Source organism: Pyrus communis, chromosome 7, assembly GCF_041283825.1.
Source record: "Pyrus communis isolate YQ-2024b chromosome 7, ASM4128382v1, whole genome shotgun sequence".
NCBI classification, from domain to species: domain Eukaryota; kingdom Viridiplantae; phylum Streptophyta; class Magnoliopsida; order Rosales; family Rosaceae; genus Pyrus; species Pyrus communis.
The window spans coordinates 26,625,850-26,732,410 of record NC_142571.1 but is presented as its reverse complement, the minus strand read 5'-3'; the positions used below and the strand labels follow the sequence as shown (position 1 = coordinate 26,732,410).

At 37.7% G+C, this 106,561-nt stretch overlaps 17 protein-coding genes, 2 long non-coding RNA genes and 2 pseudogenes across 24 annotated transcripts; 11 read left to right on the top strand and 10 right to left on the bottom strand.

Moving 5' to 3' along the window:
- The first annotated feature begins 5,494 nt into the window (after window positions 1–5,494).
- On the top strand, window positions 5,495–7,915 carry LOC137733632 (GroES-like zinc-binding alcohol dehydrogenase family protein). The gene is made up of 6 exons (XM_068472768.2): window positions 5,495–5,967; window positions 6,047–6,155; window positions 6,245–6,336; window positions 6,435–6,693; window positions 7,082–7,225; window positions 7,520–7,915. The coding sequence occupies exons 1-6, from the start codon at window positions 5,609–5,611 to the stop codon at window positions 7,613–7,615; spliced, it is 1,059 nt and encodes a 352-aa protein (XP_068328869.2). The 5' UTR covers window positions 5,495–5,608; the 3' UTR covers window positions 7,616–7,915.
- Window positions 7,916–8,047: 132 nt separating this feature from the next.
- LOC137733631 (autophagy-related protein 18c-like) lies at window positions 8,048–11,038 on the bottom strand. 2 transcript variants are annotated; one of them, XM_088696754.1, is made up of 6 exons: window positions 10,874–11,038; window positions 10,659–10,721; window positions 9,368–10,223; window positions 8,856–9,111; window positions 8,558–8,681; window positions 8,048–8,286 (listed from the first exon to the last, which is right to left on the bottom strand). In XM_088696754.1, exons 3-6 carry the CDS (start codon window positions 10,121–10,123, stop codon window positions 8,190–8,192), a joined length of 1,233 nt encoding a protein of 410 aa, XP_088552880.1. In that variant the 5' UTR covers window positions 10,124–10,223; window positions 10,659–10,721; window positions 10,874–11,038; the 3' UTR covers window positions 8,048–8,189. The 2 variants fall into 2 exon arrangements, with proteins under 2 accessions (XP_088552880.1, XP_088552881.1); XM_088696755.1 differs by having other exon boundaries at window positions 10,632–10,721; window positions 10,874–11,014.
- A 1,898-nt stretch (window positions 11,039–12,936) lies between these two features.
- Window positions 12,937–13,206, bottom strand: LOC148695976 (uncharacterized). The gene is made up of 2 exons (XR_015964155.1): window positions 13,068–13,206; window positions 12,937–12,973 (listed from the first exon to the last, which is right to left on the bottom strand). It is a non-coding gene; the product is annotated as an uncharacterized LOC148695976 (long non-coding RNA).
- Window positions 13,207–14,901: 1,695 nt separating this feature from the next.
- On the bottom strand, window positions 14,902–16,388 carry LOC148695975 (uncharacterized). Its single transcript, XR_015964154.1, has 2 exons — window positions 15,941–16,388; window positions 14,902–15,058 (listed from the first exon to the last, which is right to left on the bottom strand). It is a non-coding gene; the product is annotated as an uncharacterized LOC148695975 (long non-coding RNA).
- A 5,248-nt stretch (window positions 16,389–21,636) lies between these two features.
- On the bottom strand, window positions 21,637–26,700 carry LOC137733629 (uncharacterized). Its single transcript, XM_068472766.2, has 8 exons — window positions 25,651–26,700; window positions 24,832–24,908; window positions 24,554–24,722; window positions 24,047–24,135; window positions 23,786–23,950; window positions 23,605–23,682; window positions 22,583–22,686; window positions 21,637–22,121 (listed from the first exon to the last, which is right to left on the bottom strand). Exons 1-8 carry the CDS (start codon window positions 26,255–26,257, stop codon window positions 22,016–22,018), a joined length of 1,395 nt encoding a protein of 464 aa, XP_068328867.2. The 5' UTR covers window positions 26,258–26,700; the 3' UTR covers window positions 21,637–22,015.
- A 3,732-nt stretch (window positions 26,701–30,432) lies between these two features.
- Window positions 30,433–33,070, top strand: LOC137735240 (large ribosomal subunit protein uL16). The gene is made up of 5 exons (XM_068474651.2): window positions 30,433–30,603; window positions 31,004–31,193; window positions 31,692–32,193; window positions 32,502–32,583; window positions 32,735–33,070. The coding sequence occupies exons 2-5, from the start codon at window positions 31,184–31,186 to the stop codon at window positions 32,813–32,815; spliced, it is 675 nt and encodes a 224-aa protein (XP_068330752.1). The 5' UTR covers window positions 30,433–30,603; window positions 31,004–31,183; the 3' UTR covers window positions 32,816–33,070.
- A 534-nt stretch (window positions 33,071–33,604) lies between these two features.
- LOC137735006 (uncharacterized) lies at window positions 33,605–35,975 on the top strand. Its single transcript, XM_068474358.2, has 3 exons — window positions 33,605–34,415; window positions 34,748–35,020; window positions 35,431–35,975. The coding sequence occupies exons 1-3, from the start codon at window positions 33,906–33,908 to the stop codon at window positions 35,698–35,700; spliced, it is 1,053 nt and encodes a 350-aa protein (XP_068330459.2). The 5' UTR covers window positions 33,605–33,905; the 3' UTR covers window positions 35,701–35,975.
- Window positions 35,976–39,887: 3,912 nt separating this feature from the next.
- LOC137735010 (putative inactive receptor kinase At5g58300) lies at window positions 39,888–42,528 on the top strand. Its single transcript, XM_068474363.2, has 2 exons — window positions 39,888–41,713; window positions 41,815–42,528. Exons 1-2 carry the CDS (start codon window positions 40,414–40,416, stop codon window positions 42,426–42,428), a joined length of 1,914 nt encoding a protein of 637 aa, XP_068330464.2. The 5' UTR covers window positions 39,888–40,413; the 3' UTR covers window positions 42,429–42,528.
- Window positions 42,529–43,068: 540 nt separating this feature from the next.
- LOC137733324 (thioredoxin H4-1-like) lies at window positions 43,069–44,647 on the top strand. The gene is made up of 5 exons (XM_068472480.2): window positions 43,069–43,280; window positions 43,537–43,600; window positions 43,700–43,828; window positions 44,113–44,235; window positions 44,341–44,647. The coding sequence occupies exons 2-5, from the start codon at window positions 43,580–43,582 to the stop codon at window positions 44,494–44,496; spliced, it is 429 nt and encodes a 142-aa protein (XP_068328581.2). The 5' UTR covers window positions 43,069–43,280; window positions 43,537–43,579; the 3' UTR covers window positions 44,497–44,647.
- A 587-nt stretch (window positions 44,648–45,234) lies between these two features.
- On the top strand, window positions 45,235–46,905 carry LOC137733234 (low affinity inorganic phosphate transporter 8-like). The gene has a single exon (XM_068472384.2). The coding sequence runs from the start codon at window positions 45,235–45,237 to the stop codon at window positions 46,903–46,905; it is 1,671 nt and encodes a 556-aa protein (XP_068328485.1).
- A 1,617-nt stretch (window positions 46,906–48,522) lies between these two features.
- LOC137733799 (methylesterase 17) lies at window positions 48,523–51,605 on the bottom strand. The gene is made up of 4 exons (XM_068472987.2): window positions 51,154–51,605; window positions 50,897–51,037; window positions 50,109–50,243; window positions 48,523–49,167 (listed from the first exon to the last, which is right to left on the bottom strand). The coding sequence occupies exons 1-4, from the start codon at window positions 51,436–51,438 to the stop codon at window positions 48,886–48,888; spliced, it is 843 nt and encodes a 280-aa protein (XP_068329088.1). The 5' UTR covers window positions 51,439–51,605; the 3' UTR covers window positions 48,523–48,885.
- A 5,380-nt stretch (window positions 51,606–56,985) lies between these two features.
- Window positions 56,986–60,159, top strand: LOC137735136 (protein NETWORKED 4A). 2 transcript variants are annotated; one of them, XM_068474522.2, is made up of 3 exons: window positions 56,986–57,289; window positions 58,215–58,317; window positions 58,434–60,159. In XM_068474522.2, exons 2-3 carry the CDS (start codon window positions 58,215–58,217, stop codon window positions 59,930–59,932), a joined length of 1,602 nt encoding a protein of 533 aa, XP_068330623.2. In that variant the 5' UTR covers window positions 56,986–57,289; the 3' UTR covers window positions 59,933–60,159. The 2 variants fall into 2 exon arrangements, with proteins under 2 accessions (XP_068330623.2, XP_088552879.1); XM_088696753.1 differs by having other exon boundaries at window positions 57,108–57,289; window positions 58,212–58,317.
- Window positions 60,160–66,472: 6,313 nt separating this feature from the next.
- LOC137733125 (uncharacterized) lies at window positions 66,473–72,094 on the top strand. The gene is made up of 3 exons (XM_068472285.2): window positions 66,473–67,103; window positions 67,261–67,466; window positions 68,053–72,094. Exons 2-3 carry the CDS (start codon window positions 67,346–67,348, stop codon window positions 71,742–71,744), a joined length of 3,813 nt encoding a protein of 1,270 aa, XP_068328386.2. The 5' UTR covers window positions 66,473–67,103; window positions 67,261–67,345; the 3' UTR covers window positions 71,745–72,094.
- A 657-nt stretch (window positions 72,095–72,751) lies between these two features.
- On the bottom strand, window positions 72,752–76,835 carry LOC137734152 (putative aarF domain-containing protein kinase At5g05200, chloroplastic). The gene is made up of 10 exons (XM_068473448.2): window positions 76,425–76,835; window positions 76,049–76,191; window positions 75,534–75,647; window positions 75,203–75,391; window positions 74,962–75,117; window positions 74,343–74,608; window positions 74,142–74,239; window positions 73,656–73,834; window positions 73,237–73,353; window positions 72,752–73,115 (listed from the first exon to the last, which is right to left on the bottom strand). The coding sequence occupies exons 1-10, from the start codon at window positions 76,645–76,647 to the stop codon at window positions 72,936–72,938; spliced, it is 1,665 nt and encodes a 554-aa protein (XP_068329549.2). The 5' UTR covers window positions 76,648–76,835; the 3' UTR covers window positions 72,752–72,935.
- A 563-nt stretch (window positions 76,836–77,398) lies between these two features.
- LOC137735754 (uncharacterized) lies at window positions 77,399–79,482 on the bottom strand (annotated as a pseudogene). Its single transcript, XR_015964152.1, has 5 exons — window positions 79,260–79,482; window positions 79,031–79,166; window positions 78,700–78,775; window positions 78,480–78,607; window positions 77,399–77,743 (listed from the first exon to the last, which is right to left on the bottom strand). The product of XR_015964152.1 is annotated as an uncharacterized LOC137735754 (transcript).
- Window positions 79,291–85,915, top strand: LOC137734480 (uncharacterized; annotated as a pseudogene). Its single transcript, XR_015964449.1, has 16 exons — window positions 79,291–79,350; window positions 79,743–79,984; window positions 80,481–80,664; window positions 81,063–81,303; window positions 81,398–81,567; window positions 81,640–82,144; window positions 82,404–82,570; window positions 82,760–82,976; window positions 83,049–83,240; window positions 83,385–83,529; window positions 83,666–83,897; window positions 84,068–84,296; window positions 84,639–84,851; window positions 85,006–85,057; window positions 85,152–85,416; window positions 85,566–85,915. The product of XR_015964449.1 is annotated as an uncharacterized LOC137734480 (transcript).
- Window positions 85,916–87,722: 1,807 nt separating this feature from the next.
- LOC148695974 (uncharacterized) lies at window positions 87,723–88,345 on the top strand. Its single transcript, XM_088696751.1, has one exon. The coding sequence runs from the start codon at window positions 87,762–87,764 to the stop codon at window positions 88,209–88,211; it is 450 nt and encodes a 149-aa protein (XP_088552877.1). The 5' UTR covers window positions 87,723–87,761; the 3' UTR covers window positions 88,212–88,345.
- Window positions 88,346–89,184: 839 nt separating this feature from the next.
- LOC137734142 (transcription elongation factor TFIIS) lies at window positions 89,185–92,713 on the bottom strand. The gene is made up of 2 exons (XM_068473435.2): window positions 90,946–92,713; window positions 89,185–90,425 (listed from the first exon to the last, which is right to left on the bottom strand). The coding sequence occupies exons 1-2, from the start codon at window positions 91,099–91,101 to the stop codon at window positions 89,442–89,444; spliced, it is 1,140 nt and encodes a 379-aa protein (XP_068329536.2). The 5' UTR covers window positions 91,102–92,713; the 3' UTR covers window positions 89,185–89,441.
- Window positions 92,714–93,857: 1,144 nt separating this feature from the next.
- Window positions 93,858–97,099, bottom strand: LOC137735264 (rhodanese-like domain-containing protein 7). 2 transcript variants are annotated; one of them, XR_015964151.1, is made up of 6 exons: window positions 96,658–97,099; window positions 95,952–96,203; window positions 95,755–95,853; window positions 95,091–95,384; window positions 94,541–94,976; window positions 93,858–94,053 (listed from the first exon to the last, which is right to left on the bottom strand). XR_015964151.1 is itself a non-coding variant. In XM_068474676.2 (5 exons), exons 1-5 carry the CDS (start codon window positions 97,015–97,017, stop codon window positions 94,611–94,613), a joined length of 1,371 nt encoding a protein of 456 aa, XP_068330777.2. In that variant the 5' UTR covers window positions 97,018–97,099; the 3' UTR covers window positions 94,474–94,610. The 2 variants fall into 2 exon arrangements, 1 of the variants encoding a protein (XP_068330777.2); XM_068474676.2 differs by lacking the exon at window positions 93,858–94,053 and having other exon boundaries at window positions 94,474–94,976.
- A 2,811-nt stretch (window positions 97,100–99,910) lies between these two features.
- LOC137735656 (WRKY DNA-binding transcription factor 70) lies at window positions 99,911–102,934 on the top strand. The gene is made up of 3 exons (XM_068475101.2): window positions 99,911–100,887; window positions 101,301–101,402; window positions 102,338–102,934. The coding sequence occupies exons 1-3, from the start codon at window positions 100,550–100,552 to the stop codon at window positions 102,831–102,833; spliced, it is 936 nt and encodes a 311-aa protein (XP_068331202.2). The 5' UTR covers window positions 99,911–100,549; the 3' UTR covers window positions 102,834–102,934.
- A 609-nt stretch (window positions 102,935–103,543) lies between these two features.
- On the bottom strand, window positions 103,544–105,964 carry WRKY55 (WRKY DNA-binding protein 55). Its single transcript, XM_068475100.2, has 3 exons — window positions 105,501–105,964; window positions 104,868–104,999; window positions 103,544–104,250 (listed from the first exon to the last, which is right to left on the bottom strand). The coding sequence occupies exons 1-3, from the start codon at window positions 105,929–105,931 to the stop codon at window positions 103,785–103,787; spliced, it is 1,029 nt and encodes a 342-aa protein (XP_068331201.2). The 5' UTR covers window positions 105,932–105,964; the 3' UTR covers window positions 103,544–103,784.
- Window positions 105,965–106,561: the final 597 nt, after the last annotated feature.

The following is a 106,561-nucleotide window of genomic DNA, read 5'->3' as shown; positions in this document are numbered from 1 at the left end:
GAGCCTCACTCTACCCCAAGAGTTCTTTCACTAGAGATCTTTCACTCTAGCTCTCTTGATTTCTCTCACCCGTGCCCATGGTAGAGCCAAATGCTCTCACCATCTCTTTGGATGCTTTTTCCTCTTCATCCTTTGCTCTCTTCCACTACACCTCTCTCTCTACAACTCTCCCTATAAACCGAAAAAGAGCTCTCACGGGTGTTGAAAACAAGCAAACTTTTCCCTTTTACTTTTCCCTTTTTTCTTCCCCAAAACAAGGAAATGTGTTCCAACTTTCTTTCTTTAGCCGAAAGTTATTTTGGACATTTGTCCACTTGGCCACAAACTCCAACATTCTCAATAGCCCTTGGGGCCAAAATTGTTGTCAATTACTAACGTATACTAACAACTAAGAACAAACCCAATAATGCATAAAGCAAAACAGGAGCAAATAATTCCTATGATGAAAAGTTATCCCACTTACCAATTCCAACGGCTAATTAACACGATGAGCGGAATAACGAGTATTGATAATAAAACACAGAAAGATAAGGAATTTAGGCTTACCAGAGCCGGAGTATTGGGCGCCGCCGGAGCCACTGACGGAAACAGCAGAAGCGACCGGAAAAGACTTGAGAATTGTGTAGTTTTTGGAATCTGAACCGAATCTTGACGGAAAGCTAAAGCTGATGGTGGTGTTGCTGTTAAGAACACTCAGAACAAATTATACCACACGAGTTTGAATGAAAGTTCTTATTTATTGCAAACAAACTGTAGGCATATATAGCCTTTTACAAAGAGATAAAATCAAAATAACAGCCCACGTTTACAACATCCTAAAATGTGGTAACAGACTAAGAGGGAATCGTCAAAGCACTAACCACTAATCCCTGAAGAATAGGACTTATTAACAAACTGAAATAGCTAAAAGATCGGATCTATCATTCCCTCCCTTAAACTGTATGCAGAATGCATTCAGTTTATATTAGGAACTTCACACACGCCCAGCAAACTACGAAGCTTTAAAAACACCTCCAACCTGAGAAGCTTTGTCATCATGTCAGCTACCTGGTCTTCAGTATTACAATGTCTCAGATCAACCACACCATCTCTTACCAATTCACGAAGAAAATGAAACCTGATGTCAATGTGCTTGCTTCTACCGTGAAGAACAGGATTATTGGAGAGTTTTATAGTTGAACTGTTATCACACAGAATTATAGTGCATTTCTCCTGCTCATGATCAAGCTTAGCTAAAACTCTTCTTAACCAAACACACTGACAAGCACATGAGGCAGCTGCAATGTATTCGGCTTCAGTGGTGGATAGGCTAACCACAGGCTGTTTTTTGGATGACCATGACACCGCTCCAGAACTAAACATGAATACACACCCCGATGTACTCTTACGATCATCTACATCTCCAGCAAAATCACTATCTGAATAGACTGTGAGTTGCTTACAGCCTCCTTTCTTGTAGAAAATCCCCAGATCAGTCATTCCTTTCAGATATCTTAGCAGTCTTTTCGCTGCCAACCAATGTTGCTCTGTAGGACACGACATAAACCTGCTAATAAGACTCACACCATACATCAAATCAGGTCTGGTTGCAGTTAAATACATAAGACTACCAACCACCTGCTTGAACATGCTTGCATCAACCTTAGCTCCTTTTTCGTCCTTTGACAATTTGCTACCTGGAACTATGGGGTTCTTCACCATGTTGCTTCTGTCCATGCCAAATCTTTCTAAAACTTCATGAACATATTTTCTTTGACACACATAAATTCCATCAGAATTTTGTAGTACTTCAATCCCCAGAAAATATCTCATCTTTCCCAAGTCAGACATGTCAAATTCTAACATCATCGACTTCTTAAACTCTTCACACATGCTCTTGTCATTCCCGGTAAAAATTAAATCATCAACATAAAGACTGACAATTAAAAGTTTACCTTCTTCCTTCGACTTTGTGAAAAGGGTGTGTTCATATTGACACTTTTCGAAGCCTTCTTTAGCAAAATAGGCCTCAATCTTGCTGTACCAAGCTCGTGGAGCTTGTTTGAGACCATACAACGCCTTATTCAGCTTATAAACCTTGTGTTCCTCGCCCTTTTTCTCATATCCTTGAGGTTGTTGAACAAACACCTCCTCACTAAGCTCACCATGCAGAAATGCGCTCTTTACATCAAGCTCAAAAATACTCCAACCTTCTTGAGCTGCTAGGGCAATTACCAAACGTATGGTATCTAGTCTTGCAACTGGAGCATAAACCTCTGTGTAATCAATCCCATATTGTTGCGCATATCCTTTTGCCACAAGTCTAGCCTTGCACTTATCTATCTCACCACTTTCATTGAGTTTTGTTTTAAAAACCCATTTAACTTCAATGGTCTTCACTCCTTCAGGTAGAACAGCCAGATCCCATGTTTTATTACGTTCAATGGCCTCAATCTCTGCATTCATGGCATCTCTCCATTTCTTGCTCTTCACAGCTTCCTCGAAAGTAATGGGATCAGCTTGTGTGAGAACCGTCATGGCACTCAAGTCTTCTTCTTCTGACAAACCTTCTCCGGTTTCATAATCTTGCATCCAACGTGGAACTCGTCTTGCCCTCCCTTCAACTGGACCCGAGGAAGGCTCATCATATGACTCACTGGAAGGTGAGCTAGTGCCAGCTCTATCTGTGCCATTTGAACCAGCTTCTTCATTCTCGTTAATTTCTGCTCCAGATTCCACTTCATTCTCGACTTCATCACCTTCTTCTTCACTATCACCCCATTCTAACACATCCGAATTCATTTCTTCCCTGCTCATGTCTCATTTCCAGCCCTCATTCTCCTCAAAAACAACGTCCCTACTTACAATTATCTTCTTAGAGACCGGATCAAACAATCTATAAGCTTTCGACTCATCGCTTACTCCCAATAAAACACATTGAATGCTTTTGTCATCTAACTTGATCCTTTTCTGATCTGGTACGTGCACATGAGCTAGGCACCCAAAGACCCTGAAATACTCGACTGTAGGCTTTATACCACACCATGCTTCCTCTAGAGTTCTATTTTGCACAGCTAAAGTAGGGCACCTGTTGAGAACATGCACACACCACCTCACAGCTTCTGGCCAGAAAACCTTTGGAACCTGCTTCTCAGTGAGCATACAACGTACGAAATTCATCACAGTCCTATTCTTCCTCTCAGCAACTCCATTTTGCTGAGGAGTATAGGCTGTGGTTAATTGCCTGGTTATGCCATTTGCCTTACAAAATTCCCCAAACTCATTTGAGGTGAACTCACCACCTCTGTCAGTTCTCAAACATTTAAGGTAAGCACCTGTTTCCTTTTCAACATAAGCTTTATAACTTCTAAACATGGTAAAAGCCTCTGATTTTTCATGCAAGAAGTAAATCCAAGTTTTACGACTGTAATCATCGATAAAACTCAAGAAGTACCTTTTGTTGCTGTTTGATGCAGGCTTTATAGGACCACATATATCGGCATGCACCAGTTCCAGCTTATGTGACGCCCTCCATAGACTTTTTTTTGGAACGGATTCCCTGTGCTGTTTTCCAACTAAACACGTTGTGCATAACTTTGCAGGAGTTTTAAGAGAAGGCAAGCCACTGACCATCTTTTTGTATTGTAGGGTTCTCAACCCTTTGAAGCTCAAGTGTCCGAATCTGCAGTGCCATAAATAACTCTCATTTTCTGTCACAGCTTGAAAACAAGTAGTAGCTTTAGGCATCATCGCTGCAAGCACAACAAACATCCTGTTCGCGCTCATCTCGGACTGAATAATTAGACCCTTACTAGGATGAAAAACTTTGCACGTGTCATGTTGAATCAGAATTGCCACACCTTTTTCTTGAAGCTGCCCCATACTTAACAGATTATTTTTCAACTTAGGAATGTAATAGACCTCAAAAATTACATGAGTGATGCCATTCACTTGCATTCGAACGTTTCCTTTCCCCACAACTGCCATCCTTGAGTTGTTGCCTAGTTTCACAGTCTGCCTGAATTGACGATCCAAATCTGAGAACCATTCTTTATTCCCACTCATATGATTACTACATCCTGAATCTAGGAACCAGACTTCTTCTCTCTGAGCATGGTTACGCTCTACATAGGACATTAAGAGCAGCTCTTCTCCTTCATCTAGTTGAGCGTAGTTGGCTCCATTCTCCCAATTGGGACACTCATACTGAAAGTATCCTAATTTGTGACACTTAAAGCATTCAATAGTAGCCTTGTTGAGAGGTTGTCTGCCGCGACCTCTTCCTCTTCCTCTGCTAGTGTTGTCTTCATGAGTAACCTTGAGAACCTGCTCCTCTCCACGATGGCCATTCATTCTTTGTTCATGGACTAGCAGACTGCTCTGCAGCTCATCAATAGTCATTGTGTCCAAATCATTTGATTCTTCAATGGAGCAGACCACATAATCAAATTTTGAAGTCATAGACCTCAAGACCTTCTCATTGATAAGAGTTTGGCTCATTGTCTCACCATGAGCCTTCATTTTGTTGGCTATAGTGAGAGTACGAGCAAAGAGATTGTCAACAGTCTCACCCTCCTTCATGTGTAGAGTCTCAAAGTCCCTCCGAAGTGCTTGCAACTGTGCCCTCTTCACCTTGGTAGAGCCTTGATATTTCTGTTTCATAGAGTCCCAAATACCCTTTGATGTGTCTCTGTCGAGTATAGTCTCCAAGATACTCCGGTCTATAGCTTGAAAAAGGTAATTTTTTACCTTTAAGTCCTTCAGCTTCTGCCCCTCAATCAATTTGCTTTGTGCTTCTCCCTGGTTCTCAACCCCTTGTGTCACCACCTGTGAAATCCCATTCTCGATGAGATCCCAATACTCCTTGGAACGGAGAAAGTTCTCCATCAACATTGCCCAATGATCGTAATGTCCGTCAATTTTGGGAATGGCCGGCTGCACAAAACCACTGCTATTGCTCTCTGCCATTCTGCTTGACTCCCTTACTCTGAAAGAAAACTACAGTTTCCTTCCACACACACTCACAATCAGGCCCCTGTGATGGGGATCTGATACCAAATGTTAAGAACACTCAGAACAAATTATACCACACGAGTTTGAATGAAAGTTCTTATTTATTGCAAACAAACTGTAGGCATATATAGCCTTTTACAAAGAGATAAAATCAAAATAACAGCCCACGTTTACAACATCCTAAAACGTGGTAACAGACTAAGAGGGAATCGTCAAAGCACTAACTATTAATCCCTGAAGAATAGGACTTATTAACAAACTGAAATAGCTAAAAGATCGGATCTATCAGTTGCCGCCACGAAAGCTTGAAGCTTTGCTGCAATTCTTGAGCAAGGCAAGGTCCGGAGGAAGCACCCCAACTCCTGCGCTGCTCCCCATTGGGATTTTGGCGCCTTCAATCTCTACCCTCACCTGAACTTTACTTAGTGGCCTTGAATCTGTGAAAAGACTTTTATTTAGGTGTCAAATTGTAATATAACTTGCACTTTGGGTGATTCAATGTAAAATTATTAGTTCGTGAGGCAAATTCACAAAAATATAAAAATTCAGGGGCCATTTCTGCAATTCTTCTTTTTATTAATTGAAGAATTGGACGGTCTGGTTGAAATTCCCGAGAATGACGACGATGGAGGCTCTGGTGTGCCGGAAACTGGGCGACCCGACACAACACATATCAGACGGAGGAGCGGAGAAGGCGATAGTGGTGGAGAAGAACCACCCAATTCCGGAATTGGTTTCTCCGACATCGGTGAGAGTGAGAGTGAAAGCTACGAGCTTGAACTACGCCAATTATCTGCAGATACTGGGCAAGTACCAGGAGAAGCCGCCCCTCCCTTTCATCCCCGGATCCGACTACTCCGGGACCGTCGACGCCGTCGGACCCGCCGTCTCCAAGTTCAAAGTCGGCGACCCTGTTTGCTCTTTTGCCGCCCTCGGCTCTTTCGCCCAGTTCATCGTCGCCGATCAGAAAGAGCTGTGAGTTCGCTTTGCCCCTCTCTCTCCTTTCTCTCTCTCTCTCTATAAATTACTGATGTGGGATTGTTGGGGTTGGAAGGTTTGGAGTGCCGGAGGGGTGTGATCTGGTGGCTGCCGGTGCACTGCCTGTTGCATTTGGGACCTCGCACGTGGCTCTTGTTCATAGGGCCAATTTGTCCTCCGGTCAAGTACTGATCTTTCTGATAATCTTTCTGTGTTTGTTTTTCTATGTGTTTGTTCGTGTTTGATTTATTGTGTTGTGTGTGTGAATTTGTAGGTATTGCTGGTTCTTGGTGCAGCTGGAGGAGTTGGCCTTGCGGCCATACAGATTGGCAAGGTTGTGGGAGCCATTGTTATCGCCGTAGCTAGGTACTTAAACTTGTTTCGATTTGACTGTAATGTTTGTTAGTTTTGCTTTTGAATGGATTTAAGAAATGGGATTTTGTTGTTGGGTGCCAAATTTGCAGGGGAGCTGAGAAGGTGGAGTATTTGAAGCAATTGGGGGTTGATCATGTGGTGGACTCGAGCAGCGAAAATGTTATCCAAAGTGTGAAGGATTTCTTGAAATCCCGAAAGCTTAAAGGGGTTGACGTTTTGTATGATCCGGTTGGAGGCAAGCTTACGAAAGAGGCCATGAAGGTTTTGAGTTGGGGAGCCAACATTTTGGTCATAGGCTTTGCAAGTGGAGAGGTCCCTGTCATTCCTGCAAATATTGCACTCGTTAAGGTACAATTATTGATTGTTTGCAGTCCCAAATATCTCAATTGTTGGCGGAAATGAGTAATGCCGGCTTAAGATTCGATGGTTAGAGAAACATGAGAGTATTTAGGATTGATTAGTGGATAGGAATTGATCACCTGAAACTCTTACTTCCTTTTTCCGAGTATTGATTGCAGAACCAAGTCGATGGTTGAGCAGTAACTACCACTTCAATCATATAGCCTTAAGCATCTGTATGTGAAGCGATCATTGCTTGAAATATATGAGAAGAATGTTGGAGAAGGCTGAATGAAAATATGAGTGTATAAAATTGTGTATCTAACTTACGTGGGTCTTACTTATATTTTATTCCTTCAAGAATAATTCGCTTATGCTTGTTTATTATTTGCACCAGAACTGGACGGTGCATGGACTTTACTGGGGTAGCTACAAAATACATCGACCAGGTGTTCTTGAAGAATCACTCAAGGAGCTACTGTCCTGGGTGGCAAGAGGCTTCATCAGCGTCCACATTTCTCATGCTTATCGCCTGCCCGAGGTTAGGAACTCATACTCTTTTTTAACCTCTTATCACACCTACATGCTCTGGCTTCTGAGTTTTTGGTACTCTGTGTGGAATAACATTATGATTTGGAAGATGGTATGAAGGCACATCCTATAGAACCGATCAGATATAAATGAACGATATTTAGTATAATTCTTCAAGGAATTCCGTGTGGTATTGACCATGTGATTCAAGTTTCATGCTCATTGTGCATGATTTTTTGCTTTGATTTCAGTTTACTGTGGAGATTGCTTCTCTGAGCTGTTTTCAATTTCGTGTAAATGACAGGCTAATCTCGCTTTCTCTGCCATCAAAGATAGGAAAGTCATTGGAAAAGTGATGCTAGTTCTCGATGACGAGAGACGTGCAAGATCAAAGCTTTAACTGGATCAGAATTCATCCGGGATGGCGGAGCCCTGTAATCGTTGGCACTTCAAATCCAGAAACTTTCGTAATGTGTTAAGCGTAGTTTACCATTTGATCCGATGACAGAAAATCAAATAAGTTAAGCGTAGTTTACCATTTGATCCGATGACAGAAAATCAAATAAGATCTGTTTGATAGTACGATGATAGAAAATCAAATAAGATCTGTTTGATAGTACGATGATAGAAAATCAAATAAGATCTGTTTGATCGTACGATGATAGAAAATCAAATAAAGTCTGATGGTTCGGGCTGCCAATTTCTGTTCATTTGTGAATGCGCAATGAAGCCAAGTTTTATGAGCGACCGAGCTCAAGATTGTTCGAGAGTAACCAGATTGTTAGAGATGAGTAGCCAAGCAAGTTATTTGACAGGTTTGCTTCTGGCAATGTAGCTATAAAGATTGCTTTATTTTACGAGATGCGGTAAAAGGGAACACAACACTTCCAAATATTTACATCCAACAGATATTCCGAATCAATATTTACATAGGATGAAAGAATGTATAGCTCCACGACCCATTCGAACAAATTCTAACTTGGCCGCCTGCTTTCGGTTTTCAGAAAGCGTACGTATTCCTGCTGCACCATCTCACCTCCATTCACTGCATCAAAACTGCATTTGTAGAAACTGATAAACCAGAAAAAAGGAACCAGTGAGCAGGGGTGGGAGACAGATGAGTTGGTCCAAAAAAAGGCGAACAACTAAAGGGAGGTCGAACTAAATAATCTTCATTCCGTTTATTTTCTTTGTTCTTCAGAAAGGATTCAAAATCTATGTATATGAATCTCGATGAAACTGTTGAGGAAGAATTACTCGAATATTTCCACAACTTTTAGGCTAGCGGAAAATGCAAGAACAAATAGAAACACACACATGCATACACAAAGAGACAGCATACCTCCCATCCATGCCAACAATGATAACAGTGTTTTGAGAACCAAATGCAGTAATGAATTGAGTGTCTTCTGGCAAGTGGAACCGAGCAAATGACCGTTCTGAGCTAAAATATTTAGGTAAAACCCCTGCAAAATTGTCAGAATGATTATTTTTAGAACACTTACAAAACCATTCAAGGGCAAAAAATTACAGAGAAATCCAAACCAAAGTCCCTCAAACACTTAAAATGGAGAAGCGTAGTATCCAAGCAGATGACTCGTGGTAGTCTTGAAAAAAAGTTATGAGCACAATTTTATTACCTCCCATGAAAGACAATGATGAACTAGAATTGGCACCGGTGCTTGGAGAAATAAGAGGATCCAGGGAATTTGAAGAGTTCTGCTGAAACATTGCTGCCCCTTGAGCAGAATTATGAGCAGAAAGAACCTCCCCGAATACTCTAACTCTGAGGCTGAATATATGCACAGTGCCTTTATCACTCGATGCTGCCAACCACTGAACATTTGGAGAAAGAGCAATACTGTAAATTTCTGCTCTGTCCACTCCTCTGCGTACCTACACAAAGGCAATAGATTAATAAAACCCTCATGAAACACAATTACTAGTGGGCGTCATTCCTCGCATCCACAAAAGAATAACATTATAAAAGAAAATTTATGGCTAAATACGAATGACCTTTGTTCTTCTATTTAGTAACTCACAACATGTTAGTTTAAAAGATTAACTTTCTCATACGGAATCTGAAGCCATTCATCATAAACTTGAGGAACCACCATAATATATTACTAAAAGTTCACATGCAATATGCTACCTCTTGCAAGCGAGTCCCATCCATTGTGTTGAAGATTCTTATCAAAGTACCCTTAATACTAGCAGTTGCAAGAAGCAGCCCGTCCATTGTTAAGGTCAAGCATGCAATATGAGAATCATGAGCATTGATTAACTTCGTCAAGTTCAGCCCAAAATGTTCAATTCGAACTTGTCCTCGTTGAAGGCCTGGGCAAGCCAGCACAGATGTATTTGGATGGTGTGAAAGGCTGCACAATCCCCTAGGATTTGCTACAGTCTCAATCTGATGCAGCAGCTTCAGATCCGTAAAGTTGTAACCATATATTTTGTGCTCAAGAACCACAACCATGCGATCACGCCTTAACTTTACAGCACGAACCTCAGATCTGAATGAAAACTCACCAATACATCGACTCTGATGATCATCCCAAATCATAACCTTGTTAGGCGGATATTGTGAATTGTCCCCGCTACCAACAAGTACAAGAATGTTGCATCGGAATAGCATCTCCACAATTTTGAATCCCCCACTTTTCAAATCACGTCTAAAAGTTTCTTTGAAAGGCTCGCAGTTGTAGATTCGAAAACCATTGCTTGTGCCTGCAGAAAAGCAACCGTAGTCCTGATTCCAAGAAACAGAGAGCAACTCCGTTTCACTGTCATTGACATCTGGTTCGAGCGGGCTGAAAGAACCAGAAGCCCCAGAATCCGGTGATTCATGCATGCCAAGCCTTGCGGGTGAATGCATTCCTCGAGATGTTGACACTGTTGAACTCATGATGGAATCAGGCCCACTTAAAACCAATTTCCACAATCAATAATCGTGCGAAACGAAAGATAACCCGAGCACAAAAAGATGGATAACCCCAAGATTAATTCTGTCATTCCATGAAAAAAAATTAAATCAATGTCAAAAATTTCAAATACAAGAAAAGCAGTTTATATCAGTTACTAAAGCTGGGGGAAGAGTACCAGTTACTTATAGGGAACAACAATTTCAAACAGAAAGTATAAACTTAACAAGAATATCAAATCAACCTAGTGAAGAATGCTAAATCCAACTAATTCGAAACAAAAAGTAACCAGAAAGAGAGAAAACTTATAAAATTCTATACAAATTATCATCCTTTAGAGAAAAATCTCCATTACCCATCACCAAATTTACCTAATTGTACTAAAAACCTAGCACATCTCCATTAAAATAAGCACATTTAGCAGTAAATTATCCATCTTTTCTTTTCACAGTAAAGCAATGAGAAGATCATGAGCAATCAATATTCAATAACCATAATTATAAATTTTGACAAACTCACAGTTGCTACAGCGTTTGACAACGATCAGGCATATACTGAATCTTTCGTGGCGCCGCAGATGCTCTATCAGATAAAGAAAGAAAAAATGAAAAATCAAATTAATTGATTAAATTTATGGAAGAAAGAGAGAAGAGGGGACTGGAGGGGAGCAGCAGGAAGGAGACGAAATCAGATTCAGGGTTTGAGAGTCAATTGCTGAATTTGGATGAACTGACCTTTTCGATCTGAGACAGGCCATCAGCACCAGACGAGACGAGAGGAGACGAAAGCGATACGTCTGTCTTTCCTTTTTTTAATTTTCGAATTCTCTGTTTATTTTCTTTCCTCTCCTTGTTTGGTTTTTATTCTTTTTATTGAAAATAATTGTCGCTCAATTGCTCGTTTATTTTCAAAATGATTAAAAGCGTTTTTATTGAAATATTTTTAAATATTTTTATATAAAATTTTTAATTAAAATGCAAGTAAATTATATAAATGTTTTTTTCTAAAAGATTAAAAGTGCTTATTGCTGTAATTTAGTATTATTCTTTTTCACTTGTAAATTAGAGATTTTATATTCGATTCTTATCAAAGACGGATTTAGACCACATTAGTGCTAGTTCGTTATAAGTTTAAGCTCACCCCCTCTCTCTTAGTGTAAATAATATCATTTGTCCAAGAAAAAATAACGCTTCTAACAGGTCAATAATCTCTCAACTAAGAGCTCATTTGCAAGTGTTTTTTTCTTTTCAAATAACTGAAAACGCTTTAAGAAAAAGTTTGTATAAATAAATAGTTTTAAAAACACTTGCATATTTACAAAGAACTAATTTTAAAAATATTTTCACTAAAAGCGCTTTCAGTTATTTTACAAGCACTTTCAAACAAGATTAGTTGATCAAGTTGATGTTGATCCCACTCAATAATAAAAAGGGTTTACTGCCAAAATTCATTTTTAGGAAGCGTAATTTGTCATTTATTATCCCACTTTGTCTTTTATAGAGATTATCCAAATATCTAAATTTGTTTTAAATTTGATTTTAGAAAAATTTAAAGTTGTTTTTTTTTTTCCTTCACTGAAAAATACCCTTAATGACATGAGCATCCTTAATAAATTCGTTAACGCTCAAAGCTTACAGGTCAAATCCAGATGGGTTTGATGAGTGAACACTCACAAGTTATAAGCTCAACAAACAAAGATCTTGGACCCTTGATAGGTTTGGGATGTAATTGGTAAACCCCTCAAATTGGTCTAGATCCATTGTGTAGCACAAATTCAATTAATTGCAAGATAACGCTTGACTAATACATGTAATTTCCCTTTTTATCCAACCACGATAAGGGGGTCCACACCCATTTGTACAGGCCCTTAGAAAACCATAGTGCTTTGGATCCCTTCCATTGGGCATTGATTGTGTCACCTATGTAGACTAGCCGTGACATATCTTTTCACTTGACAACTGGACATTCGACGATGAAATGATCATGGATGAGATGGAGATTGTTTGCCCTCCACTTATCTTACAATTCTAATCCCTTCTTATTTGAGTGGTCACGATAAAATAACGTCAATATTTTATATTAATTTTTTTTATAAAGATAATAAGACAAAAAATAATATAAATATAAAATGTTGACGTTAATTAACCGTAACTGCTTAAATAGAAAAAAATAGAAAAAAATAGAAAATAGATGGTAAGTGAAAGGCAAACAATCCCCATCCTCGTGGGTGTCCAATTGAGTTTACACACATTCCCAGAGTAAAATGCTCTATTCTTCTCGGTCAGTCTCAATCGTTCAACCCAATATCTCCGAGCGCTTCTCGGCCAGTCTCAATTGTCCCATCCTGGGTCCCTGTAGTTAGTTGGCTTCGAGTCACCAAGCTACGCGATTGACATCTGAGTAGACCTTTCCTTAGAGAATCTCCACATCCTCTTGTTGGTCAGCAGTTAATGCATGACATTGACCAGCGATCGGCCTCTTGTGCTCGGGCGTCCATCCTAGGCTTCTCATACCTTGGGCTTCTTGGTCTATGGGGCCTTCACAGCTTCGCCTTGGACTTTTTCATGACTCCTTTCCATTCTGCCACTTTCAAATGAGCCCAAAAGTCCCATTAACAGAATTTTCTAACCCCCAAACCCTAAAATTTTCATGTTCTTGATAGCTACTGCGGAATACACTTGAAACTAACGTAAAACTTGATACAAGAATGAACGCAGTAACGTATTAAGATTCATAAAGCCGACTCATTTAGTAAGATAAAACTTTATTGTTGTAGACGATAACTACTGCCTTCTAATTGAATTACCACGACCCCTTTGTCATTTATCATGCCCCTAGAAAAACACAAAAAAGATTCGTGAAATGGTGAAAATAATAAAACAAGAAATTAGAACTTGATCCTAACAAAATAAAGTACTCGAGCTGCACCATTGGAACTTGAAACTCCTTAAAAGAAGGAAAAAATTGGAACTTGAAACTCCTGAAAAGAAAGAAAAAAAATTAAAATAAACGGACCACAGTGCATGCTAGTATAGGTCACTCTGCAGCACATTTTACAAATATTAAAACGTCAAGTGAAGGAGCTCCAAGCTTGTCTCTGCGATCTGCATTAAACAAAAGCTGATTTCCAAAAGAGGACTTAAGGCACATCAGCTCCAATCAATTCCAAATATGGAAATATATAAACTCACCACATCGTCAGATAAAGCCATTCACCGTCCAGTTTCAGAAATAACTTAAAAATATAACCCGACTCCAACAAAAGTTTATATAAAATGCTGGCTTTAATTTCCTTTTCTGTTCAACAACTACGACCATTATTTATAAAGTATTTGGTTAAGTACGGATTAAGCATCTGATATTTTACTAGAGAAATTGCTCTAATTAAAAAATAAAATAAATCAACGAATGACAGCATAGAAGACTGGATGACTCAACTCCAGATGAATTGAAAATGTGACTTAGGGTACACCTTTCGATGAACACATGCAATGCAAGAATGAGAACCGAGGCCTTCTGCCTGCATATATATATATATTTATATATATATATATATAATATAATACATATACATATACATATAATCTCACACACACACACAATAAGTACTTGGCCAATATTGCAGAAAACACAGTTTCTTTAGCCTAAGGAAAAGAGCACAGTTTCTTGAAATTTTTTGGTAAAATGTCATGAATGGTGAGTGCATGCATGCTGCATGATGCTGCTGCATGTTACTGGCATGGCCTGCACACGATTTGAATTTTGAAGTACATGAGAAAAACTGCAAACTAAACCGAGAACCTTCAGTGTTCCTTTTTAGCACGCACAATATGGAGAACCTACAGATGACACATGTTTTCCTTGAGTATCACAGGTGAGAGAGTGGGGGAAAAGGGAAAGTTACTGACTGAACATTATTTAAAAAGATGGGAAAGTAAATAGAGATAAAAGCACCTGACCAAGATTACTTGTCGGATGAAAAAAGTAGAGGAAATGAAGTAAAATTATTAGAGGAGGACAATGGAAGAGCTGTGATCAACCCCGTGGACAAGAGAAGGCACTTGACGTAGGCCCCTTCTTCATATGCATGGTCATTGGTACTAGCTGGAGTACACCTACTCGTAACTAGTAACCCATGAAATACAGAAAAGGCTTTTTTGCTATTACAACAAGCAAATTGATTCATCAAATGCTTATGAGGGGTGCATATATGCGATGGCTTATGTTGCTAGATTGTGAATCTAAACATATATTTCTTAACTTATATTACCAGACTATGAATCTAAACATATATACATTCGTAACTTGTGTTGCTAAACTACACATTTCAGTAAGAGAACTACACATTACTTCTTGCGAGAGAAAACCAAATGGTAACCATCAGTCAACAAAAGCATGTAACAGATGGGAAAGAATGATGATGATGATACTATTAACTCTTCTCTAACTGATAAATAAGCATATGAAACTAATTAGTAGTAACTAAGTTTTGGCACCTAACTTAGTTTAGTGCTCCAAAACCTTAACTGAGGGATGGAGAAAAGTGGAGAGAATGGAAAGGAGGAGCTCCCTTCAGTCCAAGCGCAGAGAAAGAGGGATGTAAAATATCTCCCGCTTCATTCACACAATCACAGTAGCAAATTGTCTGATGTTTAAACTCCTTTAATCTCTACTGAGTGCTTGAGTGAATGAGTCGGCAGCTACTTCAACAACCCTTTCAATTTCTATCCATGAGTGGACTGAAGAAAGCTCTCTCTCCCCATTTCTTCAATATTCACCATATAATTTTTATACCTAGCGGATATAGCATTGTAAATTTGTATCCATAAATCAAGTAAACCCAACCATGCAACTGCAGTAGTACTGGTAGTACTGTGCACCACTTTCACACTCCAAATCAATGAAAGCAACTTCAACATCTGCAAATCATAGACAAAGACATATTGAATTCTTAGTCCAGAAAAAAGATTCCGAATTCATTTATTCAATTTTTCAAATACAAGAAAGTGCTTTTTCATTATATTGAGAGCTTTTTCCATTAAGAAAATGCCCAAAAATTAGCTTAATTAAGAGCAGCCCTATTCCTTTCCATGGATTCTTTAAGCAAAAAAGAAAGGAAGATCTAAATAGGTAAACATATATCTATTTACATATTCACTAAATCAATGGCTATATATCACTACCCAAAAGATTTTCAATTCATTGAGTAGCTAGGAATCATCAAACACATACAAGTTGATTAAACTTATGTTTGGTCTCAGATTCTCATAAATCCAAGAAGTCGAAAATAAATTAAAATGTCTATTTCAGAAATCTAGAGCAGTACTGATAAGACCCCAAGTTTCATTATGAACATATAATTTACAGTTGGAAAATCAATTCGTTAAGTTAGTTTAAAAAGGAGCGCATACATATATTACAGTTGAAAAAAAAAACAATAAAATTTGGTTCTTTAAGGAGGCTAAGGTAACAAGTGAATCTTTAGCAAACTGAAAAACAAAGACGCTCTAATATTCATACTATAGCTGAAAACGAAGAGGCTAATAGTCATATAAATTCAGAGACTTAAATCTTACAAATAAAACCCACTTTCTGCTTCAGATTAAATCAATTAAAACAAAAATTAAAGGACCAAATACAATACCAGACCAAAGGACTGCAGCTAGAAGAGGGGGTAAATTAAACCCCCCAAAGGCACACAGTATGAAAAACTAACAATATATATATATATATACACAGAGAGAGAGAGAGAGAGAGAGAGAGAGAAGAAGAAGAAGAAGAAGAAGAAGACATTGACTCACTAGTTATGAACCTTCCAAGCAGTAAGTAGTAGTATCTTCGTCTGCAGAATATAGGATCCACAAATAGTGTACAGAATAATGGAAGAGAACGAAACCCTAAAATCTTAGTAATTAGAGGCGTTCTTCAAAACCCTAATCCATATTTTCCTGGCAGGAGAAGAAGGAAAGGGAGTTGCAGGAGAGAGAGTTTTATATTTGTGATGCAAATAGAAAAGATGGGTCATTGTCCCCATGGCCATATGAAAGTCAGACGCAGGAAAGCGACTCAGGAGCTTAGCAAATCTAAACGCAGGCCAGAGAGAGGGGGGTTTCACTTTTCTGCTTTCAGGAGAATTTTCACTAGAAGATAATTATGAAGATAAACAAGAAAGGGTTTGTGAGAGATAATTAATTCAGGAGTTTCTCTCTCTCTCTCTCACAGACGCACACCCCAACACGCACATGTAAACAACACTTTAGCTGACCCAATGAAAGGAGAAGAATATATAGACATGGTCTTGAATTGGATTTGAGTTTCTACTGTAGCATTCTTGTGTATGGAAGATTAAAATTTTAAATTATATTTACAAATTAAATAATGTATTACTAATAAAGAATACTTAAGTAATAATTTAATATTAATATTAACATCATTTTATTTACAAAATTTAGTTTAAAAAATTTAATCTCTAGCATTACCCATACTAATTTTACAAACAAAAAACATCAACACTAAATGATTTCCATAAATAAATTTTTCTTGTTGATTTAATTTTAACATACTATTTTCGGTTATCTTGAAGGGGATTGAACAATGAGTCTATCCTGATTCAAATTCAAGATACTATTTCTTTTATTATATTTATTAAAAGGAATCCAACTACGAACCAACGTATGATGATTCTAATTTAATAGATTGTAAGAACGTTTCTCTCAGTCCCACTGCAACTAACACTTAGATATTTTGATACACTTAATTACCATGATTAGTCGAGAAAAACAATAGCATGCACTTGTATTTTACGTGACGACTGTCAACTTAAAGTTCCGTTTTATGGGATGACTTTTACCTTAAATTTAACTGTGTATGATAATAACGGATGCAGAGCAATTTGTTTGTCCACAGCGGTAGTTAGTATGTTATATAATTAGTTGTTAGGAGCAGTGTTTAAAATATTAGTATCGGTGAAAATATTGATAGGTAAATTTGTAGAAATATCAATTGATATGTCAAATATCATCGATTGTCTTCGATAGAAATGATGGAAATTTGTTTAAAAATATGGAAATTTAAAATTATTTTTTAAGGAATGTCATATGAAGCCACAATACACGTGTGAATCAATAATTAATAATTAGATATTGTGTAAATAATAAGTATGTGACATGTAAGAAGAAAATCTTCCTTTTAATAACAAGTAATAAAATAAAGCATTTCACTAGAAAGAATAAATTATACATAACTTAATTGAAATTTTCGTCACAAAAGCAGCACAAGTTTTATTGAAGTAAACTAATTCCACAAAGAAAGAAATTTTAAAAAATAAATAATGCATAGGCTCATGGATATTTCCTGCAAACTTTTTGTAAATTGTCTACAAACCCTGGATATTTCCTTAAAATATAAAAAATATTGAGGAAATTGACTGATTTCCGAAAATATCGCGGATATGGGCCCTCTTTCCATATCGTTCCCTGAATTTTTGAACATTTCCGTGGAAATATCGAGCATATCCAGGATATTTCAAACACTAGTTAGGAGAGAGAAGAATAAATGAAGATTGAACCCTCATTAGAATGTATAGATAATTAATTTTTGTCACTGTGATTGTTATGTAGTGTAAAGCAATTTATTTGAGGAAAGATAATGAAATGCAGTGAAAAAAATGATAATACTAAAGAGACCAAGTTTTAAATCAAATTTACAAATTAAAAAATATGTTACGATTAAAAAATAAACACGTTAATCAAAATTTTCAATTAGTTCACATCATCTAAATTATAAAATCTAATTTAAAATTTTGATAGGAAAAAAAAATATTATTGAACGGGGACAACCGACAGCCCACGTTTATCTCTGAGAGTATACTGTGTGCACTCTCATCACAGTCCCACTCCCACTGCAGCTGCCACTTTGGGATTTCTTTTATAATTCTCTGCGATCAATCAATGTATGGCTCAGTTTCTAAACAAGTAGACACCACAATGGCACTAGTAGTGGTAGTGGTATCCTTTCAGTCTTGGGGTTGGGGTTAGGGAAGGATCCTTTTGGGGGGTTAGGGTTGGTATGTACGCACAAGACACAACCAAAGTCATGCGTCATGTCCATGATGTCCTTTATATCATTTTTCAGTGAGACAGATTTTACTATCATCCTGTTTCGCATTATGTAATTCTATTCTGCGACATGCTTAAACAATTTTCACCCCAGGCACTGTTCCTTTGGGAGGAAAGTTTTGGATAAAATGACAAATTTACGTGACAGTTGTAGCCGCCCTCGCCGAGTGCATTCCATCATCGAGTTCGGACCTAGCTTTAGCTCTAGATTCTGACTGTGTTGGGTGTTAACGAGGGAATGCACGCATTCACGTGGTTCTCTACTGTTACCCGTTAAAATCTTAAAAATAAAATTTTTACACAATAATATAAGAAAAATAGATAAATAATTGTATACAATCAGACACTACAAGGCCTCGTTTGGTAGCTCGGACTATACTGACTATTTCTGTCGGATAGGATAAATAGCCACCGGATAGTACTGACTAAATTAGTCAGGTGTTTGGTGCAGTATCAGACTAGTGACCATATTATTTATACTGTGTTTGGTATTATACTAGATAGGAGGAATCAAACTTAGAAAAAAAAAATTTTTAAAAGTGAAATCATTTTTTTGTTCCCAGATCTCTCCACACCCCCCAAACACCCTCCCTCTCTCTCCTTTCTTCTTCCCCGACTGAAGAAGAATCCCAAATAATTGTTCCCCAGCTCTCTCCGCCACACCCCCCAAACTCCCTCCATTTCTCTCCCATATTCTTCTTCCCCGACTAAATAATCTGGGCGTTTTGGTTGGTTTTATTAAGTGGGTGTATACCGTGTTATCATATCCGACCGGTTAAATTAATCCGGCGCTTATTTAGTAAGAGTGAACGCCAAACACCCGAGTCCGTATAACTAATCATATCCGATCCTTTATCCGATCTGTCAAACAGGGCCCAAAAGTATTCATTTCGATCTGGGGAATAGCTTGCATGGCTTAAAAAACAAGGGATGCACCCAAAACAATTTAGAAATAGTACATGAACAATCGGCCATGAAAGGTAACATAACTTTCATTCAAGTGTTCCTAATTTGATGTGCTAATTTAGGGTCATGAGTGGCATAGAGTGCTTATGGAAACCAGACGGGCATCTGTGCATTTTTTTAGCTAGTCCTGTTTGCCATCATCATACTGTATACATATCTAAGCCTTTGAGAGACTGGATATTGCGATCTTTTACCACTACATACACTCATTGATCAATGGGAAAGTGCGCAAGAATCAAATCAAATGCTAAGGGACAGGACCAGTCCTGCATTATCATAGCCACCACCAAAGACCAGATGGTCTCAATTTTCAATCTGGTTTTAGTGTCATGGCCAACTAGCAATCAAACCATAACGGGACTGTTAGAATCGCTACCATTAGATACACGTTGAAAATTTTGTAAGAAATACTGTGTTTCACATAAACGCACTTCTACGTTTTTTATGTCAAATGGTGTTATATATGAAAGTGTTTTTGGTTTCCTAATAACACTTTCAATCCTTTCAAAATTGTTTTTGGTAGAAGTGGTTAAAATTTCAACATGTTTACAGCAAAACACATGGAAATGTTGCACCTAGTTGGTGTTTCTCCACAAAATGCTTCTACAACCCATAAACTCTTTACATTTTCTGCCGCACGTAATCAGAAGCGTTCTTAATTAGTTGTGAGAAAGAACTTTTAACCCTTTCAAAAGTAACCTCAAACATATCTTTAACCATTAAATCTAAATAACTCTCAGTTAGGCCTTACAGGTTACATATACGAGTTACAACAAGGAAATAGATGCTTTGTTAGTAAACAAGCTGAGGAAAGCCTAGCCTTAATTTGGTCCAGATATTCTTCGAAGGCTCTATTGCTGGTAAACATGAAGGGGAAATATGTAATAAACTGAGAGCAATCAGAAACTTCCAGTGCCCAAGAAGCCAAAAAAATAACCAAATGATGCAAATTATAGGAGTCAACACCTCAGCCAATGATCCATGATACAAAAACAAATAAATGGTTTTGCCAAATTGTGGTCCCAAAAGGCAGAAGTTGAAGCTATTTGAGTAGCAGAAGGAAAATGAACAAGTAAAATATTGAATTATTAACCAAATGCGTGAATGCATGAGCTGTTTTTGTATTACTTTTTTAGCACTAAAAAGAAAGACATGAAGATTGCAGGGCTGACGATGGTACGACTTTGATTCCACAGCCATCGACTATGGGGAGCAGCAACAGCAAGCGAGGCTATGTCACTGGACCACAAACAGTTCTGGTTCCTGCTTTTTCTTGTTAGACTCATGTCACTCATAAAATATACACCACCTTATAAAGTTTATTGACTTGGAATGCAAAAGCTAATGGACCACTTAGGTTTCTTATATTTTGCATTTCATGGCATGCAGCAATGTCATGCATAGTAATGCTATTTCAGAAAAATACATGCATGGTAATGGTATGTTTAGATGAGGAATTTTCAAACAATGAGTTATTTGGACTCAAATAGTTATAAATGAGGCCTACAAATGATATTGGTCATTCAGATTCTTGTTTTGCGCATTTACTAAAAGTGTGGTGTCATCTATACACCTCTTTCAATTTTCAACGGTCAAATCGAAGGAATTGAAAATAATCAAATGATAAAAATTAATAGAGTATGCGAAAAGTAAAATAAGGTATACAGAACCACCCTTGCTAAAAACATGAGTAATTCTAGTTAGTCTAATTTCTAACTCTCTCATGTTTGCTAACATATGAAACAAAAACAAAAACAAAAAAAACAAAAAAAAAAGCTAATTTTTGTTTTAAATTCGTAATCCAATGCATGAAAAATTAAGAATAAGATCAGCTGGGAGGGATGGATAGTTAATCTCATCCTCATTCCTTCTTTCGTGGATTCATGACTTCACACACTGTATGAAACATACGGCTATTTAGTACTATGGTCTGGTGGTATTCATTTTCACTTGTAAGTGAGAAGTTTTAGATTTAATTCTTGGTAAGGGCGTAGTTGAACCATATTATTATAGCAAGCCCGTTATAAGACTTAGCTCACTCCTTAATGTAATAATATTGTTCATTAAAAATAATAAAAAAAGTGTGTAAACATACCAAAGGATTAGCAAATTAACTCTTATTTATGTCAGCTAAAGGTTACGTAGTGTATTTCAAATCCAACAATTTTTTCGTTTTTCTTTTTTATCAAGCATTTTTTTATTAATTTCTAACTAATTTGTACTTGATCTTTTGTTAATTGTGAATCTCGTCCAGAATAGGGCAAATTCCTCACCTGTTCATCACTTCATCTTTTGCATAAAAGCCCTAATCGATTTCTCTTTTAAGGATAGCAAAGCCAGTTATCGGAGTCGAGTGTGACCAAAATACCAAAATACAGGGTGGGTGAGGATTTGCGTCTGCGGTCAAACAGAGATGCGTGAAAAGATCTTGTAAATATTAGCGAAGAGAGTGAAAAGATGTATCTATACAAAGGAGATAACATATGAAAAGAGGACCCCAAAGTAATCAGAGGTCACCATTTTGTAGCTGCGAAATGGCATGGCAGCTTGATAATCATGTCATCTACTGTTTTTCATCATCCACTGGCTGGGATCATGGATGACCTCATGATTGCAGCATACTGACGTCATGTATCTCGTCTCATACCTTCCATCTGGTTACCTGGAGGCAACCTGATGACGATACAATGCTGTTGGACATACATTCATTTTTGCCTATATAACAAAACAAAACCGAGACACTCAAGAACGCTGCTCATATATCTAACGCTCCAGAAGGAGAACACTCGGAGTTCAGAACAACTGGAAAATTAAACTCGTTGATCCGTCTCCATATGTTCGCAAATCCGCAGGTTTTACTAGTGCCCTGCATAGAGGGCAAGTTCTTTCTCTCTCAAACCTGAAAAGGGTAAGTACTTGTCAGTTAGTCGAAAGAGTTAAGCGACGAACATAAACAAAGCACTACTACATTGTAAAATGGTTGAAAAATAAAAAAATAAAGCTGCAGCCGGTAGGGACCTAGTAGAATTCTAGTTCAATTACGCAGCAACAACGTCCAAAAAATGTGCCATGCAGTTGATCCAACTAGCAAATAGATGGGTCCCAAACTTGGCACAAAGCAAAATTGCCAGAGGCAGAATTTCGTCCAAAGGCCACGATGCTTTTAAAGAGACTTACATTATGGCATTTTAGATCGAATCCTTCGTATTTTAGAACTCATGAGGCTCATCATTAATCCTCATAAACATCATGCAAGGAGCATTACCAGGCAAACCATAAGAAACTCATATTCCAATGTCTTAACTATAATATCGTGACGATTCTAAAACTCAATTAGAAATATAAGGCAAATACGCTAACCATTCAGAGACACAATCCTCGCAGAAAATATGTTTACAGCGCAACAGAATTGGAGCATGCATCTTCTCCTGGCAAATGGCACAAAGGTCTCCTGCTGCATTTACCTGATTAAATATACGCGTGAGCTAGAATGCATAGGTACTTCAGCAGAAACACAATAACAGTATTCACTATGTAAAATTAAACATGCTTTGGTGCGCACAGAAGCAAGGGAGGTAGACGTGGACATATATTGATAACAAAGCTTTAAAGCTGCACCCAGAAGGATCTAAATCGATTTTATGGTTTTAACAGAAAGGAATCCTCTAAGCAATCTGAGGTATTTCTCCGCATCCTTGTGGCCTATGAAAAAAAAGCACTACCAGACTTGAAACCAAGGCAACTTGGAAGAAAACCATTAGGTGTCTCCTAGGGGATGAGGACAATTACATTTTGCACCCCTCATCCAAAACAACATACTCGTATTAACTGTGCAAACACAAAATTGATAAATACTTCATTACCCACAAAAATCAAGAATAAAACATCCACCTTTCAAAATGACAAATGTTAAGCTCAAATTGACCATTTAATAGATATGCTTATATGCGCATGCATAGAATATCATCATTGTTTGTTAGATGAACTCTTAACATGAAAAGAGACATCAAATTTCTGATTTGAGCAAGGAAGAAGCCTCAAAGTTGTTCCAGAAAACAAGTTCATCAACAAAACTTAAGGATAAGGAACACCAGGATGAGGTTATAATTTATATTTTCGAAAGATTAATGTAGCTAACTATCTTTTAATTTGGTGACAGGACAAGAAAACCCGAGAGTAGTAGGTTAAAGATTAACATTAAACAAGGATAAATTAAGGAAGGGTAGATCCAGTTTTTACTTGGGTAATAGAGGATAATAACTCGAGGCAATAACAGAGAGAGAAAAAACTGATCTCTACAAGAAAAAAAATACCCGATCTCAACCCTGTTGATCGAGCTTCCAGAATCCAAATAAATCAAATAATTCAGTTCGATGTCATACCTGTTCCAATGTTGCATGAGACCCATAATGGATATCCTTCCGTGACAATGCCCTTATGGAAGCCAAAAAGGATTGGACCTAAAAAGCAATAAAATAAAAATAAAACTAGTGGATTCAATTCAAGCGTCACAACTTATACCATTATCTTCCAGTAAAACAGCTTACTATATATTTGACTTACCTTCTCAACAACAGATGTTAGCTTGAAAGTTAAATATAATCCCGTTGTAAGTGAGGAGAAGAGGCTCCCATTGTCTTTGTTCAGGAAGAATCTGTACCAAACGGGTGCTGGTAACAAGGCACGGTACAGCAGCAGTGTATACTCAATGACAGTTAACATTTGACCCTTGAAAATGAGATAACAGCGTTCAGAGAGATCTTCCAAATTATGAGATATGGAGATGATATGCTTATGGAAATTTATAGTGCTCAGATCATATACCTGCCGACGATAGTTATGGCCTCTGCCATTCTTGTAGCATATAAGCAACAAACACTTGAAAGCCATCGCTGCCTGTCTCACCATGGTATCTGAAAGCAACTGAAATTAGCGAAACTCTCCCACAATTTCAAAGGAAGATAAGTATCTACTATAATTGCAGTGGCATAGCAAATAAACAGGCAACATTAAAAGGACAGAGGACAGAAGCATGAATTGTATATAGCACCAGAAAAAGAGACTGCTCAACCCTACATTAACAGATAGGCGCTAAGTTGACAAATAGAGAGACAATATGCTTAACAGAGCCTGAACCAGTCGGACAGACTTGAAAAATAAATTGAGGATTCAAACGCAAAACTTAAAACCTATTGTCATTCTATCCCCAACATCCACCACATCCTTTTCCGATGGTTGCAACAGATCAGCAGTCTTCTCTATATCTAATGTATTAGTAAAACAATTGTATTCATAAAACAATAATAATAGCAAAAAAGACTGTCTCCTTACCATTTACCAAAATGATGAATATGGCATGCCAGAAAGGTGGTATGGTTTTTGGAGGAAGCATTGCCAATGGGTATAGAAGATCATCACTTCGATACCACCAGTAAACAACAACTACATGAAGCATAAAAGCACCAGCAATACTTACAAGAACAGAGATTTTCCTATCTCCCTGCAAAAACCAATAATTGTTTGAGATATTTGATTTGGCATTTGAGCAGATTTTAGAGTGGAAGAATGAACAAAATAATCTCATGGAATTAACGACCGTATTAAATCACCTTTAGAGAAGTCTGCTTCTTAACAACATCATTTGACCTATACATGACAGCTGATACCCATATAGTGACAAAGAAACCTGCAAGTTCTCAACCCAAAAACAAATGAATACAGCACTGCAGTGAAAAAAATTTGCAAGATAAGTACGTCAAAACCAATTAGGTGAAAAAGTGATCGCCAGTCATCCACATATACATTGCCATAGAAGGTTTAATCATTCTATTTATGAGAAAGGATATTTTTTTAAGCACCGGAAAAGCTTAATATTCAGACTGAAGTATTGTTAGGACTGAAAAGTAATAAGTATGTGCCTGGTGAAAGAAAACTCGTTCTCAAGTTTGAAGTGTTCGTGTGCGATGTTACAGCCGCTCACATTGGTATCTCTATGATAGTTGATGATAAGAACAAGGCACTGAATTTTCTAAAGCTAGCATTTCTATTTTGTGCCACCGACTATTAGAAACAGCTTCTGCATCTTTAACATCAACCGTTAACATTAGCAAAGAACATGGATGAGACTCAACTCCAAATGGGCCAAGAAAATCCTAGCTCCATCCAAATTGAAAAACAAAGAAATACTAGAGAAGTAAAGCACAGGCCCTCTAAAGTAACATAAACAGAACCAAAAAGACTAGTGCCCCGCAACAGCTCCACACTTACAAAGCAAAGGCTGAATTTTCGGGTACCCATTAGGTTAATTCAAACTTAAAACTAAAGCCAAAATCCAAGCTAAATTATAGCTGGTTGCAAATTAAGAACAATTATAATAACCCACAATCTGCACTTAGAATTTGAAGTAAGCAAGTGGTGAAAGTTAGTACCTTGCAAATGCTGACGAATGAACACAACGAGTAAGATCAACGAAAACGGAAGAATCTGCTCAATCCACCTAGCTATCTGCTGAATATCATATCTCTGGTAAGCAGAATCCCTAGAACTATCCTCCGCGCCATTCCCAGTATCCCCAGCGTGTGTGGGAGACGACGAAGCCACCAAGGGGACTCTCTCGTCCGACCCAACCCCATTGACTGTACCCGCCAGATCATCCAACGATTGAACCCTACCCGGCGACCCATCATTCTCCTCCCCTTGAACCGGCCCCGTCGCACCCCCGTTCCCGCGGTCCTCTTGCTCGCCGGCGCCGATAATCCGAATCGAAACCTCCCCGGTGTTGCTCGACCCGGAGGTGCAGGCCGTAGGGGAGTGGGGCTGAGAATCGGCAACGACTACAGCGTTGACCACCGGAGCGTCGGAATCGCGGCGGGAAGAGCTGGGAGAGAGTATTCCGGAGTAATCCAACACGAATGAGAGCGGCGACTGGAAGAACCGGAGGGCGGGGAACTGCATAGACCCGAACGACGATGTATTGCTGCCAACCTCAGTGGCTCCCCCACTGGCGGGACTACTATTTCCGGAAGATGCCTCCATGAAAACCAAAAACCCTAATTTTTTTTTTCTTTGGGGTTTCAGAAAGAACCGACCTTTTGTAGGGTTTTGTGCCGACGAAACAACGACGGATTCAGAGACGGCGGACCGTTGAAAAAGAAAAAGTCAAAAAACGACAGACCACACTGAAGAAAACGGAGCCGCCCTATTAACTGAGGTAGCTGGAACCGAAAATTCCAAGCTTGAACCACAAATTGGGGATCAAAGCTTCCGTTTTCTTGTTCGAGTAAGATGAACGATAAGCTACGCGTCGTCGGCTTCCTCTGGCCCCCTTTCTTTTTCTTTCTTTTCTCTTGATTTTATTTATTTATTTATTCATCGTCTTTGCATTGGCCATTGTCATTGCCAGTCAGCTGGAACGTGTTGACTCAGTTACACCTTTGGGGTGGTACCAATCCGGTCGAACGGTCGAACTGATTTCCATTTTTTTTTTTTTTTTTTTAGTATAACGATATATTTTATACTAAGAAAAAAGACAGCTCGGTTAAATTACAGAATTGGCACCTTTGGGGTGGTACCAATCCGGTCGAACGGTCGAACTGATTTCCATTTTTTTTTTTTTTTTTTAGTATAACGATATATTTTATACTAAGGAAAGAGGCAGTTCGGTTAAATTATAGAATTGGCAACTTAATTTGGTATCGAATTTGCCATTTACGAGATTCGAACTTAAGATCTCTCACTTTTTAATGAATAGATTTCATAGGATTTGAAGAATTTTAAGGATTTGATAGGATTTGTATACGGATTTTTAAATATTTGCATGGGCTTTGTTTATAGATTTTGATGGATTTTCATAGACATTCTCTAATTTACCTAATTAATTTTTTTGAATTATCTACACAAGAATTTTAATCCTAACCGAGTAGCCGTTCAAAATAATCTAACGGCTCATATCGTGCTACATCCCATTTCTTCGTTCAATGACTTTTGTCTTCCACAACTTGTGTACTTCCCACAGCCATGGACTACTTCTATTGATTTCTAATCACAAAGACCAAAGTAAAAAGTTATGCTAATCTGAGGGACTATTTTAGCTAAAAAAAAACGTTTACTTTTTTATGCACTTTTTCTTGAATGTCGGGAGTTCGAGAATCCAAGAAAAAGATGAATATGAAGTTCTTGAATGCCTGAAGTTAGTGGGATGCTTGTTTGATAGAAAGAATCTTCATCAAATTCATTAGAATCCACCAAAATCCATAACTTAATGAAATCCTACAAAATATTTAAGTTTTTTAATACACATGAAATTTGCATGGACTTTAAAATGCCAATTAAAATCCTAATGGACTACACATGAATTTGAATAGATTTTAAAATGTCATTAAAATCCTCATTGACTACTCTATAATTTTAGGGTCTTTTAAAATAATTCAAAATGCTAATTTGACTACCACCTCTAAGCTTAACAGCATCTCCAAAGGAGAAGTGAAAATGTCCACATCAGCAATAATAGTAAAAAAAGACAGCTTCAATGTTTTCCAACTGAAATGTCAATTTCTACACGTCGTGGGCTTCCTCTTTCCCCTTTCTTTTTTTTTCCCTCTTGCTTTTATTTTATCTATTTATTTATTTATCGTCTTTGCATTGGCCATTTTTTATTGGCTGTTAGCAGTAACGTGTTGACTTTGGTACAACTTTAGAGTGGTACCAGTATGGTCGAACTTACCGAACCAATTAGTTTAAAAATGATTGATCGGTTCATTAAATTGGTTGGTTTGGTTTGATTTGATTTTGATAAGATGTGGAGTAAGTATGGAACCAAACCGAACCAATATCAGAAAGTGCATTTTGAACCAATATCAGAAAGGTGAATTTTGAAGTTTGCTTGCTTGTTAAATTTTAGGATGGTTTGCTAAATAAAGGGTATAGTCAACTTAGGATTTTTGAGGTTTTAAAAGACTTTAAATGAATAGATTTCATAGGGTTTGAAGAATTTTAAGGATTTGTATATGGATTTTCAAGGATTTGTATGGACTTTGTTTCTAGAATTTGATGGATTTTCAAAGACATTCTCTCATTTATCTAGATAAATTTTGTTTTGAATTATCCATACAAGAATTTTAATCTTAACTGTTCAAAATAATCTAAAGGATCGTGTCATGCTGCATCCCATTTCACCCATTTCTTAGTTCAATGATTTATCCCTTCCACGGCTTGTGTTCTTCCCACAGCCAGGGTCCACTTTTTTTTATTTCAAATCACAGGAACTAAAATGAAGAATTACGTCAATCTCTCATGAACCATTTTGGCTAAAAAAGCCAACTACTTATTCATGCACTTTTTCTTGAATGTTTGGAGTTCAAGAATCCAAGAAAAAAAAGATGAATTTGAAGTTCTTGAATGCTTGAAGTGGGATGCTTGTTTGATAGAGATAATCTTCATCAAATCCACTAGAATCCACCAAAATCCATAACTTAATAAAATCCCACAAGTTTTTTTTTAATACACATGGTTTTGCATGGACTTTAAAATGCCAATTAAAATCTTAATTGACTACACATGAATTTGAATGGATTTTAAAAATGTCAATTAAAATCCTCATTGACTAATCTATAATTTTAGGGTCTTTTAAAATAGTTCAAAATCCTAATTTGATTACCACCCCTAAGCTTGACAGCATCTCTAAATGAGGAGTCAAAAAGTCCACATCATCAACAACAATAAAAAAAAACACAACTTTAGTGTTATCCAACCAAAATGCCAACTTCTATGTGGCGTGACGTGGATTATCATCAAAGGTTGTTGATTTAAATTTGACAACAACTTCAATCTATTTTTAGTAATTAATAAATATTTTTTTACCATTTTTATTGTTAATTTTTATTCTAAAAAATCATCTCCAACTCTTGGGTTAAAGCTTAAAATTTTTAACCTAGAAAATTTATTTTAACCAATAAATAGATTTTTTGCTCCAACCATTATGAGTTAAATTTTAGAACGAGATTGTAAAAGAATGAATTTAGGCTAACTTGTTTAAAGTAACTTTGAAAAAAAAAAAATTATGTAGACTATCCTAATTTAATTTTATAAACATTTTAACCTAAAAATAATAGATTCCGATAAATATTGAAAAATCACTAAACCGACACCATGAAACTCATGGAACACTATGAAATATTTTTTTTTAATTATGTTAGCTGTTAGATTTAAATTTGGGCAGCGAGATCTTTTTTTTTATCTTTAAATTTGATCATATTAAATCTCAACCGTTGGATTCAACAAATTTATAAATATAAAACTTAAAAAAAAAAAAAAAAAAAAGTGAACCTAAATCGTTGGATCATAAAACAGTACAATGATCCAGTATCATCAGATGAAAGAAAGAGTCGTTGAGCTCATTATTGTGGCCTAAGATGGCCTAAGAAAAAAAACCCCCAAATCAACTTGTCCAAAATTTCTTTGATTTGGTTCGATTTCTTCAGTCATTTTTCAGAACTAAACCGTGCAATTTTATTATAATTGGTATGTTCTTAATTTTAGAGTAAAACGAACTCAATCCAGATTTCGAGTTTGAACGATGCAGTCCACCAACGACTCCATTTATTATTTCTCCTTTTCTGAATTGCTTTACGCATGTGCCGTATGCTTTTATTTAATTTTCTTTAAAGGGGTCATTTTCGACAAAAGAAATTTCATAATTTGATTCGAATTATGAGTTTACTTGTTGGAGAAGAAAAGGCAACTTCACTTTGCAAGAGGGCCAACCTATAATTTATTAACAAATGAATTTGTAAGCCCTCTCATGTGGTAGGTTGGCCGATATTCAAACGAACCACTTTTAGTTGTCAAGCGTCCTCGCCAAAGAACATTGACATATGTTTCACACGCTGGCCCATCCATCAAGTAACAATCATGAAGATATTGGGTTCGTTTGCAAGTGCTTTTAAAATGACTAAAAGCGTTTTTAGAAAAAATGTTTGGATTCTAAAAGTACTCTAAGTACTTTCTGCAAGAAGTAACAGTTATGTGCTTATTCCAGAAAGCACTTTAAGCAATAATTTTTTTTTTTAAAGAATTAACTTGTATTTTTACTAAAGATTGGTTTAATAAATATTTTCACTAAAAGGGCTTTCAGTCATTTTAAAAACACTTTCAAACAAGCCCAATGTCTTTACGTTACATATATAAGCTATGCAATCTCCATCCCCATTTCTATTGCAAAGAAAAATCGAAAGCAAGATGACACTAACGAACCCTTCCAATTGCCCTTTCGTTGCCTTATCTCCCGTAGAGCTTCAACGGCAGTTTTGCAACCGACCTTTTCCTGTAAAACAAGTACATTTTTCTGCCTAAGGAAGTTGCGGTAGATCGGCACGGATGAAAGGGTCTGTCTCCATCTCTTCCTCAATGGTTGAAGGAACCGTGGGGATACCTGTTTCCCGCTGCTGCTGTCCCATCATAGCTTATGCTTTATCTTTGCATTGTGCGGTTCAACTTTAACGAGTAAATTTTTATCAGAAATCATTGAACAGGCTCGTAATACGACGTGTCTTATGTTTTCGTGAAAAGTAGTTTTCGAATGAGATGATCGAGCATCCCTGCAATTAATGTGGGAACTTCTTTAAATCTAAATGTCACATGATCTAGTAATTATTTATATACAATTGATATTCATTTGCATTTGTATGTGATAAAATTTTCCACTCATAGGTCATAAATAACGAATTTGATAGCGAAGTATTGTCGATTTATTTTGTAGCTTTCCCTTGTAAAACCCAACTCCAGGTATCGTTTGGGTCGACCAGGACTAAAATGCTTTGGGCCTCTTTAATTGGGCCTTTGTGATGAAACCGTATTGGACGGAGTAGGGATTCCGCGGGGTACCAAGTATAAAAAGCCCGCGATAGGGTTTGTGAAGCGTGTTCTTCCCGGTAGCGTAAACAGGAGAGAATCTAAGAGATCGCGATGGGAAGGAGTGAGTTCTTCTCTCTTGATTTTATTTTATTTTTTTCTATAATTATTTCTTCATTCTTCGCACATCGATGTATTATACATGTACCTATCGAATTTTATATATAAAGATCCAATCGACTTTACCATTTTGTTAGTGCTGGATGGATTTTGTTGTCGATCAAACCTTATGTGTTTGCAATCGAAACGATTTTGGTAATATTTATCTGAATTTTGTGTTCTTAATCTGGAATTCTATGTGATTAAACGAACTTTACGTGGATTTCGGTTTTTGATACCGAAATGGATTATTTTGTACGTGATTAATTTTGTTAATACTGAGATTATTTGTTGTTAAGATGCTGTAATCTCGGTTTGGTATGATTAATTTCTGTGTAGCATTTGGAATTGCTTGGTTGCGTTAGAAACTTAGAAGATCGTGTTTAGATTGGATATTTGAATACTCTTTTTTTGCTATAATCATGTTTATGTAATAATTTGGTTCTGGTTTGTGATGTTTTAGGGCCTGCAAGGTGCTATAGGCAGATTAAGAACAAGCCATACCCGAAATCGCGGTTCTGTCGCGGTGTCCCTGATCCCAAGATCAGAATTTATGATGTTGGAATGAAGAAGAGGGGTGTTGATGAGTTCCCCTTCTGCGTCCATCTTGTGAGTTGGGAGAAGGAGAATGTCTCGAGCGAGGCGCTTGAGGCAGCTCGCATCGCCTGCAACAAGTACATGACGAAATCTGCTGGGAAGGATACTTTCCATTTGAGAGTGAGGGTGCATCCGTTCCATGTGCTGCGCATCAACAAGATGCTTTCATGTGCTGGGGCTGATAGGCTCCAGACCGGTATGAGAGGTGCGTTTGGCAAGCCACTGGGAACATGTGCTCGAGTTGCTATCGGGCAGGTCCTCTTGTCTGTTCGCTGCAGGGATAGCAACGGTCAACATGCACAGGAGGCCCTCCGCCGTGCAAAGTTCAAGTTTCCGGGCCGCCAAAAGATTATTGTCAGCAGAAAGTGGTATGCTTTTTGTTATTTTCTGCATTTCAAATTCAAGCATTGATGCAGTATAGGCGTGTTTTTATACATTTCAGCTTGGAAATCTATTGATTAAATTATGCGCCTGCAATGAAGCGAGAGAGTGTTTTTTATTTGTTCAACGACAATAGTTTAAGTTGGCATAAATTTGTGTCGTCTATTTTGAAAAGGTGGAACCTCAAAGTAATGATTTATTTGAACGGAGAGTTGCAATTAGTTGTTAGGGACATTGTTTACGATATAATCCTTCAGTTTTCATCCCCGATGTTTCTTGTTATCCTTTCTCTCAGGGGTTTCACCAAGTTCAGTCGTGCTGATTACGTGAAGTACAAGAACGAAGGCAGAATCCAGCCAGATGGTGTTAATGCTAAGGTAATACTTGTGCTAGTGTGTTGATACATTTTCATTATCTCATACATTCTGTTATTTGTTACACAAGTTACCAAAAGTTGAAATATGTACAGATACTGTCGTCTTCTCCGCATCCCGCGTAACTAATGAGTTCTAATATTTGATTGTGCAGCTTCTCGGCTGCCATGGTCCTCTGGCTAATCGTCCATCGGGAAGAGCTTTCCTTTCTGGACCCGCCTCGTCGACTGCTTGAAATATGATACTGCTTCTGTATTAGCATTTATTTAGAACTCATGACGAGTCTATCTTTCTGGGGTTCGTCTAGTTCGAATAAAACGAATATGGTGAGTGGTATCTGCGATGTGTGAAGGCTTGTTAGACTTATCATAACTTGGGATCCAAGACTCTTCTCCTCGTGTGTACAATAGCCTAAACAGTTGTAATTGCTATATCTTGAGATCATTGCCATATATAGTTTGGTCTGAGAACCAAGTGGTTGGTTTTCGTATCAGAGTTTCGAATGCGATGCTTACTTGAAAGGAGTACATACGAAATAAAAAATTAAATTATGTGAGTTCACAATACGATCTTTAATCTAATACTTAAAAAACTAAATTAAAATTGATTAGAATATAATTGATAAGTGGTGAAGTTGCATATGCATTTTATTTCGGACTTCTTTGATTCGTAACCGACGAGCATGTAGGTTTTATAGAAATCGACAATAGACCAAGTGTTTTTGGTAATCATAAGTTTGGGGAGAGATATTCAAGTACTCCCTCGTGACAACTAATTGTCAAATATTATCAGTAAGAATTTATAGACCGCATATTAATAAGAACTGCTAGCAATGAGGCTCGAATTTTAGTAGACGACACAAGGTAAGAACCTTACCAACTGAACCAATTCTTGTTGCCGACAATAAACCAATTATTTAAGTTTAAAATAAGCAGAAATTTTACATTATCACGATGTATTCGGTAAAACGTAAAAGTAAACAGGTGAGATTTATAAAAAAACCTTCATCACTACTTCAGCTTCTCACACTATTGGCCAAGAGTTTGACCGAACTCCCAACTGAGCTCTAGTCCATCTGCACTTTTGCAGGGTTTTTCATTCCCATTGAAACAACGGTTATCTACCAGAATCCATGGCGACTTCCCAAAAATGTCTTCACTGAAGAGAGCATAGAAAATTACCAATTTTTAATGGTGGAAAATGCGGGCAGGTGAAAACAGCCGTTAAATTTCGCAAATCGAAAGCCGAGTGAAGTCTGTGTGTTTGTTTAAGCTGATTTCAAATCCCTAATCGAACCCCAAATCACACAAACCCACAAAATTCAAATGTCAAAACCCTCGTCTCGGATCTTCCAAGGCCTGCTAAGATTTCACCGCAGCCAAATCTCAAAACCCTCATCTCCGTCTCCGCCTCCGTTGTCCTCCGCCAGGAGGAGCTACCACTCCAGCAATGGGCCTCCTCCCCAATTTCCCTCTCACCCGCAAACAGTCCCCGGAGGTGGGGTTGGCAGATACTCCGGGCCGGGTGTGGGCCTGGGCATGAGGTTTTTCTCTTTCAAGCCGTCGAATTTCAGCAAAATCGATGCTAAGAAGGTGTTTGATAAGCCGCTCTCCGCGGCGTCATCGGCTTTCTCGCGGTACCAGGAGGCCATTGGATTGCAGATTGAGGCGTTCTGGAAGAGGAACAATCTGGTGCTGTTGGGAATTGGGGGAGTGCTGGTGTGTGCTTTGCTATGGAGGATGATGTTTGGGATTGCTAGCACCTTCATTGGACTCTCTGAAGGCATGGCCAAGTATGGCTTCCTCGCCCTTTCTACCGCCATTGTCGCCTTCGCTGTAAGTTCCTCTGAATCTTTAGCTGATCTTGCAATGACATAGAAGTAGCTGAGAATGCACAAATTGCTAGTCATTATTTAGAATTATACGTTTATAAGCTCTAGTGGGGGATGTATAATGATCGAATTCAGATTGCCTTCCGGTGGATTCATTTTATACTGTTTTCGGGAATCTATGTATGATCGAAAGTTGAAGTCTTTACTTATAGGATGGTAGGAACTAAAATCTTGATATCTAATTATGCAGTGTATGTGAATTTCATGTTAGTGGACAATCTTGCTTTTGGTTATAGACTACTACATGAGAGTTATGTGTTCTATTGGTACTTTTAGGGCCTTTACATCCGCTCGAGGTTCATAATCAATCCTGATAAAGTTTATCGAATTGCAATGAGGAAGCTTAATACATCTGCTGGGATTCTCGAGGTTATGGGTGCTCCTCTCTCTGGATCAGAGCTAAGAGCTTACGTAATGTCCGGAGGTGGAGTTACTCTTAAGAAGTTCAAGCCAACTTTTAGGAGCAAGCGGTGTTTCCTCATTTTCCCCGTGCGAGGTTCTGAGAGGAAGGGTCTGGTTAATGTTGAAGTAAAGAAGAAAAAAGGCCAGGTTTGTGTTCGTGCTATGCTATGCTGGATGCTTCTAAATTTTCTTTTCATAAGCACGTGTTTTTATTTCAATTTCTTCCTTGATCTCCTTGTGTGTACCAAATGGAAGTTGAAACTAAACTAATTGCATGCCATGGTTGATAGTGTGGAAAATGTACATTGCAAATATGTTATTTTCTGTATCCACTATTGTGATGCTTTAGGTAAAATGTTTCCTCGTTAAACAACAGACTGAGTGCCTTTCAAACGGAGCAGATTGAGTGCAAGGTCTGGGACATGACTAATCAAATTATGCTATACATTAGTTAGTATGTGGGGTGTTGAAAACCCGTATATTTAGGATCTTATGACTTGGAAGGGTTCTTGGATGGCCGAGTTTTCCTCATTCAAGGGTGTTGTCTTCTTGTGCAGTATGATATGAAGCTACTGGCAGTTGACGTTCCCGTGGCATCAGGACCTGACCAGCGCTTGTTCCTGATTGGCGATGAAGAAGAGTACAAAGTTGGTGGCGGACTAATAGCTGAACTTAGAGATCCGGTTGTGAAAGCAATGGCTGCAACCGAGGAGTTCGATAATCTTGATCAGATTGAAGAAGAGGAGGATGCTGAAAAAGCACTTGAGGAGGCAGAAAAAAAGCATCGCGAAGAAATTGAAAAGCTTGAAAAGAGCGGGTCACAGTGATTGTTTCTCTAGTTTTTGTTCAAGTCCCTTCCATTCTCTTCTGTTTTGTTTTGATACAGGAGTTTGTAAATAACGCGCAAGTCTTCGGCCATCAGCTCAGATTGTTGGTGTAGGTTACCCTTGCATTGTTTTGCAGAGTTGAGTTTTACTGGTTTAGTTTACGTTTGTACCGCAAACAGCCAACTTTGGAAATTTAAGAGTTGTGATGGCCCCAAAGAGGGAAATAAAAATGACAGACTAACAGCTGAAGCAAAAAGCATGGCTTTGATTATTTATTTCTCTGATTTGTAATGTTTCAAAACTTTGTGATCATCTCCGTTGTGTAATTCTCCAGCATTTTCGATTCGACCTTTTGCTCAGTCATCAATTATAATTGATTAGATTATTACTTTGAAGTTATCGTTGCTTCCATTTGTGAAGGAATTACGTTTCATGTAAGTTGCTTTCCTTGTTGGTGTTTTCTGCCTGCAAAAAAATTCCTAAAGCTGTTGGGAGAAGCCATAAAGCACTCATAATTTTTTCATGAAATCAAGAAGGTTTTTGAACCGGCCCATGATCTTATAAAGTCCACTCTTAAATCTGCTTCTGTCCTCAAAGCTCGTATGGTGTTAAGCCTTAATGCAAGAAGCTGTAAAGACTAATATACGACTAAAGGTAAAAATATCGCTTAAAAAAAAGCACCTTCTAACATCTCGAGTTGAGAATTTCCGTCACGTTTTTTCATTCATGATTTTATGTCCTCATCGGTTCTTCCCCCCCGTTTCTTTTATCTTGTTTTTTTTTATATGAAATCCACACTTTGACACCTAAGATTATTCTAAAGTTGGAGAAAAATTTCATCATGGGCTTTTAGACCACATGACCCTAAAACTAAGGTTCTAAAGTTTAGAGTAAGAATATCGATTGTATTTACAAAAAATTATTCTAAAATCGGAGAAAAACTTCAGGCTTCCGGACAACAAGCTCCATCCGCCGGAACACAAAAAGTAGCCCTCCCCTCCTTATTCTGCCCGTTGTCCGTATCCTTGGTATCTATTGCCGTAGTGCGGCAACCCTACTGAATACTCCCTCCAAAACAAGCAAGCCTGCAACTGCAAGTAAAATAACTGTCCCGCGACGTGAGCCTGTCCATCGCACGGGAGCGGTTAAAAGGCTCCTGTAATTTGGATGGAGCGTATCATTTGTTGAAACGACAGCCTAACACCACCATACTCTACGTCGCAGTGAAGGACATGGAACACCCTACGAGAAGGACAACAGCCAACTACTCGTATATTAAGGTTAGTCTTATACACTGAGATCGATTTCAGTTTCACATCCCTTTCCTCGTCTTCAGTTCATATGCTATGTTTCTCTTCACTCGTAAGTTGGACATATGAGGTTTAGGCTTTTAGCTTACTTGAATGACGAGTTCGATACTTGATTATGAATGACATGTTTGATATCTCAGTTCTACTCGTAGAACTCCTAGTGAAGTTGGTGGGAATTACCTACTATACGAAGAGACAACTTACCATGGTATGGTTTCTGTTAAGGGGCCATGTTTTCCATCAGAAAAGTTTTAGAAATTAACCTTTGATACTTTATCAAGGACCCTACTACCATGTGAGAGTTGAAGAATTTTCGTTGTTTATGTATTTGACATAATTAGTGTTTTGAATCTGCTGGTGCTGGGTTTGAAGTCAAAACAGGGGATAATTATAATTATCATGCGTGATAATTCATCATTGCAACCCAGATCAACTTAACAAATTTCCCTTTAGTAATTACAAGGGCTAGGTTTTAAGAAAATTTGTTCTCTTTCTATCTGCAAGGCTTGTTTGTAAGTATTTTTGAAATAGTTGAAAGCATTTTCATAAAATTAATGATGCTTCTTATACTGTTTAAATAAGTATCTACCAGATGCTCTTCGTAAAAACTTCAATTTTTAATGTAAATTTTGACGTGTTTCTAATAGAAAAGCTTTTTGAAATGGTAACTGAAGGTGTGTGACCTGAAAAAGTTTTTGAAGTTTTTGGGTTTTTGGGTTTTTTTTTTTTTTTTTTTTGGGATAGATAAAGGCCTGAGTTTTGTATTTTAATCGCAACTGACCCTCCCACTTATTCATTCAATGTGAGAACTGTCATAATCAAACAATCATGTCGAAAGTTCTCTCCTTGCGCAATACGCGAGTTTTGTGCCAAAAATTGTGCAACAATCATTTGTCCCAACTCCTAACCAATGCTAAATAAAGTGACAAGTCAAGAGGCAGGACAATGAAATGAAAGCAGTTGCTCTCCGGTCCCTATCCACTCTACACTCTCCTCAGTCCTTAGAGTGAAGCATGCTTTCATGGTCATGGATGCTGCTCCCCAATGCACTATATTTATATTTATTATATATTAAATCAGCATTTAGCTATTCTGGTTGAGAAATGTTCTGATTCAATTTATATATGTAATTGCCAACGTAAATGTTGAAGAATAAATCGAACCCTTTATTTAAGTATTCCTACTCAAAATGCTTTGTTTCTAATTCATAGAATTTCATATTCATGATGAAAACTGTTTGTATTATAAATCATTTTATAAATATCACCATCTGCAAAAAGTTGGTTAAAACTAAAGTCGTTTAGTCATCGAACTCTATAATAATAAATAGATGAAAATGGTAAAAGCATTACGAACAGTTTATCTATTTACCGCTACAGTTGATTGACTAAACGATATTAGTTTTAATATCATTTTTTTTTTGCATATATGATATTTACAGAGTGATTTATAATATGAACGGTTCTAATTATAAGCACAAATGTCTGTAAAAATCGAAGAGGAAAATTTTTGACAAACTTTCGTCATCCTTGAGTAACCAAACATTATTTTTTTATTTTTATTTTTATTTTTTATAATTATTTTCTTTATAGTCCATACCTGACATTTTTACTTCATAACTCCTACAATCCAATCACCAATTCATTAAAAAAATTCCGTTTCTCTATCAATTATTGTATATTTATTATTATTTTCATTATACATTATAGGGAAATTTAAAAAAAAAATTATTCCCGTTGTATTCAAATTATAAATTCATTGTGCTTTGGTTTTAGTCTCTCAGCCTCTTCAACCTCTTTAACTTTGCTAATTTTCACACACCTTAACTTCCAAGTAGCACAGAAATCTGTGACAAATTGCTCAGATTTTCAGGTAGGTTTTTTCTGACCCTCATGGGATTAAATTTTAGAGATGACTTCTTCTTTTTCACAGTTCTATAGCACATCAGTGTATTTGTATATTTCTGAGTTGATATTTCTGGCATTTTTCCTTCATGAGTCTACTTTTGTTTTGACAGATCTGTAGTAACACTTTGGGTTAAAATGCATGAATATTCATCGGAAGTCAAACTTGTTTGGTACGAACTTTCTTTTCATGCTTCTACAATTGCGTATCCGTATTAGCCTGTGATCGACAATTAAGAAAAAAAATGACTCGTTACTTATATGGAAATTCATATTATATATTCATGTTCCAATGTGCTTACTTTTGATTATTCAAGCATGAAACCTGCAACAAAAGGCAATTCAAGACTTGTTTAGAAGTGCTATTAAAATGACTGAAAACGTTTTTGGTGAAAATGTTTTTGAAACAATCCTTGGTAAAAAATCAATTGGATCATGGAAAAAAGCACTTTAAGTGTTTCTTACAAGACACACATTTAGTGTTTCTTTCAAAAAGCACTTAAAGTGCTTTTGAAACTCAAAATCAATTTCACCAAAAGCAAATTTCAATAATTTTAAAAGAACTTTCAAATGAACCATAAATCACGTAAAATTTATGTATAATACCAAAGAAAACCTGTAACACACAAAAATACCTTGCTCTTATACATAATATTGAACTTTTTTCTTTTTCTTTAGGAAGATTATCTTCTTCTTGGATTCTATCTTTGTCACCACTTTCCTTTATGTATTTGATTGCTTTTCCCACTTGTTTTTTAACTTTTAAGCACATAATTTTCCTTTAGGGAAAAAAGTGAGCTTTTATTTTGGTTACTAGTCTCTCTTTTCTTTGTTTGGCCTCTCATTATTTCTTTTTTCTTTTGGCTAAAGATAGTGTACTTTGCTTTTTCCCAATTACAAAAGTTGGTAGGGATGCATTTTCCCTTTTCCCTTATATTTTTGAAGAAATTTTAATTCATTTAAACCCATGATTAATCCATCTAATGACAAAGATTATTCTTCACAAACCCATTTTTTGGTTTTAATCTTGTATTTTCCTAGTGAGTAAAATCAGTACACACGCGGAGAATTCCTATTTGGTATCATTTTCTAAAGCAATAGGATAAACAAATTTGATGAATTTATTCTCTTCAATTAGGGTGATCAAGACAGGCTAACTAGCATGTTTATTTGTCCCTAATGGAATCTGTTTCAAGTTATGTGAACTTTGCATGCTGAGTGGGTTGTCTTTTGTCACCTTTTTGTTTGGGTTGTGTTTGATCCAAAGTTTGAAATCGCTAAGGCATAAAGGGAGGCGTTTTGTCAAGCACAGCACTTTTCAAACACAGTTATGATCAATCCTCTTGGATTTCCCCAAGTGATTCAGTGGTTCTTCGCCACTCTTTGCCTTCCTAAACCCGAAATGTAGTCGAATTTTTGCTGCTATCTGCATCCTATCTGCATGTTTCGCTAACTTTGTTTTCGGGGTTTTCTAATTGTACCATTTGCATTCTGAGCAGATGACCATGAAGCTTCAGGTCTTCGTTCGCGCGCTCATCTTCCTTTCCCTTGTTACGCCTTTCCCTTCCTCGGTTTTGTCTGACCTGAACTCAGATGGACAAGCCCTCCTCAACTTTGCTGGCACAGTTGTCCACACCCGAAAACTCAACTGGAATGCTTCCATACCAGTTTGCACCTCTTGGGTTGGAATCACTTGCAATTTAAACAAAACTGGAGTGACTGCTATCCATCTTCCGGGAATTGGACTTTTCGGTTCCATCCCTTCCAACAGTATAGGAAAGCTTCGTGCTCTTCGAGTACTCAGCCTCCACTCAAATTTCCTCTATGGAAGTCTTCCTTCTGATATCCCATCCATTCCTTCCTTGGAGTATCTTTACCTCCATCACAATAACTTCTCAGGGATGCTTCCTGCCTCTCTGCCCGCCAACCTCATTGTATTGGACTTCTCCTTCAACTCCTTTTCCGGTAACATTCCACCAAAAATCCAGAATCTTACACGCCTCACTACGTTGCGCCTCCAAAACAATCTCATCTCTGGAGCCATCCCGAATCTGAACCTCCCCGCGCTTAAGCTTTTGAATTTGAGCTTCAACAACTTGAATGGCTCGATTCCATATTCCCTCGATAAATATTCCAACTCTTCATTTGTTGAGAATCCTCAGTTATGTGGGGCACCTCTCAACGATTGTTCTAAAAACACCTCCACTGACCCTTCTGCATCCCCTGCTTTCTTGCTACCCTCGCCAAACATCCCTAAAAATCACCATGCCACACTCATAAAAAAACTTAGCCCGGGCATCATTGTTGCGGTGGCAACTGGGGGCTCTGCAGTGTTGGTTCTCCTAGTCCTGGTGGTTGTCATATGCTGTTTGAAAAGGACTAACAAAGTAGGTGGCGGGATGTTGAAGGGGAAGGCCTCAGGAGATGGAAACGGTGAGATGCCTAAGGATTTCGGGAGTGGAGTGCAAGAGGCAGAGAAGAACAAACTGTTCTTCTTTGAAGGGTGCCATTACAATTTTGATCTCGAGGATTTGCTGAGGGCGTCTGCTGAAGTTCTTGGTAAAGGAAGTTTCGGGACAACTTACAGAGCTGTATTGGATGAGGAAACAACGGTTGTGGTGAAGCGGTTGAGGGAAGTTGTGGTGGGGAAGAGGGAGTTTGAGCAGCATATGGAGGTGGTGGAGAGGGTAGGGAAGCACCTGAATGTCCTGCCTCCTCGCGCTTATTATTTCTCCACGGAAGAGAAGCTTTTGGTGTACAACTACATGCCAGCAGGAAGCTTGTTTGCACGCTTGCATGGTAAGATACCTAATCTAAATCCTAATGTCTATTTATAGTTACTTTAATTTGTAACGTTCCTATGATTTTCCCTTTTTTTCGTTGTTTCAATGGATTTATAGGAAGCAGCGATGTTGGGAGATCTCCACTAGACTGGGATTCAAGAGTAAAAATTTCGCTCGGAATTGCCAAGGGACTTGCTCATATTCATTCCGTGGGTGCTAAATGCAGCCATGGCAACATAAAGTCCACAAACATTCTCCTCACCCAAGAACTCGAGGCTTGCATCTCGGACGTAGGGTTGAGTCCTCTAATGAGCTTCCCTCCAGCCATGTCCCGAGCCATTGGATATCGCGCTCCAGAGGCAGTTGACATGCGGAAAACCACTCACAAATCAGATGTTTACAGCTTTGGTGTGCTCCTCCTAGAAATGCTGACAGGCAAAGCCACGCTTGAATATCTGGGGCATGATTGCGTAGTTGATCTCCCGCGTTGGGTTAAGTCTGTTGTGCGCGAGGAGTGGACAGCTGAGGTTTTTGATTTGGAACTTCTAAAACACCACCACATTGAAGAAGAGATGGTGCAGGTGCTGCAGATTGCTCTGGCATGCGTAACAAAATTGCCCGAAACACGCCCCAACATGGATGAAGTAGTTAGAATGATAGAGGAACTCCGGCAATCCGACACGAAAACTAGGCCGTCCGCTGAGTCTGAATTTGATGTGCAAACCCCATGAAAAAACTTTAGTTCTTTTTTCTATTTAAGCAGTGTCATCTTGTTTTTGGAATGCAATTGGAAATTTGGAAATAATGTTCAATGTTATTGTGTTTTCAGCATCACAATCTCCAACATTAATTTAGAACTTGCATTGAACAAGATGGTATATCGGTTATAACTCCGTATGTCTCTAATCGGTCCGAGGTATTGACGGTGATTCTCAAATATTGCAGAACAAAATGTGATACGATGAGATAGAATCCAATAGAAACAAAGACACAAGAAACATGTTTTCTTAATCATAAAAGTGATAATATTGAAGAGAGAAACCGAACATAGAATCTCGAGTGGAGGGGTCAAACTCGACACCCTAAAAATGGTATAGTCATAGTTAGGTACGTAGAGTCAAACGATTAGACTTGAAATTACCTCCAAATAACATGACAACTAACGTAGTTGCTAACAACAAACGTAACAACTTATATTTTGCAAACAATTGGACGTACCAGGTTTGTTACACCATTGATCAATCACAGACAATCAATTTTTTCTTCTCATGATATTTCAGTTCGGTTTTTTACAACTAACCACGTTGTCATATTGTTGTTATGTTTGATCCAAATAAATTGTCCAAATATCTGATTATTAATGTGTTAATTACACCTACTTATATCACAAAACAGCTTTGCTGCCGTTTCAGCAGTGTATAATTTTCCCATTTTTTCTTGAATCGACGTCCACAAATTTATTTTTTCTATCATAATCCCTTCCTTCCATCATCTTAATCTTGATTCCTGGGTTTTTTATTTTTTTCATCATCCTTGGTCGCGGATTAGGCTTTAATCACCATGGAGATTAAAGCTTCTCTGAGGTAATTCATCTCATTAATATAAAACCCTTCTCTTTGTTTACGTAATGTTGTTATTTAGATCAACACCATTATCAGGAAATGAATACAAGAAAATGAGGCAATTAATCGAGGAATTACGAACATGGTTCTTTTTCGGAGGATTTTTTCTTCGTGTCTATGCAAATTTAGCTAATGTCTCTGGATCAAATCAACACGATGGCCAGTCACAATTGCATATTTTGAATTTCTGACAAGGTTTTTACTTTTACTTTTGTAGATGTTTCTGGTAAATATATTCCCAGTTCATCTGTGCACACCCAATGGGAAGCTGCTGCTCTGTGGTAAGTTTCTTTATATGCACACAAGGATCATTTAAAACCATCCGAGATAATTGGCCTTTTTCCGCATTCCATCTGAGGAAATGCTTCGATTTCTTGCAGTGTACCGGATATAATGTCGATGAGGTTCATCAAGAGGGTCATCATCTTGCCGGTGGAAATGTGCACCTTATAAAGACCATGGACGGTTGGGAGGAAAAGTTATCAGAAGCAATCAAGGATGGAAAGATCGTAAGTTTTTCATGTTCTTAATTTTGCCATGAATTCACATAATATACCTTTTCTCGCCGTGATAAAAAAAACTTCAAATTACTGAAATTAGCTCGTTTATGAACAAATCTCTAATTAGTTCTTGAGCGAAAGGGAGAAATTTCAAACTAGTATTGTCACAAAAATAAAATTTTTGCTAGCCTTTGTGAGCCGATGTAGCAAAAATGGGACTTGCAACAGATAATGTGTAACCCTAAAGCCAAATTTTTCTCTCACGAGATCCTCTCTATTGAACTGTCCAACAGGTTGTTGCAAATTTCAGTGCATCTTGGTGTAGGCCTTGTCTTGTAATTGCACCAGCCTACTGTGATCTTGCAGATAAATATCCTTCTATCGCATTTCTAACCGTGGATGTTGACGTTCTCGCTGTAAGTGTGAATGATTTCTTATTTTATCGCATATTTTGCGTAGAACAAATGTATAGAAATGCAGCTGCCAATGAAATTTTCCTTCTCGTTTTTCCGGGGTTGCAGGAGTTGAGTACTTCATGGGATATAAAGGCCACTCCAACATTCGTTTTTCTTAAAGATGGAAGACAAGTGGACAAACTCGTCGGAGGAAACAAGCCGGAGCTCCAGAAGAAGACAGCAGCCGTCGTGGCTCAGTTAGCAACCAAGTCTCCTAGTTGACTCTATGGTGATGAATTTTTTCGTTTAGCTTTTCTTCGGGATATTCTCACGAAAATCAATCCGGCCTCAACATGTAAAATGATGTCCTACAAACTCGTTGTCTTGATTCATTACATAGTTATATCATCATATCAGAGAATTTTTAGATCTTCTCTGTCAGGGGTACAACATAGATCAATGTCGTTTTGTTGCTTGCAGGACAAGGTTGTTGGAGCTGAAGGCAACTGAATGCTATTTTAGTAACCCTAAATAGACAAATCTTGACACGCATATTCCGACGCACAGAAACTCATAAAAGTTGATATTACATTCAATTTGGAATCGAATGAAAAAAATGAGAAGACAATCGCAATCGGACAAAATTCAGCATTATTTGAGAGGAAATCTCTAAGAAAAGAAGAAATTACATACATCTGAATACGTTTCTTGTATGTCAAGCTTTTCTCAAACTATGTATTGGTTCAGCTTTGGCAATTGTGTACCAGACAAGAAAGAACAGAAAGAGACAGAGAGTTACATAGAAAACTTGTCCCAGAGATTAGTGTCCTCTAGGTACTAACGGCTTTTCAAACAAATTAATCGTTGATCACAATGCGAATTTCTCGAAAATCTTCCAAAATCCAAAATACAACAGAGGTAATCTCCGCCCCTTTGATCTTCTTAAATCATCAGTCATTTCTTTAGCAAACCCTTCCCGGGCTCCCTCACTCAGTCACCCAAAAAACCCAACTTTCTGCCATGGCGGATGGAAAAGAAACCATCTTTTCGACTCTCGACAATGCCAAGACTCAACTTTACCATTACAAAGCAATTGTCATTGCCGGCATGGGGTTTTTCACCGATGCTTATGACCTCTTCTGCATCACTGCGGTCACAAAACTCATAGGCCGCCTTTACTACTACGACCCTTCAACCAACAAGCCCGGCGTTCTGCCTAACCACATCAACAATGCCATAACAGGGGTTGCTCTGTTCGGAACCCTAGCAGGGCAACTCTTCTTTGGCTGGCTTGGAGACAAACTTGGTAGAAAAAAAGTTTACGGAATCACATTAGTCACAATGGTGGGATGTGCTCTGGCCTCCGGCCTTTCGTTTGGCCACAGTGCTCAAGGTGTAGTCACAACTCTCTGTTTCTTCCGATTTTGGCTCGGATTCGGAATTGGAGGGGACTATCCCCTCTCAGCAGTGATCATGTCCGAATACGCCAACCAAAAAACCCGAGGCGGGTTCATTGCAGCTGTGTTTGCAATGCAAGGAATTGGCATTTTGGTCGCAGGAGCCGTAGCCATGTTCGTGTCCAAACTATTCTTGCTAGCCTACCCAGCTAATGATTTTTGGACTAATCCTGTCCTCTCCACTCAGCCGGAAGGCGATTTTGTGTGGCGAATCGTGCTCATGTTCGGCGCAGTCCCCGCGGCTCTGACCTTCTATTGGAGACTAAAAATGCCTGAGACTGCAAGGTACACTGCCTTGGTTGCAGGAGATCAGGACAAGGCCAATGCTGACATGGCCAAAGTCCTCGAAAGGGACATACCGGTCGGAGAATCTGGTTCCAAAACCCTAGTTGATCCAAATTCCGCATATAAGTTGTTTTCTAGGGAGTTTCTTAGGCGGCACGGCACCCATCTTCTCGGCACCGCCACCACCTGGTTCCTGCTGGACATTGCATTTTACAGCCTCCAGCTCACTCAGAAAGATATTTACCCTTCAAGTGGACTTTTACCTAGACCTTCCGCAATGAATGCAATTGAAGAAGTCTACAGGCTATCCGGTGCAATGCTGCTAGTAGCACTTTTTGCCTCGGTTCCCGGTTACTGGTTTACTGTGTTTACCATTGACAAGCTTGGAAGAAAACCGATCCAGCTAGGCGGGTTTTTACTGATGTCGATTTTCATGGGAGTTCTAGGGTTTCATTACGGAAATCTCAGGGGAGTGGAGTGTGAGGATAAACACTCCACCTATGAGTTCTGCAAGGGTCACACTAAATTGTTCACTTTGTTATATGGGCTGACATTGTTTTTCGCAAACTTTGGGCCCAACAGCACGACTTTCATTGTGCCGGCCGAGCTTTTCCCGGCTAGGTTCCGGTCCACATGCCACGGGGTGTCAGCGGCGGCGGGCAAAGCGGGTGCTATACTTGCTGCATTTGTGCTGCAGAGTTATACTCGTGAGGTTGAAGGGGTGCAAAAGGCGATCAAGGCGCTTGCAGTGATTAATTTGATCGGATTCTTCTTCAGTTTCTTGGTGCCAGAGACCAAGGGGAGGTCGCTTGAGGAGATTTCCGGGGAGGACAGTGATTTCGGAGGCAACGGTGTGATAGCCGTTAGTGCAAATGAGAATGCAGCTGAAACTAGTGCTGCCATTGTCATCAAGGATAAAGTTCCGGAAGCTGAAACGGGAATGGTTTAGAGGAAATTTTTAGTGGGCCGGAACACGGTCCAATACACTAAGTGTCATATTACAATTAGTTGGAAATTTTGTTTTTTAAAGTTTTCAACCAATTGTATTATCACCCTGGTGTATCAGACCGTCTTACCGGCACATTAAAAAATATCTCTGTTTAGAGACCTTTGGTGCCTTTTCTGATTTGTGTATTTTAATAAAGTCTCATTTTCAATGGGTTTATCGTTTGTTAAAAAAATAGGGTTTATCGTTTGTTAAAAAAAAATAGGGTTAATAGTTTTCATGTCTTTTTTATTTACTTAAAAACTAGATATCACAGTGACGTTATCTTAAACCAATTACGCACTGTTATGCGTTTTAACTTTATCATATAATTCGCTTGAAATATCGCGATAATAGCATCAATGTTCCATAGAAGTCCTTCTGCATAAGACCATCAGCTCCATGGAGTGCACATATGAAATGAAAAGTAATATTAAAAGAATAAATAAAATGTGAAATTGGGCTTAAATTTGTAACCGCCTCTACTATGGTCTCCTCGCCCTTTTAAACATTAGGGGCTACTTTTCGAATATTTCTTGACCACGGAGATTATTTATTGGATTTGACCTTCATTTATACACAAGCTTTTTCCAAAGCAGTCCTTAATTTCAAAAAATTAAGACATTATTTTTTTGAGTTGTTGGACTTATATTTTCAATTTAAATAAGAAGTTCTCAATATATTCGCAACAATGTATTTTCATAAAAATACTAGAGTGATTTGACATTGTTGTTTACTTAAAAAAATTAAAATTATCAGAGCGGTTTAAATTTTAAACTCTCTTATCAATACTTATTCGTGTGAAAAATTGGCCAAGGTTTCCATTTTTGTTTTAGTTTTATCTAAGGATTTGGTTTTCTTTTTCACATTTTAGATGTGGATGAATTTTAGAAGAAACAAATCTTCAAGGATGCCACGACTATATACAATTTCTGTCGTTAAACTGCATCATAGGATACCCTAAATTGAATGTAAACATTTTTTTTTCTTTTAAAAAGGGGACTAACTGGTGGCACAGTCCTCTTGTTCAGGGGTCGGGAAGACTCACAGAGGTATATCAACTTCTTCCTGGTCACCATCGTGCGATTCACCAGCGACAGGGATCGAACCCAGGACATGCTGTATGGAATACGGGCCAGGAATTCGACCACAAGGCCTGAAATTTGTCCCCAACCACTGGATCACCCCGTGATGGTTGAATGTGTGCATTTTTTGTTACATGACATCCGTAAGAGAGAGCACTCAATGATATTAGAAGATAAAGGGTGGTGCTATTCACACATTCTTTTTAATTTCGATCGTCGGATCAAATTAATTAAATAAAATTTAAGAAAAAAATTAACAGAAATATATGTAAGGTGAAACGGGATGTTTGAACAGCACCACCCCAGATCTATACTCATGCTCATTTCTCAACTTTAAATTATCAACAACAACAAAGGAAGCTCTATTGAAAATTGTCTCATATTCCAAGGATGTAACCAAATAATTCATATACTATTTGTACCCAAAAAAATAATATTCATGTTTACTATGCGCAATCAATCATTGTACCACACTATACAGTTCACACATATCCAATTGATGAACATTTGTTTGTTCTTATTCTCCATTGCAACAACAACAACCACCAAATCTTATCTCATTAAGTGTGGTCAGCTGTATAACATGTAACGTCATTGTGGTCGTTTTAGCGTCTCACATATCCAATTGATGAACATTTGATTGTTCTTATTCCCCTACACAACATCAACAACAACAATAATCAAGCCTTATCCCACACCATTAAGTGTGGTCGGTTGTATGAATCCTAGAACGCTAATGCGCTCAATTTTGCTCTCAATCTTCCGTTAGCTCCAAGTGCTTCATATGTTCTTATTCCCCTGTATTATTTGAATTTTTCCAATGAAGTAATGAAAAATCCTAGGATCCTAGTCCTAGCTACTATTTCAGTCCACCAAAAGAAGCCGCTGCTTTTACAAGGAAGCCAAATAGCAGAAATGGGGTGGAGAACATAGGGCTGTGATCACTATGCAAAACATAGAGCTCCGATGGCGGCCACCTCTTTACCATCGAACCTTGTTGCTCTGGTTTCACGACATGGTCATGCAGCGTTTTAACGTAAACTCGTGGCACTTGGTCGATGACGCCGTCCTCCTCGAAATGGGCTGACGTGATTGCCAAGAGCGGCCCTGGCCTCAAAAGCATGGCAGCTAGCGTCGAATCCTAAGGAAAATAGGCATGAAATTAGCATGTGTATGACTTCTAATTTGTTAATGTCAGTCGTCTATGTATATACGTAAGAATGCCCTATAACAACAATCATTGTGAGACCAACATTAATCAATATAGTAAGAAACCAGCAAGAGTGCATAGATAATTGACGTATCAAAATCTTAACATGTATATATTAATTATAGCAAGATTAACTAAAAATTGAGTGAAAGTACATCAATCATGTGAAAAGCGATTTTGTGCATGGCATCCTATCTTTAAAAATGACAGAACGAGCTTAATTTAGGGGATCTAACGGTCCTTACCGAACCTAAATTTGATACTTAAAACCTAAAACTAAAGTAATTAACCATACTAGAAATAAAGTCTAAGTTTTACATGATGATTTTACACTCCAAGAATTTACCATGTTAGTAACTTAAGTCATATCAAAGTTAAAAAATATTGAATAAAAAAAAAGATTTTCTCACTATGCCGTGTCTATAAAAAAAAGGCATAATGTGATGCTCGTATTCGAGAAGTATGATTCTCTCTCATTCAAATTTATCTTCATTTCCCTCTTTTCTTATTTGAACGGTCATGATTAAGTCACGTTAACATCTTATATTGACGTCATTATAAAGAGAAATACATGTTAAAGTGAGAGAGGATGAGAGAAGATGGGAGATGATTTGGAGCAGAGAGAATTCTACTTCCATATTCGAATTGATCATGTGAAGAACTGAATGTGGTGCTGTACATGTTCATGGCCATCCAATTTGCTCAAAAGCAAGGCAGAGGAGTGACACAAAATGCCAAGAGCCCACCACCAAAAAAGGAAGAAGAAAGGAAAGCCTGGGCAACCTATTATCCGTAGGCACAAAAAGTCTATGATCGATCGACCAAGTGCATCAATTCAACTGTGATAGAATTATTGGTTTATATGATGATACCTCTTGAGGACTCAATTGGTATGAGATTTTGCGTTGGAATTCTTTCTTGACAATGGCGCTTGTTGGAGGTTTATCAGCTCCCAATCCAAACCCTAACTCATATACATCACCAAACTCTGATAAATCTGGCACCCCCTGTTACACACAAACATTACTATCAGGAAAAAAAAAAAATTGCAAAGACTTGTAACTCAGTTAACTAAGAGTATTCGACGTTGCAAAATTGAGGTCTAGAATTCGATTCTTCTTCATCCATTCTCGCTTGTATAAAAAAATAAAATAAAATAAAAAATAAAAAATAAAAAACCGATACTAATTGGTCTCATCTCAATCATTTGGGCTTGATTGGAAAAATGATGCCCTAATTTGAATATATGATTGCTAATTTGCTATGCAATGTGATAGAATAAACAATTGAAAAGCTACGAATGACTTTGTAATCAAAATTTAATCACTTTCCACACTCATCAACTTTGGGTTTGTCTCCTCACCAAATCTGCTTTAATCTGACTAATAGTATAATTAATTGTTTAATTATTTCTTAGTAGATAAGGCTTAACAACCATTTTGTTTGTCATGGCAGTTGGCAGCCATTACCAACTTTGGGATCTTAAACCTTACTAATTTCCAATCAAAGATTCAAAACTATAGCTAAATTCAACCTGTCATGCATGACTGCCTACTCACAGTTTAATTCCCATGTTAAATTCAAATTGAATCATCATAAATATAGCCTACAGTTAATTATTAAAAAAGGTATTAAGTAGCAATTTGAAAAAATGAATTACATCTTTGAAATCTTGATCAGTGGAGAACCCATGTTTAAGCATTGTTGCTGCAACATATACTGCTAAAAGAATTTTCTTTGGGAACTTGAGAGTGGCCTGAGTTACATTCAGCCCTCCAGCACTGTGTCCCACCAGAATTACCTGCATGGAAACATATTAATTAGGCAGACAAAGCAATCCCCTAATCATGTTTCCAATAATCAAACAATGAAAAAAAAAAATTTATTAGCCATGATTAGTGAAGCAAAATAAAATACCTGTTCATTCTCAGGGAGAGCAGACAGCAAGTCCAGGAGTGGCTTGTTGTAATCATCAAAAGAAAGGACTGAGTTCGCATCAGATTGATCGATGCCGGCACTCTTGAGATCGACACACGATACCTTGTAGCCAGAATTCTCCATGAGACACCGGATTTTGTACCAGCACCATGCTCCATGACTTATGCCATGAACCAGCACAAAATGAGTAGTCTTCAAGGGTACTTCTGATAATTCCATCTTCTTCTCTACCATGGTTTCTTCCTCAGGCTTCTCCTCTACCATTCTTTCTGCTTCCCAAAAGCCCCTGCTCCAAAGCCCTTTTGTTTTCTTTTCTCCCAGAGCCCCTCTTGACCTCTCTATATATATGCGTTGAAATAGTTAATTTGCTGCATCGGTCATGGTTTTTGCTTTTATTCTAATCATGCACATATTCAAATATTAATTTAGGTAAAAGGATATATAGCTTGATGATGTAAGACGGGAATCAATTCTTACCAAGAATAATGACTTGCAAGGAATAATGACTTACATGAAATAAGATATGTTAAAATGAGAGAGTGCTCAAATCAATTATACAACGGCAAATGAAAGATAGTACTGTCACTTTAACGTCTCCATTTAATAAAGTCTTTATCCTTAAAGGAGTAGATTTTATCTCCCCATCAATTCTTACAAAGCAAAAATATTTTTCACAAAGTCATTTTGACGTCTTTATGTCTAAAGATATTTTTCATATACAAGCTATTCAGGCGACGAAAGAATTAAAAACAAGGTCTCAAATGCATAAAGAAATGGTCTAAACCACTTGAACTTCAATACCGTTACATAAAACTTGATATTTTTCATGCTATGGTATGGATTCCAGCAAGAACAAAATATTGACTTCCTATATGTGCATGAACAGTAAATACCAACTCTTTTATGCAGTTAAATAGACAACACAGCCAAGCAATGAGCATCATCAATGAATCTATTGGACATCAAAGTCGCATGCCACTTGGCACCATGTAGAGTCACTTCCACACAGCTGTTCGTATGCTGCATTCATATGCTAGGCATGTTGGAAATAAACAATTAGGCAGTCCTAACAAAAAGATGTCTTTCGAAACGGAGACGTTGTAATTGCATACGCAGGAAGAACTTTTGTAGCTCCTTTACGGTTTATAAAAATAAAATAAAACTGGAGCTAATAAAAATATCATTTGTCGGTTATTTTAAATTTATTATCTGCTCATCTGAAAGACGGAAACACAAATTCCTTGTTATATGATCCATACATTGCAGGCGAAGGATATCCTGGGACTTTTTTATTTGTCAATGATTATCTGACTCTAATTAATGGGCCGGTTGTTATTATTATTGTTTTTCCTCCTTTCCGAATTTGAATCGAGATTTTCTTTAGATCTTCAAATTCGTAATCAATTGACTCAAAATTGAAGTCATTCAAAAGAATAAAGAGAGATATGGACCGTTAATTTGTGTGAAGTAGGTCAGTGGAATAGAGAAATAAGAGTCGTATAATTTTAAAGAGTAGTCCGTGAACTTCGAACAAATAAATCAAAAAAGGATCCCAATTCTCCAAATTTGACTTGAATACACTTGGCAAAAAAGCTATTTTTCACCAATGTCATGAGGATAATATAAGCGCAATCAATGTATACTTCTTTTATTTATCTTTTCTTGCATCGTCAGAATTTTCATTCAAATTTATGCCAAATCTTCACCAACATTATTGATGTAATAAAACATTCCCAAGGTAAACAATCACAGTGAAAAGTGAATGACCCAGTTGACTGTTTGAGCCTCCCGGAAGTTAGGAATCTTTAGGGATTGAAAAGATTAGCTATAAAAAAGCTAGAAGGTATTTTACCAAAAAAAAAATAAAAGCTAAAAGGTAAATCATGATTGAGCAATTACATTAGTGTCTCTCCAGGTTTCATCTTTTTCTGAAAAAGCTAAGACTGTGAAAACGACTTCCACGTTTACCCTAGTTCGCAGAAAAAAATGCTCAATAATACAGCTGGAAGGAACGTGAAAAACAAATGTCATGGAAGAAAGGGAGAGAAACGTTAGGTAAGTGTGGCTGTCGTATTTACTTATTATACACAAAAACTTTTGACAATTTACTCTATGTTCATTTGTCACGGGTTCATGTCCTTTGGCTCCTTTTCCGGTTGTATTAATATTGGTAGTCAACTTCACCGTTCATGATCATATGTGACTAACTTCATGCATGGTTGCATTTAGATCGAAAGGTACCGGAACGGTCCATATATGTGACTAGCTCCATGCATGGACGCATTTTGGTCGAAAGGTGGTAGTGCAAGTGGACACTACTTGACTCAATTTTTTTAAGTGAGCCATTTCACTTTCATACAAATTCATGGACAGTCTAATTTCTAATGTGCGAAAATTATATTTGATTCACAAAATTTAACAATTCTTCTTCTTAATGATAGAGACTTTGAATATCAGGATTGGTGGTGGTTTAAGTTGAATATGGGACTGCAATGCAGATGTACTTGGAAGAAATTGATCATCATCACAGAAAATGAAGTTGTGTTTGGTAGTTTTTCTCTTTGATTTGATATGTCTACTAATTGTCCCTTCGAAACGAGAAACTGGCAAGGACTAGAAGCTAAACTCCATTGGCATTTTTCTTATTTCCACTCACTAGTTGGTTTGGTTGAGAAGACCACTTCCACGTTTGAAGAACGTGACAATGAAAACGACTAAATTACTGCCATTTGATCTTTGATTTTAATTGAAGTACTGGAAACGCGGTTTCTGTATTATATATAGAGACAAAAATGTTTTGCTTCTCCATTTCCTAAAGCAAAAGCTTTTGCACCATTTGCATTGGCCTTTTGCAAAATCCAGGAGGTGATTATTTGTTGAAGCAAAGAGATTTGTCTTTCCATTGTAAAAGGGAATCTGAATGGAAAATGATTTCTGCACTCATTTTTCTTCTTCCTGAGCACATTTTTTTCTTATGTTCTAATTGTTGGGTTGAACAAATTAAAGGAGAATCAATGAACAATAACTAAATAATAAGTGCATGAAAAAAAAACGAGAATGCGGAAATCACCTTTTAACTTGGAGTTTCACTATATAAAGTTCCAAAGTCAACATAATTTTATTTATGTTATAAGATTATGTACGTGTGACTTGGATCTTCCACCATACCATTTGTTTGAAACCAATGATTTCTATATTGCCATTACCAATGGTAATTATTAGCAGAAGCTAAATGGAAGAGGACGACGAAGGAAATACCAATAGGCAATAGGATGCCTCCATGACTACATCCACTACAAGTCAAGGATTGCAATTTAGTGATCTTAATCAAAAGACATGTACCCCCACACTGGAGAAGTAAATTGACTCATCGAATTCCAATATCTCTAAAGGCATTAAAAAAAGAACAATGTATATTTGTTAATCAAGGAATAGAAACGAAACATATACATGATGAAAACTGGGGGCTATGTGATTTTAGGGTCACTGTGCGGAAGATAGTAAATTGATTATTGTATAAAAATTTATGTTACAAAGCTAATTTATATGTCTATAGTTGTATTAATAAGGGATCTAAATGGAGTATTATTACTTGAGTTATAGTTCAAATCAACCAAAATCATGAAAATAAATAAAAACAAAATTTAGAGCAAAGCCGGCAGAACTAAACTAAAAACATAATAGTGATTTCTCTTATGCATGTGAAAGCAATATTTCTCTTATTCACATGCATAACCTACAAAATTTCCTAAGGATGAAATTTTTTTTGTTTTTTTGCCACAAACCAAGTTGGTATATATGCTGATGATTTCATCTTTTAGGGGCCTTTAAGATTGGGTGCCCTGTGCAAGGGCACCTATTGCACATGCCCAAAACCGCCACTATGAAAACGCTACATAACAACATGTTTGAAATTGAAAAAAATTTAAAAAAAAAAAAAACCCCTAACAATATAACAAATTTCCATAACTTAGAATTCCACTTTTATCCCATCCCTCCACAGGGGATGGTACAACTACACTGCTGATCAACCTGACTAGATTGTCAGCATTCGAAAAACTTGACATTAACATTCGGACAAGAGACGACCTGTGTAAATGTTTATAAATTATACGAAAAATTGCAGAGACCTGCAGCCTAACCACTGAATTTGTAATTTAATTAACCAAGAATATGTAGGGTAATTTTTAGGAAAAGGTTTGTTTGAAGCAGCTGCATCCTGCATGCACATGCAAAAAGCCTGTCGTTCTTTTGCGCACGCATAGTTCTCCATTAAAAAGAAAACAGTGCTGCATTTCATAGTCCCAGTACGTCCAAATGCAGTTGTCGGAGCGGTACTGGTGGCTGTGGATGGATGAGAATATATATACACATGTGTTAACTAACATATAATTTTTAGGACGAGCCTTGACGCAATGAAAAAGATTGCTCCTTTGTGACTGAACACGGCCGTAGAAATAGTCTTTTTGCAAAGTAAAAGTAAAGCTGCGTACGATAGATGTTGCATCCGACTCTTGCAAAATGAAGAGTTTTGTCGCTTGGAGTTGGGGTAGCCCTTTCATATATATAATATTTGCCCCACAAAAGTTTCTTCCTAAATAAGATACCGAAGTGGTAAGTCACTAAGTCCACGTTCGGTTGTCTCCACCATGAGTGCCTGACCAGTGACTGCATTTTCACCTGTCTCATTTGCGTTGTGGGAAATTTGAATTGCTAAAAAAAAAAAAGCAAAGAATGACAAGGAGGTAGGCCGGTGAGGCCCTTGAAGAAAGGAAAGCATGACTTGAGCCCACTTCTTTTTTTCTGTTTTTTGGGTCAAGAACTAAAGCCCAAATCTTAACATTTTTTTATGAGTTAAAAATTAGTTTATTTAAACGCCACATATAGAATTATAAATGCAGTTTAAAATATTCTGAAATGAGAGTAGCGAAATTCAAACTCTGGTGCGTAAAAGAAAGCACATCTATTTTAGCAAATGTGGCCACGACCACGTATGCAAATTAAGATTTGAGCTTAAAATATAAACATTGAGTGCAAATTGAAAAAAAGGGTTGGTAAAAGATAAAATTTGAAAGATAACAAATTATCTATTTAAAAGTCAATCAAAACAAAATGATAGAGATAGACAAGTCTAACAAGAAAAAGACTAAAATTATGAAATTAGATAAAATATGGGGTCATATGTTTTGAATAAGACTATGATAAAGTTCCAAAACAAATAATTTTGTTTAGTTTGTGTGGATTCCCACCTTGACCAATGATTATTGTGAAAATAATGGGAAAATAAAAAAAAGAAGATAAATCTATAGATTTGCACTTTTAAATTAGATAAAAATACCAAAAATATTTAAACAATTTCGATGTAATACAAATTGTCAAATTCAACTCTAATTATTTTGTTGATAAAATTAAAGTCGCTTGATGATATATTAGTATTATTTGTCACATTTTCGAGCTTCGTGTCAATGTAAATAGAAATAAAATAAAAAGAAATACTAAGGCGAGTTCCTTAAAGTGAGATTCTTTATAAGATTTCTGTCATTTTACAATTTAACGTTAATTTTCACGCTAATAAGCTGGCAGAGAGTTTATAGAGAGTTCTTTTTAAATGTCTTTTTAGCATTAAAATAAAACCAGATTTTTTCATTAAATTACTTTCTTAAGTTGGAATGTTTTCCCGCCATAAATCTTTGGTTGTTCCGCTGGCAGGGACGGCAGGCCGCTTGCCCACCATGCGTAACGGCCCCACCTCTGAGGGATTAATTATTGGAGTAGTTCGTTAAGTTACGACAATACCCATTACCAGAAATTACGACATGAAAATGAAACGATGTGTAGGAGGGCATTTTCGGAGCATAAAAATCTGGGACAGAAAACGCGGGATTTTGAGCCCTTCCCACTCTTTCTCAGCATTTTTCTCGCTGTCCTCAACCGAATGAATTCATTTTGAATTTTGAAAAAAGCCGCTTTTGGCTTAAAAGTCAAAAGCACCGATTAATCGCTTCGCTTATCCTTCTGATTTTTCCAGGGCTTGGATCTGGAGCTTGCTCTCTCTCTCTCTCTCTCTCTCTCTCTCTCTCTCTCTTGAGTCTCTTCACCTGTGTCGCAGCAAAAGGTCAGTGACAGTGAGCTTACTCTTCCATGCTGACATAATCGATTGCATACAGATTATGCTTTTTTAAGAATCGCTTTTTGGTTTAATTTATTGAATTTTCATGCATCTGGTTTGGTATGCTTAAATTGATGATGCAGACCGATTCGCTTCTATCTGATGAAGTTGTAACACAAATGGTCTCCTCGTCACAATACCTTTCGACATTTGAATATTGATAAGAGTTAGCGGAAATTTATAGCGAAAGAAAAATCTTATTTCTGATCTGGTGTACTTGATTTGATTTGATTTTGTAACTTTCACTTTAATTACTTATTTTATTTTATTTTTTTTAATTCATGGGCATCACAATTGATAGGTGGATTACTGGAGCCATCGAAATTCCTCGTCTTTAAGCGCTCGTTTGGTGTCTAAGATTGGATTGGATAACAGACTATATTAAAAATTGTGTTCAAATTGAAAGTGAAAAAATTGGGGTATTACTTGTGAAGAAAATGTATTCCTTCAAATCCCCACAAAATGGTCGGATTACAAGTGATATGTTTTCTTCGTGTCTCATATCTGATACTCATCGGCTATGGTACTCGTCAGATACTCCCGAATACTCGTTGGATGCAAGTGTTCGGCTTTTAGGATACTTTACACTTTCAAATGAAAAATTAAGAGGAGAAAATTAATAGGAAACAAAGATCTAGTTGAAAGTGATTACTACAAAGAGCTTGGCTCTAATTAAAACAAGGAATTTAACTTTCACACTTGAATGAATTTGAATTTGAATATTTTCTTGTTAAAATATGTTTTAAATTATATATTTTTATTGTCGTATCCATGACGTTTGTATATTTAGAGATTTTATGTATCAGCGTGTCGTGTGTCATTGGATTTTGAGGTCTTATGTGGTTTACTTTATATCATTTGATGTCAGTAGATGGTTGATATGGAGAGAACAGAACTGAAGAAGTCAGATTCAGCAGGGTTGGACAATAGTATCTCTCCAGATGGTTCAATGTGGCTGGTAGAAAATCTTGAAGGTAAGTGGTTATTTTCGAGCTCGTCTTGTTTGTTCTTGCTGGTTCAAATTGTTCCTTACTGTAATTTTCTGTGACGATTTGACCTAATAAAATGTTTAAAATGCCGTATCTTACAGAGATGGACCAGAGCATTAAGCAAATGATGAAGCTGATCAAAGAAGATGGTGATTCTTTGCCCAACAAAGACCAAACGTTTTTGCAGAAGAAGCCGGAATTAGTTCAGGAATTTCAACGGATGTATCGTTCGCTGGCCGGGTGCTATGAATACTTGAACAAAGCACCTAAGGGGTTTGGAGATTCTGAATATGGTTTCAACCAAGGCTCTCCTCTGCTGACTCCCGATGCTAGAAATGGTTTGCGGAAATCCGACAATCAAGTTGTTGGTTTTGATATATCACTAAGCTCAGATGGTTCTAGTCCAGCTCTTACTCTAAAGAATAGTGCTGAATCGTCTTCCTCTTCATCATTGGGATCCGAGTCAGATTCTCCTAATTCCCCGGTCAGCAATTACCTGGTTCCACCTCCGAGCGCTGATTTTGAGAGTCAGGGATGGCAGCAGAAGATTGCTGAGCTTGAAACTGAACTATCTAGCTTGAAAGAGAAGCTCCAGGTGAAGGAGTCTGATCTTACAATGGAGAAAATGCGTGTCTTCGAGCTGCAAGAACAGATAGTTGAGTTGGAAAATCGTGCATCAGACAGAGATAATGAGATTCGGAAATTGATGGAGGACTTGGAAGTGACTAAAGAAAGGCTTAAGGGGTCAGACGAAGAGATTGCGAATTTGAAGCATGAACTTGCCGATAGAATTTCCGAAGGCGCTGATCAAATGCAAGGTCTTGAATCTCAACTTGACTTGGAGAGAAAGCATGTTTCGGAGCTGCAGGAGAGGATTGTGAGGTACAATGCTGACATATTCAGCCGCGATCTTGAGGTGATGCAACTGAAGGACGCATTGCATGATGCAAAGGAACAATTCTCGCTTGAGAAAGCAGACCTGCAGGCTGACATTTCAAGTTTTGCAGCGAAACAAATTGTCTTGGACACGAGACTCGAAGAATTGAGTTTGAGAAACAAGAGGTTAGAAGATGAAATAAGGCAATGTGAAACGGATAAGATGGAAATGCAAAGACTGCATGCTGTCTATGAGATCGCATTGCAAGATGATATAAGCCGCCTGAAGGTAGAAGTTGCTGATAAAAATGGACATGTGGAAGCTGTAAATAAAGACTTGGACAGGTTTAAACTGAAATGTGACATGCTGATGGCGGAGAAAGACGAGCTCAATGCTAGGGCTCAAACGCTCATGGCGAACGTGAGTTACCGCGACAATCAGATTCAGGAAATGGCGGGACATCTTAGTCGGTTACAAACAGAACACGAGGGTCTGATTGTTGGATCCGAAAGTGCGCGTAGGCTAGTAGATGAGCTGAAATCAAGAGTGGAGGAGTTGCAGCAAGAGGTGAAAAGGCAGAGTGTTTTGATCTCGGATGGGGCTGAGGAGAAACGAGAGGTGATCCGGCAGCTTTGTTTCTCGCTGGAGTACTACAGGAGCGGATACCAAGAGCTCCGGCAAGCATTTACCGGGCACAGGCGGCGTGCCGTTGCAGCTGCATGAAATCGGTTTCTTCTATGAAACGGTCTAGTATGTTTCTGCAGCTCACTTCACTTGATGTGTCTTGCATGATGTGTTGTGTTTGTATGGAAGACGTTATTTGTTTAGGGTAATATGGTCAATTCAGGTCGGATGTTGTCAATGTTTAGTTAATTACAAAACTAAATGCTCTAGATTTTGAATGTTAAAGAACAACAACGGCATGGAAAAGCTTTGCTAATTATTGTTAATTAAGGTGTTAAACTCAGGACGTGTTTACGTAAGGGGAATGGAGTGAGAGGAATGGGAATTGCATTCGTTCCAAATGATTCATGTGTTTACTAACATTAGGAGAATGAAAATGTATGTGAGACCCACTAAAAATAGGGAATTAGATCCCTGATTTGCATGGAATTGGATTACCAACCAATGGATGGTATTTGGATTCCGGTAAAAAGCCTCAACCGGAATCAGATTTTTCTACCCAATATACCCTGATCTCCTTCCTTATTCTCCGGTAGCACAACACCCGTTATCTCCTTCCCTTGTCTTCGGTAGCACAGCACCCAGCGCCTACCTCATCTCCTTTCCTCGTCTTCGGTGGCGCAACACCCACTTAATCTCCTTCCCTTGTCTCCGGTAGCACAGCACCCATTCAAATCAAAACCCAGTGAAGAAGCAGACATAAGAGAGAGACAGAGGCAGAGGACCAATATAATAAATAAATAAATAAATATTTGGAATTAATTAGTTATTTGGAAGAAGAAGAATCAGAAGAAGAATCAGAAGTATTAGAAGAAGAAGATGGGGATTTATAGAGGGTGAGGAGAGGAGGGGGAGGGCCGCGTTAATTTCGTTGTTTTTAATTGAAGGCGTTCATTAATTTCGTTGTTTTTAATTGAAGGTGTTCATAGAATTGGCATACGGTGGGGGATTTTTATATGGTAAATAAAGATTTTTTTAGGATAAATAATTGTATTAGTGTCATATATACAAAATAATTGTATTACTAAAGGCTTCTTATATGGTAATTAAAGGTTTTTTCAGGATAAATAATTGTATTAGTTTTTTTTTTTTATAAACAAAAGAATTGTATTATTAATTAGTTAGATAAAATTTATATCTGTTTTGTACAAAGGTATCTTAGTAATCAAACTGTTCTTGATTCCGATTCATGTGAAATGGTAAACAGTAATATAAAATATGCATCATTTGCACTCTGATTCCATACAGTTTTAATAAACAACTTCAATGGGAATCTGATTCTGATTCCACATCAATCCAATTTCTCTTCAATTCAATTTCCTTCAATCTGATAACGGATTAGTAAACGCGCCATCGGTGTTCTCACTTGCTTAGGGGGCAAAATGGTCAACCTACCTATTCTTTGCCAGTGAAGTTGGGGTTTTTGACTAAATCCTAATTCAGTAAGGTAAAGTAACCCTCATTCATTTTCTTGGGAATTCTAGGGATCGCGTGATCGTGATCGTTCATCGTACATTATGCGATCAGAATTCATTTTAAATTTTAAAATTAAATATAAATAGTATCTAATAAAAACTGACCACATGCTGTACAATGAAATATCACTATTACGGGATTCCTAGGATTCCCAAAAAAAGGATCCGACGAAGATCTTTTTCCATTCATTGCAGGTGCTATAATCTAAAAATCTATGATATCTTTCACTTTCACAGTTTTCCGGAAGAAGTTATAAGCACTTTTAAAAGTTTACTCTGTACTCTATTATGTATATTATTTTTTGAGTTTTTAATCAAAATGGTTTTCGAGAATGATATAACTCTTAACTTAGATCTCTATCATTTAAAATTGATAAAATTGATCATGAGTTTGTTCATTGTAAATAATTTAGTCATTCCGTGAAAATTTTGTCAATATTCTTGTTGAATTATTACGTGAACGACCATATAACTATCCTTTTTAATGATATTTTTTGTTTGAACTTAACGAGAATATCGACATGATTTTCACGAAATGATCAAAATTGTTTGCGGTGAACAAACTCAAGAATTACTTTTATAAATTTTCATTGTTAAGAACCAAAATGAAAAATTATGTTAATCATAATAACCATTTTAGTTAATAAAAAAAACTTTATTTTTTTATATTCTTATAAACAAAAACTGCTCGTTAATATTTTTAATACGTCAATAACAACTCATTTTTCCAAGTAGAAATTATTGCTGTGAGTTGTTATTAGGTTGGACTTGGTCAATGCCCATTGCGATGCTTACACAATTGTTTAATAAGTAAATTACGTATAAAAGTTAAAAACTCAGTGGCCGGCAGTTGACGGATTCTTTGACACCCACACAACTGACACAAGTGCCACCAATCCATATTCCATAACCTTGACCTTGACCAGGCCTTCATTTTTAAGCAACCCAAACATGTAACTTTAATGTAAAACAAAAGAACAAATTACTTTATATTATACATCCCTTTGTTGAATTGAGTAGCACTCACGAGTGACTGTAGACTGTTGATTCGTTACGATTATAAGTGCACTAATTTGCTATAGTGATATTGTAGACGACTATGCTAACATTGCTTTATTTTGTGAGCTTTACACGTTATCGTGCTACATTTATAGTTTGAATGACAATGCTAGCATGTGAATCTTCAATAGGGTAATTTGACCACGTCCTCGGTAAAATCTCTCGCAAACAAGCGGTAGGGCTGGGTTCGGTTTTTTCTCAAAACCGAAACCGAACCGAAATTTCGGTTCGGTTCGGTTCGGTTCAAATTTTTTTCGGTTTTTTTCGGTTCGGTTTTTTTCGGTTCGGTTTCGGTTTTTTTCGGTTTTTTTTTTTTTTTTTTTTCTTTCTCCCTCCAAAATTATTATAAAAAAAAAAGAAATATAAAAGTTCACATTCATATTAATAGGCTAGGCGGAATGAAAAATAAGGAGGAGGAGGTTTAGGGTTGTTTTGTTAAAAAGATTAAAAAATTAAAAAAAATCTCACAAATCCTGGAGGCATGAGGGTTCGAACCCATGCCTCCATGCTTGTAAAGTTTCACTGAAACCAACTTGGCAACAGGTTCTGTTTTGTTATGATTGTATGACTAAACTATTTATAAATATTCAAAAAAATTATATATATATATATATATCGGTTCGGTTCGGTTCGGTTCGGTTTCCGAGCCTCAAAAACCGAAACCGAACCGGTCAGATTCGGTTCGGTTCGGTTTGACAATTTCGGTTCGGTTTTTTTCGGTCTCGGTCCGGTTCGGTTTTCGGTTTTTTTCGGTTTTCGGTTTTTTGAACCCACCCCTAACAAGCGGGACTCCCTGCATTTGAGTTTCACTTGACTCCGCATTTTTTTCTTTCTCACACCTCCCACCCCACACACACACATATCCGTGAAAAAAAAATTGTGGTTTCACTATACAACTAATTGGCAATATGGAAAATAGCTCAATTCCTTATAAGCCATTGCTAGATTTCTCCTTTCATGATGTGGGACTATTCTTTCACCACACGCTTGTTCTTATCTTATAAATTTCACAATGTAATACAAATTGAAAGAATCAGTCCTCTTCTGTTGAAGGATTCCTCATATAAGTTTATTTGATGGGTCATTTGTAGAGTTCACTCCACATCGTATTTAAACGACCCACTTCACATCTTTTAGATATTCCCTAAAATTCATCTTTTATGTCCTATAAGACTATTTCTCCTGTTGTTAATTGATTTTCTGATAAAATCTCAACTTTTTCAACTCTTTTATTTTGTTTGATAAAAATTTCTTAGTTAATATTAGTAATTCACATTACAAAAGACGTGATCAGCCGCCCAACTGAAGATTCTCTTCATGCTAGCATTTCTCAATTTGGTGAGCTCATACAAAACTAACTTCACCTCACATTGCGTCCAAATGCACAATTGACTTTAATTTCCCAGGTTTTGTGAGTTACCAACAAAGACAACAAGACATGCAAATGCAAAGTAAAAGAAAATACTTGGGGAACACAAACAAGAACAAAACAGGAATAAAGAGAAAGAAAAAAAAGACAACGAGGAAGAAACCGATGTTTGACCAAAAAAAAAGTTATTTGGAAATAGAAAGTTTTTTATTATTTTTTTAAGAATGACAATTAGTGGTAAATTACAGTTATCCATCATTTTCGATGGTCGGAAAAACTCATAAAGACATTTCAACCAAGTTCCTGCCCGAAAACATTCATGCCGTTAACACGTTGAAGTCAAGTAGTCATACGGACAAATTTGAAACCCTATTTCACTTGTGAATGCGAAGCCATGCTACCAAGCCCGAGCGGCCACGTCTTTTTCCAAGAGGTACCCTCGCTTCCAAGAAATCTTTGGTTTTATACTGAGACGTTTACGCAATATAATTTGTTTACTCATATTGTAACGTGTTACGGTGTTAATTTATTTATGATATTTTCAATTGTCTTCAAACACTGACTAATTAATAAATTAGTACAACACTAGTTCTTTTATTCTAAAATTTTGTTTAGTGCTTTTGTTATTAATTGACATATTTGCCGTTCTTAATATATGTGCGTTTGAAACACTCCATGACTACGACAGTGCCATACCAAAATATAAGTAAATTATAGTAATGGTCCTTCAACTTTAACTTAATTAGAACAATGGTCCCTTAACTAAAAATCCATTACCATTGGTCCCTCAACTCATCAAAACGTGCAGCTATAGTCCCTCAACTAAACATCAATTACCAATGGTCCCTCAACTTTAATCTAACTAGAGAAATGGTCCCACAATTTTAACCCAATTGGAGAAATGGTCTATTTACTTTAACCTAATTGTAACCATGATCCTTTCAACGTTACTCATTTTGATAAAATGCTGACCAAATTGACGAAAATGACCATAGCTATACGTTTTAATGAGTTGAGGGACTATTGCTCCAATTTGATTAAAGTTGAGGGATTATTGCTACAATTTACTCCCAAAATATTATCTTCAACCTATTTCCGCGTACTATTGTAGATGTAAGAGGAATGTTAAGAGGACTCTCTCATAAGTTAACTATCTACCACCTCACAGTTTAACGTCAATTTGCGTGGCACCATTATAAAACATTTTGGATAGAAAACATAATGCTAAAGAGAGTCTCTCAAAAGTAAACTATCTATAGACTCTTTATCACCTCATTTTTATGCATAATATTTACAATGTTGGCATGCAAATTGACGTTAAGTTATGAGGTGACAGAGATTTCATAAATAATTTCGTTTTGAAAGACTCTTTTTAGCATTTTTTTTCCTCGTAATTGAAAATTGTAGTTAGCCTAATAATTTGATTTGACTTGGTTTATGTGTTAAACCCCTAATTTGGACCCACACACGAAAATATTCCTACTCTATGCAGTGCAGGATGAATGCCACGCGTGAGAGACAGGCCACACAATTCCAGGGGTTTGACTTTACAGCCCTTTTTCTATTTTTATGGGATTCCTCATAGCCAATGGGGATTTTTGACGTGAAAACTCCCCTGGGATTTCTCAGCTAGAAACCCAGAAATAGCAGTTGCTTGTGTGGCTGAGGCAGTTGACTTTGACTTGGTGACCTTCGACTTTTGAACAAAGGATCCGGCGCTAGGAATTTCATAATTGTGTTCATTTATCGTATATTGTACAGTAAAATATTATTTAAAATTCAAATATAAATAGTACTTAACGAAAATTGATTGCACGATATATGATGAACGGATACGATTGTGGAATCCTTAAAATCCCTAAGAAAATGATCCAACGATGATCCTTTTTCAAATAACCCTACCTATATAACGCTCGTGCCAGCAAGAGAAGAGTGGTTGGTTGAGAAATGCTAAAGAGGATCTTTAGATTTTTCATGAGCTCTCCGCACCTCACATTTTATACATAATATTTTATTATATTAATATGAAAATTATCTAAAAATATAAAATGACAGAGAGGCAGTTTGACTTTTGAAATGTTTTTCTTAGTATTTCGATTCTCTTGTGCCAAATGGTAATACGGGTAACGGGATAAGTGTTTTGCTCTGCATTGATTGATTTGAATTATTGGGTGAGGAAGGGGGAACGGGAGTTGGTGGACAAGGGCCTACCGACACTACAACGCCACCCTAACTTTTTGAATTAATAACATAAATATTTGTTTTACATTTCTTGAAAAAAAAATACTATATGATTAGTTTGATATATCGTCACTTTAAAACATTCACAATCAAAAGATTAAAAATGATATTCTTACCACTTATTTGTACTCTCTCTATAATAGAGATGAGACCTACATGTGTTGGCGGACTCTATTTCTATTAGAGAGATGATACAAATGATGATACAATAGATAGTAGGTGCAATGTTACTCCCAATAGATTCTTTGTGCTTTGTTGGTTAAAGTGGGATAGCGAGGGACGTTATTATCATGTAATCAAAGACACCACGTAACAACTGTATTAAATGGTTGCAAGTAACAAATATTCATTGGTCAGGTGACACCACTCAAACTATGTTTTAGTACCAAGAGATAATCTTTGCTATAATTACAGGGGGCTCACTAGTTTGTGTGTGGGTATTAGGATGACATAATTCTCCGACTGAGCACGAGAATTTCTCGCAACCTTGATACTTCTGTATCAAGTAAGTTAATCTTGGAGTTAGTAACAAGATGACATGTCAAGACGGACGCTTTAAATACGGCGGGCGGATGTATCACTCATCTCTCTATCTTCTCTCAAGCTCGGAGTTAGTAACAAGATGACACGTCAAGACGAGCGCTTTAATACGGCAGGCGGAGGTATCACTCATCTCTCTATCTTCTCTCTTCTCTGTAGTCAGTCTTTGAGCTTGACCGGGTTTCTCACGGTCAGCAGTGATCTGACCAGGAAGAAGCTTCTTCACCACGAAAAAAGCAGAAGACCAATTCCAAATCCTCATCGATTCCTCTGCTTGGAAAATCACAGACTTACCCCTTCACGCACTCCCAAGACTTTGACGAGCTTTGCCAAACAGTACACACCAAAGATAAGATTTTTTATTTGCTTTTGTTTTCAACGTTTTTGCCAAACACTTCCATTTGCCTTGCCTTCTTCACCCATTTCGTGAAAACCAAACAGCCAAACAAATTCACTGCCTTTTTTCTGTCTGTCTCTCTCTTTTGGATCTCTCCGAAGTCTGAGGTTTTGCTTCTGTTTTGTTCAGGTACTGCTTCCTTAATTTCCTCAAATTCTAGCTCGGAATGTTCCTGTTTTTATGTATTTTTTTGTTGTTCTTGTTGTTGTTTCATGGATCTTAGAAAAACGCTTTTAGTTTTTTGGAGAATTTGTTGGAACTGGACACCCTTCTGTTTGTGTTGCAGATGGTGTTTGAAATTCTATAGCTTCCTTCGAAGTTTGAGACTTTTTCGCTGGAACTGGAAGCCCTTTCGTTTGTGTTGGGCAAAGATGTCTCCTGAACTGACAGCAAATGTTCGACTTGTACGATGTCCGAAATGCCGGCAGCTTCTTGCGGAGTTGCCGGATATTCCGGTCTACAAGTGCGGCGGATGTGGTGTCACTCTCCAAGGTATTAAACTCAAACCATCTCACAGATTTAGTTTGCTAACTACTTTGTTGTATTTATAACTATGGTCTGGTATTCCTCTTCACTTGGAACCCAAAGGTCTTAGAGGTCTTAAGTTCGAATCTTTCAATTCAATACTAAATTAGGTTGCTCATTGTCTGGCTTAGCCCAACTCCCCTTTCCCGATGTACTCAAAAAGAAAAAAAAAAAAAAAAAAAAAAAAAAAACTATGATAGATGTATAGAGAAGGAAGGAATCAGCTATTGGGATTTTCCGCGATATTTTGGTTGACAAGGCGATATTCTATTCTAAACTACTACAATTTATTGACGAGGGATTTGAACTCGGGTGCATGGGACCTGGCCAACCGGCCTAACCCCACATTGGCGAGATTGTGTTCTTCGATTTCTTAGTTTGTTTAATATGAGAAATCGCATGTCGGACCAATCTCATTTCTGTCTGTTGATTCAACGTTCGGAGTAATTGAGCTCTCTTTTTTTCACCTGCAGTCTTATAGATAACTACTTCGACATACAGTTTTTTACTTCATTGTTCGAATTAGTTTCCTAAATCATCCTTCTGAATGCAGCAAAAGCTCGAGTAAATGGATTGAGAAGCAAGAGCGCTAGCTTAAATGACACTGAGGCAGCTCAGAGGATTCGTTTGAATCACGCTTCTGAAGATAAAAAGTCCAGAAGTTCAGCTCGTAATGCAACTCTTTCTGAATCCGGAGAATGCTCTTCAGACCAAGAGAATGAGAGGGATCAGAAGTCGTCAGAAGGCAAAGAGTCTAGCACCTCAAGTACTCCTAAGGCTGCTTATCCTGAATCAGGAAATTGCTTTTCGAACCAAAACAATGAGAAGGATGAAGACAAGCCTTCCGAAGAAGAGAAATCTAGCGGCTCGAGTCATAATGCAGCTCCTGTAGACCAAGAGAATGAGAGGGATCAGAAGTCGTCAGAAGGCAACGAGTCTAGCACCTCAAGTACTCCTAAGGCTACTTATCCTGAATCAGGAAATTGCTTTTCGAACCAAAACAATGAGAAGGATGAAGACAAGCCTTCCGAAGAAGAGAAATCTAGCAGCTCGAGTCATAATGCAGCTCCCGTAGACCAAGAGAATGAGAGGGATCAGAAGAAGTCGTCAGAAGGCAACGAGTCTAGCACCTCAAGTACTCCTAAGGCTACTTATCCTGAATCAGGAAATTTCTTTTCGAACCAAAACAATGAGAAGAATGAAGACAAGCCTTCCGAAGAAAAGAAATCTAGCAGCTCGAGTCATAATGCAGCTCTTCCAGAACAAAACGATGAGGTGGATCAGAGTAAATCTTCAGAAGACAACGAATCTAGCAGCCCAAGTACTCGTGAGCTTACTTTTCTTGAGTCGGGAAGATACTCTTTGGACCAAAACAATGAGACGAGTGAAGATAAGTCTTCTGAAGTCAAAGAATCTAGCATCTCAACTCAAAATGCAAGTCTTTCAAACCCAGGAGAATACTTTTCGGACCAAAACAAGGAGAGGAGTGAAGATAAGTCTTCCGAAGACGAAGGATCTAGCACCTCAGGTCATAATGCAAGTCTTTCAAAGTCAGGAGAATGCGCTTCAGATCACAACAATGAGACAGATAATCCTGTCATTAGTAAATCTTCAGAAGGTAATGAATCGAGCAGCTTAAGTCCTAAGGCTACTGTTCGAGGAGAATGTTTCTCGGACCTAAACAATGAGAAGGAGCAGATTAAGTCTTCAGAAGGCAACAAATTTAGCAGCTCAAGTTCAAAATCTACTTTTTCTGCCTCAGGAGAATGTTTACTGGACCAAAACAACGAGAGGGATCTACGTGAACCTTCAGAAGGCAAGCAGCTTAGCAACTCAAGTCCTGAGGCAACTTTTCCTGACTCGGGAAAATGCTTCTCAGAACAAGACAATAACAAGAGTGAAATCAAGTCTTCTGATGACAAAGAATTTGGCAGCGCAAATCATGGGGCTACTCTTCCAGACTCAGGAGAGTGCCCTTCAGATCAAACCAGTATGAAGGGTCGCAATGAGTCTTCTGAAGATTGTGATCATGAACAAGTTGGAGATATAAACTTACCAAATGAAGACCAAAATAATCAGAGTGATCAAAATGATTCTCGTGATTTTGATAGTGAGAAACTTGAAGTTTCCAATGAATTTTGTTCATCGACTGAGTTTGCACGTGATGAAGTTAAGGAGACATTACCAAAAACACGAAAAGGTGCAGAAGTATCAACGAATGATGAGAGCTCACCTTTAGGAGAAACAAATGTGGACGTAGGCATCAACAAGGAGATTGATTCTGATTTCCAGAGCTCAAATACTGTAAATCAGGGAGAAGCGAGGGGAAGTAGTTCAATTGTTGCTGCTCATATGGCCGCACGGGAAATCATTTCATCAGATTCCTTTGAATCTTCTCGCAATGAACAACAGGTGGAACCTCGGAATAGTGTTCCTAATGGCTTTGATGTTACTGCTCATATGGCGGTAAGGGAAAGCATTGCAGCGGAATCCCTGACATCTTCTCCTAATAGGCAACTGGAGGAACCTCAGAATAGTGCTTTTTCCAAAGGCTTTGATCATGTAGGGTCTCCTGATGCATTTGGAAATACGGAGTTCTTCCCCAGCCTTGAGCTTAGCGGTGCACCTAGAGATCTGTCGAGGTCCCCAGCAAATAGAAGTCATCATGCTTATGATGCCAGTGTTTCTTCTTATGATGGCATGGATGATCAGTTCTTCAACCGAAATACACGTTCAAACATTGTTCATTCTGAAGAAAGAATCCGAAGGGATAAATTCATGGCGAATAGCATGATGACTAGAGATTCAGGATTGCAACGTCAAGCAAGGGATCCCTGGTCAAATTTTCCTGTGAAGAATGATCATGCGATGAAATACAGAAAGTGGGATCAAGATGCATTACTGCCACCTAGAAGACAAGGCCATCCAAGCCGAGATTGGAATAGATTGCAGAGTGATGAATATATGTCTAGGATGGCATTCCGTCGAAGAGTTTCCCAAGGCGGATACAAAAATAGAGGCCTTACAAATCAACTGCATAACGAGTACCAGCACAATTCAGGCTACCAATCATCTGAAATGTCTGTGGAGGACAAGAGGACACTATTGAGAATGGTTTATGAACTGCAGGACCAAGTTAACAATTTGAATGGAAAAGCGAGTGGAAGGGATGCGAGAGGAGCCACTTGGAAGGAGAAGAGCATGGCCCAGTACCGTGATTATGAGGCATCCGAGGAGGAACTCTATCATGATCCAAACTATCAGAGGTATCTGAGAAGACACATGGCAGGCAGCCACTATCCCCCCGAACACCACTGTAAAAACATGCGTATACCTTTCTCAAGTGAGGCAACAACCAGCAGGCACCAAGCTGATTCTTCATATTTGCACTATGAACCCCAAGACTGGCAGTGCTCAGCACCTTTGCCTCAACCCATTCGTTGCAGCAACAACGGGTTATGTAGGGTTCACCCTGGTCACAGTTGCTGGACATCCTATGACGAGTCTCGTCCTTCAACTCCCGAACGGTACGTGGAATCTGATTTTCCTCTTTGGGGCCGTGAAACAATGTCTGATGATCTGAGGCACCAAAGGCATGATGTGAATAAGCTTTACAGAGAGAAACAACATTTGGCTAAGCGACATTTCCGACCCATAGCAGGTGGAGCCCCTATCATAACTTGTTACAACTGCTCAAAACTACTGCAGATACCTGCAGATTTTCTCCTTTTCAAAAGGAGATACCATAGACTTCAATGTGGGGCTTGCTTGGAGGTGCTCAGATTTTCGCTCCGAAAGAGATCGCATATTGTCCCCTATGAACAGAATGCTATAGCCCCTCCTCCGAGTGAGGTTGGCGACTATAATGCTGCCGCCAATGGCGGTAATTTGGCTCAACATGCAGATACCGTTTCGTGTTCGGATGATTATGGTTACGGACCCTCTTACTACAACGGTTACTCTACTGACGGTGATCCAGGAGCTCTCGCACCCTCCAACTCTCCCCAAGGCGATTCAGAAAACCGGAATATGTCATATAGTTCATTGGATCAAATGAAAGAGAGGAAGAAGCTTGTTTTGAGACAGTCTCAGAACAAAGATAAGAATCCAATTGAAACATTTGTGCCAGCAAGACCGTCGTTATCCTCAGAAATCGAGGAGCTGCCAGCAAAGTCGAGTTCACCACTTCATAAACTCATGGGCTATGCTTCGCCAAGCCAGGTGATTAGAGGGTCAAGGAAGTAACAGATTTCTCAGAGTATGATAACACGAAGCTCCGAGGATTCTTCTCAAATGGAAGAACTTATTCGTCTCACTTGCCGGACCCCGAAGCATTGCAAAGTCGGAGAAAGTGAATAGAACCCTGACGGAAGCAAAGGTTTCCGGGAAGTGATTCGAACACAGACATTGCCGTATTTTTGCCATATCTACATGTTAGGACTTGAAAGTTTTTCGCGAAAGGACTCTCCTTTCGTTCTTTCTGATATAGTATCCCACGAGTGAGTATATGTCAGATGTAGAAATCAAGTTTTCGATCGTTGTGTGTATATACGAGTTTACCAGAGATTTCTATTTCATTTATTTGTTTATATGCAGCATATCCTGTGCAACTATACATAAAACCATACATAAAATAGGAGAAGAATCTCTCAGCACTTGTGATCAAATTCGAAGGAGAAGCCCTTTTATTTGCTTCTCTCCTCATTGGTGCAGTTTGTGTAAAGCGAAGGAGGAGAGTGTTAACCACATTTTTCTTCATTGTTCTTACACGATTTAACTGTGGTGGAAATTGTTTCAGGAGGTTAGAGTTAGTTGGGTCGTTCCAAAGGGTTGTTTTGAGCTTCTAAGCACCAATTTTTAGGCTCTAGGAATTGGGAGGAAAGCTAAAGCTTTGTGGGGTTGTCTGGTGTCGACAGTTTTTTGGAACATTTGGTTGGAGCGTAACAAAAGAATTTTTGAGGATTATACTGCTGTGGGGGTAGCAAATCTATGGGGAAGAGTAAGATATTGGGCAGCCCTTTGGGCTTCAGTTTCGAAAGATTTTAAGAATTACTCTTTTTCTCACATACTGTGGGATATGTTAGCAGTCGTAAAGTGATTTGGTTGAGGTTTTCCTACTTGTAATCAGATCCTCTTGAGAGATTTTCTTGTTCTGTTCTTGGTGGATTTCTTATCCACTTCTGTGTATTTCACTTTTCTTTTTTTAATAAATTGTTATAGTTTCTCCTCAAAAAATAAAAAAAAAAAACACAGGAGAAGAATCTGATATGATCAATTCCACACATAAAACGATACACGCTTTGCTTTCGTATGGTATAGAGTACAATATTCTTCTTGTTCTCGATATCGTTCCTATTGAATGTAACTCCGAATGCTGGAGAACTTTTTATTTACATTTACACAACCTACAAGAAGCTGCATCTGCACTTCCTAGGTTCATCTGAAATTGTTCCTGTAGTTGGTTCTTCGATTAGAAGCGATGGAAATCCTTTGGTCTTGGAGCATATTCAAGTTCGGGGCCAACAAACGGGTGTACCGATCAAAATACAAAAGCTGCTTCAGGAGAAGTGCAAACTCTCGTGGAAATTTCAATCCATATGATTCACTAACCCGAATCTGAAATAAGAACATGCGAGCAGTTCGTGGCTTCAGAACAATTTGCCAAAAGATGGCATAAGCTACAGAAGCAGCGCTAAATCATGCAGGCATGTAAACATAAAGGGAGTCAACAGCGTACCACATCGAGAAAAAGTGCATTCATTTGTCTCTCATCAACAACTAGATTAGCAGAGACAGCAGTTGCATTCGTAGATGGCTCCCTGGCAGTTGCTATGACTACTTCAGTATCCAAATCCTGCACATGAGGAGTTGTAAGAAGCAAATGTGATTGTTATCAATAAGCTGATTTAGCCACTTCCGTTCTATATTCTAAATCCGGCTATTGCCACTTCCGATTCAACACACCTCTTTCAGTTTGAATTCTTTTAAACAGCACAATATTTAAGGGCAAGGAAAAGGGGTATCTTTTGGCTGCACCATTCTGCTAAACATGAATTTCCCTTAGCTCTGAAATGGTCTCAGAACAAGTACAGACCGAAAAATTAACCTTTTTGGAAAGCAAAACACAATCAGCAAACTCCTGAATTAAATGCTTGCCTTTATTGATGAGAACATCTTTTCCAAGTCTCTTGCAAAGGCCTTAGTATCAACATTTGTGTCTGTAGCACCCATTTCAATCAGCGCAGATGCCATTGATTCATATTCTTCAGCTGCAATTGATGCCAAAAAGATTTCCATGGCACCCCATGTTTTTGGGGATATACGGCCAACAATTCCTGTAAATTTAAGTCAAACGCAAGCAAAAATACTTCAATAACATTTGAAAGATTGGACAAATACAGAGAACTTCTAAAACTTTCATGCAAATGGTAGGTACTGCATCTTGGGACTATGCACAGTTGTTAAAGAACAAACATTAGGCAAGTCTTTTTCTGCATAGTATATATTATATAAGGTATAAACCTTTAGTCATATGTGCAGATATTGTATAAGCAAATGAGACATTGAAAAAAAAAATACGACAGACAATCAGAACTATAAGTAAGCAATGAGTACAATTGGTGCATGAAGATATATGAATACCAAAATCAAGAAACCCAATGCGGCCATCGCGCAACAACCACAGGTTCCCTGCATGCACATCTGCGTGGAAGCTTTCACAGGCAAGCAAACTACCAAACCTACAGAGACATTTCATAACAAGCGACAAGGTAAAAATTTTGACAAATAAATGAACACAAAAACTACAAGCACTGAATGGTGGATAAAATATTCAAGTCCTACCACACATTAAGGGCAGTTATGAGACTGGTCTCCGGATTAGAGACAAAGGAACTTATACTGTTTAAGTCAGTAAGAAGAACTCCGTACAGCCTCTCCATTGTTAAAACTCGTTTGCTGCTGCATTGGTGATACACTTTTGGAGCCGTAGCCTGCCTTGTGAGTCCCATGGCTTCTAAATATCTCCTAAAGGACTCAATGTTTGCAGCCTCCTTATAGAAATCAACTTCTTCAAGCACGGACTCCCGTATATCTTGCACGATACCAACCTACTGAAACGATGAACAGATTACAAGGGAAACTTCTATCCACCATCATTTCGCAACATATGAATGCATACTAGATGGACATTTATTTTTTCGAGCAAGGCAGGATAGAAGAACAAGCATCAAAGATGCTGACATTGTCCCAAATTATTTCACTACTCATAGAGTCCAAAGGATACTAATAATTACACAATCAGCTTAAATGTTTGTGCTTTCACAGAATAAAACTTGTAACTAAAGAAATTGGCAGTGTAAATGATTTAAAGAGTACGAAAATAATTAGTATGCTTATGCTTGTCATCCACAATAAGAGTCAATGTCAATTGTTACAACTGCAGAAATTTTTGTCCACATACCAATGAAGCGCGGCTAATATCAGGACTCAAGAATTCCAAAATGCGGACAACAATGTAGATAAAATTTAGATCTGCAACCAACATATCTTCTATTCCAGGTTTCAAGATCTTTATAACTACATCTTCTTGGGAGCCTCTTAGCCTTGCAGCATGAACCTAAACATAATATATCACAAATCTTATTACTAAGCTTACAGAATGATTGAGGAACATAAGAAATTTGATAGGAAGAGAAAAGAACTTGTGCTATTGAGGCTGAAGCAAGCGGGGTTGGGTCAACATATTCATAAACACTGTCAATTGGTCTTCCCAATTCTTGTCGCAAGATTGCTTGAATCTCCGCAAAGGGTACTGCGGGAGTTCTGTCAAAGCAGTTCTGAAATTCTTCAACATATTCTGGTGGGAACAATGTTGGTGCAGACGCAATGAACTATCATTTGTAAATAACATAGCATTAGTGATGGTGTACATTGAATGAATAAAGATAGTAAAGTAAAATAATAATCTTTTGCCGGTGAACAAACTTATGGAGTGGCCATAAAAAAAAAAACAAGAATACAAACAAGATTTACCTGACCCAACTTAACGTAGGTTGCCCCCATGCGCTCAAACAATCTCCTCAAATAAAGGGGGGACAGCAATCCAAGCTGCAGTTGGGTTGGTAATCCGGCAGATGAGTTTGCTGACTACAGACAAAAGGTAGGGTCATTTACAAGTATACTCCTGAAGAGTTTGCTTATTCAGATAAAAGGGGCAGTGTTAACGGATGCCTAGGTGTTAATAGAACACTCAATTGAGTGAAATCTTAATCCAAGTTATTGGAATTGGTTATAACAAACACATGTTGTCATTGAACCCTTTCAATTGGCAATTGCACAAGGTGAAAGCCAAGCAAGCAATGCAACAATCAAATGCTCGTGATGATACGTTAAAATGGAAAAGATATAAAATTTGCATAATCCTCATGTACAGAATAAAAACTGAGAAAACCCGAAAGCAATATAATTAAAAGGAAAGACTTGAGCAGCAGGAAACAAAGTCCATTGCATAAAGCAAGTAGAACCATAACAATTGAAGTTCCTGTTACCTTTGATACGTCGGCAAGCCACTCCCCACCAACCCCAATAAACGCCTGAATACCTTGCACCATCCTAAGAGCGCCGCGAGGACCTGTGCTTACTGACGTTTTGAGAATGTCCTCCACCAGTTTAGGCAAGTCTTCGAACCTATCTGGCAACAACATGAAATTCCAGCTTCAGCTTAAAACCTCAAACGAATAGAGTGATTCAGAAAGAAAATAATTCAAGCTTAAAGAACACAGATGCCCATGCCGGGGTCTAAAAGTTTCCTTCTTATTAAAAAAAAAACCCATAAATCAAATAAAGATTTAAGCTTGAGATAAACCCAGAAACCAAAATTCAAACCCAAAATCCCAAAGCCAACGGGAGAGAGAAATTAAGCACCTTGAAGGCGGGAGGAGTAAATATCCTGAGCTTGAGAGTAACGGGCAAAGAGAGTGAAGCCCTTTGAGTTTGAGCTGCAATTAAGCTGCTTCGATGATTTTAACGAACCCCAACTACCAATAATCGACGAGGAGGAGGAGCTCAGAATCATCTGACGGCCGTGATGACGGTGAAGTGCCGGCAAACGACCGCCTCTCACGGCTGAGACCATCGAAACAGCCATCTCTTCACCTAAAAAAACAAAGAAATTACCAAAATTTCTGGAAATTAAATCGGGGCTCGGAATTTGCAAGTGTCAAAGCGGAATTTGGAAACTTTCACGACGTCGTTCTCCGTCAGCTTGCGAGTGCCTGCTAATTACTCTCGCTCTGTAAGAGAAAAAAAAATAAAAGAACAAAAAAATCTTTTTGTACTTTTGTGTAACGTTACACCAGTCGTAAGTGAAAGAGAGGACGCCACGTGGCTAGGCTGTTCACTGTTGGTGCGGTTCTGAGACTTGTCCACTTTCCCGCCGTGAGATTTCTCACAGTCCGGAACTGCTTTAATTAAAAGCGCTTTTATATGAGAGACATGATTCTCCTCGGATTCTGCATGCCAAAATCTTTCAATTATATTTATTTATTGTATATCGTGTGGTTAGTTTTTATCAGGTACTATTTATATTTAATTTTAAATAAAAAAATTTATAATAATTTCTAACCGCACAATATACAATGAACATATGTAATTGAAAGATCTCCAGAATCCTCACAAAAAGAATCCGACAAGAATCCTCCTGGCTTTTCTATTATTTTGTGCCATGTTTCTTTAAATCTTAATTTTTAATTTTTGTAAGTGTAATTTGACTCCGAGACACCGGTTAAAAATGAAGCATCTGTATAACGATGATTCCCGTTCTCTTAAACCAAGAAAATTGTAGTAAACCACCGTTCGATCGCAATCTAACGGGAAAAGAGAAAGTACAACAGTAAAAGTAACTTGGATAAATGTTTTTTTTGCCATTAACTGTGTATTTGTCTTGGAATACAAGATTACATAGATAGTAACCCAACAAAAATTCTGGATTAAAATTTGACACTGTTATTCACTGGTGATTCATCTACATCCACTGCAGAACTACCCAAAGAGTCGGTTTCTGAACTCAAAAAGTCCTATTCTGACTTATGTTGAACCGGAATCTGAGTCGGAATCCGATTTCCGGTCAGCTGGTTTATTCCTGTTTGTATTGGCCTCTGAGCTCATTGTCTTCTTGTTGGGAGGTGTCTCCCTGCGAACTTCCTACGCATCCATCTGAAACTTCGGATTTGAAGAGTTCTGGCCTGCATTGGGCGGCAAAAGCAAATATAAGGAACAAAAGATCACCAAGAAACAACAGTGGGAATCTTAAGATCACCTAAAGACATTAAACAGGAAGTGCCACAAAGGCTACAGATTTTACATCACACTTCCATGACCATGAGCAACCTTTTTCTATCCCTCAGATAAAATTATGTGCTTGGCATGAAAACTACGATGGCATGTTGGATTACTACTTTTGAAAGATCAAACAATTTTGGCAGGTCGGAGCAAGCACTGAGTTTGTTCGAGGAAAATTTCTTTGATATGAAGTAACCGAAACATACGAAAGCCATCGCACTATTAAACGTTTAAGCTACACAAGCTGCATTTTCTGTTGAGATAGTGATAGATCATTTTACAATGGGACGAGAATACACACCAATCTGGCGATTTCTTCAGTACACATTTTCCCTCCATACAATTATGTGCTTGGCATGGAAACTACGGTGGCATGTTGGATTACTGTTTTAAAAAGAACACACAATTTTGGCAGTTTCATCTTTCTTAAGCTGTAATCAATGCTGAAACAGCACATATTTACCCAAATAAAGAGAAGGTCGGAGCAAACACTGAGTTTGTTCGAGGGAAATTTCAAAGTTTGATATGAAGTAACCGAAACATAAAAAAGCCATCGCACTATGAAACGTTTAAGCTACAGAAGCTGCATTTTCTGTTGAGATAGTGATAAACAATTTACAATGGGATGCGAATACACACCAGTCTGGTGATTTCTTCAGTAACCCGAACTTGTTCGTAAAACAGAACTTGCGAAACAATGCATGCCACCTTGCTTCCAGATTCAAGAACCTTCTCCTTCCCACTTGCATCAACCACAACAAAACTCCCTGCCACTTGAAAATCGACCCAAATTCAGCCTTTTTTTTTTGCTACAATTGCTAGAATACGTTGAAATGAGATACGTACATAGGAAACCAACCTCGCTTTATCCACATGCTCTTTGAAAACTTAGCTGGAAACAGCGCCAATGATTTCTCTCCTTTCGCATCCATTACCTTAAACAATTACAGCAGAATCAGAAGCAAGCTAAGCAATTCTAAACACAATGTGAAAATCCAAGTTTACAACTTTCTTTTCGAACAGCATCTGAACCTAAAGATTAGCCCCAACCCACCTCATTTTTTTTTACAAATTGATCGAAACCCACTACTGCATTTTCGCAAAGAGATCGAATTGGGATCAGGGTTTTAGAAGGGTTTTTCTTTCTGTGTCAAAAACCCTAAAAATTGAATTGGAATAGAAGAGCACACCTCGATGAGGTTGGATCCGCGGAGAGAAAGCACTTGCATTACAGAGTGACCATCTTCTAACGTTAAGCTCTGTTGCTCCACCGCCCTCTTCAGATTCTTCCTTCCTCCTTTCATTCGGGGACTGAAATTATAAACCCTAGAAAACCAAAGATCAGAAAATCAATCTTAAAAGATTTAAAAGGGTGCGAGTTGAATGTGTATTGGAGTTGTGAGTGAAAATATGTCATACACAGGATTATGGGTACAGTGTGACATATGCGATGCATGGCAACAAGCAGACTGTGTCGGTTATTCAGCAGATGGAAAATCCATCAAATCCAGTGAGGCCTCTCAGAAGCACATAAAAAAGAAAAATACAACCACTGTAGTTGAAAGAGATGGGAAATATATTTGCCAGCTATGCTCAGAACTGATACAGGCTACTACCTTTCCTGTGGCTACTGGTGCCACTCTTATAATTTGTCCGGCTCCTATTATGCTCCAATGGCATGCTGAAATTTTACGGTATATTTTATGTCTTAACTATTTTGCATTTGCAAATCTCAGCACTGTTAGAGAGTGCATTAAAGTCCATAAGTTGATTTTTCATTTATCTCACAAAGATAGGGTTGTTAAACTGTATAAATATTTCATATGCTATCCTTCAATCTCCTTAGATGACTCATTTGTGATAAATTGATTCAATTTTGACCATGTTTATTGCTTAATCCAGATAACGGATGTTGTACATACTGACTTTTCTTATTATCCCAGTCATACTCGTGCAGGTTCTTTAAAAACATGTATCTATGAAGGTGTGAGGGAGACTTCTTTTTCAAACGTGTCGGAAATTGATATCAGTGAACTTGTTAGCACTGACATTGTGTTAACAACATATGATGTGCTTAAAGATGACCTGTCACACGACTCTAATAGGCATGAAGGTGACCGGCGCTTGATGAGATTCCATAAAAGGTTCCTTCAAAACTTGTGATGCTCTTGCCTCTTCTTTTTTCCTTTGCTCAAAAATTGGCTAAACTGGTTTGTACGGATTCTTCAAAGCATTGTATAAGATCTTTGCCTGATTGCTTGCAAGAATGTTGCATAACATTGATCTTTTCCCTTGCATTAGGATCATTTGTTTGGAATGATACGTGTTTGGTACAAAAATAATTTCCCAGTTTTCAGCCACTTATTTTATTAAGTGCTGCTCCCTCGTCATGAACTTTTGAAGCAAATGTACTTAAATGCCATCATGATCTTGTAAAAGATCAGTGTTCAAGTTGTTTAGCGTTTGCCTTAATTTCTTGGTTTTTTTCTCCTTTCTTATTAGGGTTTACATACTTCAGTGCTATACCTTAGAACATCGTTGGGTTGATTTAGAAGCAAATTTCTCTTGGACGTGTATTTTTCAAGAGGATGACCTGCCATTTTGTTTTAGGTACCCTGTTTTTCCAACTGTTCTGACCAGAATATTCTGGTGGAGAGTTTGTTTGGATGAGGCTCAAATGGTGGAGAATAATGCTGCTGCAGCCACAGAAAGGGCTATGCAGTTGTACGCTAAGCACCGTTGGTGCATTACAGGGACTCCTATACAACGATACTTGATGACTTATATGGACTTCTACGATTTCTCAATGCCTGCCCATTTGATGGTTCTAGGTGGTGGATTGAAGTTATACAAGATCCATATGAGGTATGAAGTTCGGTGCATCCTTCGTTGTTTCAGTTCAATTCTTTTCTAAAACTAGTGGATGCCTGCCCTTGTGAAAAGTTCTAATATGCCATATAATTGAAGCGATTGAGATAGAATCTAAGGCTTAATGTGTACTTTTTAGCCAAGTTGACACTTTGAATCAAGAAAAATGCGCCCATTTATCACGAGCGCATCCTTCTATTACTTTTACACATTTTAGGGTTGTAAGTGTTTTCTCTTGATTTTTCCAAAGATACCATTCTAGCTTTCTCCTGTTAGTTTTAGTCAATCCTCATTGAGTTCAATGTTTTCGTATATCAGACCACTTCCTTAATTTTTTTTAATTTGCCTTTTCAGAGGAGAGATGTGGCAGCTATGGAATTTGCACATAAGTTTTTCAAGAAAATTATGTGGCGATCTTTGAAAGTGCATGTTGAAGATGAGTTGGAGCTTCCTCCTCAGGAGGAATGCCTCTCTTGGCTCACTTAATCTCCAGTAGAAGAACACTTTTACCAAAGGCAACACGAAACCTGTGTGAGTTATGCCCGAGAAGTGATTGACAGTTTGAAAGATGATATTCGGAAAAGAAAAGTCACAGGTTGTTAATTATCATTTTTCAATTTAAGTCTATCACACTAAAGTTACATGTGAAGACGTAATTCTTAGGTCTGACATTTTTCATGCTGTTCCAGGATGCTTAGCATCTAATGATTCATCAGATCCGCTCATCACGCACGCAGAGGAAGGAAAGCTTCTGAACACACTGTTGAAGCTTCGCCAAGCCTGCTGCCACCCTCAAGTAGGAACCTTTGGGCTTCGTTCTCTGCAACGGTCCCCCATGACTATGGAGGAAATACTGATGGTGCGTTTCTGTACATCATTACCTAAACTTTTTTTATTGATTCTTTTTGTTCTATAGGATCTTGTTCTGTAGGTTCTTGTAGGTAAAACAAAGGTAGAAGGAGAGGAAGCACTTAGGAGGTCAGTCGTCGCTCTCAATGGGCTTGCTGGGATAGCTATACTCGAACAACATTTCATTCAAGCTATGTCCCTGTACAAGGAAGCACTGGATTTAGCTGAAGAGCACTCTGAGGATTTCCGCCTGGACCCTTTGTTGAATATCCACATTTATCATAATACTCACATTGGCAACAAACTGCTGCCCATCAAAAGAACAGTTTCCTGGGAGCTCTAGTAAAATGGCCTCCAAGATACAGGGCATTGAAACTTGTGATCAACATGTAGCGAAGAGGCAAAAACTTTGTGGGAATGACGAAATTGCGAATGATGCCGGTAACTCACTTGAAGGTACATCTGAATTATCAGATAACGTTTCTGCTGTTCACCATAGCCCGTGACAATATTAAGAAGAAGTACTTGCCGCATTCAGTTCAAAGCTATCCATGGCTCAACAAGAGTTTAACAAGTCTTACACACAGGTATATTTCGTACCTGCTTCCGTGTAGCACTTTATGATCCTCTATTTCGTATTGTCTAGAAGATCACACTTTGTATCTTACTATCTAGGACATTCTATGCTAAATAACCGATGGTAGTTCATTTTAGTTCTCTGTCTTTCTTTTTCATGGTTTTGAGCAGGCTAATGATTTTATGAATATTTTTTTCCATATATTGTTCTTTTTCGATCATCGCTTTATCCCTTAATATGTTTTAACATTTAGGTAAACTGTTTTGAAGATTTGCAATGCAATCAGCGACAGAAAAGATCTAAGTACAGTTTGGTGGTTGGAAGCCCTTCTTCATGCTGAAAAGAACACAGACCTGTCCAGGGATTTGATCAGAAAGATTGATGAGGCCCTTGTAACAACTCTAAACAATGGGAGGTCATTGAGAATTGCGTCTCGGTAAGTAAACATTTGGGTTCGCTACATCACATCTACTGCAGGGTCATATATTTGACCTTTTGCACTGTTTATCTCTTCACCAGTATCTCGAGAATGTTGCTTGTGGCTTCCAATACTTTCAAGTAAACTGAGTCTATCTGTCTAATATTTTGTGGATTCTGATTAATTCTGTGTCCCTTTGATATATAGTTTCCGTAGCATAAGTGGCCTGAAGTACCATATGCAGACTGGTTTGGACCAATTAGCAGCATCTAGGAAGGTGTTGCTTGATCGACTTTTAGAAATTGATCAGACGATGGAGAAGCCAAAGGAAGAGGATATTCACCGCGTGAGAAATTGTCGAAATTGCAAGGCTTATGATGATGGTCCTCTATGTGTTCTATTTGAACTAGATGAATTTTTCCGGGTTTGTTACCTTATTCTTTTTTTTTTTTAATCCTTGTTGATTTGTTTTTACAATTTCTGATTTCCTTACTAGGAATATGAAGCAAGGCTCTTTCGCAGAGAAAAAGCAGGCGGAGGGACAGCTACATGTGCTGAAGAGGCTGTGGCTTTGCAGAAGAACTCTGAACTTAATCGTTTTTATCAGAATTTGTCGCAGCCACATAAAGATTCAACATCATCCAATTCTAATAAAGAGTCGAAGAAGAGAGATGCTGGAAAAGCTGTGGTCAGTCACTTTATCTCACTATTAGTTTTGTTCATCCTTAAAGGGTGATAAAATGCAGCTGTCTTTCGTTTATACTTTAAATGGCACCGAAACTAAAGTATAGAGCTTCTATAATTTGTCCTGTTTATCATATTTGGATGATAGGTTTCAAAATCTCCATCTGAATTAGAGGTTGTTCTTGGAGTTATAAGAAATCATTGCAAGGCCCAATTAGGGAGGGATGGTATATCAGAATCCACAAAGCACCTCCACATTCTAGAGGTATGTCCTGTATTGTACTATTCTTTCAGTAGCAACTATTTAACTCTGAAACTAACAACTCCTGTAGTTGATGGATCACAGAACGGAGGCTACTCGTGCTAAACTTTTGTTTTCTTTGGCATGCTAATTGTCCGCTAATAGTATTCCCGTTAGGCTTTCGCAAGATATGATCCTTTTTCTTTCTTACCAAGCTCAAATTGTACAAGCTTATGATGAAATTAACATGGCAACCTCAAGACTGCGCCTGGCCGAAATGAGGATGATAAAGCTCTTGATGCTATAAGTGAAGAAGAATTACCTTCAGCTAGCGTCCTATATACTAGCTACAAGTTCACGTCCTTGAATTCGTTGTCTGTTACAAAAGGGAAACTTCGTTATTTAAAGCTAGAAGCAAAAGTCCATTTTTAACCATTCATATTTAAATTTTCTTTTGGGTGCAGAATTGTGTGCCCTTTGGTGGTATGCTTTGCGCACTGACCTTTCTACTTGTTAAACTATAAAATATAGACTGTCTTTGTTGTTGCTGCTGTCGGTAGTCGATACTAGCTCTTTTTTATTGTTCCCAGGGTCTGGTACAAGCAAAACAAAAGGTGCCGTTGGAAAGTCCAAACCCTTCGTCGGTAGCTGAAGGGGCAGTCACCATTCCAACATCCACAGAACAGAAAAATGGATGCATACCTAGAGGCGATAAAGAAACATGCCCAGTTTGTCAAGATCCATTAATGATTCGGAAGATTGTTTTTCCGTGGGGGCATCTTACATGCTGTAAATGTAAGTATTCACCATACCATCTCCATGATATAACCATTGCCTTAATAAATAGGAGTTTATACAAGTCTGTATGTCCGAAAATCTTTACGCCAGTCTTCTGCTAAAATCTCCGAGAGCCTTCCTTGGTTGAACAAAAATGTGATTCAGTAGGCTAACTGTAGCTATTGGGAAACCTTACGTGAGTGATTAGTTGCAATCTTCTATCTGTGTCTCCAGCCTGCTAATTGCCTTTTGTCCTCCTTTTATTATTATTATTATTTTCTTGGTGCGTCTCTTCCCTGATAATTCCTTTATTCTCTTAATTAACTATCGTTTAATTCGAGTTCACAACTGTTCCTCTTTGCAATTACTGAACGGCATAACAACTTAACAAGGTTCATGATAAGTGGGTAAAAGGCCCAACATGTCGACAACATAGTGATGTTGGAAACATTGCTCATGCTGATGATGGACAGAGTGAAACTTGTGCTTCTTCTGTGCTTCATACAACCGAAAGTCGTGAAATGTCTGAAGCATCTGTCGTGGTCCAAGGTTCATATGGAACAAAGGTATGTGTTCTGTCTATCCTCGATTTTGTAAGTGCGGTTCCCTGACCAAACAAATAAGAACTCTAGCATACCTCTTCGTCATTTCCCGCTGATTCTTGCCACTTTATTAGTATAGTTTGTGTCAGCAAGTTTAGATTAATGTTCATTTGGGGCGGGGTACTCGTGCAGATTGAATCAGTGACAAGAAGAATCCTTCACTGCTAATGACATTACACATATTGGGATGAAAGGAGGAAGGTAAGTAGCCATTACCAAATTTACAGCAGATAAAATTTACTGAACTTGGAATTGCTTCTCCCTTTTTCTAAATACGCTTGCTGTGTAAGTAAAGGAAATCACAAGTTGCCATTAGCGAATTCAAAGGAGAAAAGATAAGTGCAAAAGGAAATCACAAGCTACGTGGACAGAAACCCGAGCAAAAATCTTTTTAAGTGTTACTGCTCTTAATTCAACATGGAGCCAACGGCCTCAATCTTCTAGAAGCGAAGCATGTTATCCTTGTCGAGCCGCTTCTCAATCCAGCAGTAGAAGCACAAGCAATCAGCCGGGTCCATCGAATCAGACAGAAAAGCAAGACCATAGCTCATCGTTTCATAGTATGTTCATCTCCCTTTCCGATACTTCTGTGTTTTATAGGACAACTTGTTTTAGGATTCACTACCATGTTACTAGAAAGTGCTTGTGAGAACACAATTATCTGTGCATTTTCGATATTTAATCACGCTAAGTCATTTTGTGGAGTTAGGTTAAAGACACGGTTGAAGAGAGTATATATAAACTCAACAAAAGCCGGAACAGCACTGCATTCATCGGGAACAAGAAGAACCAAGACCAGCCTTTCTTCACATTAAAAGACATTGAGTCCTTATTCGCAACGGTGCCACCGCAGGCACCAGAAACTAACGAAAAGCCAACTGAAATTCCCGACGAGAACCCAATGGAAAGCCTACGGCATTTGCCACCTTATGTGGCTGCTGCCATAGCAGCTGAGAAGAGACGTAAGGAGCAGCATGCATCTTCTTCATTACCATAACATAGCAGCTGAAAGTACAGTAGCAATTTCGTAGAAACACATTGCAACACAGGAAAAATGAATTTGTTAGGCTTTTGCAATCATGTTTTTTGTTTAATTATAATTTTATTTTCACACTATCATTTTTCTTGTATATATTGAATCCTTCTTTATTTATTGCTAATTTTTTGGATGTCTAATGCTAATTACACAGATACCAGTCACTAAATTCTAAATCCCTCTCTGTAGTATTCTTTTGGTCTAAAAATTGATTTGCGGCCGGTACTAGTTGCACTAAAATTTATTGATATTTTTTTAGTCTTAGCTCGACTCATATATGATGAGCTTAGAACTAAATTATTGTTGGTTCATTTCGACGAAGTCGAAACTTTCACATCCAAAAAATTAAATTGATTTGTCAATACTGAAAGCGTAGTATTGGGTGGGCTTATCCGCATGTCATATTCTTTGTGGAAACTGTGGCAAGGAATATGAAAGATTTCAGAAAATACAAAAACGATGACGTCAAGCGTGCTTGACCCATCCATATGTATGGGGAAATTTTTCAGTGTGCCGGGAACGTGGTTTGGTACACTATTTGTCATTATAGTATAATACATGATGTACTGGTCATGTTTCCAGCACACTGAATAATCTCTAATTTCCAACTAAACATATTAAGCATATATTGTATTAGATTATGTTTCTGACACACAGAATAGTTATGGTATGTAGTAATTTGGTTCCTGCCTATTCACAGAATCAATCACAAGTTGAGCAAGATTTCCAATCAAATCAAACAAACAAAAAGTAAACAAAGCAGGATTCTCTTCAAATGTGAAGTTTCCAAGCAGGAGGAAAGAGCGTGACATTTTATCTGATTAGGGTTCTTCGTTGACGAGTCCCTTTCCTAAGGTAGGAGAGACTTAAAACCATTGGTTTCTTACTTCTGAACTTTGTGCTGTTAATACATATAAAATCGGAAACTTGTTTAATATATTTTTGAATTCCGTAAACAAATACTTAAAATAAAGGATCGTATCAATTAGGAGGCTAGTTGATTGGATTTCGTTTATTTACACTTCTCCTATTCTAAATTCTTTGATTCTTCCTCGGATTTTATTAAGTAAAAATGTCCTACAAGGAGGATAGATATTCCAACTTAAGGGAAGAACGGAGAGTTTCGAAACTTTTAATTTTAGGCTTAATTGCTAACAGACTTCATTACATGACTTTAAATTTTTTTTTACTACAAAAATTATCTTCCTACTACTCTATCATCGTGGAAACTGTTAATTCAATTATGCCAAAGGTATCCCTTCACTTGAACAATTGGTAAGACGTTTCTTCTATTTTTGTTATCAGATAAGATTAACATTTAATTATCGTTCCCTTGAATAATTATTGTTATTTTATTTTTTTTGGTCAAGTCGTTGCCTTGAATTAGGCACAAAGAATAGATCAGCAAGGGTTCGGAGGGCTGACGTGGGCCATGACACTTTGAAAAGTGTGCCTCTTTGTGTCAACGAGAGATTTTTCAGTATAACCAGTAAACGGGATAATACATCACGTACCACTATACAAATGGTAATATATATATGGTAAAAAGTTAATAACTTAAAAATAAAATTTCTAATCATTCCTATTAAAATACGTAATATACTACTTGTATTTCCGTTACAACTAAAAATTTCTCGTCGACAACAAATAAAACCACCCCACACGCTCTGCAAGCATCACCTCGATGCTCGAAACCTCTAACAAACACGTGCCTCCCCACCATGTCACGCGTCCAAAATGGACACGTGGAGCAACAAGAACACCGCCACCCTGTCACCCCCTCCAAGCCTTTATCTATACTATTTATTATATATATATCTACCTCCCCAACCCAACCAACCACATTGGCTAAAAAACTAGGGTTCAAAAATGGAGCTCTCTCTGTGCCACACAAAAACGCACAATTTCTGCCCTTCCATCCTCCCCACACGCACAGCCAAAACCCCTGCAACTCCCAACAATTTAGGGTTCAGACCTAGGAACTGGCAGAACCATGGGGCGATCTTAAGGCAGGAAAGCTTGGACCGCAAGAAACCGGCGGTGGCGGCGAGGTGCGGAGACGAGGGATGCTCAGCCGAGGTGGAAAGCGAGTTGGAGGCGGAGTTGCGGGCGGAAGAAGGAGCGGAGTGGATGAGGGACGGGAGGTGGAGCGAGAAGTGCGGAGATAGAGGAATGGTGGAGCTTCTGGAGTGTTTGGAGCGTGAGGCGATCATGGGGGAAGACGAAGGCAAAGAACCCGACGACTACAACAGAAGGGCTCAAATATTTTACAAGAGCTCTAGGGTTTTTCAGGCTCTCAAGAAACGTTCCCAATCGTGATTTGTTTCTCTTATTTATTTATGAATGCTGATGGTTGTAATAATCGAATCGTTCGTCCAGTGTTTGTTCCAATATATAACGATTGTTTTGATAATTTTGGTGTGCAATGAATCCAAAACGCCATTAGATCCTTATAGTATGTTTTAATTTCAAGAAGTATTAGTTATATGTAAAATCAATCATTCAGTACTGCGGTCTGTTGGTATTCCTTTTACTTGGAAGTCTCGGGAATGACGAATTTAATATTGAATTAGATTGTTCATTGTGTGGTTTAGTTGGATGGTAAATTCAATATTGAATTAAGTTGTTCGGCTTAGTTGATGTTCCCTTCCTCTTAGTCTAAAAATATTGATGTACTAAAAAAAAGTTGTATGTAAAAGCAAGGGAGGGTTAGAAGGCTAAAAGTACTTACAAAATAAACGATGTTTACTGCATTATAAATTATTCGGCAAGAACCCACCGAATCATCACTTTCAAATACTTTCACATTCGGTATTATCCACCGAATTTATCATTATTGTTCGGCAGAATTATGGATGTCTTGAGATAAAAATTGAGTGTGACTAGAAAGCTCCCAACCGTTTTCTAGTGCTTTCCTGATTATAAAAGCACTTGTGGTTCAAATTGTCCCAATTTATGCGCTTCCAAATTCTGCTGGAGAAACACACTTGCAAGTTGCAGTATTGCTAAAAGCACTTGCTTCCACAGCCAAAAGCAAACCAACAACAAAAGCTTATGATTGGAAGAAAAATTATATATGCACTCCCTCTTGTCTTCAATTTTTCTAATATTTGAATTGAATAAACCAACGAGAATCAAGAGACGGAAACAAAAGAAAATTACAGAAAGAGAAAACGAGAGCTTGAAGATCACTACTTTTTCAACATCAAAATTGTAACCAACCTCTTTTGGTAACTCGCAACAAAAATAACACACCCCACACCCTGAAACGACACCACAATCCCTAAACAAATGTAAGAAAAGAAGAGAGTCAATTCAATAAAAGCATCCCCATACAAATTAAGCCTACCGACCCTAAAAGATGAAAACATGATTGAAGAAAGAGTTCTACATGCTACAATACTCGAATGGGAATCGTCCGACTAGTTCCCGTTCGTCCATCTGCCCTAATCGCACAACCACGCTACAAACTGCACGTCTTATGACTCTTAACTTACGACTTACGACGTCAAAATGGCAATAAAATGGCCATGGCTCCTACAAGAATCCCTAACAGAACTTCCAACGGTTATTGCAGTTTACACATGTTACATATGTTGTCATAGGTTCATCCGCACTCCGGGTCTGCATTTGGTAGTAGGTGGTCTTGCGCTGCCCACACCGACCACATCTGAATTGATCGGTTGTGGCTTTTGGTGCACCTCCACGCTCGCACTCAAACAATGCTTTTTCTTCAAGCTTCTTGGTCTCCTCTTGCCTCTGATCACTTGCCATTTCCGCTGTTGACAGGTTCACGAGCCTCTCTGCCTTGATATGTCCAAGCAGAACTTTTCTCCGGAAATCTAGGTTCTTTTGGTCCTTCAAGTTGAAAATCAAAGATCGATATTTAGCCTTCTGAGAGCCGGTGGAACCACCCCAATTCTCAAAGAGCAAAGATTCCACAGTGACAGCTACTCGAATAGGATCAGCTGCATTCACCTCATCGGCAAACCTTTCATCACCCTCCGCAGCAACCTTTGACAAAGCCTCATGCAGCAGTACCCTTACTTTGTCCCGAGCTGTATCATTACACTTAATCATAGAGGTTAACTTTGGGGGACCAGAGGAGTTGAGTGCTGGTTTCTTCACTTCTTTGGCTACCTTTTCAACCTTAACAGTCTCCGCTGAAGCAGATTTCTCAGTCTTGACAGGATTAAGATTTGGAACCTTCCCTTCTGTTTTGACAGTTCCGGAACCATAAGCATTCTCAGATCTTGGCTTGACATCACGATCAACCTTCTTAACCTCAACAGGTTCAGCCTTGGAAACCTTCTCAACCTTCACAGCAGATGTCTTCTGAACCTTCTCAGGCCTGGGGCTGTCGGCACGTGGAGAATCACGTTTTAGAGAGTCTATTCTCTCCAAGTTCACATTTTTCACAGTTTTTTCTACCTCAGTCATAACAATCTCTTTCCATTTCTCCAACAGGCCAGAAGCAACAGACTGGATTTTCTTTCTAGGATGTTTTGTGAGATGCCGAAGACGCTTCCCAACCTGGAAAATTACATATCAAAGGTCAGAACAAACCTCAAACCCAATTTCACCCATGCCCCATAGAAAAAGATTTAGACAACGCAGAACAATCTACAACTAAACAAACAACCCCTCTTGGCCATGGACAGGGCATCATCTAGATACTGAACTTCAATTTAATCTTAAAAGCTGCTAAAATCTACGTCTCTAAGAGCTAAAACTGCATACCAAAATTTACGGAAAAGTTGAATCCACAGACCAATGTGACATTTCAAATTAGGACACAGAAATTGCAGCTTTATTTCTTATGGAAGATAAATTCTGGTCTATGAATAATACGTTCAAATTGTTTTAGTCTACCAAATTTCTTCTAAAAAACAAGAGAAAATAATAGGATAATTAAACTTTTAGATAAAAAAAAATTGATTCGTGTAATCTAGATATGAGTAATTGACTTAACAGCGGAGAATAAAATCAAAACAATATTTTGACAAAAAAAAAAATCAAATTAAATTGGGGACAAAAAGAAAAAGGAACGTACTTGGGTTGAGACGAGGATTTGATGAGTGACGGGAAAATTCCTGAGCTGCTCGAAGGCCTCAAGGCATTGGCTTTCCTCGGCTCCTCCGTCGCAAGATGTGGCGGCGTCCGCCGTTTTCTTCACGGCGTCGAACAACTCCAGAAGCTCCTTCTCCATCTCCCCCAATTCCAATTTTTCTTCTAAATTAACGAACAAAATCCACCCTTTGATCAGTGAATCGAAGGGAAAGAAACCCAGAAAACCTAGAAACCAAATCGACGGGGGAGTAAGAAACCTAGAGAGCGAGTGGAGAGAAAGAGAGAGAGAGAGATTGGGACTGTCGAAGGTCCTCCCCTCTATTTTGCTTCCGGCAAAATGTCCTGGTCTGTTTTGGAGAGGCGAACAAACGTTTAGACTATATCATACTGTGATCTGGAGATCGGACGGCCGACGTTGTGCCGCGTGTGTTTTAGGGTTCGGTTTTTCTGTTTGTGTCCAATTTCTTACGTTTGTTTTGGAGTTTGGCGCGTCGAGTTCCGCGCCTTCTCGAGTCTACCTACCAACTACCGAAACCTAAAATTAGAATAGTATGGAATCCATAGATTGAGTTCGGTACTGTGCACTTTTCTCTTTTATTTTTTTTTATTTTATTTAAAATTAAATAAAAAATTTAGCCTATCCCAGCTGGGTCGGGTACCCATTTTGGAATTGAAGGCAAATGGGGCATCTTATAAGGGATGATGGGCTTTGGTCTCCAATCCATGACCCAAATACAAAAATATTGCATGAGAGTCGCTTCAACATTCCCCTTGTACTTCTCTCTTTATTTCTGTCCCTTGATTTTTCTTTGTTCAATCCAAAGATTAGAGAAAGGAGGAGAAATGCAGAAAAAAAAAAGAGTGCGAAAATCACTTCTTACACTTTACAATCCTACTCACTCTCCTAAAGTTCTCATTTTGAAGACCTGAGAACCAAATGCATATTAATCACAAAATTATAATAGTTTAGATTCAAAAAGCTTCAAATATTTGACAACTTAATAAAGCAAAACCAATAAAAAATTTATCAACCATTAGAAAACTCTTTTTTTTTTTTTTTTTACTTTATTAAGTGTTAAATATTTTAAACCACTGGATCTAAACTAATATAATTTTTCGCTAATATGCATTTGGTCCTTACAAGTCCTCAAAATGAGGACCTTAAGAGAGCATGACTCATAAGCTTTAATATGCAAAGGAGATTTACGAACTCCCAAATTTCGACAGAAAGCTATTAAAGAGTCATTTCTCTTCAACTTCAAATCACTATCTGACACGTAAATGAGCTATTTTCTTTAAAAATGCAAATCATTGTCTAACATATATGCAAAAGTAACTCCGTTAAAATCAGAAAAGAATAAATAAGTTTTGCAAACATGTCAGACAGTAATTTATCTGCAAGAGGAATGGACAAGGAACGGCTTGTTTCATTTACATAATGTGTGGAATTTTACATGGTTATTTGTTTAGAGGGTTAGAGATCACATTCACATGTCAAACAAAACAGAGTTAAGAAGAAAGTAAACTGCAAGAATGCACAAACAAAGACCCTGGAATTGGTAAGATAATGCAAAGAAAGGCCTTTGCATGTAATTAACGATGATCAGCATGTAATTAACGATGATCAAGGGTACGAAAGTACATGATTATTTGCATAAACTCCTCCACTTGGTAGTTTCATCAAAACACAGCTCAATCCACATAACATAAACCGAAAAGTTTTACCAGAATGTTCAATTCCCTTCCTCACTTAGCTTCAGGCTCTGGCTTCTCAATAAAGGTCTTCCTAATCCAATCAAACGGCTGCAAAACAAAATTACAAAATATTAGACGTAATTGTTAGATTAATAACTTATAAAGGGAAAATAACAATGATGCAAACATAGGCTCTGGGAAAGTGCAAAACAAAACCAGAGCTTACAAAAACTCATCGCCTTCCGGCTAAGTTGGAGAAGTTCATGGAACTTCCGACAGGTCGAAATTTGAGAAAATTAATAATGAAAACATGATAAATTGCAACTTGTGCACCAAATTGTAGATGGATTTCATCCAAACATAACTCTCAAATGCATCCTCCGGCAGGAATCCAACGAATGGTGCTCCGTGGCTAACGATTTTAGTTCTTTACTTTTACAGGATTATGATCATCTGCTAATGATTGTAATTCTTTCACACATAGCAAATTAAAACAAATCTCCAATTGTGCTACTCGGTACCTTCTCAGCGGAAAACAGTATAGCACGATTTTGAAATGATAAACCGATTAAAGTTTCAGCAACAAGCAGATTACTCAATCAGAAAACACATTCATCAGGATTTGAAGCCATGGGAATCAGCTGTAATTAATAATTATCAATAATTAAAAGTAATGAACCAGAAATTCTAGCAAAAATAATTCAAATTCGCAGAAATACAGTAAAATCTGCAGTCCAATCCTCCGTTTCCATGCAAATCGATTCATCATCCGCAATCTCAACGCTACAATTGTTTAAAAAATCATGGACTTTTGATAATCTTTGATCAAATTAGCACACGAGAAATGATTTATTTCAAAAAGAAGATTAAGGGCGCGATCGAACAGAGCGCGTGAAAAATCGAGTAAGGATCCTCGCTGGATTCCTTTGTGAAGATTCTGAAATCCTCAGATCATCGTATATCATGCGATCAGAAATCATTGTAATTTATTTTATTTAAAATTGAATTTAAACAGTACTAAACAAATCTGGCCAAGAATTTACGATGAACATTGAAGGACAGGGATGAAAGTTTACAGACCTGGACGAGCCAAAGGGCACCGGTAAAGGCGGCGACGCCCCACGCGGCGGCGGCTTGGACATCGGTAGTATGGGGACGAAGCCTTGGCTTCACGAACTTGAACATGCTCAATTCACCTGCCATTTCCTCCGATTTTCTGTATTCTCAGCCCTAACCCTAAAATATCACCCGAATTAAATGAAGGAAATCTTTGTTTCTCAGTCCGCATAATGTGTCGAATCAGTGGCAAAATGTACGCTAGCATGATAAAGATGGAATCTTCTACTGACTGTAACTCGTTGCTTAACAATCTTCCGCCGTTGATTACCGCGGGACCCTAAAGTCATCCAATTAACACTTTTAAAAACACTTTTAAAATTAGAAAAATTAATAAAAAAATTTAAAAGGACATAAATAAGGAATAACAAGCCTAAAATTAAATGCCCAACGCTTAATGGGCCAAAACAGCTTGGAGTCCATTAATGTATAAGTCTCTAGTAATAGAGAGATTTTTCTGTATGATCAAAACACATGATAATACACCATAAATTATTATACAAATAATATGATATACATGTGTTAAAAAGTTAATAATTTTAATAAAATTTTCTACTACTTATATAAAAACACGTGATATACCATTCATGTTCCAATCACAATATAAAATTTTTTGCTTGATCCTATGATTCAAATAAAAGAAAACTAATAAAAAAAGTTTGAAAACTTTAAGTTTAAACAATAAAGATAAAATAAAGGATAAAATGAATAATACTAGTATTGACTTTTTAATGTAAAAATGTGATTTTTCGTTAAAATGACAGTACCAGGAGCTTTTCGTTAAAGTTCCTTCAAAAAAAATCTTCAAAAACATTCTCTTTCCTTCTCTAAACCTATTCAAACTGAATTTGAGAGATGAGTAGAGCTCTGCTTGGTACTATCCGGTTTGCGTCCCTTGTCCGGACCACCGATGATCCCCCATGTCTCAAATTGCCTTTGTCGAGCTCTTGCCCTATCCTTCTCTTCATCAGATTTTGACAAGAAACAGTACGGACAAGTAACTCCGTATTCCCACTGAGGAGACTCCATATCTGCATCACTGACCGGTTGCTTACACCCGTAGCATAATTTGTGAGTTCCCTGTGCTAACCCATGCTCAACCGAGACTCTCTTGTCAAAGACAAAGCACTCTCCCTCCCACAGGCTCTCCGTCCGTGGAACTTCCTCAAGATACTTCAGAATTCCGCCTTCTAGATGATAAACCTGAGAAACACACGATCCAAATCAAACTATCAGCCAAGTTCGTTTTATCCTTCACAAACTAATCCTTTCCTACAGATAATATGTGGCATAAAATAGAGCTTGAAAGACATTCACCTCTTCGAAGCCTTTGCTGAGGAGAAAACTTGAAGCTTTCTCACATCTAATTCCCCCAGTACAGTACATGGCAACTTTCGGAGGTGTTTTTGGTTTTGATATCTCGAGCTGACTGTTGATGCTTTCATTTGGACTGTTGAGTTTCACCTCCGAATGACCATTCTCTGATTCTGAAGGTTGAAACAGATCGTCTACCCAAGATGGGAACTCTCGGAATGCTTTAGTGCACGGATCAACTGCTCCCTTGAACTTCCCTATTCTAGTTTCGTAATTATTGCGCACATCAATAACCACCTGGATATATACATGTGTCGGGACTAAGATAGTGTGTAGGTGAACTTGACATTGATGGTAATATTTTCACAAAGATTAAATGCCAGCATCCATCAAAACTTCATAAAAATACTGTAAATTCTTTATGGTCCATATCAAGCTGCTAAAAAACATGATTTTGTCAGAATTAAGAGCGAGTCATGAAGGTCAAGTTTTTTAATGTACTTGGTAACGTTGGACAATATACTGCTTAGTTTGGTATAGACTACTCAAAAATAAAAATAAAAATAAAAACTGAACTCAAAAGCAAAAGCACGGAATACATTCTGCGAATTGATTACAGCTTAGTGACATACTATAAAGACACCAACACAAGGAAGAAAATACTCACTGTATCTGGATCACTAATCAATGCATTCCAATCCCGTGGACTCACATACTTTCCGACCTTTTCAATTGGCGATACATCAGGCATTCCAAGACTAACAATCTGATAAACATGTGCAAGGAGAAAATAAGAACCACCTCATAAATGAGAAAACAAAATGTACCCACAAGTTCACAATCAAGACTTATTTTAACCCGTACCTCCTTCTTCAACTTGACCCTCACATGATCCCATCTGAAGGGCGCGTCTTCCCCTGCTGCCAGAGGAGAGCTGCTAGTGTGCCCGTGATGAATAGCTTCCTCCTCAGGACTCACAGGTGACTCCAATCTTCTTAGTCCCTCAAGGCAGTCATCATTTTGGATGAACTCAAGAACTTTCTCCACCGATTCTCTTGTCCCACAAATGCTCCCATTTATCCCTTCGCGGGCAAGTATGATACCGCCTGAAACACGCTGGTGACGATCAGCTTAGTGAGGTACAAAATGGACAGTACATAAGCTCCGGAAGAGTAAAACAGAACCGAATAAAACCACACGAAGATGCAATGTCACGGATTAATTATAATCCTGTAAAAATGAAGTCTTTTGAGAATTGCTAAGCACAAATTAAGAATCTAAACAATACAACAACAACAACAAAGCCTTTTCCCACTAAGTCTTTTCTTGGAATAAATTGACAAAAAATGCCAGACTTTATCAAATTATCATATCTAATTAGCCATTAGCCAACCAAAATTGATTTTGACATCTTCTAATCTCACCCAAATTAAGTTAATTAACCCAACAAAGCTTTAATCCCCAGTAGTCCAACAATGCCTGAAGATTTGAAATTTAAAATTTCATGGAAATTAACCATTAACAAACTAAAACTTAAGAAAATATAGAAATGCAGATGAAATGCGGGTACCAGTTCTTCGCAGAGCTGCTTCAATGGTTGCCGCAGAGAAGCATGGTCGGCAAAATCAGCGAACTTGTAGAAGGAGACCACGACGAGAATCTGCGAATCCGAGTTATCCGACTCGGGCGAGCTCGGAATCGGGACCGGACTGGTGGGCCCGGAGAAGCACCTGGAAAGCGTCATGCTTTGAGGGACGCCGCGAGAATCGGAGACCGGAATCCTAGGGTTGAAAAACGACTGAGGATCTCGATTGGAGGGCGGCGAAACTGAAGAGGCGGGATGCAATCTAGGGTTAGGGTTTACGGAGTGCAGTGGAGGTAACCATAGCATCCTCAGCGACAGTGATGGAGGTGACCTCCAGCTTAGCATGGAGTCGACCGCGGGAGGCAAGGGTCACATACGGCGCTGCGTTCGTTAGGTTTCCGTATTGCTCTCGACGTGTCAATTTACAATTAACGGCGGGACCACGTGCCGGCTGTATGTTGGGTTAGATGCGTGGCTTTATCCAATCAAGGCGCCGTATATTGTCTGTATTGTAAAAAGTGACGAATTGGATATTTGAATGGCTAATCTTAAAATAAAATTTAATAATATTTTATAAATTATAATATAAAAGTATTACTTAAGTAATGAGATTATTACTTAAATTATTACTTATGTGTTGTCACTATCTTACTTTTTATTTTTTCTTTTAAATAAATAATATTACAAATACAGAAGGATTTGGACTCTATCCAAATTTAAATTGTGAGGATCTTAGATATCTTTTACATCTTAATCATTCATAGTACATTGTACCATCAGAAATCATTTGATTTTTTTATTTAAAATTAAACATAAATAGTACTTTACGAAAACTGGTCGCACGATGTATGATAAATGGTTAGAATGTGGGAATGTCTAAGATCCCCACAAAGTGGATTCGGAGAGGATCATCTTCCCTAAGGAGAGGGTTAAGTCTCACAATGGACTAACAATAATGTGGTTCAAATTCATCTTTGGCGAAAATCAAACATCTCGCATACAAGTGAAGAAGAATATCATTAAACTGTAATACTGAGTTACTTAATTAGTTTACTTAGCATTATTTAAGTGTGATATTACTTAGGGTTCGTTTAGAGAAAACGTTTCTGAGTTTTAAAAACACTAAGTATTTCTTGTAAGAGTAAACACTTCGAATGTTTTTTCATAATTTGCTTATATTTTTACTATAAATTAATTCCAAAATAAAATTCATAAAATGCGTCTTTAACGAACTAGACTTGGTTGTTGTAAACTCAGTAGCCGGTCCTGCTTAAATCCAATCACGGATGAACACGTGTCCAAATTTTAATTAAAATAATCAAAATTTGAACACATATTCATCAGTGATTGGATGTAAGCGGGACCGGCTGTTGAAGACTTTAACCACTTCAAAAACAATTCCAAAGAATCTATAGTTTTTGAATAAAATAGTTGTTTTTTTAAGAGTGTCGTACGATGATCAATGGACCGATAAGCCAATTAGGCCTCTCCACCTGTGGATGAAAGGCTGGCGGAGTTACATTATAATATTATGTAATATATAAAATATATAGTTTTCAAAGGGGAAAGGGTTACATTGACAAGTGATGGTCCTAATACGGCCCACGTCGCAGTATTTGAACAGGATGTCTGTCGATTTTCTTTTCCACTAACTATAATTTTAGTAAATTATCTCTCCAAATTTTTGTAATTGATTAATTTCTTAGTTAAATTTTAGTTTTAACTTATTATCTTCTGAACTTTTATAATTGAATAATTTTTCTAATTTTAAAATTGTAAAAAGATAATTTTATTTCTAATGTGGACAACATATTGTTTTTCTTTTTCTTCTCTTCCACTAGTTTACTCCGTACACTTTTTGTGTTGAATTTTAGTGTTTAGGGGAGAAATTAAAGTTCATGAAGGAATTGGCAAATTATAAATGTTCATAAGGGTATTGGCTAAAATTAAAGTTCAACCGGAGAGAGGGTATGATTGGCAGCTCCTTACAGATTCAAGAGAATCGGCGAATACCTCTATTTGTATTTGGGAAATTTTGGCCCCCCAATAAGTATACGTTTATCACATTTACCATATCACATTTGTTTCATCTTTCCAATATAGTAAAGTAAGACTCGCCAACACATGCGGATGTCATTTCTATTAGAAAGGCGATTTAAATGTGATATAAAAAATATAGTCAAAGTAACATTTTTGTTTGGCCACCAAGTTAACAGCTTAGGGTTTCATTGCAACTATGTATATTTTGTAACGTTTTAATCTCCCACCTCTTTTTTTATATTAACATCAGAAATGTCCAAACGCATTGCCCAATCAAAAATATCCCCGGTTAAGGTTAAAGATATTAGAAAGCTCTGTTTGTGGTGAGTTTCATGCTGTGACAATGAAATAAATTTCATAGAAAGTTGTTGTGAGAGTGAGGGTACATCAATTCCAATCTTTATGATTAGTCATAGGTTATGAAAGTTGATTAATCTTTGAAAGCAATCCTCCTTGGAGTCGTTGGCCATCTAGAGTGTACGCCTTGATTAATTGAGAAACGTAAAGAGATTGCCTCTTAAAACTGTGACTCTTCATAGACTTTCTGTTACATATTAACATTAAATTGTGAAGCGACATAAAATTAATGAACAATCTCACATTTAAATGAGTTCGTTTAGCATTTCTCAACTCTAGATGGTCAACGAGTTTATAGAAAATTGCTTTTCAGGACGAATGTCGGTAGCAATTCTCTTAGACCAACTCCAATGGTGAGCTAAAAGCTAAATTACCCCCTAAAATTTCCCCCCAAACCCACTCCAACCCAAGGGGAAAATTTGGGCTAAATGCTAAATGCTAAACCAAGGCCAAATTCCCCCCCAAATTTAGCCCAGAAATCGGAGTGGACTCCACCCAATATTTATCTGAATTTAAATTGTTTTAGATTAAAATGTTTATAAAATTAATTTACGATAGTCTACATATTTATTTATTTAAAAAAAAATTTAATTTAACAAAAAAAAATAGCCTAAGTTCATTATTTAATAATCCCGGACTAAAATTTTAGGCTAGAACGGTTGGAGTAAAAAAACTGTTTCTGGGCTAAAAGCTAAATTTTTCGGGCTAAAATATTTGGTTTTTAGCCTAACCATTGCAGATGCTCTTAGTGAAAACATAAACTACAAAGATTTTTGGTCGAAGTGTATCCAGCAAGAATCTAAGAAATGGATATGCATTGAATAATTACACAAACTTTATTGCACGAAACAACACTCAAAAAGTAAATACTTTGCACAGCCTGCCAGTTGGATAGGAAAATAACATGTAAATTACCAATGATGTAAGCTTTTGCATCACCACCATGACATCACATCAGCTTTGTAGGCAAAGCATTTGATTTGTTTGGAAATTTCTCACTTTAATCATGGAATTATGTGAAGAGGGATTTCACCTCCTTCCTTGCAACTTCCTATGAATTGCTTCCCACCTTCCCATTCACATATCATAAAACCACATCCCCTTCTCTCACCTCATCCAAACAAACCCCAATTCAAAATTTTCCTTTTTCCACACACAAACAGAGCAAACAAAGAGAAGCAGTCTACAAGCCATTTTTCTCATCTTTCATGAATCACTTCCCACTCTCCAATAGTTTGTTTGAAACTGTTTCCGTAAGAAGCACTTCCGTTAAGAAACGCTTTATCTAGAAGCTAATGAAAGCTTTTTCTTTACTAAAAACCGTCAAATACGGTAAGAAACGCTTTTAATCATTTCAAAAGCAATCCCAATAGTGGTTCCATCCAAACAAAACCCATTTCTTATTTTTACTCAAAAACAGTGAGAGAGAACAGAGGAGTTAAAGCTAGAAACAGAGCAAAAGCAGAGCATCCTGGAACGAATGGGAACCAACCACAAGAGACTGATCGAGGAACTACTTGAAGGCCGGAAGACGGCGGTGGAGCTTCAGAATCTGCTCCACAAGCCGTTCGGAGATAGTGGATCGGCGGAGGAGCTTTTGATGAAGATCATGACAACATTCACAGAGAGTCTCTCTGTTCTGACTGCTTCTGACGGCCATGACGATCACCAGTCTGCTGCTTCCGGTGAGGTTTATCAGGTCAAGCCTGAACCTTCCCATGTGGAGCACTCGCATTGCGGTGACCGGAGCTCTGAAGGTTCCGGTGAGAGTCCAAAGACTCAGGCTTTCAAGGATCGGAGAGGTTGCTACAAGAGGAGGTAATGAATTGAAACATCTTAATCATAGATTAATATGTGAATAATTGTTAGCCATTTTCTTTTATTTGTTTAATTTCCTAGCTAGTATGATACACAAATCAGGGGTGTACTGTCAATTTTCATATATTTGTTTAACATATATGCGGACATGAGTTAAGTTGGTTGGCTCAGTGTATTTATTCGGTGAAAGCGAGTTTAAATACCCTTCTGTAGCTCATGATAGTTTAAAATATCGCCTTATATCGTATCTCAATGTTCTTAATTGAGTTAATTAGGATTTTTTATACTCAATTAGAAAAGAATTTAACGTTTTCGAAAAATAATGAGTGTAAGTTATTTAGTACTTATTTTTTAAAATTAAATAAAAAATTAAATCCAAGACTAATAAGTTTATTTCATCTTCTTGGTTGCAGAAAGACATCTCAATCATGGAAAGTAATCTCTACCAAAATTGAAGATGGTCAGGCTTGGAGAAAATATGGCCAAAAGATAATCCTCAAAGCTTCATATCCAAGGTTTGTTTTTATTTTTAAGAATTTATGGACAATTTTTTGGGGAAAATGATTTATTCAAAAAAAAAATGTTCTCATCTATTTTTTTTCCAATTTTAATAGTAGAATCAAATATGGATGTGCACAGAGAAAAACAGTGTGGCAAATAATATAGGGGTATATTTAGTGTTTAAAATTCTATTGCATTGCATAACTCGTTAAATTCCATGTATGTTAAAGGAAAAAATAAAAGTAAAAAATGAAAGGTAAAATATGGATAATTTTTAAGTAATACTTATTATTTTCTAGTCACACAAATTATTAAACTTTTATCTTTATTATTTATCAAATAGTTAGATGTTCACCCGGGGGAGGGGGGGGGGTGTGGTGTTGAGAATTAGTAGAAATCAACACCGCACTATGATGCATATGCATAATTATTTTTCACTATTATGGTAAAGCGCTAGCTGTCTATTTCTTTATTTCTTACTTTCACCTAGCTTGGCAGCTTGCATCCAATATGAGTTCTGACTTGTTTGAAAATGCTTTTAAAATGATTAAAAGTACTTTTGAAAACACTTATAAACGAGCGTTCTAAATCCAGCTCATAAATGGAAGAACTAGAAAGAAACAAAGAAAAGAAGTACGGAAATCCTAACGACAAAAGTTGGTGTTCACATTGTGTGGTTACAACAAAAGTAGGGTTCACATTTCACTATTGCAAAGATGCACAGTACAAACATATGAAGTTAAAGCACCAGGCCCCAATAATTGAGGGGCATTCAACAAACAAACTGGATTGAATTTAAATTATGTACCGAATAAGTTTGTGTCCACGCATTCTCAAATTTTAAAAATATAAATTTATTTTGTCGTTCTTTTACGACAACGTTTTACAATAAAGTGTTTAAAAAACGTTACCAAATGGACTCTTAACAGCTATATAATCGCATTTACAGGGCCTACTTCAGATGCACAAGAAAGTATGATCAAGGTTGCATGGCGACCAAACAGGTCCAACAAATCCAAGACAACCCACGCACTTACCAAACCACCTACATTGGCGAGCACACGTGCAGAACCATGATCAAGGCTTCTCCAACGATCATCGGCCCTGATCCTAGGCGATCTCAGACTGTTAGCTCAGAATCTGGGTCCCCACATCGCCAAAACCCTAATTTCTTTGGCTCATCCTCGTCGTCCATTCCCACCGTCAAACAAGAAGATTCCAAAGTGGGGACACCGAGTGATGTAACGGACAACAATGTGTGGCTTGGTTTGAAGGATCACTTTGGTTTATCCGAGCCTGCCGGAATCTGCGTGTCTTCCAATGAGAATGTGGTTTCAAACATGCAGTGGGACGACATGGATTTGGTGAAGTCGATTAATTTTGAGTGTGATATTAATTTTGATGAAGCTGAGTTTCCTATAACTCCTTGTAATGATAGGTTTTGATGCTGTTTAATTTGAAGCCCCCTAGTAGCTAGGGTTTCTGAACAATGATGTAAATGATCAGTTTGAATTAGAATAAGTTTCACGTTGATTGTGGTTTCGTATCCCTACGCATCAATCGTGTTCAGTGCAATGCTATGTAACTAAACAAATATTAACCGACTAATTAGTTTTTGGTCTAGTAATATTATTACGAGAAAAAGAAAATCCTAATTTGTTGCAGTAGATAAAAATTCTTTAACGGTCACATTAGTACGAGAAAAAGAAAACCCTAATTTGTGGTAGTAGACAAAGATTCTCTAACGAGCACATTAGTTGTAAAGTAAAAAAGAATTAAGTTAATTTTACTTAAAAGTTTATAAAAATTGGACATAAGTGGATTCAGTTAGTCAACTAGAACAATATGTCTGCTTCATCTCACACCTAATTGAGTTTAAGTTATTGACGTCGTAAAAGAGAGTATCCTAATAATGATGTTCATGATCAGTTAGTTAGAAAAACTGAAACCACATTAACTAATGTGTAAGCCTATCGTTAACTCAAAATCTTCCTTAGGGTTATCCCACACTTGTCATGGAAGAAGTGGGCATGTACATAACATAAATGAATATAGTATACACTTTAAAAGTTAACAAAAATTAAACTGCTATGCCAGATCAGTGTGCTCGTTCTCTTGCTTTCGAATTTGGATTATCATTCTCGAAGATTAGATCACTACAAAATACCATTTTTCAAAATAAATAATAAATAAGGTTTACAAACATCTATTAACCAGAAAAAAAAAGTTTACAAACACCTGTGTGAAACTACTTTAATTAACCTCCCCAGAAGATTAGTATGACTGACTGAGAGTAATTTGGTTAATTAGCTCCCATGATCTTTTCATTGGCTAAACAACATTATAAAGAAAATTGACCTGCCAGCCCAAGTACAAGCATTTCCTGCCTAGTGATCTCAATTTTTCTTGTCATCTGGCTCCCATCTACGTTCAGCAGAATTGAAAATAAAATCCATACTGCTGCTGCTGCCGCCTGAATTAAACATGGCATCAGCCAAATCCATCACAGGAAAGTCAACTTCTTTACCGGTGTAACGTGTGCCGGTGGATGTACCGACGTCATCACCACCGCCGCCACAACTGCCACCTATCATACCACCGCTGCTGCTGCCCCCTCTAATAGGGTTAACGTCCATGGAAAGCCATCGAGATGTTGGAGACTCAGTGGTTGCTGCCAACTGATCTTGTGTAATATGATGATCAGCTGCGGGTGGTAGAATTGAAGGTGCAGTGGCTGACATGTGGCATGTGTGTTCACCTCTGTACGTTACTTCAAATGTCGAGGGATCATCGTCTAGCCTCTGGACAAGCTTCTTGGCCAGGCAATTGTACAACTTTTGATGGGTGCATCTATAGTAACTCCTGAAAAAGAAACATGATATAATTAATCAGTAAAACAACATTTAAAAGTAGCGTTTTGAAGAGAAAGAAAAATACAAAGTATGAAATTGTTATACGTGCAACCGACATTAATAGTTGACGGATAATGAATTTTTATTTCTTCTATAGTTTGGCGATTGAAGTGATTCATTAAAATACAAGGGGAGAAAACTTAATCACCCGTCAACTGCATTAATTAAGTAATTTAGTAGTTAACTGTGGCTAAACATTTGAATTTAGCGAATATATAGTACTAATTGAACATTCTCAAGTCACTCCACTCTGGGCATGGGTTTTCCCATTTACTAAGAAGCAATTGGTCATAAGAACTGAATATTGTTTGCCAAATTCTGGTCAAACTGATTGATTGCTGACCAAGTCAAGTCTGGTCCACGTATGAATTAATATTTCATTCCATGAAGAAAATGACACTAATTATACCAACCCGAACAAGCTAAAGGGCTCCATTATCTATCATACATAGCATACCTGGTAAACCACTAAGATGGAGAAGTAGAAGAAAGTGACATATCCTTGAATTGAACATGTCAAATAAGATATAATTAACCTTAATCTATGATTATGGTCAAATTAATTACCTTGGGAATCTGCTGTTTATGATCTCCTTTTGACCATATTTTCTCCAAGTGAAGCCATCCTCAGGTGGGATTTCAGTGTTTCCGATCCTAGGTGCTGGCACTGTCATTTTGCTAATTAACCCTTGATCTTTCCTATTTAAGTAATCAAAATGAATATAATAGTATGATTAGAAAACAAGTGCATGCTGCCGAAACAGTTTGGAAAGTACTTGATTCACAAAGTAAAAGCCATGTAATGTTTATATGCTTTATTGAGGTCATTTTCAAAGAAGCAACCTGGTAATGCTCTTCTGCTTCCGATACATTTTCCTTATCTCTTCTTAGCAAAGTTACCGTATTTGTTTTCATACTCTAGGACAGGCAACTGTTCTTGTTGATAATGTGTCGATATATTATCATCGCCAATAGATGAACATGTTATTAATACAATATTGACAATAACGTTACAATACAGACTACACTGTGTTGTTCAACTGTCATACACAGTTACACTCACAAAGCAATATCTTTTACAGAGTTGTCTTGTTTGTGTGCCAATAATTTAACATAATGTTTTTACTTATACATGCACAAATTAAGGTCATGTTAAGTAATCACATAATATAATCTCTCAAATTTTGGAGATAAACGAACCTTTGTCGCGGTCTTTGTGATCTTGATGAAGCAATGTTCACGTCAGAAGCTGGCACAACATCCACTGCCTGAGAACCCCTAACTGCCGCCTCCGAACCCCGGATATCAATGCCACCACTGATCTTCGCTTCGTTTCGATCAGCTGCTAGTTGGGTTTGGATTATATCCCTTGCCTGCGGATTAGGCCTCAGCCATTGTTCAACACTCGTTCCAATCTGCTGGTGCTCAAGTGTTAAAGTGTTGTGAAGATATGAACTACTACTTGAATCTTGACTATGTAAAACCCTTTCTTTTGCTGAACCAAAAATCTTTGTGATATCTTCCAATGAATTGAAGAGTGAGTTAGGTTGGGTGGCCAAGTTGGGTAGGTCTTTTCCAAGCTCTCTAGCCAACTCGCATCCATGGAGGATTAAAGAAATGATTTCATCCATGGCTTCTGGTTCTAGCTGCTTTTGCTTTTCTTTTGGATTGGTTTGGATTTGAACATGTTATGGTGGTGGTTGGGGAAATTTAAATGTGTTGTGAATATACGCTGCTTTTGCGAGGCTTCTTCTGAGTTGGTGCTCCTTGAAAAAGATTGAGAGATTGTTCAAAGGTATTTTTGTTTCTTTTACACGGTACAAAATTTGGAAAGTATGCAAATATGACCAAGTCTTGGTCAGATTGGAACAGTTGCTGGTCTACTTAATTCAGATTTCAATTTCAAACCTTCTCTTTTCCTTAGTCTAGAAGAAGACTTGCTTCATTGTGACCAATATTTTGTTGGACCCTTTTTCAAGAATTTTCAGAGGTTTGAAGGTACTACCTTAGGAGCATTTTCATTTTTACAAGACAAGACATATCTAAAGTACTAGAATTTATGGAGTAATGCTACATTTATTATATTTTTCATACTATATTTGTATCACTTTTTAAATATAGATAGGATCCACCAACACGTGTGAGTTCTCTCTCTATTAAAAAGGTGGTAAAGAAGTGGTATGAAAATATAGAGAAAATTAGAATTAGATGCCTCATTTTAGACTTTTGTAGATTAAACATTTATGCTTTTTGAGTTTTTG

Bases quoted from the DNA above. Each gene is read 5' to 3' on its own strand.
- LOC137733632 (XM_068472768.2), top strand. From the start codon at position 5,609: ATGACGACGATGGAGGCTCTGGTGTGCCGGAAACTGGGCGACCCGACA. The intron at 6,156-6,244 runs GTACTGATCTTT...GTGAATTTGTAG, and splicing joins CCAATTTGTCCTCCGGTCAA to GTATTGCTGGTTCTTGGTGC. The intron at 7,226-7,519 runs GTTAGGAACTCA...TGTAAATGACAG, and splicing joins ATGCTTATCGCCTGCCCGAG to GCTAATCTCGCTTTCTCTGC.
- LOC137733631 (XM_088696754.1), bottom strand. From the start codon at position 10,123: ATGAGTTCAACAGTGTCAACATCTCGAGGAATGCATTCACCCGCAAGG. The intron at 8,682-8,855 runs GTAATAAAATTG...ACAATTTTGCAG, and splicing joins ATCATTGTCTTTCATGGGAG to GGGTTTTACCTAAATATTTT. The intron at 8,287-8,557 runs GTATGCTGTCTC...CTGGTTTATCAG, and splicing joins ATTGTTGGCATGGATGGGAG to TTTCTACAAATGCAGTTTTG.
- LOC137733629 (XM_068472766.2), bottom strand. From the start codon at position 26,257: ATGGAGGCATCTTCCGGAAATAGTAGTCCCGCCAGTGGGGGAGCCACT. The intron at 23,951-24,046 runs GTATATGATCTG...CTCATTTTCAAG, and splicing joins GCCATAACTATCGTCGGCAG to GGTCAAATGTTAACTGTCAT. The intron at 22,122-22,582 runs GTTAGCGTATTT...TACCCTTTTCAG, and splicing joins GAGGATTGTGTCTCTGAATG to GTTTGAGAGAGAAAGAACTT.
- LOC137735240 (XM_068474651.2), top strand. The intron at 32,194-32,501 runs GTATGCTTTTTG...CCTTTCTCTCAG, and splicing joins ATTATTGTCAGCAGAAAGTG to GGGTTTCACCAAGTTCAGTC. The intron at 32,584-32,734 runs GTAATACTTGTG...TTGATTGTGCAG, and splicing joins CAGATGGTGTTAATGCTAAG to CTTCTCGGCTGCCATGGTCC.
- LOC137735006 (XM_068474358.2), top strand. From the start codon at position 33,906: ATGTCAAAACCCTCGTCTCGGATCTTCCAAGGCCTGCTAAGATTTCAC. The intron at 34,416-34,747 runs GTAAGTTCCTCT...TGGTACTTTTAG, and splicing joins CCGCCATTGTCGCCTTCGCT to GGCCTTTACATCCGCTCGAG. The intron at 35,021-35,430 runs GTTTGTGTTCGT...CTTCTTGTGCAG, and splicing joins TAAAGAAGAAAAAAGGCCAG to TATGATATGAAGCTACTGGC.
- LOC137735010 (XM_068474363.2), top strand. From the start codon at position 40,414: ATGACCATGAAGCTTCAGGTCTTCGTTCGCGCGCTCATCTTCCTTTCC. The intron at 41,714-41,814 runs GTAAGATACCTA...ATGGATTTATAG, and splicing joins CTTGTTTGCACGCTTGCATG to GAAGCAGCGATGTTGGGAGA.
- LOC137733324 (XM_068472480.2), top strand. From the start codon at position 43,580: ATGGGAAGCTGCTGCTCTGTG. The intron at 43,601-43,699 runs GTAAGTTTCTTT...GATTTCTTGCAG, and splicing joins TGGGAAGCTGCTGCTCTGTG to TGTACCGGATATAATGTCGA. The intron at 44,236-44,340 runs GTAAGTGTGAAT...CCGGGGTTGCAG, and splicing joins TGGATGTTGACGTTCTCGCT to GAGTTGAGTACTTCATGGGA.
- LOC137733234 (XM_068472384.2), top strand. From the start codon at position 45,235: ATGGCGGATGGAAAAGAAACCATCTTTTCGACTCTCGACAATGCCAAG.
- LOC137733799 (XM_068472987.2), bottom strand. From the start codon at position 51,438: ATGGTAGAGGAGAAGCCTGAGGAAGAAACCATGGTAGAGAAGAAGATG. The intron at 51,038-51,153 runs GTATTTTATTTT...GTTTCCATGCAG, and splicing joins CTCTCCCTGAGAATGAACAG to GTAATTCTGGTGGGACACAG. The intron at 50,244-50,896 runs GTAATTCATTTT...TGTGTGTAACAG, and splicing joins CTGATCAAGATTTCAAAGAT to GGGGTGCCAGATTTATCAGA.
- LOC137735136 (XM_068474522.2), top strand. From the start codon at position 58,215: ATGGTTGATATGGAGAGAACAGAACTGAAGAAGTCAGATTCAGCAGGG. The intron at 58,318-58,433 runs GTAAGTGGTTAT...CGTATCTTACAG, and splicing joins GCTGGTAGAAAATCTTGAAG to AGATGGACCAGAGCATTAAG.
- LOC137733125 (XM_068472285.2), top strand. From the start codon at position 67,346: ATGTCTCCTGAACTGACAGCAAATGTTCGACTTGTACGATGTCCGAAA. The intron at 67,467-68,052 runs GTATTAAACTCA...TTCTGAATGCAG, and splicing joins ATGTGGTGTCACTCTCCAAG to CAAAAGCTCGAGTAAATGGA.
- LOC137734152 (XM_068473448.2), bottom strand. From the start codon at position 76,647: ATGGCTGTTTCGATGGTCTCAGCCGTGAGAGGCGGTCGTTTGCCGGCA. The intron at 74,609-74,961 runs GTATGTGGACAA...TCGTTTCAGTAG, and splicing joins ATATTAGCCGCGCTTCATTG to GTTGGTATCGTGCAAGATAT. The intron at 73,354-73,655 runs GCAAGCATTTAA...CCTCATGTGCAG, and splicing joins AGATGTTCTCATCAATAAAG to GATTTGGATACTGAAGTAGT.
- LOC148695974 (XM_088696751.1), top strand. From the start codon at position 87,762: ATGGAGCTCTCTCTGTGCCACACAAAAACGCACAATTTCTGCCCTTCC.
- LOC137734142 (XM_068473435.2), bottom strand. From the start codon at position 91,101: ATGGAGAAGGAGCTTCTGGAGTTGTTCGACGCCGTGAAGAAAACGGCG. The intron at 90,426-90,945 runs GTACGTTCCTTT...GTAATTTTCCAG, and splicing joins AAATCCTCGTCTCAACCCAA to GTTGGGAAGCGTCTTCGGCA.
- LOC137735264 (XM_068474676.2), bottom strand. From the start codon at position 97,017: ATGCTAAGCTGGAGGTCACCTCCATCACTGTCGCTGAGGATGCTATGG. The intron at 96,204-96,657 runs GTACCCGCATTT...GATCGTCACCAG, and splicing joins AGCAGCTCTGCGAAGAACTG to CGTGTTTCAGGCGGTATCAT. The intron at 95,854-95,951 runs GTACGGGTTAAA...CATGTTTATCAG, and splicing joins GGGTCAAGTTGAAGAAGGAG to ATTGTTAGTCTTGGAATGCC.
- LOC137735656 (XM_068475101.2), top strand. From the start codon at position 100,550: ATGGGAACCAACCACAAGAGACTGATCGAGGAACTACTTGAAGGCCGG. The intron at 100,888-101,300 runs GTAATGAATTGA...TCTTGGTTGCAG, and splicing joins AGAGGTTGCTACAAGAGGAG to AAAGACATCTCAATCATGGA. The intron at 101,403-102,337 runs GTTTGTTTTTAT...TCGCATTTACAG, and splicing joins CTCAAAGCTTCATATCCAAG to GGCCTACTTCAGATGCACAA.
- WRKY55 (XM_068475100.2), bottom strand. From the start codon at position 105,931: ATGGATGAAATCATTTCTTTAATCCTCCATGGATGCGAGTTGGCTAGA. The intron at 105,000-105,500 runs GTTCGTTTATCT...TTACTTAAATAG, and splicing joins TCACAAAGACCGCGACAAAG to GAAAGATCAAGGGTTAATTA. The intron at 104,251-104,867 runs GTAATTAATTTG...TTTCTTTTTCAG, and splicing joins ATAAACAGCAGATTCCCAAG to GAGTTACTATAGATGCACCC.